Source organism: Vigna unguiculata, chromosome 7, assembly GCF_037176805.1.
Source record: "Vigna unguiculata cultivar grain cowpea cultivar isolate G323 ecotype 2 chromosome 7, ASM3717680v1, whole genome shotgun sequence".
Taxonomy (NCBI): Eukaryota; Viridiplantae; Streptophyta; class Magnoliopsida; order Fabales; family Fabaceae; genus Vigna; species Vigna unguiculata.
In genome coordinates, this window is record NC_140798.1 from 4,519,916 (window position 1) to 4,664,094 (window position 144,179).

General features: G+C 29.8%; 16 protein-coding genes and 1 pseudogene across 24 annotated transcripts; 12 read left to right on the forward strand and 5 right to left on the reverse strand.

The window, feature by feature from the left end:
- Positions 1–2,421: 2,421 nt before the first annotated feature.
- Positions 2,422–5,617, forward strand: LOC114190288 (uncharacterized). The gene is made up of 3 exons (XM_028079115.2): positions 2,422–2,966; positions 4,479–4,708; positions 5,147–5,617. The coding sequence occupies exons 1-3, from the start codon at positions 2,597–2,599 to the stop codon at positions 5,423–5,425; spliced, it is 879 nt and encodes a 292-aa protein (XP_027934916.1). The 5' UTR covers positions 2,422–2,596; the 3' UTR covers positions 5,426–5,617.
- A 5,081-nt stretch (positions 5,618–10,698) lies between these two features.
- Positions 10,699–13,257, forward strand: LOC114190336 (uncharacterized). The gene is made up of 3 exons (XM_028079178.2): positions 10,699–11,186; positions 11,695–11,924; positions 12,893–13,257. Exons 1-3 carry the CDS (start codon positions 10,847–10,849, stop codon positions 13,169–13,171), a joined length of 849 nt encoding a protein of 282 aa, XP_027934979.1. The 5' UTR covers positions 10,699–10,846; the 3' UTR covers positions 13,172–13,257.
- A 6,866-nt stretch (positions 13,258–20,123) lies between these two features.
- Positions 20,124–24,973, reverse strand: LOC114190066 (Ubiquitin-like superfamily protein). 2 transcript variants are annotated; one of them, XM_028078831.2, is made up of 6 exons: positions 24,824–24,973; positions 24,671–24,726; positions 23,232–23,417; positions 22,976–23,015; positions 20,581–20,687; positions 20,124–20,484 (listed from the first exon to the last, which is right to left on the reverse strand). In XM_028078831.2, the coding sequence occupies exons 2-5, from the start codon at positions 24,671–24,673 to the stop codon at positions 20,605–20,607; spliced, it is 312 nt and encodes a 103-aa protein (XP_027934632.1). In that variant the 5' UTR covers positions 24,674–24,726; positions 24,824–24,973; the 3' UTR covers positions 20,124–20,484; positions 20,581–20,604. The 2 variants fall into 2 exon arrangements, with proteins under 2 accessions (XP_027934632.1, XP_027934631.1); XM_028078830.2 differs by having other exon boundaries at positions 20,124–20,687.
- A 3,090-nt stretch (positions 24,974–28,063) lies between these two features.
- On the reverse strand, positions 28,064–30,783 carry LOC114190036 (protein trichome birefringence-like 36). Its single transcript, XM_028078786.2, has 5 exons — positions 30,307–30,783; positions 29,872–30,043; positions 29,618–29,799; positions 29,296–29,454; positions 28,064–28,655 (listed from the first exon to the last, which is right to left on the reverse strand). The coding sequence occupies exons 1-5, from the start codon at positions 30,633–30,635 to the stop codon at positions 28,355–28,357; spliced, it is 1,143 nt and encodes a 380-aa protein (XP_027934587.2). The 5' UTR covers positions 30,636–30,783; the 3' UTR covers positions 28,064–28,354.
- A 6,069-nt stretch (positions 30,784–36,852) lies between these two features.
- Positions 36,853–40,527, forward strand: LOC114190033 (pentatricopeptide repeat-containing protein At3g61360-like). Its single transcript, XM_028078783.2, has 2 exons — positions 36,853–36,984; positions 37,938–40,527. Exon 2 carries the CDS (start codon positions 37,953–37,955, stop codon positions 39,537–39,539), a length of 1,587 nt encoding a protein of 528 aa, XP_027934584.2. The 5' UTR covers positions 36,853–36,984; positions 37,938–37,952; the 3' UTR covers positions 39,540–40,527.
- On the forward strand, positions 36,853–45,290 carry URED (urease accessory protein D). 3 transcript variants are annotated; one of them, XM_085675880.1, is made up of 9 exons: positions 36,853–36,984; positions 41,903–42,065; positions 42,777–42,842; positions 42,942–43,016; positions 43,450–43,494; positions 43,832–44,065; positions 44,539–44,621; positions 44,705–44,876; positions 45,050–45,290. In XM_085675880.1, the coding sequence occupies exons 2-9, from the start codon at positions 41,940–41,942 to the stop codon at positions 45,173–45,175; spliced, it is 927 nt and encodes a 308-aa protein (XP_085532006.1). In that variant the 5' UTR covers positions 36,853–36,984; positions 41,903–41,939; the 3' UTR covers positions 45,176–45,290. The 3 variants fall into 3 exon arrangements, with proteins under 3 accessions (XP_085532006.1, XP_027934590.2, XP_027934588.2); XM_028078789.2 differs by lacking the exon at positions 36,853–36,984 and adding an exon at positions 41,602–41,740; XM_028078787.2 differs by lacking the exon at positions 36,853–36,984 and adding an exon at positions 41,645–41,801.
- Positions 45,291–48,627: 3,337 nt separating this feature from the next.
- On the reverse strand, positions 48,628–50,417 carry LOC146884546 (uncharacterized). The gene is made up of 3 exons (XM_085675367.1): positions 49,676–50,417; positions 49,408–49,539; positions 48,628–49,311 (listed from the first exon to the last, which is right to left on the reverse strand). The coding sequence occupies exons 2-3, from the start codon at positions 49,513–49,515 to the stop codon at positions 48,799–48,801; spliced, it is 621 nt and encodes a 206-aa protein (XP_085531493.1). The 5' UTR covers positions 49,516–49,539; positions 49,676–50,417; the 3' UTR covers positions 48,628–48,798.
- Positions 50,418–50,553: 136 nt separating this feature from the next.
- On the forward strand, positions 50,554–53,093 carry RHL2 (Spo11/DNA topoisomerase VI, subunit A protein). 2 transcript variants are annotated; one of them, XM_028078785.2, is made up of 3 exons: positions 50,554–51,142; positions 51,965–52,714; positions 52,903–53,093. In XM_028078785.2, the coding sequence occupies exons 1-2, from the start codon at positions 50,636–50,638 to the stop codon at positions 52,709–52,711; spliced, it is 1,254 nt and encodes a 417-aa protein (XP_027934586.2). In that variant the 5' UTR covers positions 50,554–50,635; the 3' UTR covers positions 52,712–52,714; positions 52,903–53,093. The 2 variants fall into 2 exon arrangements, with proteins under 2 accessions (XP_027934586.2, XP_027934585.2); XM_028078784.2 differs by having other exon boundaries at positions 51,965–53,093.
- A 1,622-nt stretch (positions 53,094–54,715) lies between these two features.
- Positions 54,716–56,357, forward strand: LOC146884547 (uncharacterized). The gene is made up of 2 exons (XM_085676190.1): positions 54,716–55,064; positions 56,096–56,357. Exons 1-2 carry the CDS (start codon positions 54,781–54,783, stop codon positions 56,355–56,357), a joined length of 546 nt encoding a protein of 181 aa, XP_085532316.1. The 5' UTR covers positions 54,716–54,780.
- On the reverse strand, positions 55,708–60,561 carry LOC114190038 (uncharacterized). Of its 2 annotated transcripts, XM_085676189.1 has the most exons (8): positions 60,020–60,561; positions 59,469–59,601; positions 58,955–59,196; positions 58,225–58,396; positions 57,789–57,882; positions 57,102–57,200; positions 56,188–56,975; positions 55,708–56,042 (listed from the first exon to the last, which is right to left on the reverse strand). In XM_085676189.1, exons 1-6 carry the CDS (start codon positions 60,133–60,135, stop codon positions 57,142–57,144), a joined length of 816 nt encoding a protein of 271 aa, XP_085532315.1. In that variant the 5' UTR covers positions 60,136–60,561; the 3' UTR covers positions 55,708–56,042; positions 56,188–56,975; positions 57,102–57,141. The 2 variants fall into 2 exon arrangements, with proteins under 2 accessions (XP_085532315.1, XP_027934591.2); XM_028078790.2 differs by lacking the exons at positions 55,708–56,042; positions 56,188–56,975; positions 57,102–57,200 and having other exon boundaries at positions 57,609–57,882; positions 60,020–60,559.
- A 14,963-nt stretch (positions 60,562–75,524) lies between these two features.
- LOC114190032 (amino acid transporter AVT1C-like) lies at positions 75,525–83,658 on the forward strand. 2 transcript variants are annotated; one of them, XM_028078782.2, is made up of 13 exons: positions 75,525–75,679; positions 76,176–76,373; positions 77,618–77,916; positions 79,241–79,455; positions 79,562–79,585; positions 80,059–80,239; positions 80,500–80,725; positions 81,429–81,564; positions 81,707–81,726; positions 82,495–82,640; positions 82,759–82,802; positions 82,890–82,952; positions 83,266–83,658. In XM_028078782.2, the coding sequence occupies exons 2-13, from the start codon at positions 76,201–76,203 to the stop codon at positions 83,362–83,364; spliced, it is 1,626 nt and encodes a 541-aa protein (XP_027934583.1). In that variant the 5' UTR covers positions 75,525–75,679; positions 76,176–76,200; the 3' UTR covers positions 83,365–83,658. The 2 variants fall into 2 exon arrangements, with proteins under 2 accessions (XP_027934583.1, XP_027934582.1); XM_028078781.2 differs by lacking the exon at positions 75,525–75,679 and adding an exon at positions 75,881–76,027.
- Positions 83,659–84,140: 482 nt separating this feature from the next.
- LOC114192714 (protein RADIALIS-like 3) lies at positions 84,141–85,115 on the reverse strand. The gene is made up of 2 exons (XM_028082506.2): positions 84,688–85,115; positions 84,141–84,423 (listed from the first exon to the last, which is right to left on the reverse strand). The coding sequence occupies exons 1-2, from the start codon at positions 84,942–84,944 to the stop codon at positions 84,399–84,401; spliced, it is 282 nt and encodes a 93-aa protein (XP_027938307.1). The 5' UTR covers positions 84,945–85,115; the 3' UTR covers positions 84,141–84,398.
- Positions 85,116–93,915: 8,800 nt separating this feature from the next.
- On the forward strand, positions 93,916–97,354 carry LOC114192618 (serine carboxypeptidase-like 45). The gene is made up of 10 exons (XM_028082397.2): positions 93,916–94,365; positions 94,499–94,600; positions 94,707–94,802; positions 94,964–95,056; positions 95,136–95,206; positions 95,305–95,595; positions 95,754–95,878; positions 96,531–96,623; positions 96,892–97,009; positions 97,103–97,354. Exons 1-10 carry the CDS (start codon positions 94,116–94,118, stop codon positions 97,259–97,261), a joined length of 1,398 nt encoding a protein of 465 aa, XP_027938198.2. The 5' UTR covers positions 93,916–94,115; the 3' UTR covers positions 97,262–97,354.
- Positions 97,355–104,704: 7,350 nt separating this feature from the next.
- On the forward strand, positions 104,705–113,591 carry LOC114190001 (cucumisin-like). Of its 2 annotated transcripts, XM_028078737.2 has the most exons (10): positions 104,705–104,829; positions 107,552–107,640; positions 108,368–108,462; positions 108,836–109,070; positions 110,622–111,147; positions 111,219–111,322; positions 111,733–111,954; positions 112,111–112,222; positions 112,294–112,507; positions 112,946–113,591. In XM_028078737.2, exons 1-10 carry the CDS (start codon positions 104,743–104,745, stop codon positions 113,500–113,502), a joined length of 2,241 nt encoding a protein of 746 aa, XP_027934538.2. In that variant the 5' UTR covers positions 104,705–104,742; the 3' UTR covers positions 113,503–113,591. The 2 variants fall into 2 exon arrangements, with proteins under 2 accessions (XP_027934538.2, XP_027934539.2); XM_028078738.2 differs by lacking the exon at positions 108,368–108,462.
- A 3,056-nt stretch (positions 113,592–116,647) lies between these two features.
- Positions 116,648–118,134, forward strand: PRPL11 (plastid ribosomal protein l11). Its single transcript, XM_028082197.2, has 4 exons — positions 116,648–116,942; positions 117,020–117,192; positions 117,290–117,353; positions 117,712–118,134. The coding sequence occupies exons 1-4, from the start codon at positions 116,738–116,740 to the stop codon at positions 117,918–117,920; spliced, it is 651 nt and encodes a 216-aa protein (XP_027937998.1). The 5' UTR covers positions 116,648–116,737; the 3' UTR covers positions 117,921–118,134.
- A 186-nt stretch (positions 118,135–118,320) lies between these two features.
- On the forward strand, positions 118,321–119,796 carry LOC114190195 (NAD(P)H dehydrogenase (quinone) FQR1-like; annotated as a pseudogene). Its single transcript, XR_014996556.1, has 4 exons — positions 118,321–118,891; positions 119,178–119,424; positions 119,552–119,702; positions 119,792–119,796. The product of XR_014996556.1 is annotated as an NAD(P)H dehydrogenase (quinone) FQR1-like (transcript).
- Positions 119,797–132,353: 12,557 nt separating this feature from the next.
- Positions 132,354–133,238, forward strand: LOC146884548 (mitogen-activated protein kinase kinase kinase 20-like). Its single transcript, XM_085675567.1, has one exon. It carries the CDS (start codon positions 132,354–132,356, stop codon positions 133,236–133,238), a length of 885 nt encoding a protein of 294 aa, XP_085531693.1.
- The last annotated feature ends 10,941 nt before the right edge of the window (positions 133,239–144,179 follow it).

The window sequence follows — 144,179 nt, forward strand, 5'->3', positions numbered from 1 at the left end:
GTTTTCTAGGTGCCGTTAGGCATTGTGTTACTGGAACGCATGGTACCTGGCATTGGATGTTGTTTGCTAGGCGATGACTCCCTAGAATTGGGCTGGCACCTAGCGCTGGCCTTGTGTCGCCCAACAGTGGCTAGTTCTTCCTTATTTTCATCCTTTTTAGCTTCTTCTTGCTACTTAAGATCACTCACTTGTCTGGGTTTTTGGAACAAAGCTTCCAATCTATAAATAGACACAAAAAAAATGAGGATTTGTGGTAAAATTAGATCAATGTAACCCAAAATATATTTATTTACAAAAGCAAGATAAAATTGGAGATTGAGAAGGTTAAAAGCTATGGAAGAGTTGATTTTGTTAAATAAAATAAGACTTAGACAATGGTAAAAATTAACATTATCAAACAACAAAACACTTTTAGCTCAACAAGATGCTCTACCTATAGTTAGAAACAACACAATGACGATCAGGATCTACCGTTAGGATCATTGATCAACATAGACTAATATAGAAGATGAAAATCCCACATGCAAGCAAAAAAGACCTCACATGCAAAAAGAAAGAAAAAAAAAGTCCAAGAAAATGACTTAAACTTAACTTATGCGAACGAAAAAATTAATTGGTCCAAATTGAAGAACTCGCCGTGAGAATCACTCCTATGATCTCATATCTTCAATCAGGCGAACAATGGAGGAGAACCCTTATAAAGAAGTTAGAGAATTAGAGAAAAATGATTTCGAGAAAGACAATATGTTTTAAAAATAAAGAAACTTGTTTATAATAGTTATATTTATACTAAAACTTTTTTATAATAGTTATATTTATACTAAAAATTTTTAATAATAAAAATAATTGAAATTTGTTTATAACAATTATATTTATAATAAAACTTTTTAATAGTAGAAAAAAATGAGTCTCACTATTTTAAAATCACTATCACTTTTAAAATATTATTTTCTAGTTTAAATATTTCAAAAATTATGTATCTTGATTGTAATATTTATATGTATCTTGGTTGTAATGGACTATACTAATATTGAAAGAATAAATTATTTTTTAATATAATTAATTATACAGTTAACGTTTTAATGTCTGTAGTTTTATTTAAATAAAAATAAGGAAAAGAATGTAACATTTTTTCATTTTAGCTCAAAATTCATTTCTATTTTAATTTTACACTTTTAGATTATAATTATTAGTTAAACTAAAAAAAGTGGTAGATCTTTAAATATTTTTCAACATTTAATTTAATTATTTTTTAATTTCATATACAAATTCATAAGATTTTTTTTACATAACATCAATTAAATCAGTGATCTAATCATAACTTTCTTTTCTATTTTTCAGTTTGTTAAATTAATCAACATTTGACGTTTTTATTATATCAAATCAGTCAAATAATTACTGATCATCGTCAATGTATTCGTATTTCTCTTAATTTAAACTACACATGATTTTGATAATTTTTTAAGGTTCAAAAACTACTTTATCCTTTTTTTTTTCATTAAATGGTCTTATTTTTCTTCGTCAATTTTATTCGATTTAGTTTTTCTTAGTAACAACGTTTAAATTGTCAATAACAAGTTATCAATACAAATCACATGTTGATTCATAATTTTTTTGTTTTTTTTTTATTTTTCTATTTGTTTATTTATAATGTTTTGTTTTTGGTTTTTTTAATTAAAAATAATTATCTTGTCTTGTAAGTAGTCATATAACAATAACATAGCAATACTGTTATACGTTATTGTTGTTATATATTATTTTTGTGTCGCATGTCAATATATTCATTTTAGAACAAAACTAACAAATATAATATTCAAATTGTAAATAAAATATTAATCCATGACACAGTAATAACCATGACACAAAATATTCTTACGTCAAATTTTAACTAGGAAAAATTTTCTAAAAACTTTAAAAAGAAATAAAAAAAAATCAGTCATTAACTATCTAAACATCTTTACCATAAAAAACTAAATTGTAAAACAATTAACAAAAATTAAAACTAAATTAAATTTTTTTTGAAACATATGTCTTATCAATCAAAATATTAATTCATAATCAATAATTATCCTTCTTTCACTTCTTATTTAATCTAAATAATACTTTTATAAACTTTTAAATATCTTAATTTATAATACTTTCTTTTATCATATCACATCAATAAATTATTTTTGTAATATTTCTAATCAAAATTTTCCATTTGTGGCTCTCTCAAGAACGCCCTATTTAATTTATATGTCCTTTTCAATATTTCTTTTCCCCTCCCAAAGCTAAAGAAAAGACATTCCTCTAACCTAAAGAAATACTTAATATATATGAGAAAAACTTGAAGAAAAAAAATGCAAAAAAATAAAATAAAAAATTGGAAGCATGTATAAGTCAAAAGAAGAAAACGAGATTTTCATAACATAGGGGATTTCTTAGTAAGAACGTGCCAGACCAAAGTCGTTTCAACAAACACTAATCAATGCACCTTCTCTATATCTTCTTCCTCTTTTAACTTAGGTTAATGCGTCTTCATGTTTGTTGCCACCAACCCAACTTCTTCACTCTTCATTTCCTCTTCTCTATAAAACCCCTTCTTCTCTAAATCTCAATGCTCAACAAACTCACTCTTCCAATGTCTCCCCAACTCTCCCTTGAACCCTGGACCACCCTTGCCGGAAAGGTCGTCATGGTCACCGGCGCTTCCTCCGGCATCGGCCGTGACTTCTGTCTCGACCTTGCCCGCGCCGGCTGCCGCGTCCTCTTGGCGGCTCGCCGTGTCGACCGCCTCCAGTCCCTCTGCGACGAAATCAACAGGATGCCGTCGCCGGCGGAGCTCGCAGAATGTGACCGGAGCCTCCGCGCCGTCGCCGTGGAACTTGACGTTGCCGCCGATGGCGCTGTCATCGATAGACAGGTGCAGAAGGCGTGGGACGCGTTCGGCCACCTCGATGCGCTGATCAACAACGCTGGTGTCAGAGGTAACTGATTTTCTGAATTAGTAGTATCAACTCAGAGCGAGATCAGAAAATCTTTAATATGATATCAGAATGAGTAAATACTAATGCAGGATTGGTTGAATAAAAATTCGAGAAATCAACGTCGTTGCTTTCGATTGATTGATTTATTTATTTATTTATTTGTGATTGTACTGATTTTCTGAATTTATATTTCAACTTGAACAGAGATAAACAAAATTACAGAAAATTTTATATATTAGAATGATATGCAACCAATGATAAAACTGCAGGACCAGTGGAATTGAAATTCGAGAAATCCACGTCGTTTTCAACCATTGATTACGACCTTTTTTGAGATTGTACTGATTATTAGACTTTTCCGAATGTTAACCATCTACTATGATTTTTGTGCAACCATTGATTACGACCTTTTTTGAGATTATACTGATTATTAGACTTTTCCGAATGTTAACCATCTACTATGATTTTTGTGGTTCTTAATCTGATAGAACTGCACAAGTAGTTTCTTAAGTGTTAAATATTTTATTAAAACGCAGAAACTAATTCGAAGGAGTTTAGATGTTTTGATGATTATTTATGTAATTTATTTATTGGAATTTCGTGACAGTGAAGAGACATGGTAAAAACATCGTTGAAGAGGATGGTAATAATATCGTTGAAGAGGAGTGTACCTTGAAGACCAGATAAAAATTAATAAAATGAATAATTTATAAAAAGAATATATATAAATCTATTGTCTTTTAAAGTTTTTGGTTAATTTTATATTTTGTAACCTAGTTTATGATTCATTTCTTTCATATATATTCTATGTTTATTGTATCTCTTGTAAAAAGCAAATATTTTAAGATTTTTTTTGTTGTTTGTTAATTATTTTCTGAATTTGTGATTTGCTGATATGACAATTGCATGTGTTAAGTTCAAAGGTGAGAGTTAAAAAATGGTGGATAAGTTGTAATTTAGTTTCGCTGAAAATAGTTGATAATTTGTTTTCGAATCTGATAAAGGAATAAAGTGTGTACGAAAGGGAAAATCAACAGTATATTGTTCTCGACACTTGAAATGTCCCCTGTTATAGGAGACATTGACAAGTGAAGATTTGGTTTCTGTCCACAGTGATTTGGAGAATTTGATGTCATTGTTGAATAATTGCATTCGATTTCTGAACCCAAAAAAAGCATGCTCTGATTTGTGGGGTGGATTTGATATGTGGTTTCAAAGGAATGTTTCTTTTACCCAAAAGGTTGGTATTTTTAATCACCGAGTTTAACCAAGGAGAAAAATTTGCGTGTTGTGTGCTCATAGATCTTTAACTATACGAAGTCATTATTTTAAAATTTAACCCAGTAAGAGGGTAATTGTTGAAAGAGCATGACCTTAATGGTTACTGAATACTTTTTTTCATTTTGAGAAGCAAGTGATTTGCACAATTGAGATGTGTCCTATCATACTTACTTTCTGGATTACTCACTGATTGTGGAAAGTTGTGGTGTTTCATTGTTCTTTGGCGTGAAGGAACTGTCAAGTCACCATTGGAATTGTCTGAAGAGGAATGGAACCAATCATTCAGAACCAACTTAACTGGGACGTGGCTGGTGTCAAAATCCGTATGTAAACGCATGCGTGACGCTCAGAGGAAAGGATCAATCATCAACATTGCTTCAATTGCTGGTTTCAATCGTGGTCAATTGCCTGGTGGAGCTGCTTATGCATCTTCTAAAGCAGGTGTCAATATGCTGACAAAGGTAAACCATAACTACTCTGCGTTTGATTTTTCTTGATTAAAGAAATCAACTAAAGCTAGTCAACCTTCTTTGAATTTCTCTCTTCCACATTGAATCTCTCTTCTTTTCCACATTGAATTTCTTTACACCTCACTTTGTAGTTATCGTTGATTTGTTGAATGGGAATATTCCATTTGAACACAAATTATGAAAAGCATTGTCCTTGACTTCTACTGTTCAGATATTTATTTAATTAAAACTCAGAATTACACATGTTTTAATTGCTCCATGTTGATTATGTTAAAATTTTAAAAGATAAATTGACATAAAATATTAGAAAACACTCTGCTTTCTTATCTTGTTTGTTAGTTTGCAAGCTCCTCTGCTGATATTTAGAAATTATATTTTTTTGGTGATATTGAGAATGATTAAAAGAGACAGTAAAATGTTGTTTGACAGGTGATGGCATTGGAATTGGGGACACACAAAATCAGAGTGAATTCCATATCACCTGGACTTTTCAGATCCGAAATCACTGAAAAGTTAATGGAGAAAGATTGGCTGAGTAAAGTGGCCATCAAAACGGTACCCTTGAGAAGTTATGGTACTTCTGATCCAGCATTAACATCCTTAGTTCGTTATTTAATTCACGATTCTTCTGAATACGTGTCTGGCAATAATTTTATAGTAGATGCTGGAGTCACCTTACCTGGCCTGCCTATTTTCTCTTCTCTATAAACCAACCATAATTTTTAGATTCATTTTAAGAACACTTTTACATTAGCTAAACGAAAATATTGCACTGTAGTCAATGCGTAATTTTGCACATGTATTACCCCAAATGTACGAGTTACTTCAATACTAATTTATAGGTAGTTGAGTTTGATAAATTTCAAACTTTCAATTGAATATTTATTAAATTTTCTGCTGTGTTAAGTCTTTCAAATTTTAAAATTGAATATTTCTTGTTAGATTTTTATGTTAATCATATGATGTGGTAGTTATGCTGTATTTTGTTATGATATTGTCATATAATATTTTATTACAAGATATAATGACAAAAATTTCTCAATGATTTGTTATACTTAATGAAAATTATTTTTAAAGAAAATTAATACTATAAAATATAAAATAAAAAAATATAATTTATGTAATATAAAAATATAAAAGTAGATAAAATTACGAAAATTATGAAATCATAGAATAAAAAATTATAAAATTATAAAGGAAATCATATAAAATTATAAAATTATAAAGGAAATCATATAAAATTATAAGATTATGATCATAAAATCATAAAATTATAAAATCATAAAATTATAAAATTACAAAATTATAAAATTACAAAATTATAAGTTTTTAAAATTATGAAATTGTAAGGTTATAAAATTCGAAATACATAAAAGTATAGTATTATGAAATTGTAAAGCAATACGATTTTATAATTATAAAATTGTAAATTTATAAAATTTTAAAATTATAAAGTTGCATGTGGTAGAAACTAAGAAAGATTAAGATAACCTTTACATCACTCAGTTACTCGTGACATCACTTAGTTACTTGTCACATCACCTAATTAAAAAATTTAACATAAGAAACTTAATTGAAAAGTTTAAAATTTGTGAAGACTCAATAAAACACAAAAATTTAATAAGAAATTAAGGGAGGTCGACTACGTAGTCTACTCTCGCCAGACGAATTATTATACATTTTGTCTAATGTTGGACTTGTTGGTCGAACACTCTAATCATTGAGAAATGCCCTCCAAGGGTAAATAATGAGTAAACTCATTGAGCGAGTATATTAGATGTCATATGAAATATGTGTTATGATACACAAATAATATTTGAATAACTATCATGTTTTGGAGCGATTAAAGTTTTAAATGAATGTAAACATGCTTTATGAGGAAAGAAATTGTTGTGATTGATATGTTGCATGTGGTGAAATGAGGAGGTAGTAATTTCTAAGGGGAGATGCTAGTATGTTTGCTTGATGTGTAGAGTGTATTGATGTCAGAGTTTGTAGTGAGACTATCTTGACTTTACTTACTAATTGGACTGGTATAAAGGAAGATACTTATGTTATGTTTACTTTAATAAATGTAATATTTGTGAGGACAAAAGAATGAGTGATGTAGGTGTTTGATTCAAGGAATTTTGTTAAGAAGGAAGAGAGAGTAATGCAGATATTTGGTTTAAGAGATTCAAGCTGATTTGGGATGATGTATTTGAGGAAGACCCAAAGATTTTTATCTCCTCATGAATGAAGAAATTAGAAAGAAAAAACAGGTCATTACATATACTTTTACATTTTTGTCCATGACTTTTATATAAATGTCTCATACTTTTATTTTAATTTGTCATATGCTCTTAAAAATAATTGTAATATAAATTATATTAATTATAAGAAAATTAACGATAATAACAATTATATTATTATTACTACTATAACAATATTTATAATAATAACACAAACTAAAAATAATAATATTAATACTATTAATTATTATTACTATAATTATAATAACAATTACATTTTATTTTATATTAATTTTAACCATAAGGGTTAAATTGTAATCTAATAACTTATTTATTAAAATATTTTTTATCCATTACATCCATGAAATAATTCACAAACTTTTAGAAACTTTATCCTTAAATCACTTCATTTTCATCTCTTCATTCCATGAAACAAACAACTCACTTTTCCCATTTCTATCCCCTCGATTTCTTCCACCTACTTTATCTCAAATCTATCTTTAGAAGCAAACACACTTTGGTATGCATAAGAGTGAGAGTTACAATAGGTCCTTATTAGTAGATTTGGTATCAAGGGTCAAATCTACATATGAATGATTTACCCTGTAATACTTCTTGGTATGAGATGTGGTCATGGGATCGAGAACCCTTCAAGAGGGAGGGTGAAGTGAGTATAACAGGTGCAAGGTGTCAGATTCTAATTAATACACTGAGAAAGTTGTGTTTGATGTATACTACCTAACCAAGTTTATGTATTGATACTTTTTATAATGTTGTATATAGGGATGCCAAATATATATGGGAGTATTGGTAGATAAAATCAGCTATGGATAATAAATGGATAATTTAATTCAAATTATATTTTATAGGTTTTTACAATTTCCTATAGATTTCATTTTAAAAATTTATATATCAATTTTTAAAAATATTTACGTGTATCTACGGATATCATGGATTTTTCCACCCACAAATACTTTTTAAACTAGTATACGACAAATAACAAAACAAATAATGAGTTGAATTTCTATTGCACTCTAGGTGATAGGTAAGTGTTGAGAATAATTCAAGTGTGAGTCAAAGTTTTGACATTGGGTAAGAAAGAGAAAATAAAACATAATATAAAATAAAAGACCTATAAACACCCCGTTTTAAAGTTTTAGATTAAAAGTAATCTCAAATACCTTATAAATGAAAAAATAATGATATATATATATATATATATATATATATATATATATATATATATATATATATATAATATACGGAAATGATATTTCAACTTTATTATTTAACCCATTTTTGGCACCACACGTGCTTTCATTTTAAAACAATTTTGATATTTTTTTTCAATTGTTAACACTATCCAATTTGGATTTGAAAACAAAAAAGGGCATAATTTCATTTGAACCCAAAAAATGAACAAACCTTGTTCTCCTCCATTGCGAAGCCCTAGCCCCAACTTTCTGATTTCTTTTCCCCTCACCATCATCTTCTACCTCCATACACACAGACGATGACGACAATGACTTCATCGCCCTTCGTAACAAACTAAATAGGCTCATTTCACCGAAGTGTTGTCATTTGTGCCATTATCGGAGTCCTTGTGGTCCTTTGCTTGAACTTTTGATGCCCTAGTTGTGGGTATTAGTTCATCTTTATGCATTTCAAATTTGTAGTTTAGTTTTATTTGTGTTATTCCCTCTCCATTTGACAACACATTTCATATTCTTTTGTTGTGCAAAAGGGCACGTGTTGGAGCCTTTGTTGATGATACGTTCATTTTGTATGAATGAAGCAAACCTTCCATTTATTTATTCTCCTTTCTTTGTTGTCTTTGGTTTTTCAACTATTGGACTAGAAGAATGACACAAAACTTGTCAAACATATTTGGTGACCCATGTGCAAATAAGTTGGGAGTTAGGAAGGACTTTTTATTCAAGTTTACTAGAACATGGAAAATTAAACTTTTATGTACACACGAAGTTACATGTATTTGTTATGGACCATATTAATCAGATTTAACTGGTTATCAACCCAAACTAATTAACTGACTTGAGTGGTCTTCCAAAAAATGACAGAAAACCTTTCAAACATATCTGGTGATCCATGTGCAAATAAGTAAGGAGCTAGGAAAGACTTGTTGTACAAGTCTACCAAAACTTAGAAAATTAAACTTTTATTTACACACGAAATGACATGTACTTGTTATGAATCATAGTAATCAGATTTAACTGGTTATCAATCCAAACTAATTAATTGAGTTGAGTGGTCTCCAAATGAAATGACACTAAAACTTGTCAAATATATTTGATGATCCATGTGCAAATAAGTGGAGAGCTAGAAATAACTTTTTTGTATAAGTCCCAAAACTTGAACAATTAAACTTTTATGTACACACGAAATTACATGTACTTGTTATGGACCATAGTTATTAAATTTGACTGGTTATCAACCTAAAGTAATTAACTGGCTTGACTCTTGACTGGTCTCCACACAAAATGGCACAAAACCTGTCAAAAGTGACACAAAAATAATTAACTAGGTTCATCTTTAGATATGTTTGACACAAAATAATTTTTTTTTGTGTCATTCTTCTACTCCAATCGTCGAAAAAACAAAGACAACATAAAAAAAGAGAATAATAAAATGGAAGGTTTGCTTTATTCATAAAAAACGAATATATCATCAGCAAAGGCTCCAATGAAAATAATGTATCATCAACAAAGACTCCAACAACGCCCTCTTCCGCACAATAAAAGAAATATGAAATGTATGCTAAAATGGGGAGGAAAGAACACAAACAAAACTAAACTACAAATTTAAAATGTATAAAGATGAACTAATACCCACGACTAGGGTATCACAAGTCCAAGTAGAGGACCACAATGACTTCGATAATAGCATCAATAACGAAACTTCGATAAAATGAGCCTATTTAGTTTGTTAGGAATAAATGGGGAAGTCGTTGCTACATGTACTGAGGTAGAAGATGATGGTGACGGGAAGAGAAATCATATAGTTGGAACTAGGGTTTTGCAAGGGAGGAGAAATAGATTTTTTTGCTTTTCGGGTTCAAATGAAATAATATTCGTTTTCCTTTTCAATTCTAAATTGGCCACATTTAACAATTGAAAAAAAAATCAAAATTATTTTAAAATAAAAGCACTTATGGTGTAAAAGATGGTCAAAATAATAAAGTCAAAATATCATTTTCGTAAAAAATAACCCATGAAGCACTGCGGGTAGGGATGGCAATGCGGGCCGGGCCGGCCCACATAAGGCCCGCACAACGCGGGCTAAAAACACTGGCCCACCCCGCATACTCCTTGGCCCGAGGGTCTGCGGGCCGATCCGCTTTTTTTTTTTAATTTTATGATAAAACTTTCAATGTTTAAAAATTGGAATACTTTAAGAAGTTCACAAAATTAAGTAAAGACTTTGGGGAATTAGATGATAAATTGATAATTCAACATTTTGATCATATTCATACTATGACATACACAATGTATTCTTTAAATTTTAGCACATTAAAAATTACAGAATATTTGTTTTCTCCAGTTATACAAAAATTTGAAACGTTAATACAAGAATACATCAAAAAAGTAATTAATATACACAAGTGCAATTTTTTTTTTAATTTTATGTGAGTTTATAGGCCAGCCCACGTGGACCTGCAGACTCACTACCCTAACCCGTCCCACGTTTTTTCTGCGGGCCTGCAGACCGGATCCATGGGCTGGCCAGGCCTAATTGCCATCCCTGGGTAACAAAAAGAAAAAACAAAAACTAAAAAAAAAAAAGGATGTCTAAAACTAGAAATTGAACCCGGTGTACACGATTGCTTCCCACGGTAGAGGATCTTGTTGTGATTCAAACACCAAATCGAAGGCATAAGTAAATGAATCTGATAGCAGCAGAACAAGTGCTGGAGCCATGGCACAAGCTAGAAGACAAAGTCGTTCTTGTCACCGGTGCTTCCTCCGGAATCGGACGAGACTTTTGCATTGACCTCGCTAAAGCTGGCTCCTACGTCGTCGCAGCAGCTCGCCGCCTCGATCGCCTCACTTCCCTCTGCCACGAAATCAACCGCCTCTGGCCCTCCCCCGCCGGAAACAGCCGCGCAGTGGCCGTGGAGCTCGATGTCGCCGCCGATGCCTCCACCATCGACAAGGCCGTGCAGAAAGCCTGGGACGCCTATGGCCGCATTGATTCTCTCATTAACAACGCTGGTGTCAGAGGTAATCCACTATGACATTTTCTATTATTATTGTTTGGCTTAAATTCAGTTTTGCTGACCTCATTATATATTATATTAGTTTTTAATTTTTTAAAAATAATATGTAATGTTCAAAATTTTTGTGTTAGTCTCCATTGTTATTTTTTTGGGTTATGACATTTGATCCTGTTTTGTTGATGATTAAACGTTATTAGTCTATTTTACAAAACTCTTCTTCATTCACAATTGTGATCATTGTCTAGAACTTGCTTAAAGGATTCAATTCCAGATTCACTCAGACCAGGGACCATAGTCATTTTTTTTTAATTTTAGACCCTGACTTCTTAGTCATCATATTAACTGTTAACACCAAAAATATTGAATATTATAGAGTGACTAAAGCTAAAAAAGAGAAGAAATTATTTGTTTATTTCTAACATTGAGGACATAACTGAAGTGTTTGAATACATTGGAACACTTGATTGCTTCCTAAAAGTTGTAGTGGCGTTTTTACTGTTTATTTTGTGTAGGAAGTGTTAAATCACCCTTGAAATTGTCTGAGGAGGAGTGGGATCAGGTGTTCAAGACTAACGTTACCGGGTGTTGGTTGGTGTCAAAATATGTATGCAAACGCATGTGTGATGCCCAGATGAAGGGATCAATTATTAATATTTCTTCAGTTGCTGGTTTAAATCGGGGGCAATTGCCTGGAGGTGTTGCCTATGCGTCTTCGAAGGCAGGAGTAAATATGCTGACCAAGGTAATAATATTATTTGAGATGTTTTTTTTTTCTTAAAATCTAACCATTTTTTTTAATTCTCTCTTGGTTTTTTTTCTTTTGATTTCGTAATAATTTTATGACCACTGCATTATAGCAAAGAGTAAATGAATCAAGATGATGAAACTTGTTTGATGTGTTGTGATCCACTTTCAGGTTCTTTTTCTGATGTAGGGATAATAGTTCTTGCTAGGAAAAATTAACACCAAACAAAGAAAAGAAATACTGAACATGTTTTTTTATTGCTAATAGAAAGATAAGAATCACCCAAGAAGCATACCCGAAGGAGCTTTTTCCTTATTGCACTGGAATTTGCCTAGCAAATCAAAAACTCAATCCTCTCCCCTTTACTTGTAAGAGGACTTATTTATGGGAATTACATTAAAGTAAATAACAGGACCAACTCACATTCCTATCCATCTAATAACTTGTTACAACTTTGACTCTTTCCTTTCCCTATGATAAACATGCCGACCCTTTTCTCTTATAGATCTTTGCCAGCACTCATTCCTAACATATACAATTACATAGTTTGATTTATCTGGGTTATATATAAATGAAAAATTGCCAATATTAGGATAAAAGGTGAAGTAGAAGTTAGTTTGGGTCTACAATTCGTTCTATCACAACAGTGAGCATATAAAGTAGTTATTTTAATCAGAATACTTTAATTAGATTGAATAAGAATAAGTGGAATGGGAATTCCATTTTAGTTAGAGAAAAGGCGGAAGAAAGAAGGAATAAGAAAGTAGACATTAGTGACTCATAACTAACTCTAGAGTATCTGTTCCTTATGGCATTGTGCTCTAAATTGCTATACTCGTATTCAACGAAGTATATATAGATGGAGCCATGCACAAATTGGAAGCTGGTCAAGATTTCACTACTTGTATCATATTGAATAAACATCATGCTGATATCACTATAACTTGGGTGATGGTATTTGACAGGTCCTGGCTATGGAATTGGGAGTGCACAAAATTAGAGTGAATTCAATATCCCCTGGAATTTTCAAATCTGAAATCACTGAGAATTTATTGCAAAAAAAGTGGCTGGAAGGTGTGGTCAGGAAAATAATGCCTTTGAGAAGGTTAGGTACTTCAGATCCAGCATTGACATCTCTAGCACGTTATCTTATTCATGATTCTTCAGAGTACGTCACAGGCAACAACTTTATTGTTGATTTTGGAGCCACCTTACCAGGTGTGCCAATTTATTCTTCTCTATAATTTATGTATACATTGTTCAGTACTCCAATTGGAACCATTCCATCATATCTTCAAATTAAATGATATAGAGTTCTGAAGTCCATGTATACGGAGAATTATGTACGATGGCTACCACCTTGATCTTACTTTGCCTATTTTCTTTTTCACTTTTTGGAATATTTAATCCAAAAATCCAGAAGGTACTAATTCTGGAATGGAATTTTACATTCCAGATTAGTCAATTAAGAAGATAAAAGAGGTACATAAAGACCATTGTAAGGTAAACGAAACAACGACCTATGTTCTGTTGTTCTTCTAAAAGTGATGGTTCCATTATGTTGTTCTTATACAAATAATCAAACAGTGACAAATGATCCATTAGGTTGCCTTTAACTTGTGAAATTCAAAGTTTCTCCACACCAGGATGATGTGGCAGTATAATTATGCAGATGTAGTTATTACAAATACTTTCTTATATCTAAACAGTTATTTAGTAGATAGAATCTCGATAGTAAGATGATGAAATTGAATTTTAATCGACCATAGTAGGTATTGGGACTTTTTATTTTATTGTTATGTTTATATAAATATTTGTTTATCTTCTGGAAAAAAGTTTTTGTTTTTCTTTAATGGTGAGACTGTATAGTGAAGAGTTTGATTTATTACACCGAAACTCCTTCTTTAAGAATTCTCTCAATATATTACATAGAATAATGAAGGAATGATAAAACAGAACAACATGCATGACAAAGATACAATTTAGTAGAAAATATTTATATTGGGGATTAACAAAAGCTCACTACCATTTTTAACAAATCTAAAGATATATTCATTAGATTTAAATTATGGTGAGTTCAGGTAAATAGTTTAATTAAATATTTATTTAATAATGTTTCGATTTCAAGTTTAATGTGGGATTATTGTGTGTAATGAAGTAAATGTTTCACTTTAGGGTAAAGGGGAGCAAGGATTTGTCTTTCGAATCTCATGTTCATTTTGACACACAATGTTAATTTTTTGATATGAAGTTTATTGAGATAATTAATTAGGGACAATCATTACACTTGAGATATTATCTGTTGGTTGGCAAAATTAACTAAACTGAACTAAATGGTCTAATAACTGTACTATAGTATACTAAAAATACTGAATTATTTATAATAAAGGTTGAATTGAACCATTTTATAGTTCAGTTTTAAAAAATTAAACCTTTAAAGTTGTAGTTCTGTTAACTGCTCGTTAACTTAAAACTACCTTGTTGATAACACATAGAAGCACATAGGCATGAAATAGTGACACATGCTCCACTCATTAAAACTTTAAACAAATTTGATCAAATCAACTTGGTTTAAACTTGGACGGATTCGATTGAGTCTGTCACAAGTAAAATTTGGCATGATTTAACAGAGTTGGTTCGACCAAAATTTGTCTGAATTTGACTTAATCAACCCTAGTCACATTCGTCCGAGTAGACGACGATCAAAATTTGGTCGGATTTGGTTGAGTCAATCCCAACCGAAATTTTGTTGAATTCGGCTAAGTCGTTCCTGATCGAAATTTGTCTGAGTCAGTCTCGACCGAAATTTGGTTGATTTTGAATGAGTCAACCCTAGTATAAATTCAGCCAAATTCAGCTGAGTAAGCCTTAGCCAAATTCGGCCGGTTCAACGATGACAGAAATTTGGTCGAGTCGGTCCTGACTCAGGTCAAAGGTCGGGATGGACCAAGTTCATTGTAGTATAGTTTGGTAGAACAAAATATAATTTAGTTCAATTTGTCTGAACTAATTTTCAGTTCAGTTTAGACAAACTACTCTTTGGTTTACTGTAGTTTCTAACAGTTAAGTGCAATTCATTTTGTCCACTTCAAAACTCAAAGTTACATCACAATTATGTCCTTAAAAAGTGTTTCATAGGATTAAAGGACAAATATATATGTAAATTACCATTAACCTTAATTCCTAATCAATGTGAGAGTGCGAGATATATCTAAAGTCCAAACTAACATAAGTTACTTCTTATTTTGATGTTTTTAGTGTGAAACTTAGTGTAGAAGCTACTACAAATAATTACTCATGACAAAATGAATTAACTTGCATTTCCACCTATATGTGAAAATGTGTGGGAAATTTTCGTTCTATACCCGTACTTTTCTTCCCTCACCCCATAATAATACTTATACACAAAATTAGTTTTTTAAAATCCTTATTATGAAAAGTGTTGTCCTGAAATGTATTACATAATTGACTAACTGCACACAAAATTAAAAAGAAGTGATAGATGATTCACTCATAATGCATGATCAACGCATTCAAAATTGTACATTATCTAATATGATCAAATGTTTTTTAGAATGATAATTATGGAAAATTGATGAAAGGTTTTATTGGGAATCCAATGGCCAATAAGGCATTTTAGAATGTACATTTCATAGTGACATTTTAGAAAAAAATATTGAGGATTATATTTTCACTATTGTGTTAAGTACTCGACAAATGTACCCAATCATACAAGTATTAAAATGAAAGTCTAAATATTATTTTTTCAAGAGATTTTCTTTTGTTTGGTTAATTGTGTTTATTTTTAAATTCAGACTATGAATATAAACATTAATGGATTTAAATTTAGCAATAGATGAAATGAAATTGCAAGTATAGAAAGATATTAAATTAAGTGATATAAAACAATAAGAGGAAGGTTCAATGGGTTGGATTTCATAACTACTCTCCATGCAATAATCTACATAATATATCTACACCTACTCAAACATTCACACCATAAGCACACAAGTCTTAATTCCATAGAGACAAGTTCTAAACCTTTATGTAAAAATATTAATCGCTTAGTTACTAATACAATATTTGCATTAAGAAAATGTGTTTAGAATGACCAAGAGATTAAAATCTATACCTAGAGCCAAACCTCTCTTGGTTGTTTTATCCATGTCTATGTTCCAAAATATTTTTCAATAATTAGATATCACAAAATAGCATAGATACTCAATCATACATATTAAGATTAAAGATAGAACACAAGAGTAATGAAAAATATTATATTGCATATGAAAAATCTACATGGAGTTAAGATACATCATGTCAAACTTCAATGAATAGTGTAATTATCTTTTCGTACACATTTGGGACTCAAAAATGGAACAAGGAAATGAATTGGATAAAGATGAATGAGGTCTTGAACATTGGATGCACCTCTGCCCTATTTCCTCGGTCTCTGGTTCGTTCCCACACCAAAAAAATCCTCCACTTCATACAACTCTCTACCAAAAAGCAGCTTCTCAGTAAGCGAGCATATCTTCTAGTTGAGTAGGAGGTCGCTTATGAGTCAAGGTCAACTACTTCCATTCGTTGAGCGAAAGATATACTCTTTTATATTAAAAAAATGACAATAAAAAATATGAAAAAGAAGAAAAAATTTGTAATATTGGTGGATGATTTGATTGATATAATAAATTTTAAAAAAATTATAAAATGATATATTTAATAAATTGATCAAGCTGATTGTTATTGTTATAAATTAATTTTAATTAAATATTAAATGATAAAGTTACTATTGTCAATATATTTTTTAATAGATGACACTTGGTGAATTTAAGTGGACTTAAGAATTCTTTAGTTTATAGATGTTATTGTTATAAATTAATTTTAATTAAATATTAAATGATAAAGTTATTATTGTCAATATATTTTTTAATGGATGACACTTGGTGAATTTAAGTGGACTTAAGGATTCTTTAGTTTATAGATGGAAACTAAAATATGATATCATTAATTATTAATTTATATATATATATATATATATATATATATAATATTTGCTTTCAATAAATAGATAAAGTTATACTTAGTATTTATAAGTTTAGAATTATTTATTTTTTATAATACGTTTCATTTCCCATGTTCATAATGGTATAATTTTTGTGGAAAGTTTCCCTTGACTCATGGATTTGGCTTACCTCTTCTACTTGCAGTTTTTTTTCTTTTCTTTTTAATAAATATTCATGTGATAACATAAATGTGTTTTGAAATATAATGTAATTAAGATGTCAAAATATTTAATCATTATTAATAATTTTAAAATATTAATATTATTGAATTTTTAATCAATCTTGATTGATATTATTTTCTTAATATTGCAAAACTTTTTTTAATTAACATTAATAATATTTTTGCTGAATTAATATTAATTAAAATTATTTTTAATTAATATCAATTATAATTATTTAGACTATCATTAATCAAAGTTATTCTTCCAATGTCTTGTTTTACTCTCAAAAATTCATCTTGTTTCATCGCTGCTCTTGTCATCGCTGCTCTTGCAATTTAATTTTTCACTGTAGATATGGATTTTCAATATTCCTTAGATTTCTGGCTTTTCTATTGTTTTTATGTTACGGATTTTCTATTGTTGCGTTGCACTCTTGACGCCGAATAAAAAAAAAATGAAAAAATACAAAAAATAATAATTTTGAAAAGCTTTTTTCAAAAAGTATTTTAAAAGTATTCAGAAAAATTCTTTTCGAAACACATTTTTGAAAGAATGTTGCAGAAAACTCATTTTAGAAGAAATTATGTGTTCTAAAAAGTTTGTTTCGTAAATTTCACCCTGAAAAGCTTACTGTGAAATGTATTTCATGCATGTTGAAACCTATTCCGTAAACATCGTTCGAGAAATTATATTTTTAAAATTTGACTCTAAAAATTGTTTCAGAAAGTTTGGAAAATCTTATATCTGAAAGTTTTCGAAACATGTCATCAAGAAGTCATGGAAAATGGTTTTTTGAAAGATAATAATATTTTAACTCAATTTTTTTTACTTACTACTTTAATTTCCTTTCAATTATTATATTATACTGTTAAAAAAATTAAAATAAATAATTAAAGGGTATTAAAATGATGAGATAAAAGTTAATAAAAAAGAATGGATCAAGATATCAGACGGAAAGGGAAATTTGAGGGGGTGTGCAAACAAATTGTGGGGACGTAGAAAGTAAAAGCCCATTGAGAATAGAACCTTTTTTAACTACTTTTAAAGGACTTAATGGAGAAATCGTTTTCGTATTCTATTTTATTTTTTCAGATATGTTTTAAAGGGACTCTGTGAGCATAAATGTTTAAATGAAAGAAATTTGAAAGCACACTTGTGAACTTATTCTATTTTATTACACAACCTTTATCTCTTTTCTTTAATGCACATGATTCCTCATTTAGTATTTAATGTCACTTCTAATAACTTTGAAGTTTTATATTCCTTCACCCACAGTTACTACCTTACCCGTATACTTTTTATAACCCTATAGCTTTGGTGCAGCAAAGAAGGTTATCTTAGTCTTTTTGCTGTAACACAAAGGTGCAAGTAGTAATCATGGAGTGTAACAAGCAAAAATCTAACTTTGATCTGGCAATTTATTCCTACAGCCCATCAAATTTCCATTTTATCCTTATAAAAATGACTTTTAAATTATGAATTCCAAAACAGACTTTTCGAAACAGGGGATTTTTGAAATAATATTTCCGAAACAGAATTTTCGAAACGAGATTTTTAGAATAAATTTGCTAAAACCCGTGAAATACATCTCGAAAACCTTTTCAAAACAAATTTCATAATACACTCTCCGGAATACATATTATACTTTTCGATATGAGTTTTGGAAAGAGCTTTATGGAACATATTAAATATTTTCCGAAAAAAACTTTTCATAATGGATTATTTTAGTATTTTCTCTCTTCTTCTTCAGTTGGGATCCGTTGGCCTTAGTGGTGGCGGTAATGGAAGTAGGAGTATGATGCAATGATGAAGGGTATTTAAGTATTTTCCTCATATTGATGGTGCAGGAAGAAATTGGTAGGGTGCAAAAAGCAATTTCCAAAATTGTATGGTCTATTGTTGGGAATGAATGTTTGCCATGTGCTTCTTGATTTCTTGCACTCCCTTGGTCACACCTCCTTATTCCTTGTGTGCTTGATAGACCCAAATACGATCTAAGTTAAGAATTACTATTAACACCTAAACTTAGAATGAGTGAAATACTAATCTAAAAATTACATCAAAGTAAGTTTTGTAATAAAGATCATTTTCATCCATGTACTCATCAATTATGGAGCTTTTCAAGAAAAAGTTCAGTGTTCAGGTCTGAGATTTAGAGGTTGCTGCAACAATAAACATCTTTAGGACCATCGTAATGGTATTTATCAAGCATTGATCATGATCAAGGCTTCAATATCACTTACAGGTTCTATTTCGAAGGGAGTTAGTTTATGATTTTATTACTTTAATTTCAGGAAGGCATCAAGAATTATGCAGATTAACTGAGGGTACCTCCATTGATAGGGGCCTTGAGGGCATTCTTCTAGTTGGCTTATTTCATGGACCAAGAGGTATGTTTATTATGGTTTCATGGCATATAATGGGTATTAAGAACTTAGGATTCAAAATTTCTAACTGCTATTTTTTACTATTGAACAAAGGTTGGATTAATCTTTGATTGGGAATGTGGTTTTATGCTAGTTCAGCAAGCTTTTACTGAGGTTGATATGTTAGAAATGGATCAACTATGAAATTTAAGATTTCACATTTTCACTAAAGGTAAGAGATGTGTAGAGAGTCTTGCTAATCAAGGTTTAATTTACAGGCAACCATTTTGTTGGTCAGATATTATGCCTAATTGAGTCAGAAATAGTTTTCTTTCCCTAACAAATTAGATGCTAAAATACCACCATAAAATTAAAACTCACGATGGAAGATACTATAAATATCTTGGTAATTTGTTAAACCACTAGAGTGTTTTTGACAGATCTACAATTGCCAGAAATTTTAAATGAAAATGTTCCATACAGTAATTAGCAAGGAGGTGTATTGTGAAACCAGTAAAAGTTTTTGGCAAGTTTGCAACAATGAATCAAAATTGTGTGCAGTGTTCAACATCTAAATTTAACTAAGTTATTTAACAATTGGCAGCATGAACTAATACATACAAAATATTATTTGCTTGAAGACTAAAATAGGTTATAAGTACAATAACTAAAATACAAAATTTTGACAAATATAAAAACTAAAAGTACCTGCCCACAATGGCCAATATTATGCAAATGATTCACGTCTTCTTTATGACCACGCTTAGATATGCCAGTCCTTCAGCATTACATTTACATTGGTATAAAGCCAATCTAAACTATAGCCCACAAATTTGATTCAAAAGATTCAGAAAGTGCCATACTCTCTTCAGGCAATGCATGATATAACAAGCACATAATTATTCCTACAATTGATCAATCGTTTGGGGAAATGTTTCCTGAGCCATTATGGATTTCATCATGCCAACTGATAAATTAATGAAACAGTACTATTAGCACATAACAGAAATTGCATTTAAAGTGTTACAAGGAATATTTATCAATTATTCCATGAGCAGGGTACCGGCAATGTGAGTTAGCCATGGCTTTACCAACTCGCACCATCTGCATCCCGAGCTTGGTAGAAATCGTTAGGCCGAACAATGTTGACCTCCTCAAACTCATTATCATCTGAAAAAGAACAGAAGGGTAACTCTTCATTATGTTGTTACTGAAAATTAAAGGTGTTCAAGGATTCTTTTACAGAAAATGTGGTCAAAGGTATATCTGCAACAACTAGATATGCTGGATAAGAGAATATAAGCTACATGTAAGTTAACACTCAATATGTGAATTAACACTTAGAGGAGACAACTTTAATTCCAGGAACAATCTAAGTCCAATCCATCATTTGACAACTGCAGCTCAGGTTAACTTTTGGATTGAAAATAATTTTGTTTTCCTTTGCCATATTGACCTCTTTGGTTTTCAAACCTCAGTAAAATCCAGTCAAAAAGCACATGATGCGTTTTAGAGAAATTTGAAACAAGATGTTTTGACCTTGACAGTAGAAGAAAAATCCAACTGAAACCCTTTTTCCGAGGTTATAAAGTGTTGTTAGCAGGTCCCTTTCAAGTTAAAGAAATAACGCGTGCAATTCCAAGCAGCCATAGCATGCTAATAACCTATAATAAGTGATTCTTTTTTCTGTTGGGAATAACAATACAGCAAAAAAACTGAGACTTCGGTTCCAACACTAAAATTGACAAGAACATATTGTGACTACCATTTTCAGAATGAGATCAACTATATAATAATGATGATGATAATAATAATAATAATGATGATGATGATATTAATAATAATAAATGTTAAGCAGAATAATGCATTTGAATAATATTCTATTTTGTAAAATAAAAGAAAATCCAAAAGGACTATCGTCAGACGCTTGTACAGTAGATAAAGGGAAGCCATTGCCAAACAAAAAGTCCCATTGAAGCCTAAAAGGGTAATGAACTTATGGGGCAACAATTCACAGTATAATGAACAAGCCTTTTCCTACATGAGGTGAGCTACATGCATTAAATGTGGTCACAAAGTTTTATGACAAATTACGTCCATGGAGAAACCATTGACCTCTGAATCCTTCTCAATGGTTTTTGCCTGTAAGTTTTTTGAGCCTCACTTTACCATTAGCAATAGGACTACAGGCTGCCTTCCCAACTTAGGCTTCTACTGGCCTTCTGTATACATGCCCAAACCACCTGAAGTGAGATCTCTATTTTTTCTTCAGCAGATGCTATCTCATCTTTCTTTTTACTGCATTCCTTTAAAATTCTACCTTGTTTACTATGTCCATTTATCCAACATAACATTCTCATCTATGCTACGTGAGTTTATTTTCTTAATAGCTTCTCGCGACTCAACACTAAGTTTCATGCAACACTTCAGCACCTCCTTCGTTTCATCAACCCCACTTTAATCCTAGTCACCGGTTATTTCAAAAGGTGTATATTAAACAGCATAGAAGGAGACATAATCAAGGGAATAAGTCATCCTATTTCTAAAATAACATTGTAAAAATTTCTCACCTTGGTGAGGATGGGAACAACATGTTTCAGAGCAAAAATTTCTCTTTAAGTTTTGGTGCCAGTTTAACATTTACACAGCTCCTGATTTCGTTTTTGTGTGATGGACCCAGGACGCTTAAACCATGTTGTGACCTATAAGGTATGATCTCTAATTTTCACCTTATGTTGGGATTGAGGCACCTCTCTCTTGCTAAGCTTGCATTTCGTATACTACATCTAAACTTTCCTTAAGAGCCATGTAATCTGCTTTGTAAGGTTGCCTCCACTTCTATTTGACTGTCACAATTCACAATACTAAATAAATTTATAATAGTGGGGTTGGCTTGGCTGTACAATAAAGATTTCAATTCACTCCTATTCTTGAATAACCGGAATATGAATATGGTCTACCTATACAGTAGAGGAGCCTTTTCTTATCAAACAAGAACTCACTGTGATTAGTTTCTCAAGATTCTATAAATGGAATAAACAAGTGTATTTTTCAAAAGAAAATTACCAAATGATTTAGATAAGTAAAGGAGCTAAGTCACTAATGTTACCAAAAGGAGTTTAAAGTGCCTTTGTGTACTCCTGAAATACATCTACAAATTCATTAAGGAATCCATGAATATTTAAGAATTGGTTCGAAAAATTTGAGGATCATTATTATTACAATTTTCTGGATTTCCAAAACTAAAGTTACGTCAATTCCCTGGAAAAATTATACCGTTCAAAGTTAACCAAACTAAAGTCAAGGATGACCTGAATAATATGTCTATGTCTATACCCAAATTCAAGGATCTTTCAGAGAACAACAAAGACAACAGTTAATAGGATACTTCACACAATAAGTGGAGGACGAAAGGAAACTGAATTGGTACCTAGAGAAAGAATAATAATATACATTACCTTTTCTCAAGGTCAGTGCTACAACGGCATCATTTTCTACCTGAAAAGTAAAAAAAAATAAAAATATAGGAAATTGTCAACGCCTATGAGATGCAGGTGAAAGCGGTACAAGGGGCAAACAGAAAATTTTGGCCAGCTACAGATTAAAAATTGACATGTTAAAATACCCAGGACTTAGATATAACCAAACATATATGCAAACATTAAAAAGAATATACAGAAAGTTTACACCATAGAAAATGTAATATTACATTACCTTTTGATCTGCCAAAGTCTTAGAGTCTTCTAATACTTCCCCTGTACCAGGTAGAATTAACCGTTGATTACTAGTTGGCTGATCAACAAGTTCTTGCAACTTCTGCTTTATGTCAATAATTTTATCAGATGCCTTGCACCGGATGAAGTAGGTTGTCTTACTACGTTTAACACGAATGTACATATCCTGTCAATAAACAAAAGTTCAGTATGATATATGTTAGGAATCCCTTTTGAACGACAACAAAACAGAACTAGAAATCCTAACACAATCTGCTGCAATAGCATAGTGACTGAAATACTTCTGTATCATTTCACACTTCATGAAAACTGTATAACATTAAGAAAGAGAGAAGCATTGAGCTGAAACCATGTTCCGAGACAGCACAGATTACGCTTTATTTATTTTAGGAAAGAGAAATCAATACAATAAATAGAGGACATTTGATACCCTCGAGTAACAAAGATATGATAGAGATAAATAAAAATGTTTCGAATAATACATATATAATCTAGATATTTTTTATTACAAAGGATCAGCTCCTTATCTCTATGATTACAACAAAAACAAAGGCACCAAGGTAAACAATAATTACCCCAAAAAGAGCACTCTCCTTTTCACACTGGCAATATCCGGTTACAAAGTTTAATTTTTCAAAAAGCTAATCCCACTTGCAACTGAGGAACTTTTTATAATGTCCTCACTCACTAACCAAGATAAGTAACTACCAAATCACATACTAAATAATTACAATTTAACCCTCTTTCTTTTCTTGTTGCTATAACAGACCTGGAGAGGTCTTCCCTTTTCCTATTTTCCCTATCGCCAAATCTCCATCTATGCTATGAGTAAGATTAGCATTTAACATTATAGCCTTGAAATCAGAGTATCTGTGTTCTATAACTGAATGATGCTAAAGCACACCAGTTGAGACCTCTAGAATTGACAATGAAATAGAAAGAAAACAGAAAGTAACCTATTCATTTCCAGATACAAACCAAAATGGCCATCATATAGCAAGAATCAGTCTCAGTAACTGTACAGTTTCAAAGGAAATAAAAATCAAACAAGCTATGAACATCTTCATGATCTCCAAAGTTCTAACATCATTGCTAGTATTTTGGCAAGGATCGTCTACACTAACAAACTCCTGGGACAAGAGAGGTAATTATAAAGACATGCATCTCCTATTTCCTTTCTCGTGAAAGCACAGCAAACACCATTGTTTTTTACCAATTCTTTTTTCCCTCTTATTATTTTTCACAACCTAAAAGCAATTAGGAAAGAACATTTGGTTCCAGGTCCCTCACTTAACTTTAAATGACTTCAAAACAAACACCCAAACCCAATTCTTAACTTCAATTTGAAACAAACCATAATTCATGGTTCAACACAGTAAATAAAGATTAGAAACTAAAGGGTACACAAAAGTGACTTACCATTGTATTACTTTCCAGGTGCTTCTTTCCGGTAACAAAATTGCAGTTTCCAAAAACTGGAGAAAAATTTTCAAAAAAGGAAAACAAAGGTTGCAAGTGAAGTAATGGATTTGAAGCAAGAAAAGTGGTGAAAGTTGGTGATGAGTAATTCACCTGCGAATCTGTGAAAATTGTCAGATTTCAGAGAGGTATTCTTGGTCGCACACAGAACGGTGATCGATTAGTTAGTTGTTCACGTGCCCCTGACCTTGACTCCACCTCTGCTATTCTTAAAGAAGATGATGGATTCAAAATCAATTTTTTCAATACAATCAAATTAATTGAGAACTGGATTTCGATAATAAAATATTAAATTCAGATATTTAGCTAAAATATAATTAATTATCAAATAATAAATTAATAAAAACAAAACAGTTGTTTGAAACAATGTGTTGTGAACATACGTGTGTTGTGTTGTTCTTTAATGTGTTTTATTTCATTTATTTTAATCTTATTTTTGTTAGAAATATGTATTTTTTAAATATGTATGATATTATATTAGTAAATGATAATATTATAATATTATTAAATTAATATATAAATTAAAATTATATTTATTAAAAATAAAGTAAAATATATAAGAACAGAAAGAATAATAATTGATAAATAAAGAATAAAAGAAGAAACAGAGATAATCGATTTTATAGTAAAATTAATGATCAATTTTTAAAAATTTAATAAATTATTATATATAGGATAAAATTGATATTTTGAAATATAGACACAAAAAGAAAATCTCTTTATATATTATTATAGATATTTTTTTCACAATTTAATCTTTATATTTTATAAAATATGTTTTTCAATTCATTTTCATCAACTATGTTAATTCCTTATTTATTTATTCATTTATTATAGTTTTATTTATTTTTTATAAAACTATCAATTTTTGTTAATTTATTTTTTTACAATTTTAATCCTCATTTTAATTATTTTTAGTTGTATCTCTTTTTATTCAAAACGTTCTACTACGTAAATTAAAGAAAAATTATTTAAGGGTATTATGTTATGTTTTTATTAGTTTTTTTACACTTTGTGAAATATCTCTGTACTTCTTTGGGAGATGATAATTTTACCTATAGAGATATAAATCTTCAATATATTTTCTACATTTTAATTAATTAAAATATGTATTAATTAGTGTTTAAACTATCATATCACTAGCATTTAATTAGTCAGACATATTAAGTGTAACAATTAATATGTTTCAAACCGAAAATCGATAAATTTATGAATAATTAAAAATTAAGAGATTAAAATTTTGTGAAACATAATTGGGACCAGAATTATGAATTTGATCAAACATAGGGAATAAAATTGCATAAAAAATTTAAAATATAACATTTCAATTTTTTATAAAATTATAAGAATCAACATTGCTTAAAAACTTGAAAGGTTAAAATTACAGATTTTACAAAAGTAAAGAACCAAAATTATAATGAAGTCTATTTTTCTCATTACATTTAAAAAAAAAATAAATACGACAAAATACGGAAAAAAGTTTATCTAAAACATTTAAATAGTGTTAACTTATTTTCAGAACAGAACATAGTATAAATCATGAAAATGTTTCATAAATAAGATTATGTGTTTTGTAAACGAACAGATTATATAAAATATATTTTTGTATAACAAATTATATAATATTTTGTTTCACCTCCGAGAAGAGAAGTCTCGATTAGATTATGAATTTGGATTATCTGTTGTATATTTTGTAAAATTTTTTTACTGTATTTTAAAATATTTTAAAAATATTTTAAAAATACACTGATTATCATTAATTTTGACGTTTTAAAATATATTAAAAAAATATTTAAAATACAAACATAATCTATTTTTAATACTTAAGTAAAGGAAAAAAAAAAATAATCTGAACTCTTATATTATAAACATATTCTCTTAAGTTACTCTTATACTTAACGCAATTATTCTTTAAACATATTTTGTTTTCAAAAAATGTTTTCATCTTTAGTTTATTAAGACGATTACTTAAAGCTTATCTCAAAATTAAGATTTGGAATAGAGTTTGTTTTACATAGATAACTTGAATGGTTTCTAAGCTTATTTCAGTTTGAGTAAAAAATTATTTGACTACTTAATAAGTACTCCAAACTATCAAAAAATTGTTTGAAGAGGAAACAAACATATAATTTAAAATAAAACACATTTAATTTAATGTATCTCTGCGTTCTAGTATAATCAAATGAATGAAGATAGTCTTCTGAATTTGAAACTTTCATTGGTCAAAAGAGGATTTGCAATGATTATGTCTTTCATGATTTACATAAATTAGAATGTAATAAAATTAACAAATAATTCATAATTGAATGGAATAACAATAAAAATAATAATAATATCGGTAAATTTTAAAATTTTCAATGATCTTTTATTCACTATCTCTATACAAATTGTAACAAATATAATTTCAAATTGCACAAAAGATCACAATACAAAAAAATCAAAATTATTCATCCTTATATTATTAGTTTTTTCTTCTCTCAAACCAATTAAAATCTAATATCACGTTGTCAATTAATTATTTTAGATTACTTATTTACAATTTCAATTTCTTATTTTTTTTCTTAATTTTTTCCTTCCCTCTTTTGAAATTAAAAACTAGAAAATCTCTCCCAAAATTTGATTCCTAATAGCCGAATTGCAATGAATTTTCTGATGTGAAGAATATTAGGAAAATAAAGATGCATTGGGTTCATTTGAAGGTTTTTTATATCGTGTATACATGGTGATTATACATTTTCAATCTACTTCTTTTATTGCTACGTTTTCCTATTATTTGAGGAAAAAAATTGAATATCTATTTAAAAACTAAAAATAATAAATATCATTTTGTTAAAAACAGAAAGAGGGCGAGTAGAAATTTTAAATCAAGACATTTATAATTTATAAATATCATCTAAAAATGTTATGAATGTCATTTAAGATAAGAAGATAAGTGAAACTAAATATAATGATCACAAGTGACCAAACACTTTTCAAGTTTTTGCTTTTTCTTATTTTACTGGTAAAAAAAAGCACTTCAAGATTTGGTTCAATCAAAAAAGTTTCTAAATAAATCACGAAATCAAAGGAGGAGATGGAGGGTGTTTTGCATATGTGCTTTTCTCTTTTTTGCATACTATGATGCTATGTTTCTGATATAATGCTTTTATCTAACACCATCATTTCAAATCTGTAACAAAGCTTCAATTCAATCACTCTTTCCCCTATTCAGTGGTTGCATTCATTTCACTATGCTCAAGTACTTTTGCGTGGTTATACGTCAAAGACGCAGAATTTGTTAGAATTGATTTTCTAACGTAGAATTAGTATTATATGTTTGATTTTCAAGATCAATTAAAGAGTAAAAAGTTAAATTGATGGAATGAAACCTGATTTGTGAAAATCATGGTAAAAAACGATTCAGAAACATTTAGGGTTTAGGATTTAAGGTTTAGCACCGGAACATAAATGATAGAAGATTTCCATCAAATGACACATGTTCATAGAAAGAACAGCAACAACCAACCATGTCCTTGCAAGAGTAACCATAACCATGAAAGACTCTGGATGATGTTAAGTAAATGGTGATCTATATCAGTTGTTGTACAGTGTCTGCATTTCCTAAAACACACTTCATTGCTGTAGTCAAAGCAATGCACTGAGCATCTCATTCCAGATATCAGGTACTCCAGGAAGACACCAATGGCTGCAATCAGAAGAAAGGCCTTTTCCTTGTTTCTGCCTCTCATCTTGTCCTATTACTCTCATATACACCGAAGGGTGTCCGTCTCTGCGCAGTTCTGTCATTGTTGTGATATCTTGCAGATACACCGGAAACCTCATTCTCTTCAGCACTTCTTGTAGCACCACCAGAGGTTCAGGAACATGTAGGTGGCTGAAAAATGGAAGAGGCTGCTTCTCATTGTGGCATTTCCAACCATTTTCTCTGCATATACAAAAAGATAAATGACTCAGTATATAAAGTAAATGCAAATGTCATCTTACAAGTCAGTTTTGTAATGTTGAGTTAGGCTTAAAATTCATTTCTTAACATAATATTAGAACCATACCATGAGTTAGAGCCTATCCTGATAAAGTTTGTTGTTTGTTGGACCTAATATTTCACCCACTATTGTACCACTATTAGACCACTTGTTTCAGTCTAGTCCTACGTTCGAGATGCATATGCATCAACATGTTGAAAGTTTCACACTCACTAGAGATAAGATCAATACACAGTATATAATATAAGTGGATGCAAATCTCACGTCACCTTACCTCAATACAGTTGTTGGACAGTTTACTTCATAAACAACACAATAGAAACTCATACTTCTAATTTGGGATTCAAGATAAAGACTTTGTATATCTTAGGCAAAGATAAAAGAAAACCATAGAACTTGTATGTCATAATTAATAAGGACATTTGTTGAAAAGCTCAAGACAAGGCCATAAGAAACTCACTATAGAGTCCAATAATTTCTTCGATTTGGCACTTAAGTCTCAAACCTTAGCATATGGTCAAAACACATTTTAGAAAAAAGAGAATAAAGGCCAAGTTTTATACAAACAGAAACATACAGTACCTGTTATGTCTAGATGACATGCTTCTAAAAATGACTTGTGTTCTCAGAGGATCTAGATTTTGATCCACCCATCTTGCCCATGTGCTGAGTCCTCTTTGATAAGCAACCATTGCACTCATGTTTCTTATGAGATTCTTTCCTTCCATGTAGTAATCCCATCTGGTATTATCATGATAGAACTTAATGACACATCTTAAGGACTTAGAGCACTAGTCATACATAAACTAATTTCAATTTTCTGTTCTTAATTTTCTTCAGTTACAGTGAAATTCAGCTTGATTTGAGGCAATGCAAAAATTTAGAGAATGAGAATCTTTCTTACGAGCTGGTTTGATCAGAATGAGTCCACCAATGGGCTGAGTCAAATACAAGAATATCAACTCCTCTCCAATACCTTGCATTTTCTTCAATCAAATCCAAATGTAAAATTCTCTTATTTTCTGAACCTTTCTTCAGTTCCACCAAAAGGGGTGCCCAGAAAAACTCAATTGAAGTCTCAAAATCCTTCAGGTGAAGACTACATGGTCAATAATTTTCACAAAAGCAAAAGAAAATATGTTCTGATAAATATCTCACCAGGGCATGGAAAGCCATTGCAGGGCCTTTATAAGTCACCCTTTTTCGACCAGTTGGAATAACTCCTTGCACTAAGCAAACTAGAGATTCCCACTGATTTCTCATCATTGAATCACCCACCAGCATTATTCTCTTTCTTCTCATTCTTCCAAGAAACCTTAGTGCATCAAATCTGCACCATGCCCTCAAGAAGTTAGATTTCGGATATATCTCTATGTTCATTAAACTAGCCTTAGTTTTTAATAGATAGAATCAAAAACCAAAATTTGAAGCCTTTTCATACCAATAACATCAACAAAAACCATTTATACGATTAAAAATCGAACTTTAAACCTAACTCGATTACACAAAACTGATTTGTAAAGTAAAATTTGCACCAACTTATATATTATTACATTGTTTATCTCTATTCAATGTGAGATTTTCAAAGTATACCTCGGTAAAGCACAACCAGTTGGCTTCCACTTCCACTTCTGATAATCAGAATCTGGCCTACCATTCTTTTGACAAGTAACTACAGAGCTTAGATATGGACAATTAGAGTCATAGAGAGGGTAAGAGTCATCATAAACCCATTTTCCAACTGAAAAGTCACACATCTTCTTAGAATCTATGTTGCTTTGGACCATCCTAACATCATCAGCTTGAACCAGAATGCCAGCTTCATCCTCCGGGTTCAGCAGGGACAATGTGCAGTGGAGGAAGCACAGAAAAGTGCTGCACAATAAGAAAGAGGAAAACAAGTGGATCTTTGGTGCTGCCATGGAAGAACAAAACTGTGAGAGAGCAATAAGGGTTTATGTAGATTGTAAGGAGCTAGTGTTTGGAGGTAAAGTGTTTGATCAAGGCATGACTTGCGGTGGTTTGAAGGTGTGGACCATAGAGAGGTGCATTATGCTATGCATTACTTCTAATTGGTACCTTCCAATGAAAATAATTAAGAAGAGAAAATGAATCTCTTTGAGACAAAATTTGTTTAAAGTTATAAGTTTTTTCTAGTATCATTTCCTTAAACTTTTAAGAAATTTTGTGTGCTTATACTTTAATAATTTATGTAGAAAGTTTATCTTCTTTTTTTTCTTTCACCTGTATTGCTATGGTCACTTTTTTTTCTTCTTTAATGAGTGAATTCATCTTTGGAATTGAATATGGTTTGGTTGAGACAGGTGGGCATGTGCATTTGTTATTGTTTGTTATTGGCAGTGTGACATTTAAGTGGTTTCTGTTCTTCTTTTCAACTTTACCTTTACTAGGAAACCAAAATAAATACACTCATTACTAACAGTTTTGTCTTGGGTTGATGAGTGAGGTTTTTTTTTTTTTTTTTCTGATTTTAAGATCATTTGAAGTTGAATAACTAAATAACAACATTTTGTTAAGGTGACAAGGGGAAGTGAGGGTTAAAAGATTAAAGAGATATAGTATTTTCTTTAACGTGTTATTTTGTTACTTTCTCGAACTTAAAAATTTAACTTCCTTTAGACTTAATCCATCAAGAACTAAACATGTCTTTAATTAAAGATTAAATATATGGTAATCCTTAATTTATAACATAATTTATTTATTTTTATTTTAATTTAATTGAATTGTGGTTCAACCGTAAGAATCTAGAAAATAGTAGTTTAGAATGGATAAATGTTTAAAATAATAGAAGTCAATTATTTTATTATTAAAATACCTAAATATAAATAGAAAATTTAAATTTCATTGCTTATAAACATTTTATTTCTCTAGAAATTGTTCCTTTCCTTCTCTTTGTCTTCTCTCTAAAATTGTGATCCCTGAGACGCGCTCTTAACTTCTGTCCAATCAATTTCTTCAACAGAGTAAGTTGATTTTCTATTCCTAACTCTTGTCTAATTGAATCCCTATGCATATGAAAATTCTTCTCTCACATGAGTCATCGAACTTGTTCTTATGATTCTCTATTAATCAGTGATTATGATCATGTCCCCTTATCATGTTATTATCGTTTTTAGATTGAATTGTGATCTCTGCTAAGTATAAAAAGGGATTGATACTTGAGTTTAGTCTTCTGTACTTTTCACATGTAAGAGAAGCTAGATTGTTTTCTAAGATTTGAAAATGTATTGCTTGTTTTGGTGTTAATTCCATTTAATTTCGCTGGATTGAATAGTGTATTGGCTTGAATTAAATGTTGGTTGGTGTTGTTTTGACTTTCTAGGTTTGCATGTTGTGAGCATACGAGAATTTGTTGTTTTCGCCTAAGCGAGAGAAGCTCTCACTTAAGCGAAAATATCAAAAGTTCATCTTTGCTATTTGTTAGAATTCTCGCTCAGATGAGGAATTTGTCGCTTGAGCAAGAGAACTTCTATCACTAGGCGAGTCTTTACGCACCAGGCGATTTAATTGATTTGTTTTCCTTTAGAGCTCTAGGGAGATAGTCGTTGGGCGATTGGTTTGGGATTGTCTTGGCGGCGGTTATCATGACGTACTAATAACCATTTAAATTCTCAATTAGAAAGGAATGAAGTATGTGGTGAGAGGAGCAGGAGGTCCTAGCCTAGATTTTTCCTTGACTAAAGGTGTTAACGGACTAACCTTGTATGTGATAGAGTTTCACTTTGAATTTGTCGCTCTACAAAGCATGAGATGTCACTACAAGCACAAAATTGTCTGGATCCAACTTCAATGCATGTATCTAGATTAGTTGAGTCGTAGTTTATATATATTTGTATGTGAATATCTGCTTGTTTTAGTTGATTTATGTCAATATTTTATGGATTGAGATAATTTCTTAAAACTTATTAGTTTACCCTTCTTTTGTCTTAGTTGTGTTTTGGTGTTTGTTTTCCTTTTGCAATAATCATCTGATTGGTGTGAACAATTGAGGATTCTGCAAATAGTTTTGTGCAAGGAAGAATAGGAGATGCCGTTGAGTAGTTGTGTATCAGGATAATGTTTAGTTTTGAGTTTTCTTTTGACAACTCTTAGTCAGTTTTTATATATAAAATTGTATTCTAGTTTATATATAACAGGGAATGAGTATAACATGGTGTTTATATGCTTAAGTTATTTGTTGTGAATATTCAAATATGCGGTATTTTTTGGGATATTATATCGACTATCTCACGAATTTAAACTTTTAATAATATAATAAAAATAATTAAATAAAAAAAACGTGATAAAGATCATAGATTTAATTCTATTAAAAATTTAGAAAAATAAAATTAATTTGATAAAGTTATACTATCATGAGATCAAGAATTACAAGGTTCTGGACATATCTTCGTGGAAAAGAAAAATATTTAGACTAAAATACTTCCTTAGTCTATGTTTTTGTTCAAAAATTTCAAATAGGTCCTAAGATTTTTTAGGCTCAATTAGGTCTATATTTTTTAAAATGTGTAATAATTAAGTCCATTCCGTTAGCATGGTGTTAACAGTGTTAAGGATGTGTCACGTGTTAGCTCCTCATTTTTTTGAATTTTTTATTTTTTTTTAAATTATTCATGTCACATGTCACGTTAATATTGTGTCACGTGTCAAGTCAGTAAAGTGACATGTGTCAAGTCATTGTTTGAATATCACTTTGGTCCATATATTTGTTATTTTGATTATATTTAAGTCCATTTTGTTTATTTTCAATTTCATTCTCTCCAGATTGAGACTAAATTTAACTTTTATATAAATTTTATAATGATATTTTTATTAAACATTTTAATAATATAAAGTTTATTTAAATTTATATTTTACATTAAACTTTACTTATACTTTGTGTTAAAAAAAATAAGGAATTGACACGTAACACATCCTTAAAATCGATAATACCATATTAATGAAATGAACCTAATTGTTATACATTTTAAAAAAATATGGAACTAATTGAGACTAAAAAAAATCTTAGGACCTATTTGAGATTTTTGAACAAAAACATGGACCAAGGAAGTATTTTAACCAAATATTTAATATCTACAACAAAGTACTAGCATAAACACAGATGCAATAACGCCTGTGTGTACGTATTTTTTGAATATGAATGTTATTATATTAGTAATTGATGATATTGTAATGTTATTAAGTTAATAAACAAACTAAAATTACATTTATAAAAAATAAAGTGAAATGCATAGAGAAAATATAAGAAAATAATTGTTAATGAATAAGAAAAAAAAAAAAGAAGAAGAGGATAAGTAAATAATTTTATAAAACTTGTAAAAGTGATTGTTAATTTTAAAACATTTAACAAATAATTACATTGTAAAGAGTAAAACTGGAATTATGAAAAGTGGACACAAAAGAGGAAATCATCTTCATATATAGTTATAGATAATTAACAGATATTAAACAAGTTTAATATCTTATTTATATAATAATAATCTATATAAAGGGGATTTCCTCTTTTGTGTCCACATTTCATAATTCCAACTTTACCCTTCTATATAAAGGGGATTTCCTCTTTTGTGTCCACATTTCATAATTTCAACTTTACCCTTTACAATTTAATTATTTATTAAATTTTTAAAAATTAACTGTTATTTTTACAAGTTTCTATATATAAAGGGGATTCCCTCTTTTGTGTCCACATTTCATAATTTCAACTTTACCCTTTACAATTTAATTATTTATTAAATTTTTAAAAATTAACTATTATTTTTACAAGTTTCTATAAAACTATTTACTTATATCTTTCTTATTTTTTCTCCTATTTTATATATAAAGGGGATTCCCTCTTTTGTGTCCACATTTCATAATTTCAACTTTACTCTTTACAATTTAATTATTTATTAAATTTTTAAAAATTAATTGTTATTTTTACAAGTTTCTATAAGGGGATTCCCTCTTTTGTGTCCACATTTCATAATTCCAACTTTACCCTTCTATATAAAGGGAATTCCCTCTTTTGTGTCCACATTTCATAATTTCAACTTTACCCTGTACAATTTAATTATTTAATAAATTTTTAAAAATTAACTGTTATTTTTACAAGTTTCTATATATAAAGGGGATTCCCTCTTTTGTGTCCACATTTCATAATTTCAACTTTACCCTTCTATATAAAGGAGATTCCCTCTTTTGTGTCCACATTTTATAATTCCAACTTTACCCTTTACAATTTAATTATTTATTAAATTTTTAAAAATTAACTGTTATTTTTACAAGTTTCTATAAAACTATTTACTTATATTTTTCTTATTTTTTCTCCTATTTTATATATAAAGGGGATTCCCTCTTTTGTGTCCACATCTCATAATTCCAACTTTATCCTTTACAATTTAATTATTTATTAAATTTTTAAAAATTAACTGTTATTTTTACAAGTTTCTATAAAACTATTTACTTATATATTTCTTATTTTTTATTTTTCTCATATTTTCTCCATACATTTTATTTTATTTTTATTTTATTTATTAACTTAATAACATTATAATATCATCAATTATTAATATAATTCAAAAAGATGCGTACACATGATAACGTTTGTGTTTACGCCAGTTTGGATAAATGACAATTCTCATAACATAACTATTCAATAACTATTCACGTAATTCTGAAAATGTTTAATGATTAGCAGTTTATTTCTTAAATTGATGTATTTTAATTAAATGTAAATAATATTTGTATTCAAGAACTACTCCATACAATTTTTAACAATTTAAAATTCTTTAAGCAGTTTTTATTCTTACTAATAGTTTAAGGGTGAAATTATGGGTTACTCCACCCTAAAATTTTCAAAATTGCGTGTCGAATATATACCTCCGCCTGCACTGCGACTCTGTTCCTCACTCCTTCAACCAAATCAAGTTTCAATCTCTAACCTTTCTTTCTTTTTCTTCATTACTTTGAACTTGATAAAATACAAATGTAAAGCACTTTTCTTATTGTTTCTCTGTTTTTAAAATCTCAATTCCATCATGTGAAGGAGAATATTAAATTCATTTTTTTTTTCAATTTGAATCCGGCCAAGGTACTGGCATCTGTTGAAGGTGATGCAGAACGATGGGAAATGATGAAGGCAGCGGAGAAGAGGAAATGGGTTCAGTGGTGGTTGAAAAAGTGGGAGGCAGATCATCGGCCACAACTTGTTTCTCAAGATATCCCCTCAAGTTCTTCATACCCTAAAAGGTTTTCTCTTTGATTTCACCAATCTTTGGTTCAAAAAAGGTTCATTTATATTCAAATATACTATAAACTGATATCTGATAATGTTGGGCTTGAATTTTGTATTAGCTTTTTTTAAAATTAATTTCAATTTTTGTTGGTTCATTATGGAAATATCTTTGACAGAATATGATGGTTGACTTCTTATTTATAGCTTTTTGATTCAAGGATGATATCCGATTATTATTTGTCAGTGTAAGTTTTTTTTTTTTTTTTTTTTTGCAGGAGCATTATAATTAGTCTCTTTTATATTGTTGTATAATTGAACATTGTTGAAATATTTTGTGTGCTAGTTACTTTATAAAATAAGTTTTGATTAGTTTGACATGGTAATACTTGTATACATCAATACTAAATCTAAATTAAATTCTTCTTACACTCTCAGTCATCTTTTGGATTAAGCTGCACATTTACATGTTTGTGTTATGAAACGATCTTTATGTTTTTATCAAATTTATATGGTTTATACCCTTTAAGTTTAAAAAACATTAATGTTTTGTAAGTTAAAAAATTAAATCTACATTCTTTTAAAATTTGGGAACTAAATTTAACATGAACTAAATTTAACATGTAAGTATAGAGAATTTGACCTCGTTTAATTGAAAGTTTGAAAGTGTAAACTAAAAAATTACGTTTTCCCCTTTAAAAATCTTAGCTTGGAATGCTAAATTTGTTTCTTTCACTGATTGCTTAGGTGGGTTCTTCCAAAACTGATGCTGTATGGGTTTATGCTCTCAATTATGGGGGAGGAATTGTATCTGTAAGTTTTGTATTTTTTTCATAACCCCCTTTCACTGTCTTGGTGTTTGCTTTTATTTGCATATGCTGATGGATTTGTGCTTACCTTGTGAGGTGTAGGGTGATCACATTTCATGCAAGTTTTGTGTGGGAGATTCTTGTACCATGGTGTTAACAACCCAAGGTTCCACCAAGGTTGACTAATTTATTGTTTTCTAAGCATAAGGAGTGGCAGAATCTCAAGCTTTCAGAGTATGATGGTTACCTTTTCATAATAGTAATGCTAAATGAAAATCAGAAATATAATCACGTTTTCTTTATTTAATAAGAATGGCTTTTCTCAGCCAAAGGGCTAGAACACAAACAAAACTTTTTATTTAGCCATAATTTGTCGCCCGTTCTGTTCAGTTAAGAGTTTCGTAATTTTTCTGTTTAAAGTTCTGCTATAAGATCACAGAGTACAGTAAATCTGAATGGAAAATTAATATATCAAGAAATCAGTTTTTCTCATTCCTTCTACCTCTTTTGTGTTTAATTCTGTTTTTAAACAATAGAGATAATGGCAGAACTTTTCCATGAACTAAATCAAAGTGGGAGCTTTTATTGCTTCATCATATTTAACTGAAATACTCCAAGTTATTCAAATATAGGATGGTGATTCAGTGAAACCTAATTGGAAAATGCAGAATTTAAAAATGCAATTTGAATTGTAACATTCTGTGTTGATAACCATCTTATTTCTACATTTAGCACTTTGTGACTCAACTGAATTGTAACATTTGAATTGTAACATTCTGTAGTAATGCAAGACCGTGAGATATTTATGATTACCTCTAATGTGACTCAACTTTTCCATCTTATTTCTACATTTAGCACTTTGTGTTACAATTATTATTGTAGGTGCTGTATCAAGCTGCTTTGGATCATACTCATCCCTCTATGAGATCATTGAGAAATTGTTTGGATAAAGTTTTGAACTATAAATCCTAAACAATGAGACATGTAACAACAAGGGTCTTGTGCACTTGTTATTATTCTCCATCCTTTTGTATTTCTCATCCCAAATGTTCAGTAATTTTTTCTTCAATACATGATTTCACATTTGTGTTGTGGTAATTGTGGATAATTATTCTGGTTTGTTTCCACATCCGAAAAGGTTCAAACCAATTGGTCAAAGACTGATTCAGACTATATTTTTTTCACAGACAGGTGTTAGTCGTATGGCTTCCAAGCTCTTCTTCTCCAGATTCAGTCGTCTACAGACTCATACGGCGTCGTTCTCAAAGCTCGACGATGACGTCGTCGCGGCACTTTGCAATTCCTTCAGAGCAAGACGCAACTGGGACTCCATAACTCACCAGTTCCGTTCTCTCGATTTAAACGACTCGTTGGTTCAACACCTCCTTATGCAATTCAATTCCCCCTCCGACGCAAAAGCCGCATTGGGCTTCTTCCACTGGGCCGCAACTCGGCCCAACTCCACCTTCCAGCCCACCACTCGCTCCTACGCCATCACCATCAACCTCTTGTTAAGAGCCAACTTACTCGTCCACGCGCGCGCTCTTCTTCGTTCTCTCACCAAAACAAACACTCACTCACATGCGGTTCCTGCACTCGTCGATTCTCTTCTTGACGTTCTCGTTTCAACCTCTCGCGACCTCGCTGTGAACCTTCTTATCCAAGCCTATGCAAAGGCCAGGCTAACGGACGTCGCCTTCCACGTTTGTCGCTACGTGGAGGAGCATGGAGTCTCCGTCACCGTCGTCAGTTTTAACGCCTTGCTTCACGCAGTGCAGAGATCTGAAAAATGTTTTCTCGTTTGGGAGGTTTACGAGTTCATGATTCGGAGAAGGATTTACCCTAATTTGACGAGTTTGCGAATCATGGTTGATGTGTTGTGCAAGGAAGGTGAATTGCAGAAGATTGTTGACACGCTGGATCGGATTATGCGGAGGAGTACTTTCCGTTCTCCTTCTATGATCGTGAATTGTAGTTTGATGTTGAGGATTTTGGAGAGGGGACGCGTGGCGGAATCGGAGAGTGATGTCGTGGTTTTGTTGAAGAGGATGTTGCAGAAGAATTTGCTTCACGAGAACATTGTGTGGTCTTTGGTTCTGCATGCGAAGGTTGCGTTTGGGGATTTGGATTCCGCATGGGGATTGTATGGGGAGATGGTGAGAAGAGGGTTTGAGCCTAACGCATTTGTTTACACGTCGTTTGTTGGAGCGTTTTGCAGAGATAGGAGAGTTGGGGAGGCTATTAGTTTGGTGCGTGAAATGGAGGGGAAGGAGCTAAGGCCATACGGTGAGACGTATGAGCATGTTGTTGCGGCGGATTCGGAGGAATGTGTGAGGGTTTTTGATGAGATGGTGAGGGTTGGGTTTGTGCCTGGTTGTGTGGTGTTTAATAAGGTGGTGGAGAGGCTATGTGAAAAGGGTGAAGTGGAGAAAGCGAATGGAATGTTAAGTGTGTTGATGGATAAAGGGTTTTCACCGGATGATGTTACTTATTCTCTTTTGATGCAGGGTTATACTAGAAAGGAGGAGGTTCAAGAGGTTTTGAAGTTGTATTATGAAATGGAGTACAAACGTGTGAATCCTGGGTTGTCAGTTTTCGTGACGGTTGTTCGGTGTTTGTGTCGGTGTGGAAAGGTTGAAGAGGCGGAGAGATATTTGAGGGTGATGAGAGAGCGGGTGGTGGCTCTGGATGCTTGTGTCTATGAGGAGTTGATTGATGGCTACATCAAGAAGGGGGATACTGCTAGGGCCCTTTACCTTCAGGAGGAATTGGCTTCTTTGGAGTTGTAAGTGACAATTTTGTTGTGCTAAAAAGAGGTGAAAAGACGGTAGTGATGGTTTTTTCGCAAAATGAAGATTCCTGCTGGCGGTGTGAAATGTCAATCTAGTGATATTAGTGCTGCTTCAAGGACAATGTGTGTTAGAAACCTGTTGCTAGATGTGGAATTGGCTAATGTGTATAATTTAGAAGTTGAACAGGTGCTTCTGTATGATTTTACTTATTTTGGGAAGGTTATGCACAAATTAGGGCCTTTGGACACGATGAGTATGTGTGGAAAGAAGCAATGCTTTTGGTGGAATGGGCTAATCTGTATAACTTTGATGTTAAACAACTGCTTTTGTATGATTTTACTTATTTTGGGAAGGTTATGTACAAATTAAGGTCTTTGGACCTGTTGAGTATGTGAGGGAAGAAGCAATGCTTTTGGACATCTATCTAGTTTTTGAACCAATGAGAGGGTAAGAGTCATCATAAACCCATTTTCCAACTGAAAAGTCACACATCTTCTTAGAATCTCTGTTGCTTTGGACCATCCTAACATCATCAGCTTGAACCAGAATGCCAGCCTCATCCTCCGGGTTCAGCAGGGACAATGTGCAGTGGACGAAGCACAGAAAAGTGCTGCACAATAACAAAGAGGAAAACAAGTGGATCTTTGGTGCTGCCATGGAAGAACAAAACTGTGAGAGAGCATAGAGTTAAAGTGTGAAGGGTTTATGTAGATTGTAAGGAGCTGGTGTTTGGAGGTAAAGTGTTTGATCAAGGCATGACTTGCGGTGGTTTGAAGGTGTGGACCATAGAGAGGTGCATTATGCATTACTTCTAATTGGTACCTTCCAATGAAAATAATTAAGAAGAAAAAAATGAGTCTCTTTGTGAGACAAAATTTGTTTAAAGTTATAAGTTTTTTCTAGTATCGTTACCTTGAACTTTTAAGAAATTTTGTATGCTTATACTTTAATAATTTATGTAGAAAGTTTATCTTCTTTTTTTTCTTTCACCTGTATTGCTATGGTCACTTTTTTTCTTCTTTAATGAGTGAATTCATCTTTGGAATTGAATATGGTTTGGTTGAGACAGGTGGGCATGTGCATTTGTTATTGTTTGTTATTGGCAGTGTGACATTTAAGTGCTTTCAGTTCTTCTTTTCAACTTTACCTTTACTAGGAAACCAAAATAAATACACTCATTACTAACAGTTTTGTCTTGGGTTGATGATGAGTGAGGTTTTTTTTTTTTTTTTTTTTTTTCTGATTCTAAGATCATGAAGTGATCACTTATTATCTTTGTTTGTTTTTTCCTCTGCATTTTAAGTTTTGTACCTTTTGTTGAATATGCAAATCTGTTTTGGTGTTTTATATGTCCCATGAAAACTTACTTATGCTTGATATGGAGAACCAAGATGGTTCTTGTGTATTGAAGTTGAATAAGTAAATAACAACATTTTTTTAAGGTGACCAGGGTAAGTGAGGGTTAAAAAAATTGAGAGATATAGTATTTTCTTTAACGTGTTATTTTGTTACTTTCTCGAACTTAAAAATTTAACTCCCTTTAGACTTAATCCATTAAGAACTAAACATGTCTTTAATTAAAGATTAAATATGTTTTAATCTTTAAATTATAACATAAAATAAAATTAGATTTCTTATTTATTCCAATTTTTAATTTAATCGAATTCTAAATTAAAAAATAAATAAATGTTGTCCGATTATCTCACGAATTTAAGCTTTTAATAACGTGACAAGATAATAAAATAATTTAACGATTAGATAGAAGAAAAGTTAAAAAAAAAAATTGTGAATTTAATCTTTATTAATAATTTAAAAGATTAATTCGATAGATTTAAAATAGAAGTTTTGGGGTAGTTAAACCCCACTAATTAACAAATATTAAACAAGTTTAATATTTAGACTAACTGTAAATGACAATTCTCATAACATCACTATTTAAGTAATTTTGAAAATGTTTAATGATTAACAGTTTAATTATTAAATTGATGTATTTTAATAAAATGTAAATAATATTGCAATATTTAAGAACTACTTAATACATTTTTTAACAATTTAAAATTATTTAGGCAGTTTTTATTCTTACTAATAGTTTAAGGGTGAAATCATGGGTTACTCCACCCTAAAAATTTCAAAATTGCGTGCGAATATATAACCTCCGCCTGCACTGCGACTCTGTTCCACTCCTTCAACCAAATCAAGTTTCAATCTCTAACTTTTCTTTCTTTTTCTTCGTAACCTTGAACTTGATAAAATACAAATGTAAAGCACGTCTCTTATTGTTTCTCTGTTTTTAAAATCTCAATTCAATCACGTGAAGGAGAATATTAAATACATTTTTTTTTTTTTCAATTTGAATCCAGCCAAGGTACTGGCATCTGTTGAAGGTGATGCAGAACGATGAGAAATGATGAAGGAAGCGGAGAAGGGGCAATGGGTTCAGTGGTGGTTGAAAAAGTGGGAGGCAGATCATCGGCCACAACTTGTTTCTCAAGATATCCCCTCAAATTCTTCATACCCAAAAAGGTTTTATCTTTGATTTCACCAATCTTTGGTTCAAAAAAGGTTCATTTATATTCAAATATACTATAAACTGTCATCTGATTATGTTGGGCTTGAATTTTATATTAGTTTTTTTTTAAAATTAATTTCAATTTTAGTTGGTTCATTATGGAAATATCTTTGACAGAATATGATGGTTGACTTCTTATTTATAGTTTTTTGATTCAAGGATGATATCCGATTATTATTTGTCTGTGTAAGTTTTTTTTTTTTTGCAGGAACATTATAATTAGTCTCTTTTATATTGTTGTATAATTGAACATTGTTGAAATATTTTTTTTTGGGCTAGTTACTTTATAAAATAAGTTTTGATTAGTTTGACATTGTAATACTTGTACACATCAATACTAAATCTAAATTAAATTCTTCTTACACTCTCAGTCATCTTTTAATTAAGCTGCAGAAATTTACATGTTTGTGTTATGAAACGATCTTTATGTTTTTATCAAGTTTATATGGTTTATACTCCTTAAGTTTAAAAAACATTAATGTTTTGTAAGTTAAAAAATTAAATCTACATTCTTTTAATGTTTGGGAACTAAATTTAACATGAAAGTATAGAGAATTTGACCTCGTTTAATTGAAAGTTTGAAAGTATAAACTAAAAAAATACGTTTTCCCCTTTAAAAATCTTAGCTTGGAATGCTAAATTTGTTTCTTTCACTGATTGCTTAGGTGGGTTCTTCCAAAACTGATGCTGTATGGGTTTATGCTCTCAATTATGGGGGAGGAATTGTATCTGTAAGTTTTGTATATTTTTCATAGCCCCCTTTCACTGTCTTGGTATTATGCTTTTATTTGCATATGCTGATGGATTTGTGCTTACCTTGTGAGGTGTAGGGTGATCACATTTCATGCAAGTTTTGTGTGGGAGATTCTTGTACCATGGTGTTGACAACCCAAGGTTCCACCAAGGTTGACTAATTTATTGTTTTCCCTTGTAGATTTTTTTTTTCATTATTTTCATCCCCCAAGTTTGGTTGTCCCTCTATTTGAGCTGACTTTTGGCCAGGGTGCTTACGTCCTATCATTGTTAAACTCTACAAAAGAGAGAAACATTGTGCTAAAACCGTGTGTTTCTGGGACAGCACGAGTCTTTGTTTATATTGAGAAAAAGGGATCACTACAATAAATAGTGCAGATTTGATATCCTCTAATACAAAGATATGGTATGGAAATTAATAAAAAATGTTCCTGATTATATAAGATTAGCTCTTTATTTCTATAATTATAACAATAATGATATATTATCTCTTAAATTTATGGCTTTTGTTAGAGTGAATTCCTGTCTTTTGACTTGGCTTATGTTTATATTATTGTTATTGATAATTTTGTTCTCCTTATTTAGGTCTACAAATCCGTGGGATCTAAGTGTTCTCAGCAAATATTAGAGGTAAAAGCAGAGTATTTTTTTTTTTTTTTTTGCTTTTTTGCCTTTAAGCTCATCATTATTGAGTTAGAGGAGTCATATTACATGATGAGGACAAATGATTAGGATTGGTTGTTTTTCGCTACACAATTCCTGATGTCAATTGCAAGATTTATGGCCATGACAAGAGTGTTATACTTGTAATAGGAGTCTAATAAATGGACATTTTTATGGCATAACACATTTACTTTTCAACAAAAATGCCTTGACGAACTTGAATTTTCATGGTTAAGATTTGACTATTGGTGAGTTTATTGGTTTCATGGGCCAACTGACAACTTTTGAATTCATTGTGTAGTAGGCTAGAGTTGGAAGCAATGCACTTTTAACCATCATTCCAGATCCAGTGACATGCTTTTCCACCGCAAGATACTATCAGAAACAAGTCTTCAATGTGTCTTCAGACTCAAATTTGGTCATGGTTGATTGGATTACAAGTGGGCGCCATGAAAGTGGCGAGAAATGGGATTTTGATCTATATAAAAGCACCAATAACATTTTCTTAGAAGATGGCCAACCATTATTTCTGGATACGGTAATTGTTTTAATGCTGTTCTTGTTATGCTTGTAATATATATAGTTTGTTAGACAATTAAATGCGTATACTATTAAAGAGGGTTGTGTTGTGTGGTTACATATAGATGAATTTGAAAATATCTGATGATAACTCAGTTGCAAAAGGGGTTTCTTTCCCTTGTTATAGTTATTACTTTCAAATAATAATTCGTTCTTGAACATTTTCTTCTGTATTTTCACCTTGAGGACAACCATTGACTACCTTAATAAGAAAAATGTTTTTACATGGAATGTTGTGTTCAAGTGACATTTGAGAAGTTAAAATCTGCCATGGCCTCACTACCAGTATTGGCTGTTCTAGATTTGTCCAAGCAGTTTATTGTAGAAATGGATTCAACCAGTGTTCTCTCAAAGTCTCACTCGAGGGTGGTATTTCTTGTGTAGAAATTTCTGTGAGTTTTCTGAAATGACAATGCTTCTTGTTACGAACAGACGTTATTAGAGAAAGAAAAAAATGGACTCATACAAGAGCACATGCACAATTACCAAGTAATTGCAATGATTTTACTCTTGGGGTGAGTGGTTTATTTTGTCTTACTTTTGGATTCATACTTACTGTATTATGAATTCATTATTCATGTACTATGTGATTTTTTAGGCCAAAAATGCAGTATATTCAGAATCTTGTGCAAGATAGCGTGAAAGAGATTATGTCTAAGCAATTACTGCATCCTTCTACATCTTTGAGTCACCATCACCAAAGAGAAAAAGCTGATCATTTCCTTACGAGACCAAGCTTCATAGCTTCCTGCAGTGCCTTTGGTCCTAAGGTTTGTTTAAATTATTTCAGATTCAACCAACACTGATTGTTTATCTAAAATTGTAAAATGTTAACTTTGTGATTCATCAAGCTGTAGGATTGGCTTCTCTTGTCTCAACATAGAGGAGTCAAGTTTGAAACACTTTTATTATTGGACAAATTTCATGAGTGATTTTTGTGCAGAAAACTGGTCTTGTTGTTCGAGTGGCTGCTGAGACAACTGAATCAGTCTATAAGTTTCTACGACTTCAGCTGGCTCCAATGGAGGCAATGATAGGTGTTCCACCATACAAGACAAGTGTTATATGAAACATTCATTTTAGTTTTAATTTCAGAGCTACATGTAATAATGGAGTTCAAACTGAGATTTTTTAGTCTTGTTCTCTGATCAGCATTAAAAATATATCATTTTAAAGTTTTAAAATCAGTGGTTATTATGGTATTTTGAAGACAAAGTGGAGGAAGAACACAGAATAAACCAGAATTTAAATTCTGAAAAATCATTTCAGAATCCAAATGAGTAATAATGAACTTATATAACATTCCTTTCATTCAAGAATCTGTATTTTCAGTTATCGATCTTTTATATCAGGATCAAACTTCTTTTACTCCCCGACGATATGGCATATTAATCATGTCATGAAAAAAAATCTAATCTAATAGCAATACAGTTTAATTTAAAGACTAAATCGCGATGTATCATCAAACAGTTGTTATTCAATGAACCAATCTTTTCTCAAGTAATTATAATTAAATTTTATAACATTTTTTTTATTTGTTATTTTGATTTTATTTCAATATTTGTTTTTTAGTTTTTAATTTCATTTTTCCCAAATTAAGACTAAATTTAACATCAAATTTAACTTTTATATAAATATCAGATTTTTATTATAAGTGATATTTTTATGATATATTTTTAACAATATTAAATTTATTTAAGTTTAAATTTTACATCAAACTCTATTTATTTATTTTAAAATTTTAAAATATTTAGTTTATAACTTGTTACAAAATTATTTTAAAATTTTATATTTAAATTTATAAAATTATTATTTTTAAACCAACTTTAACATTTTTATATAAATTATTTAAAACAATTTTGTAATAAGTTAAAATAAATATATTAAAAATTGTAAAACAAAATATAAATAAAGTTTAATGTAAAATATAAATTTAAATAAACTTAATATTGTTAAAATATTTAATAAAAATATCATTATAACATTTATATAAAAGTTAAATTTGATCTCAAATTGAAGATAATGAAATTGGAAATTTTTTTAAAAATTATGGACCAAAATGCAATCAAAATAACAAATATATGGACTAAATTGAGATTCAGAGAATGACTTGACACGTGTAACCATACTAACTTGATATGTGACACAATACTGACGTGATATGTTGCATAAATAATTTTTAAAAAAATAAAAGAAAATAAAAAATTCAAAAAAATGAGAAATTGATACGTGACATATTCTTAAGGAAAACGATTGTTTGACAAAGTAAATGTTACAAAGTTTTTGACAAACTGACGTGGCATATATTAAATGATTTTTTTGAGTTAAAAAATGGGAAACTGCACGTGTGAGAGAGAAATTGAAGAAAAGGGACGTGGTTCAAAAAATGGGATTGTCTCTCACAGAACTGCTCTCGCGCTGTAGTTCATTTTTGGCCCGCTCTTAAAGCTTTTCTTGTCCACGGTGAGAGAACCATTCTTCTGCAAATTTCCATTGATTAAACTTTCTGCTGCATTTACCCAAACCCATTATTGTTGCACATCGAATTCCACCTACAAGAAAGCAGTTCGTCCCGACGGTGGTAGACGAAAACACAGCGGAACGTTCCCGACGGTGGTTGACGGAAAGCATTGAAGTTGCAGGTTAAGATTTTCGATTATAAATCAATTTGGGGTTTAGGGTTTTGATTGGAAATCATGGCTTCTTGGAGTCGAATGTATTTTTAGGGTTTAGGGTTTTCATCGGAAATTGACGTGCTCCTTATGATATTTGTGACAACTTCGTGCCTTCAACTAAAACCTCCATTATATGAAGTACCTTCAACTGATCTTGGGCAAACATCAAATGCAACATCATCAAATGATGACAATTGATAACTTATGTTTGTTTTCATGTCTGAATATTTTGACGTAGTACCATGTTTGTTTAATGTATAAATGTTTAGGATTTCAACTTTTAATTAAGTGGCAAACACTAAGTACTTATATGGCAAAATCAGTTAGTCATATTGAACAACATGTTTTCATTATTTCAGTGCGTTATTGGGTATGCATGTTGTGGGCTGCAAATAAATCACTGGATTTTGTTTTGTCTTATGACGTTGTGGCATGCTCATAATGTTCAGAAATAAGTTCCTCAAAAAAATTGAAGGATGTTTGAATGCCTAACAATGAAAACAAGGATGCAAGTTTAAATGTCAATCACAGATTTCATATATGGCAAACGCGGTGAAATGTTTTGCACAACAAGTTTTGACGGACAGGTGGGAACTTCATTTGCATTTTCTTTTCACTAAACTTTTTTATTAAAAAATCAGTACAACTTTCTTGGTGTAGGAAAGATATGGGAAGCAGATAAATTTAAAAAATTATTTAGTTTCATAAAGGATGCAGGTTTAAATGGCAATTCGAAACTACTTGAATGACAAACGTTGTACAATGTTTTGCACAAAAGGTTCTCACGGACAGGTTGCAACTTCATTGGCATTTTCTTTTCACCAATCTTTATTATTAAAAAATCAGTAGAACTTATTTTGTGTAGGAAAGATATGGAAAGCACATAAATTTAAAAAATAATTTGGTTTGACTAAGGCTGCAACTTTAAATGGCAATGACTAACTACCTATATGGCGAACACTTTAAAGATTTTTGCACAACAAGTTTTGACGGACAGTTGACAACTTCATTTGCATTTTCTTTTCACTAAACTCTATTAATAAAAAATCAATAAAACTTTTTTGGTGTGACCTATATAAATGGAAAGCACATAAAGTTCCAAAATAATTTGGTTTCATAAAGTATGCAGCTTTAAATGGCAATCAGGAACTACTTAAATGCAAACGCCCTTAAATGTTTTGCACAACAGGTTTTTACCGACAGGTGAGAACTTTATTTGCATTTTCTTTTCACCAATCTATATTATTAAAAAATAATTACAACTAATTTTGTGTAAGCAAAATATGGGAAGCACATGAAGTTCAAAAATAATTTGGTTTAACTAAGGCTGCAACTTTAAATGGCAATGACTAACTACCTATATGGCGAACACTTTAAAGATTTTTGCACAAGTTTTCACGGACATGTGGCAACTTCATTTGCATTTTCTTTTCACTAAACTTTTTTATAAAAAAAATAGTACAACTTTTTTTTGTGTAACAAACATATGGGAAGCACATAAAGTTCAAAAATTATATTGCGAAGACTAAGGCTGCAACTTTAAATGGCAATGACAAAGTACTTAAATGGCAAACGCTGTAAAGGGTTTTGCACAAATTGTCCTCAGACAGGTGCCCATTTGAATTGGAACAAAATTTAACCAGGGATACATGCCTAACTTTCTTATCCAAATATTAGTGCATAATTTATGTGCCTGGGTATGTCCTTTACACATTTTGGAAAAAAAAAATTCAAATTTTAGTTGGAGATTACAGTGGTAGACATTGACAACTTAAATGGCAAATGCAGTTATTGTTTTTGGACCAATACAGATGTACATATTTGTGACACATCAAACCTGATAAATGACACTAATTTGGTCAACACAAAGTATCTATCTTATACATAGTAAGTACTTCAACATAATATTGTAGCAAAAGCTCTAACTGATGTCCCATAACAAGGTCTTGCAATGTCATAATAACATAAATACATCAACTATTTTCTCCACAAATTTGAAAAAAACAAGTACACACATCTATTTACGAAACTTTCGTCTCTGATATGTGGCAAATGGAGTTCGAATTCTTGCACTCTTCAAACATAATCGTGGTTGATGCTTCATTCGATCATACATATTGCTTTCTTCACATATTGTGTCTTCATTATCAAACTCTGTTGCTTTTTGAACTTCATCATCATGGTCCATATCTTTACCAAAAACGGAATAACTGTGTTGACCATTGCAACAACCGTTGACATCCGCAACACCATCGCCAATTATGTCATCAAAATACTCATGACTTTGATGGGAACGCCCTCCAGATCCCTCATTAAATTCACCTGTCCTATCAACAATATGCCTTTTCAATTCCTTCAATTGAGCTTCTAGTTCATCAATGAGTTGTTCTTGTTGATCTACCGCAAGTTCTAACCCATCGTTGTCTGTCACGTCTGCCTTCTCAGCAAAACCACGACCAAAGGCTTCAAAAGCTTCTCTAACAATTACATAACCAAACTCTTTTGGTGAGGCAACTACATCAAAAACAACCTGCATACATTTCCAAAATCAAGCCAAAAATCAGTGCATGTAATAAATAAACCATGTAATAATTACAAAAACAAAAATAACTTAATTGAAAATTACCAAATTCTTATTGAAACTTCGACTGATGACAAAATCGCCCACTTTCACATTCATCCAATGCAAAACACGTGGGAATTTGGTTGACAAACATCGACCCTTTTGGGACATAAGTTATCAGTTGAAGGCACGAAGCTGTCACAGATATCACAAGGAGCACGTCAATTTCCGATGAAAACCCTAAACCCCAAAAATACATTCGACTCCAAGAAGCCATGATTTCCAATCAAAACCCTAAACCCCAAATTGATTTATAATCGAAAATCCTAACCTGCATCTTCAATGCTTTCTGTCAACCACCGTCGGGAACGTTCCGCTGTGATTTCATCTACCACCATCGGGACGAACTGCTTTCTTGTAGGTGCAATTCGATGTGCAACGATAATGGGTTTGGGTAAATGCAGCGGAAAGTTTAATCAATGGAAATTTGCAGAAGAATGATTCTCTCACCGTGGACAAGAAAAGCTTTAAGAGCGCGCCAAAAATGAACTCCAGCACGAGAGCAGTTATGTGAGAGACAATCCCATTTTTTGAACCACGTCCCTTTTCTTCAATTTCTCTCTCACACGTGCAGTTTCCCATTTTTTAACTCAAAAAAATCATTTAATATATGCCACGTTAGTTTGTCAAAAACTTTGTAACATTTACTTTGTCAAACAATCGTTTTCCTATTCTTAACCCCGTTAAACCTAATTGTTACACACATTTTAAAAAATATGGAACTAATTGAAAGTAAAAAAAAAATCTTAGAGCAAGTATTTTAACCAAACTATTACTTCTCTGTTTTCATTTCCAATTTGTTCTAAATGAGAAAAATAGAAATAACATGCTTAAGCTCGTTGATGACAAAAACTAAAACAACATGAAGAACTCAAGCCCTAATTATAAAAATTCTCCCAATTTGAAAAATTAACGTTAATTAGTCATCTGATACAATATAACACACTCTAATACAACGTGACACAGAAAAAAAAAAACAAAACACAGAAAAAAATTCAATAAAACACGAATTATGAAGATGAGGACCGTTCACAACAAATACTATGAAAATAAACGAAAAAAATATTAAAGCCTTCTTCAAAAATTAAAATAAAATCAAAGAACAAAATCAAGAATTAAATCTTATTAATGAAACGGGTACTAAAGCAAGTAAAACACTGGTTCGGTCTTACCTCACTGCCATAGTCAAATCCAATTTTTCTTTTCGTTTCGTTTCATTTCCCGCGTGTCAATGGCAGACAACAAAAAGCGCCGGCGAAAGGATTCAACCGGTGACGAGCTCCCCTTCAAGAACAAGCTGAAACCCGACGCATCGATACTGGAAACCCTAAAAGACTTCTCCACCGCATCCTCTTCCTCCTCAGTCCCCCAAACCCTAACGCTCCAGGACCTGACCCTCCCGTTCCGGTGCCGTGAAGTGGCCGATCTGTCCCTCTCTTCGGTGCAGTCCAATATCGAGTCCCTCGTCCTGAGGATCGCGCACTCCATCATCTCCGGCCAGGGCTTCTCCTTCGATGTGCCGTCGCGCTCCGCCGCCAACCAGCACTACGTGGCGGAGCTGGACCGCATCGTGCTGAAGGAAAAGTCCTCCCAACGCCCCTTCGCCAACATCTCCACCGTGCGCAAGTCCGCCATCACCGCCCGCATCCTCCAACTCATCCACCAGCTCTGCCTCAAAGGCATCCATGTCACCAAGCGTGACCTCTTCTACACCGACGTCAAACTCTTCCAAGACCAGGTATCATCTATCTATTCATAGCATCCCACTTTTCCTCCAACCAATAAATAAAGGTTAATGGTTCCATTTTTGTTGTTCTGACTTTGAAAACCTTTACTTTTCATGTCTGCATTTACAGATTTGCATCATAAAACGGAAAAATTTAATGTGCAGAACTAATTTTTGCAGATGTGTAAACTTTTGTAGAAGAATTTCTGTAGTGTTAAATTCATGATTTGACTTCTAAATGTAGTGTTAAATTCATGTACTGACTTCTAATTGTAGTGTTAAATTCATGTATTGACTTCTAAAGCATGATATTCTAAATTCTGTATAAACTGATTTTAATTTATGAAGAATCTTAGGTTAGTTTACAATTTGCTTATGCTGTCAAGTCTAACAACTGACTGTGTTCTGTGTGGATCAACAGCTACTGGCCTGTTTCAATTTAACTGGTGGTATAAAATGTTGTTAGACACAAGTGTGTTAGACATTCAAAGAGAGAATTTTGCTGCATACAGTGGTCTCAATCATTTGTAGATTGCCATCCACGGGGGTCTATTATGCAGTGTCTACTAAAAGAATTTTTTTTAATAGTTGCTAAGTCTGTGTTTCCATGACTAGAATGCTAGTTAGAAAGATGGTAAAGTAATTGTACAGTAACAGAATTAGATTGTTAAACTATACAGGTATTTAGAAAATGTAGGGATGAAAAATGGAACCTTTTTAAAATCAGGGACAAAAAAAATATCATTAACTCACAAATAAATTATCATTTAGTAATTTTTCTCGTGATATTTTTTTTTTTAAAAAAAGCAATTCAACAAATTTTTTGTTAATCAGATCCAATCGGATGCTGTTCTGGATGATGTTTCATGCATGCTGGGATGCACTAGGTCCAGCCTCAATGTTGTTGCTGCAGAGAAAGGGGTGGTGGTTGGGAGGTTGATTTTCAGTGACAATGGGGACATGATTGATTGCACTAAAATGGGGATGGGAGGGAAGGCCATTCCACCAAATATTGACCGAGTTGGGGATATGCAGAGCGATGCTTTGTTCATTCTGTTGGTGGAGAAGGATGCTGCTTATATGAGGTTGGCTGAGGATAGATTCTACAACCGCTTTCCATGTATAATTGTGACTGCAAAGGGCCAGCCAGATGTTTCCACTAGGCTCTTCTTAAGGAAGATGAAGACGGAATTGAAGCTGCCAGTGCTGGCTCTGGTTGACAGTGATCCTTACGGACTGAAGATTTTGTCGGTTTATGGGTGTGGGTCAAAGAACATGTCCTATGACAGTGCCAACTTGACTACCCCTGATATCAAGTGGCTTGGGGTTAGGCCTAGTGATTTGGACAAGTACAAGATACCTGAGCAGTGTAGGTTGCCAATGACGGACCAGGATATCAAGACCGGGAAGGACTTGTTAGAGGAGGATTTTGTGAAGAAAAATCCAGGTTGGGTTGAGGAATTGACTTTGATGGTCAAAACTAAGCAGAAGGCTGAAATACAGGCTTTGAGTACCTTTGGTTTTCAATATCTTTCAGAAGTCTATTTGCCCTTGAAGTTACAGCAGAAGGACTGGCTGTGACCTGTGAGTAATGTAATATCAAAGAATTAGAATGATGCTTAGTCATGTTTTAGCATCTCCACCCAATTTATAGTGTAACATGATGAGTTCTGTAGTATCTTCATTGAAAAGATGTTTAAAAATTATGTTTTTTCAGACTGCTTTTATAATTTTGTCTTACTGTTTCTTCTTGTTCTTGCATCACTTATCAGGGTAAGACTCAACTACTCTTGAAATGCTCGTGTTTTGTTCGAGCTAGTTCCAAATTTGTACTGGATTGGCCTCGTGCAATTGTCTTCTACCAGTACAAGGTTGTTTGCTTATGAAATTGCGGCTGAACTTTTGAGTGATCTAATAGTATCTAAGAATTGACATGGTGGTTTTGCCACTACTTGTCTCAACAGCTTGGTATCATCTCTACCCAATCTACACTTGGAACATGGATGAGTTTTAAGTATCCTAAACTGTTCCAATGTTAAGTTTGTGGTATGTTTTTTCTGATTGTGTTTACAATTTTCTGTCTTGTTTTCTTGTTCACCTATGAGTAAATGTGGTACCGAGTTTATCGAATTATAAAATTTGAGTGCTTTAGAATTGCTTGACTTTCACTTGACTTTGTTCCTTATCCAGAACTGAATGGATTGTACATGGAAAGCAGTTGTAGAATCTATCATCAAAGGCATCATGTCATCGAGCTCACGAAAATAACCATTGCACAAAATGTTTGTAATTTTAAATAAATTGTTAAGAAATCATCTTCGACAATTCCATCTATAGGAAAAGAATCCAAATAGTATATAATTTTTCAAGTGAAACCATTTTTTAACACATTCTTACTGTTTTTACTCTTACAACCACGATCAACTTAAATGATTACTGTAACAAAATATTAAGTAATCCAATTTTATATTATTATATTAAATTAATAAAGGAAGTGTCATTTTTAAAACTGTCTTTTATTAATGATTTTAATATTTTTTTTCATTTTAATTATTGGTATAATAATTAATTTTCTAGTAATAAATTTCTTTTTATTGTTGCAAAAAAATACAAGAACCTCTAATTTATCTATATTTTTAGTAATAATAATATAGTAAAATGAATCAACGAGTAATGAATTAAATGAAGTTTTTATTTTTGATTTTGTTATGAGAACAAAATGAGATTTTGTAGGCATAATTTCTCATGAATTTTTGTCTCACATCATCACATGCAATGTGACAAGTCTGTGCGCGATTGTAAGAGTTTGTAGAATGTAGTGGTACAAAAACACTCTCTGTTTATTTCTTCGATATAAGGTATTATATAGCTAATACAAAAATGCGTGACAGAACTAAGCCTAAAGAATAGGAGTATCCCGTAGAGTAAGATTTATTAAACAGAAACAAAATAACCAAGAGAATAACAAATCTACTAAAAAACGGCTTCAATAATGCGTATTATTCTTGTGTTCGCATGCTTCACCAGATTTTCACATATATAAAACTAGCATGCAATGAAAGCTTTTGGGAATCAACATTCACGATTGAGGAGTGCAGAGAACAATACTTGTTTCCATTAATCAGAGAGAGAAAGCCACAAAAGATAGTGATCCATTGCAACAACATTGGAGAAGAAGATAAAAAGAAGAGCACGTCCAAAAGGTTTGGCTAGATGTTTCTGATTGATCTGAAAACTCTTTTGGGTGATTTGGTTCGCTATCTGTTTGTTTTTTTTCCCATTAACAAACAAAGTGCAGATAAGAATGCACGACAATGACACTGCTTCAGAAAACTAACCTAGCTAGCTTCACGTATATAAATTTACATATATGGGTGTGTCTGACTCGGATCCATGTCAATGTGATCACGTTTCTTCATAAGGAAAGTTATGAAATTTCTAACATTTGAGTTTTTGGTTTGCTGCGAAAACGAATCTGAAGCCTTAGAATATATCTGGTTAATACTGCATGTGCTATCTTCTGGGCGAGGTTTTGTTTGGATCTTTGTTTTTTTTGTGTTTTGTGATTCTGGGTAGTTGAGCTTTTCTGCTATAAATTGATTAATTTTGGTTGAGAAAATGACAGGAAGTGAAGTGAAGATTGAAGGGAGATGAAGAACTCTGGTTTGGAAAGTGGAATGTTCATTGACAGTGATGAAGATGTGGAGAATCATCAGCACAAAGATGATGATGAAGATGTTGAGAATGATCAGCACAAAGATGATGATGAAGACGTGGAGAATGATCAGCACAAAGATGATGGTGAAGATGTGGAGAATGATCAGCACAAAGATGAGAATGATGGAAACGATTCGGATTATTCGAATTATTCCAATGAAAACCATTCGAAGAGGAAACCCAGCAGCTACAGCATGGCATGGCCTCAAAGTTACAGGTCAGCTTCACCTCTGTGTGCATAGTGTGTTTCGATCTGTCATGAATGAGTGTGTTCTGGCTATTCATTTGACTTTTATTTGTTTTAATTTTTCATTTCTTAAAGTCGAAGGCTTTTCTTTCAAGGAAAATTGACTAATCATCGGTTGGAAAAAGAAGAAAAAGTAAGATGTTGGAATGGAAATTCAGAATGTGTATGCTTCCCACAGGTGTTTGTTAATCCTAGAGAGAGAAAAAGTGCTTATTAAAAAAGGGTGATGGTATTAGGTTAGTCTAAGAAAATGAAAAAAAGTGAGATAAGATAGAAGAAAAATAAAAATGGAAGAAAATGAGCGAGTAATACAGCAAATAGTAAAACTCCACTGTCATCCAATTAAACATCTTAAACATATTCACAACAGGTTTCTGATTATCAATTATAGTTTTTGACATTGATTATGTGTTTCACAAAATGTTTGTGGTGGTAATTGACTATATATCAGCCAAATTAATCTGATTTTGTGTGTAAAAGTTAATATTTGCGGAGAAATGAATGCTGTGTAGCCCTTTCTTTTTATCTTTTCCCACTAAAGCGTGTTTAAAAAACCAGAAAACACCTATTTCTGTTTTGGCCAATTGCTGATACGAAATATAATGGAAAGAAATTATGGGTGTAAGCAATATGAGACTCTCCATATATCATTATCCTTGTTGAATTTAGGAAAAAGTGCAAGCACACATAGCTTAGAGTTTGTCTTTTACAAACATGTCACATCATTTTTCTACCCTCAAATAATAACTTCTGTTACAAAAGCTCTTTTGGGGAACTAATGAAAGACACAACTTAAAACATTGTTTTTTAAGAAATCAGTTTTGTGTGGACCATTTTACTGTCTGAAGTAGTAAAAAGTGATGACAGAATCAAACTTTTTGTTCATCACCCTTGCTGGTTGAATATCTATTTCTTCATTCTCTCATTTTGGCATTTTGCTTGATGAATCTGAAATGCACCAAGTTGAAGTACTTATTTTGATGCAATTAATAATGTTTCAGGCAATCCATTGATCTATATGGTAGTTCACAGCTATCTAGAGAGTCTTCCATTAGGAGAGATCCTCCCAAGGTTTCTCATGAAGTTTACATACCTGGCCAATGCACTTTTCGACAAGCTGTGCTTAATGGTGGTAAGTATACTGATATCATGGCCCGCACAACGCCAAAGGATGTTCATTTCATGAGAAAGTTGCTGGAGAAACACCAGGCGAAGCAGCAGGCGGGAAAGGCTGGAGTGAGCGGCTCTGGGATGACCCATTGAGGCGGCGTACCGCGGAAGGCGTGTCGACCGGGGTTGCTGGCGAGGCGGCTGCTAATCCAGTCCAGGTTCTCAACATCCCTCCCACCACCACTACTGTATTCACTTCCGATCGTGAGGATGCCACTCGGAGGAAGAAAGGCAAATAGAGACATCGTGAGCCCTCCCCTTTTGCCCACTTTCCCAAACGAGGTCGCCGGGACCGCAGACGGTGTTTTTGGAACCGACCTCTGCATGGGCAATAATAATGCTTCACAAGGGGAAGTTGATACACATGCGGGATCTGCAGGCGGAGGAGCATGCCGAAGATCAAAGACTTTCTCCTTCTGCCGATCAAGAGAACATTGCTCGAGCTACCTCTGACCCTGATGATCCTTAGTTTTTTGTTTCGTCCTTCGTTTTGTTAGGAGTTAATAATGTTTTGCTTTTTTATGACATCATGGGTTAATCTCGTACGATCGGTATAGTTAGGCTTTTGTAATTGATTTTTGGGTGGAATTGAAGTGAATGCACACATTGTTTGAAAATATTGACAGCATTGACTCTTCTTCCTACTGTGAGGCTTCGTGATCCACGTATTCTCAGTACAAGCTTTATCCTATCTCTTTCTTTCCTTTTCTTCTGCAACAAAATATTATCTCAGTACATATATTATTGTACTTGAGTACTTAAACATTAATCAATCATTGAGAATGGTTTTGGTGGACTTATGATAGGAAATGCTTAAAAATGAAGATTTGGAAGCACCTGTTATAAGCTTTTTAAGATGTTATTGCAGCTTGTGGAGTTAATGCAACGGTTGTAGTGTGGTTGTATGCTTGATCTGGGTTTGCTTGGTAGACGAAGCTGCCATTGATCATATAGCCAAGGAACAACAACATTGAATCTTGCAACTTCTATAAAGAATTTCTTCAAATGAATGTTAAAAATATTTTTTATTTTTATCTTCGTATCTTATAATTTAATATTACCGTCAACAAAATGATATAACTATTACTTTCATCTTTTCGCTTCTAATTTGTCAGTGAACTCATGTTCTCAAATTTTCAACTCACGGTCAACTCATTCTTAGAGAGGAAAGAAAGAGTTCATCAGCAAGTTAAAAAATATTAGAAATGAAAGGAATGAACTGATGAGTTAGTTAGAAATGAAAAAATATATATATAATATGGTCAAGCCATCATTAAAATGATTTTTTTAATAAAAAATCAATTAAAAATATCCAAATTTACAAATACTTAAATTTACGTCATCTTTGTATGACCATTAGGCCATAAAATGCATAAGTCTTTTTAAAATAACAATATTTTCATCAACATGTACAAATCTTTTTACATGGATTTACATTAACATCTATCCTCTAAGCTTTCTGTAAAGTTGAAATAAGTTGTTCTATTCCTAGTTGAACAAAGTCTACAGTTGGAAGATGAAGACCTTGAGCATATTCATCTTCAGTAAAGTCTAATTTCTTCAGTGTTCTTTTGTAATTCGTAGCAGCTGATATTGGGTGAACTCTCGCAATTGAAACCTGTAAAAAAAAAAAAAAAAGAACTAAGTAAAAAGTAGATGCATGAATTCGTGATGGTTACAGAAATTTCAATACTAGTAAAATGTAAGAAAACAACAGATTTTAACAATATTAATGCAAAAGGAATGACCTGGTTTTGCAGAACTTTTTTTGAAAGTATTGAAAAGGGCGTTAGAATAAATTTGTTATTTGGTCAATATCCTTCAACACTCTCCTACCCTTCATCCCTTTAGCATCATATAGTTAAAATTTGGTATTCTTAAGTTTTTTGAGCAGTAAAGGTTCTTCATGGATTTCTAGTCATTATAGTCAAATTGTGTTTGAAGTTGCTAAGGAACTTACACAATGTCTATCCCCAAGTTCAAACATCCAAAATCTCCACTGTGTCATAACCTTCCCATTCACTTTAGCTGATATATTAGTCCAACTTGTGTGAGAAAACTCCACTTCATTCAACCCTTCAGTCAGTCCACTTCCTATAGCTTTAACATATGCTTCTTTTAGGCTCCAATACCTGCAAAGTAAATACACATTTGACTTTCAACAATGGCCTATCTTCAGTTCAAAAAACCATGTTACATTACAAAGAATGACTAGTTTGACAAATAAAAATACATTATCAGATCTGATACTACCACATTAATATATAAACGAAACAATTTCAGAGACCATATTATGCTCTGCGTTATACAGAAACACAATTTCTTTGCCAAATTGTGTTATACTGATAACAATAAATTGTACAGAAGCATAAAGTCACAGGTTAAAGTTGTTGGACATTTGGCATTGAATGTTAGCTGATGTCGTTTGTTAAGATGCTTTCACTTAAAGAGTGCAGTGACAGTCTTAAAAGTGTCCACCAAGCAATTTGTTATTCATATATTTGATGGTTTTGTCCTAAAAATGACATTTCAGTCAGAGAGGAAGGTGTTATGATAAACTTTTAAGTGATTTTTAACTCTTAGAAGTACCAAAACAATAATAAATCAAAATTACTAGAAATTATTCCAATTGAACTACTCCTAGACAGTTAACAAAAATGGACAGGTAAAGATAATATAACATATCATACCTGTAAAATTCAATTAATACATCATCATCAGAAGTGCCAGCCGAGACTATGTTATTCCATTCCAAACATGAAAAGTATGATGAGAAGAGTTGAATGAATCCTGTAATTGTTTCTCTCTGTGGAACATCATAGGAGACAATGTCTACCCCCACAAGACATACAGGTTCAGATGCTATGGCCACATAGTCACCATGATGTGATACATTGAAATTAAAATTTGGGAATCGAAGACCATCATAATCCTGAAAGGAAAGAAGATATAAATAAATAAATAAGCTACCACAATAATAAGATAACATGAATACATGATTTAGGAAACAACATTGAGTTTCTTATTCAACACACACATATACATAACAAACATTGGTTGCAACTAAACTACTCTATGCATAACATGATTCTACTATATTGCTATAACAAACCCTTAAAGTTATTTGTATCATGCATTTACTTTGGCTAGGTCCATAACATATCATCATTAGTCATCTTTGATTGTTCTAGGGAATGCTCATACCAAATAGGGTTTGCCTTCCAAAGTTCGTTTTATGACAATGTCAGGAAATGGGATTTGGAACACATCATGAACAAGAACGTACTGAAGCATGCGGCTGACAAGTGCACGTTTTCTGTCTTCCAATTTAACAAACCTACCAATACACAACAACTAGATCACTCAATGGATTCATCAAAACCCTTTTGTACAAGTTTCTGAACTTAAAAAGAAAAAAGGCTACCTAAAAAGTCAAAATCACTTGATTTCACCTCAAGTGGGTGCCAAAACTTCATCTTCGTATACAGAAAAAGGAAAAAAAAATCTTTTATTCAATTTGGGGGACCCTTGTGGATACACTTGAAAATAAGATTGAAAGGGAAACAAAGAAGGAAACACAAATTTTTAATTTTTCAATTTTCATCTCTAAATCCTAATTCTCAAACTTATTCTTTAGACTTAATCGCTCGAGCTGATACAAAAGCATTGTTCATATAACAAAAAGTGGTTATGAATTTGAAACAGAGGGGTGGAAATTAGAATGATTCAGACATAGATAAAGACAGAGAGAGAACCTGGTAACAGAGGAGTGTTCGTGGGACGGAAGTAGGGAGAGAGCGAAGGAGAAGTGAGAGGGGAGTGGATCCCACTCTGATAATTTCACCACCCATCTCCTCACGCCTTCCTCCATTCTTAACCAAACACCACTACATATTGGCCATTTCTGGTTGCACCTCCCTTTTTTCTTCCTGCACCCCCACAAAACCCTAAGGAAATTGCAACAGAGAAAGAGAGGGAGAGGGTGGTTACTAGGAATGAAAACCCCTTTCTCCAATTGGCCGTGTCCGGCGTCGGGGTGCAGCCTTAACGGAGGTGGTTAGGTCACGCTGGAAATGGGAACGATGATGAGGAGCTGCAGGCTTCGGTGGCCTCTCGCCGGAATCGAAGATGGTGGAGGCTTCGTCGGCGATGCTGAGGTCCAGAATCACCAAAATCATGTCCCGTTCCGGTTGAAATTTTTGTAATAAAAAGTGACAAAGGATAAAATAAGGAAGAATGGGGCGTGAAGAATGATGAAGTCAGGATCATGTACCGGATTCACTGTTCCGGAATATTTTTTCTAAGCATTCGGGAATAGACCTATCCGAAATATATTAAATAAAATTTAGGTTTAATACATATTAAATAATCTGGTCTTTCAGTATTTAAAGTTTTAATTTGATTATGATTTTTATAAAATTAATGTAATTTAATTTTTAAGTAAATTAATGATTTTTTATTAAAATTGATTATATAATATTCATCGTATCAATAAGTTATTCTTATTAATAATTTTACTTTTGATGAACAAATCTTTGATCATTTTAAAAATGTAACAAAAAAAAAACAAATTCCATTATTATTTAAAAAATGAGACCAGATTGAATTGAAACATGAAAAAACTAAAAAACTAATCTGATATTTTAAAAAAAAAAAAAACAAATACAAAAAGTACAATTAAACCGATCAACCTAAAATTTAAGAAGATTTCATATGACATATATAAATAAGGTAAAAAAATAACTATAATTTATTTTAGTGATATATTTCTTCAGGTTCCATATATTTCATAATATATAAAAGTATATTCAATTTATTATATGATGTGTTTCGGGCGTAGGAACCAAACACCTACTTCTAATACTCAAATTATCTTTGAGTCCTTTGTACGATGTCTTTCTTAGTAAGTTTATATAGTTCTTTCTCTTGTTTAGCGTCTTCTCTCCTCCCGTTTGGCTGGTCGGGCGATCGGGGTACCTGTCTAAAGGCTCCGATGGTTAAGTCAGTTTAAGACCGATCGGTAGGTAGCAGTAAATGCTATAATAAAATGCGAGTTGAAGGTCCTTACCAACATACCTTGGGCCTCTATTTATAGTTTTTGGTATGGGCCTGTGATTATGGTTTCTTAATCATGGCCCAATTGCATTTTAAACCTGATTACTGACTTGTATTTACTTTAATCAACCTTTTACCTGCTGATCCAGGTTTTGGTGTGGCCGCCCGACCGATGGGTCGTGCGTCCTGTCGGTTGTCTTCATAAATGAGGGTTCGCCTGACCGATGGGCGTTGGTCTGCCTGACCGATGGTCCGGCGGTAGGTCATACTGTACACAAGCCCCCAAGCCTTGAGCAATGTTAGAGACGAAGCGAAAAGGGTTTATCAAAAAGCCCGATCGGGACACTGTGAAATGATAGGATTCTTTGTTGATGACGATCAGCTTACGTGTTTGCCTCACTTTGGTTATTTATTTGTTAATCAGCTCAGGTTGGGATGTTCATTTTGACAGCACGTGTCACTTATACCCTATCGGGGTTCCGTTTGACCGCTTGGGCAGTGCTGTTCAAACGGGGCTTTCGAGAAAGCTCGCCCCTTGATCGAACAAGCTTGGTTCGGGTTCCGTAGGGATCCTCGGTCGGTCGGTCGTCATTGAAAAACTATTTTTAGCTAAGTTATTGTAAAGCCTTGTAGGGGCATTCGTTTTGACAGCGTGTGTCACTTATACCCTATCGGAGTTTTGTTGACCGCTTCGGTCGGTCGGCCGTCATTGAAAAGCTATTTTTCGCTCTAAGTTATTGTAAAGCCCTGTAGGGACGTTCGTTTTGACAGCGCGTGTTACTTATACCCTATCGGGGTTTCGTTCGACCGCTTCGATCGGTCGGCCGTCATTGAAAAGCTGTTTTTACCTAAGTTATTGTAAAGCCCTGTAGGGGCGTTTGTTTTGACAGCGCGTGTCACTTATACCCGATCGGGGTTTCGTTTCACCGCTTCAGTCAGTGCTGTTCGACGGGGCTTTCGAGGAAGCTCACCCTTTGATCGAACATGCTTAGTTCGGGTCCTGAGGGAGCCCCGGTCCGTCGGCCTTGTTAGGAATCCAAGTGTGAGTCTAAGTCCCACATTGACCAGAAATGAGAAAGTAGAGCACTATATAAGAATAAAGACCCATAAACCTATTGCCTTAAGGTTTTGGGTTGAGAGTTGTGTTAGAGTCTTATGTGGTTAGGCTTAGGTCTCATTGGTGTTTGTTATCTCCCTAGTGATACCCCCTCCTTATAAACCTAAGATGCCTATCGTGTAAGTGATGATCGAGACAAGAGAAACACCCTTTTTTTATTGATGCAAATCTTTATCGTTGCACCCTATTGGGGTTTCGTTTGACCGCTTAGGTCGGTGCTGTTCGAATGGGGCTTTCGAGGAAGCTCACCCTTTGATCGAACAGGCTTAGTTCGGGTCCCGTAGGGAGCCCCGGTCGGTCGGTCAGCCTCTCGTGTAAGTGATGATCGAGACAGGAGAAACACCCTTTTTTATTGATGCAAATCTTTACCGTTGACCCTATCGGGGTTTCGTTTGACCGCTTAGGTCGGTGCTGTTTGAACGGGGTTTTCGAGGAAGCTCACCCTTTGATCGAAAGAGCTTAGTTCGGGTCCCGTAGGGAACCCCGGTCGGTTGGTCGGCCATTCCTCTTTCGTTTGTGTTACTCGTCTGGTTTCTAGTGGTCACCATGAGGGTGTAAGGTTTATACATGACTACTCGACCCCACAGTGGGCACCAAAATGTTTCGGGTGTAGGGACCAAGCACCTACTCCCAACACTCAAATTACCCTCGAGTCCTTTGTCTGACGTCCTCCTTAGTGAGCTTATATAGTTCTTTCTTTTGCTTAGCGTCTTCTCTCCTCCCGTTCGGCTGGTCGGGCGATCGGGGTACCTATCTGAAAGGCTCTGATGCTTAAGTCAGTTTAAGACCGATCGGTAGGTAGCAGTAAATGTTGTAATAAAATGCGAGTTAAAGGTTCTTACCAACATACCTTAGGCCTCTATTTATAGTTTTTGGTATGAACCTGTGATTAGGGTTTCTTAATCATGGTCCAGTTGCGTTTTAAACCTGATTACTGACTTGTATTTACTTTAATCAACCTTTTACCTGCTGATCCAGGTTTTGGTGTGGTCGCCCGACCAATGGGTCGTGCATCCTGTCGGTTGTCTTCATTAATGAGGGTCCGCATGACCGATGGTCCGGCGGTAGGCCATACTATACATGATGGATTACAATATTTTAATAATATAATTAATTATGCTTATATATCAAACATTTTTTCCCTAAAACATAATTCTCCAATATAATTTTGATATATATATTTTGCCATACATAGATTCATACACAGTAAGGTAACTAGGTATACAAAATTCTATATTTTGAACTCTTATTTTATAAATAATTTTCCTACCATTCAAATTATTTCTATCCATTAGAGCTTCATAATAAGAATTAGGTCAAACATAAATATGTACAAAAATTACTATCACGATGGCACAAACTAATCCGAAGTTTTAGACTACAAGAGCAAGTATAATGGTTGAACTAGATCAAAGAAAACAAATCATGTCACCGATCTCAATTAATTTCAATCATACAATATAATTATCAAATGACATATCGATAAAACTATTATAATATAATATAAGAAAAAATACTAAAAAAATTATTTTATTATTTATTTATTTTTATTTATTGACAAATATTTTAAAAGTTAATTTTTTAATTATTTGACATTTTTAATTTCCCTTTTATTTATATTTATATGGGTATATGAAAATTATTTTAATTTTAATTTATATTTATTTTGTTGTAACATGTACACAAATTTATTTTATTTTACTTTGTTATCCATTTATTTTATTTTTAAACTAATTTGTTTATACTATATTTTTTATAATTTATAATTAATTGGTCATTTAATAAATTATTAAAAAGTAATTTATATTTAAATTATAATTTTTTTATACTATTCTTTTCATTTTTTTATTATTTACACTCATATAAAAATTGTCTCTCTAAAAAACTATTTTACTTTTTTATCCCTTTAATTTGTTTTTAATTTTATTTATCATGAAAATAGCAATATATTTCACCTCTAATATTTAATATGTTATAAATTATCATTTTAGTTCTTAAATAGAACTATTACTTTATCAAATTTAAAATTTTTATATCAATCTTCAAAATATCAATTATATATAAAGTTGAAATTATTTTGTTAATCAATTTAATCAACGATGTGCATTTCTAAAAATCTTGATAAAAATTTGTTGATTTTTAAAATAAATAAATAAATATTTTTTAATGTGTATCCTTAAACACAATTTAATCATTATTAGAAAAATATTAATATATTTTGAATATATTTATTATTAAAGAATAACTTATATTTAAAATATTAACTTTTTCGTTCTATACTATTTTTTTCATTTTTAATTTAATATTTTATAATTTCAAATTACTTGGTGATTTAAATTTTTTTTAATGATTAACTTATATTTAAAGTTTTAATTCTTTTTTTAACTTATAAATTTTAGATCAATATGTTTATACACTAATTAGATTAGTATAACAAAAAATATTAGACAAGTCTAGCAATATACATTAAACGAGTCTGTCCATATATGAATTAGATGAGTATAGAAAAAAATAACATTAGACGAGTCATTTCATTCATTGATTAAACAAATATATAAAAAATATACTAAACAAGTCCATCGATGCAATGATTAAACAAGTATAACAATATATACATTAAACGAGTTTGTCCATACAATTAATAGACAAGTATAACAAACAAGTAACATTAAATGAGACATTTCATACATTAACTACACGAATCTAGAAATACTCATTAGTGGAGTCTGTCCAAACACTTATTAGACGAGTCTATCAACAACATGCACAGATAAGATGTCCTTATCAATATTTATTAGACAAGTATATTTATACAAAAAATAGAAAAGTCTATTAATACAATATGATTATGAGTTTGTCCATTTACTAATTGGACAAGTCTTGTAATACACTTTAGACAAATTTAAAAAACATTAATCAAACAACTTTGTCCATATCCTAATTGAACGAGTTCAGAAAAAATCATTAGATGATTCATTTTATACGTTAATTAGATGAGTTGTCAATGAACTAATCAAATCCATCTAGTATTACACATTAGACAAACCATTCATATATTGATTGGTCGGGTCTAACAATACATATATTGATTCATCGATTAGGATGGATGTTTCAATATACATTAGATAAGTCTATTCATACACTAATTGTACGAGTTTAGCAATACAAAATATACGAGTTTATCCATGCAATAATTAGACAAGTATTTTCTGCATAAAACATAAAACAAGTCATTCAATGTATTAAAATATATTAATTAGAAGAGTCTAAGAATATGCATTAGGCTAGTCTTTCTATACACTAATTAGATGAGTCTTGCAATACACGTTAGATGAGTTTGTCCATACACTGATTAAATGAGTATAGCAATATAAATTACACGAGTCTTTTTATAAACATATTATACGAGTCTATTAATATACATTAGACAATTCTATTCATTCTCATATTAGACGTGTCTTGCAATACATATTAGATAATTTTATCCATACACATTAGATGAGTGTGTCCGTACATTGATTAAACGAGTCTAACATAATATACTAGACGAATATGTCCATGCATTGATTATACGAATTTGGTAATACACATTACACCAATATGTATATATTCTGATTTATATTTATAACAAATATACTTTACGTATTTTTGCATAATATATCCTTTGTATTTTTTATAGAGTTTACTCTAATTTTTTCACATGTTATATTTTTTTTATAATTTTATAAAGTCTACTCTTTATTTATTTATTTATATATATATATATATATATATATATATATATATATATATATATATATATATAATCAAGGCTCGGGTTTAAAATTAGCTTTGTTAATAAATATGAAGATAATCCCCTAAATAAAGGTAGGTGAAAAAGATTTCCTTTAGAAACATGTCTTCCATAATAACTTTCTCGTTAAATTATTGACATTTTCCTTTTTAATATAACAAAATTACAATATTGATATATTAACTTTAAGCATATTAGCTCTCTTTGAAAGCCATCCATCAGTATATAATTAACACGAATAAGTTTATTAAAAAATAATATTAATATACAATTAACTTTAGAAAAATCATTAACAATTTTAAAGTTGCCAAAAAAAAAAACAAAAGTTAAATAGCTTTCTTCAAAACAAAGGGTAAAAAAGGTTATCCAATGTTATTTGCATATTCAATTACTTCAGCAATTAATTATGCTCTAATGAAATTAAAGATTTTGAACTATAATTCTTTTGAGTTAAATATCTTTTTCCCAAACTATTATAAAATTACTGTATTTGGTCCTAAACTAAATTATAATATATTTAATATTTTGTTTTTGTAAAAAGTCAACGTAAAACATTATCATCAACAAATTACATGTGAATTGTTTCTCGCATAGTAATTACCAACTTTAAGATGTTTTACATTGATTTTGGTTTTTTTTAATAATAGTTTGGGGACTATTTATAACATATTTAACTCTTTATCATATTATATTTAAAACGAAATTCATTAATATATATTACACTGAAGCAATTATGTAATCATAAATATATATATATATATATATATATATATATATATATATATATATATATATTTATATATATTTATAGATAAGAGTTAAATACCAATTATTTTAAATATAGTTTTGTGTGATAACTTTTGAGTTAAAATTTTAAACAAATTTAGTCTCTATCTTTAAAAAAACGTAAATTTAGTTCTTTTAATTAAATTTTGTTAAATTTATTTGATGTTTCAAATACATTTTATTGTAATATTTGAATTGTTGACTTCGTTTGATACGTTTCCGCTTTGACAAAGTCACGCATTTATAAAATTAGAGACTAAATTGACCAAAATTTCAAAAAAAGACTAATTTCAAATTTTACTGACAATTAATAGATCAAAAATATATTTAACCCTAAAAATAAATAAATTAAATATGTAAATTAAATAACACAAGAAAGTAAAAGAAACACCATGGGTTTCAAATAATTATTAAATTAAATATTAAAAATAATAGGAAAAAGAAGCAAACAAAGAAATCGTTGAAATTGTTGTAATCATCATGTATACATGTGGAGATAAAGTAGGCTTAGTGATAAAGTTAGAAGGAAGATAATAAAGGTTATAGGTTTAACTCTCCCACACGACCAGTTTTAGGATAAAAAGTAAGTAAAACATTTCCTTTAGATCCCGAAAGAAAAGAAAGCCTCAAACAAATTTGTTTTTACTATTAATATTTATCTATTAAATTAATTATAAAATTATATTTATAAAACTATTAATTAGATTACAATTTAGTGTTTAGGTGAATAATAGATTAATTGGAGCATAATTGAAAGTTGGATTTGATGTAGAAAGATAATTCAAGCTTAGAAAAGGAAAAAAAAAAAACTTATTATCGAGTTGAGAAGAACAATAATTTTTTTTAATTATTGTTATTAATGATTAATCTTAAAAGAAATTCTACACGTTTGTAAAAAAAAGTTTAGAATTGAGAAGGAGTAAGAGGCCTGAGACTTCAAGATACTAAAAGTCTACCATCGAGATTGTTTTCTTGACAACTAGAACAATGTTTTATTGTTTTAGTTCATTTATTTTTTATAAAAATAAATAAGAAATTATTTAAAATTGATTACTACACTTCAAAGTAGATTTGAATCATTTGAAATATATGAAGATATTTTTTTTTTATTTTGAGTTAAAAAATTAAAGTCACTAGATTGTATGTTTTTTAAAAAAGGTATAATTATTGATTTGGTCCCCCAGTTTTTTTACTTTGTTCAATTTGGTTTCCCAATTTTTGAAATGTTCAATTTGGTACCAAATAAGAATACCAAATTGAACATTCCAAAAATTTGGAGACCAAATTGAACCTTCCAAAAATTTAGAGACCAAATTGAACATTCCAAAAATTTAGAGACCAAATTGAACAAACTCAAAAAATTGGGGGACCAAATCAATAATTATACCTTTAAAGAAAAATGTTTAAATTTTGAAAAATTTAAAACATGATAATTTGTTGGACATTAATGAATTTGACTTATTTTCATATTTAAATATCTTAAGGAAAATTATAAATTGGAGAAATGATAAACCAATTGACATTCTTAACTATATAAAAATAATATATTCTTTATTTAGATGCATATATAATTCGTAGGATAATGTTAATAATTTCAGTGTTAGTTAATTCAGTCAAAATGAATTTTTTTAAGTTAAAGACAATAAAAACTTATTTAAGACTAACAATATATCAAACAAGATTAAATGGATTAAACTTAATATCTTAAAAAAAGAGATATTAAATAAAATTAATTATGACAATTGAATAAATAATTTTACATAAAAAAAACTCAAAAAATAAATTTTAATAAAATGTATCATTTTTCCAATTTACTTTAAATCTTCTGACCTCTTGAGTCCTCCTGATAATAATTACAAAAAAACGTTTGGAGTTTAAAGTTTAGAAATTAAAATTTTGAAATTTCAACCTTTATTATAAAATACCGAGTATCAAACAATTATATTCCTTGAGTCATGTTACACTTTGTTTTGTCTCAGATGATAAGCATATACCTTCTATTTTGGTTGCACAGAAGAATTCCATCAAGAGTGAGCTTTCTGAGTTGAAGATCAAGAACCCTAACATGAGCCCATGGTAAATCATCATATTCCCTTTTTATAAATTCAGAAATTGCCTCCTCACTAGATCCACTCTCCTCATTCAACTCCTCTATTGCCCTTTTTATCATCTGCAACATCACAAAAAATAAAAAAATAAAAAATAAAATGAATTTTTATCTCTAAAATAACATTTTATTTTACACAATGACATCTGATAATGACATTGACACGTGGCATTGCAATGTCACATGACACTAACAATGTCACGTGTCAAAAACAGAGTCCTGAGACATGGCATTTTTATTATTTTTTTAAAAAAATTTAAAAAAATAAAAAAAATCACATACTGACACGTGATACATCGTTGACCGCGTTAGTCAACTCCGTCTGAAAGGAACCTCACTGAAACACTTTTTCAAAAATTGGGATGCAATTGATATTTTTTTTTGAAACGGATAACAAATTGACACACTTCTACTAAAGTGGGTACCATACAAATAATTAAATAATAAAAACAAAATTGAGCATACCACTGCATATGGAGGGTGATTAGGGGTATGAAAGGATTTGAAAACTTGTTGAATACGATCTTCAACAAACGAAGCATGGTGTGAGTTAATGGAGATTGAAGGATTTTGTGCACCAAGCCTACACAATACAGAGTTCTTCAACTTCTTTCTTACCAATTCTTCTTTCGATTTTTCTTCAGCCATCTTCGTTAATACTTGTGTTTCAACTTTACAACTTTTCTTATTTATAAGAAAGGTAAATTTCCAAACAAAATCATAGTATTTAATGTTGATAAAATCTTTTGTCCTTCATATCATTTATATTATCATACTATTTTTACGGTCAGATTGTGATATAAAATCTTAATTCCTATCATTATTATGATATTTCTACGATAACAAATTATAATATGAAATGTTAACTTATCTTTTTGTAGATCTTATTATATCATATTATTTTTAAGATTTTATGATATTTTTATTTTCGCATAAGGGTCTTATAAGACGATTTATTTAATAATGTTTTTGGTTGATGAATTTATCTGAGGGTTTAAGATAAAAAGATATCTTTTTTGTTTTTTATACAAAATCTTAAATTTTATTTTATATGATTACGTTCTTTAAAATGGATGAGAGAGATAGTAATTCAAAAACGTTTAAAATTTAATTAATTTAGTTAATAATATTAAAATTGTCAAATCAATTTAATATAATTTGTATTGTTATTTTAAAGATAGTTGAGGGAGATTTCGGTAACTAACCGTGTTCTCAAATCAAGAAAGAAAAATCTTACATAATTAAATTTTAATAGTTATCACTGTTTTGTTACCAAACGAACGTGTTATCAATTAAAGATATTTTAGACAGAAGAATAATTTGATATATGAGACAGTTACAAACGAATGACAGAAATAACTCTTTGAAAACAAACCTTCTAATAGAAATGAATGGATGTAATTAATGTTATCAATAAATATGTTTCTATTTTTTAGTCTATATTTTGTGTTTAATAATTAATATTTGCTTTAACAATTAATTAATGTTATTAATAGTATTTTCTTATGAGATTCCGAAAAACCGTTACAAAAGATTAATGTGTGAAACCGAAAACCCATATGCTTTCATTCTTTTCTTTTTATTGTTTGTATGTATATATTTATCTCTCTCTCAATGTATACATATATATATATATATATATATATATATATATATATATATATATATATATATATATATATATATTAATTCAAATTTATTTGGAATAATCTCTTATACTTTTCTAAAATCGTTGTGTATCACGTGAGACCCTAAAAATGGATTTTAAAGAGTAGTAGTAATTTTATATTGACATTCATCTATTTGATTATTAAGTACAACTTCTATCTATTTAATTATTAAGTACAACTTCTATGATTAGAGTGTAGAGATCTAGGGTAGTCGCTTTGGTCTTTTACCCTTTCTTTTTGTGTTTGTGATCTTCTCTTTGCATGTGATTATCAGTTGGTTGCATGTAGTGTTTTTATACTCTTCTTATATTTATGTTGATTAGTGATCATAAATGTATGATCTGATCAATTTTGTGTTGTTCTTGTGTATAAAAGAGTATCTTATGAGAATGATGGTCAATTTATGGTCCATGAGTTTTATAGAGAGTTAAGTTAATTATAGCTAATGAATGTTTAATTAGTTTTTATTCCTCATTGTGCATTTAGAACTGTGATTGTATAATCAATTGACATGTTTGATTTGTTCTTAACTAGTGAAATGATAAGTAGGATTTTGTATACATATCGTTATGTGTTGGTGTTTTATATGATAAGCATTGTTGAATGTAGAATTTGTTTTGGTATTTCTAATTTGATATTTGGTATGAAATGAGAATTGAAGTTGGGAATCTTATGATATTGGCTCAGATAAATGGTTGTAACATGTTTTAGAGCAATTGTGAGAAGTATGAAATTTATTTTGTCTTTGTGAGAACTATGAATTCAATAAATTTGAAACTCCTTAAGAACCTGAAAATTTTAAAGTATTATGAGGTTTGCTAATTAGGAATTAATTCAAAAAGTATCAAATTACTCAATCAAAGCTCAAAGAGAGAGTTTAGACATTTGATACACTGTCATGCATCAATGTCACGTTAGGCGACGCCAAAGTTAGAGAGATTAGTGACTTTGTGCCGTTGGACGCCTAGGGTCGTTGCATGCAAATGTGCTCTCATGAGGCGCACACTAGGCTGGCTGAGCATTGAAGTGTAGTGTTGGACGTCATCTAGTTGGCACTCGGCAAAAAAAAAGTAATCTTGAGAAATTTTTAAGGGTAATGTGATAGAGGACTATCCAATACAAAGGTGTAAGAATCTTCAGATGACATGAAGTTGAGAACAACTCCGCTTTAGGAAAAATAGTATGATAAAGGACTATCTCCTAAATATATACAAGAAGAACTTGAGGAATAACTTTTAGCATTAAAAAGACATGAGACATGAAGATTATACAATTAAAGAATAATTAGAATAATTTATATAATTAAATTTAATTATATAAATGATCTAGCTTATCCTTTTTATATTATTTTATCTTTTGATATTTTTGGTATCTTTGATATCTTTAATATCTTTGATATCTTTGATGCCTTTTGATATTTTGGATATTTTTTTTATATTTTTCCATTTTTATCTTTTATCTTTTATATTCTATCTTTTATCATTAAAGACCTATATCAATCATTAATAAAGTTATTTTATTAAAGAGAAAGGATTCTCTTGGTTATTGGCTTAGGCCTAAAGGTTCTTATCAAAGATTAGAATCTTTGTGGCGAATCTTCTTGGACTTATCAAAGACTGGGATCTTTGTGGCTCAATATTATTTGGTTCTTATGAAAGACATGGGTCTTTGTGGCGAACCTTCGTTATAGTTGTCAATCTTGATCGTGACGTCTTGACTTATCAATCATGGATTGGATTGTGGCGTCTAGACTTATCTATCTTTGATTAGATTCTTATCAAAGAGGAAACTCTTTATGGAGAATCTTTCTTTGCTTATCAATATGCTAGATTGTGGCGCATTCCATCTCTGTCTTATTCAGTGTTTTTTATAATTATAAACTAATAAACTTTGATTTATCTAGTCTAAATATTTTGTTATTTTACAGAAGAAATTCAAAGTCAGAAAAGATCAGCATCTTTCCTATAAAGATTGTATCATAATGTTTGTAACTATTTGTATGAATATGTATGAATTGTGTGGGAATGGTATGCTCATTTTCAAGGTGGATTTGACGTACAATTCTTTAGGGTATACATTGAAGTAAAGATTCAAAAATTGAGGTTATATCCTCATAGTCTACTAACCATTAAAACTCATGTAGAGAAGAATGGGGTAGATGGTGAAAGGAGCAGGAGGTCTTGGTCTAAGAACAATTTCAGAATTCTTATGATGAGGAGATGATTAACCTTGTGTGTGATAGGGAACTCATTGCCAGTGGCTCCACATAGTAATAGAGATCACCACAAGTGCATAATTTCCAACAAATCTGACGTCAATGCATGTTATCTGGATGATTGAGTCTAGATGAGTCTTTAATGTGTGATATATAAATTTGTATATGCTTGGAATATATTATGATATGTTATAACATAATTATTGATGTACGACGACTCTTTTGTAAATTAACTTACACAGATTTATTGGTTTTATTAGGTTTTTGTTTTTCTTCCTTTTGCAATGATCACTGTTTTTTATATGATATGTATAGTTTTGTGATAGTGTAGTAGCTCGTAATGTATATCTATAATTATATCTTTTGGGATAATTGTACTAATATACATATTAATATATTAAACTTGGTGAGCTATATGTCCTTATGAATATCAATTATAAAATTTGAAATATTTCCTTTTACCTTTTGAAATACTATTTTCAATCATAAAACTTGTGGAAAATTATACACAATATATTCCTATATCTTTCTATTACATATCTATTCTTGGATAGCTAAATATAGAAACTACCTATCTATTGCGGTTAATACTCAAAAATATTTGGATTGTTACAACAAGTGTATTGATTTTTAATAATAATAATAATAATAATAATAATAATAATAAATAAATAAATAGATACAAGACTCTCTGAGTATATTATTTAATATTAATATATCTTTATAAATTTTTAAGATAATATTTTTATTTGAATCTATCACTAGTGTAGAATTGCATTTTTACCTCGCCTTATAGGTCTCGGTTGGCAAGGAATCGAAGCCTATAATGACGCAGTGACAATTTTGCAATTACAGGCGTGGGAACCGATGCAGAATATGAAAAATACCTGCTGCCAAAAGGTCTTCCTGCACTAATATATTGACAATGTAGCATATTTATATTTGATTATTATAACAATTAATGAAATTTAATTCGTCAAATTTTGAAACAATATACCCATATAATTATGCCGACCAACCAAATATATTAATGAACAAAGGAATGAATGAATTATTTATTGTTTTAGTATAAAATTTGTACCAACATCAATACTCTGCCAGAAATTCCTTCCAATTCTTATACTAATTATTAGGTTTGTTGTGGTGGTCCACTTTTCCCGACACCTACACATGTTGGTCTAGGTAAATGTCACATGATCAATGCAACTAATTTATAACTAAAATTTATTAAAACTTATAAAATCAGAAAAATATTCTACTGTTATATTGAAGTTTCGCATAATTTGTATTTCTAATTTAGGAGTTAAATAAGACTCTATTAAAGATTTACTCAGAAAATAAATAAGATTGATATTTTGAGGATTGTATAAGAAATTTAAGGTAAATTTAAGTCTCGTATTGTCTTAAAATTATGAATGAAAGGTGAAATCAATTTTTTATATAAGATAGAGTTACATATCATTAATGTTATCTCTATGAATTCTTTTCAAAAATCTAACAAATAAATAATTACCGATCATATTTATTTATGATATATTTATACAAGTATTTCAAGATACTAAAGAAACTTTTAAAATGGTGTATAAAGTATTGATTATTTGTTTTGAGATAAAACCGATTAATTAGTTATTTTTTAAAACTAAAATTGTGACGTGTAGTCACTTAACCGTAAAATAAACTCAAAACATTTTGATTACTAATAGGACGAGAGTTTGTATTTTTCTTTGCTTATTATTCCCATTAACTTTTTTTCTAATGTTGGAATAACTCACTGCTAATTCTTAAAATAAAAACCATCTCAAATATATAATTAGATAAGAATTTCATCGAGTTCACGAAAATAACCATTGCACGAAATGTAAAAATCATAAATTGAAATTTTAAATAAGTTAAGAAATTACCTTCAACAATTCTCTATCTAGGAAATGAATCCAAATAGTATATAATTTCAAATGAAACCATATTGTTGTAAAAAAGTTTTGCAAAAGGCATTTATTTATCTATATTTTAATATGTTATATATGTTTTTCCTCTTCACTAAAATATTATAAAAAAAGTATGTTTCTTTTCTAAACTAAATTATAAAATATTTCATCTTTGATTTTATGAAAATAACATAAAAGATTCTTCACAATAAACTATATATTATATATGAAAATTATATTATAGATTATTCATCTAAAAAGCCATTACATATATGTCGAAGGAAATATTTTACATAAAATTCATAAATTACAGAGACTAAGCATAATTTTAGTTTAGAAAAAAAAAACTTATTTAAATCTTTTAATAATTTCATTATAAAAAGAATAAACGCCGATTAATTAATCAATCAATCGAAGTATTTATAATGATTTTGTTATTTGAGGTGAATTTTTGTCACATGCAATGGGACAAGTTTGTACACGTGCATGTCACATGCAAGACGCAAACACTATCCATAGCTATGGCCATGGAATAATGCGTATTATTCTTGTGTTCGCATGTTCCACCAGATTTTGACGTATAAAAAACTAACATACAATGCAAGTTTTTGCGAATCAACGTTCACATTGAAGAGTGCAGAGAACGAAATCTTCTGCATTAATCAGAGAGAGAAAGACACAGAAGGTAGTGATCCAATGCAACAACAACATTGGAGAAGAAGATAAAAAGAAGGACACGTTCAAAAGGTGTGGCTCCTTCTTTCTGATTGATCTGAAAACCCTTTTGCGTGATTTGGTCCGCTATGTGTTTGTTTTTATTCACATTAAACAAACAATGTGCAGATAAGAATGCACGATAATGACACTGCTTCACAAAACAAAACCTAGCTAGCTCATAATATATATGCATCTATATTTGTGTCTGACTCGGATCCATGTCACATGTGATCACGTTTCTTCATAAGGAAAGTTAAGAAATTTTAACATATAGGGTCCTACCCACGTTAACTTTCCATGTATATATGTTATTTTTGAGTTTTTGTTTTGGAACAATTGGGACAGACCCAGATTTCAAAAGCTGCGAGTTACGCTGAGGTAACGAATCAGAAGCCTGAGAATATATCTGGTTAATTCTGCATGTGCTATCTTCTGGGCGATGTTTTGTTTGTTTTGTGTTTTGTGATTCTGGGTCGATGAGTTTTTTTTGCTATAAATTGATTAATTTTGGTTGGAAAAATGACAGAAAGTGAAGTTAAGATTGAAGGGAGATGAAGAACTCTGGTTTGGATAGTGGAATGTTCATTGACAGTGATGAAGATGTGGAGAATGAACATCATAAGTATTTGAATGATGGAAACGAATCGGATTATTCGAATTATTCCATTGATAACCATTCAAGGAAACCAAGCAACTACAATATGGCATGGCCTCAAAGTTACAGGTCAGCTTCTCCTCCGTGTGCATTGTGTGTTTCAATCTGTCATGAATGAGTGCGTTTCTGGCTATTCATTTGACTTTTACTTTTTTTTATTATTCATTTCTTAAGGCGAAAATAAGGCTTTTCTTTCACGGAAAATTGACTAATCATCGGTTGGAAAAAGAAGAAAAAGAAGAATAGTAAAACTCCATTGTCATCCAAATAAACATATTCACAACAGGTTTTTGATAATCAATTATAGTTTTTTTGACATTGATTATGCGTTTCACAAAATGTTTGTGGTAATGGACTATATATATATATATATCAGCCAAATTAATCTATTTTTGTGTAAAAGAGAATATTTACAGAGAAATGAATGCTGTGTAACCCTTTTTTTAAAAAAAAATTTCGCCTAACATTTTCTCTTTACCAAGTGTTTTTAAAAAACTAGAAAACACTTATTCTTGTTTTGATTTTTGGTTGCCGATACGTAATATAATATTATAAAAGGGCAGAGATTGAAAAAAGTCGGTGTATGCTGTATGAGACTCTCCATATATCAATCCTCGTTGAATTTAGGAAAACGTGCAAACACACATACCTTAGAGTTTATGTCTTTTAGAAACATGCCGCATCATCTTTACGATATGCCATGTCAATTTATAATCCAGGTGGTGGAAAATTCATCTTACAGATTTATTTTATAGGACTCAGTTAGATTTAAAATTCACTCTTTAATATAATATTAGAGTCATGATTTAGAATATGTCTTATTAAAATTTGTTGTTTGTTTGGTTTATTATATCACTTATTATCGGATCACTCATTAATGTCTAGTCCTATATTTGAAATATATATGTCTCGACATAAAAGAAAAATGTGTTAGAAATTTCACGTCAAAGATAAAGCAAATTCAAAAGATATAAACAATTTCATGTATCTCACCTCATAAACTAATTTTAAAAAACAGAATTAAATTTAAAGTCCACTTTCTTGACACCCATAAATAATGAATTCGGTTACAAAAGCTCTCTTGGATACTAATGAAAGACACATCTTAAAACATTGTTCTGAACAAATGTGTTTGGAGCGGACCGTTTTACTTTCTGAAGTAGTAAAAAGTGATGACATAATCATACTTTTTGTCCATCACCCTTGCTGGTTGAATATCTGTTTCTTCATCCTCTCATTTTGGCATTTTGCTTGATGAATCTGAAATGCACCAAGTTGAAGTGCTTATTTTGATGCAAATAATAATGTTTCAGGCAATCCATTGATCTATATGGTAGTGTACCATCACCAAATATTGGATTTCTGGGGACCACATCCCTGTCAAGATTAGGAAGCTCTTTTCTTGTTTCATCTTTGACAAGGAGGCAAACTCTTGAAATAACGCAACCAGAGAAAAAACCACTCTTGCAACCCAAAGAAGAGGAGCAACTGCGACATTCCTTGCTTCCTCCACAGCTATCTAGAAAGTCTTCCATTAGGAAAGATGCTTCCAAGGTTTCTCATGAAGTTCACATACCTGGCCAATGCACTTTTGGACAAGCTGTGCTTAATGGTAACTATACTGATAACTGCTTCTTCAATGCAAAATATAAAATGAACACAAACGAAAGCAATTATAGTGAAGCTATATTAAGTGAAGAATGATAACATTATAGTGAAGAATGACAATAATATACTGAAAGCTTTCTATCTTCATTTCTATCTCATATAAAAGTTCATTTAAGTTCCATCATACAAACGCTTAGTAACCTTGAGAATCTGTTTGTTCTGTTTTAACTACACTTTTGTATATGTGAGTATATTATTAGTTAGTTTCATGATGTTGCATTTGTCTGAAACTAGATCTGAGAGACAAAAACTATAATGTACTACTTTGCATATTATGTTGTTATGAAAAATCAGAAACTGTGAAGAGTTGTAAAATCAGAAGAAAAAAACAGAGTTCCTTTTGTAAAGATGTACAATAGAAGAAGGGAGAAAAATAGCAAACTTCAATTTTCTGAGTGCAATTACAAAAAGTTTCTTCTAATTAATACACACAAGAGAGAAGTAAATCTGAACAAAATAAATACCACCACTCCTTTTCACCTAATCACTCACCATACAACCAACTTTTCCCACAAAAAAAGGTTTATCATTAAATTGAATTTAACAAGACACAGCAAACAGAAAATAAGATCTTAAAGTACATAAAAGTCTCAATTTCTGACATATATGTTTTCTAAGGTATTGTGGTCATTTATCTTCTATATAAGAACACGAGTTCTATTATAATCCTGTTACTGCAGGGAGGACACAAGTTCTATTATAAGGTTCTAATTTGGAGTGACAATTACAGTTTTGGCACAATTTTTTTGTTGTAAATAAATGTTCTCTAATTCCTCAATTGCACCTGCAAAAACATTGATATGGTGGCTACAATGATAGCTACAACTGTTATTTAAAATCATGAAATTGTTACTCAATTTGGCACTTAACTGTAAGAGGTTCTTGAAGTTTTTGAAAGTGCAATTCTCATAAAAGTTCAGAATATTGAACTGCGAAAAAAAATTCATCTCTCACCAGCAGGTTGTTTGTGAACTACAACCCTCCATGTGTTAAAAGTCAAAAAAGAAGAAGTATACAAGTAAAAGGTTCACAAAACTAAAACATCAAAAGAATTTTGAACAAAAAATCACTCGTTAATAATAACCCACCAACTCACTCTTCTACTCTCTTAGATGATCCAATATGTAACCGAACTTATACTCAATATAGCTTGTAGATGACAAATTGTTGAAGTAAAAGATTTGGCTTTTAAAATAGCTTTGTTAGAATGTGCACTCTTGAAAATAATTAGTCTCTGATTGTTGGTTTAATTGTTTTGGATTTTGCAGGCATAAATGCCCTTTGTGGAATAGGAATCCTTTCAACCCCATATGCTGTTAAAGAAGGTGGATGGGTTGGTCTTTCTATATTGTTACTGTATGCAATTTTTTCCTATTATACTGGTTTGCTTCTGCGTTACTGTTTAGATAGTTCACCTGGTCTTGAGACATACCCTGACATTGGCCAAGCAGCTTTTGGTACTACTGGACGTGTCATTATTTCTGTGAGTTTCAGTTCAATATTTTCTTCATCAATATTTAATTTCAAAGCATTAATTAGTCTCTAATCTCTTGCCACTGCTTTTACTCTATTTTTTTTTTTGTATGCAGTTAATATTGTACATGGAACTATATGTAAGTACTTCCTCCACTCTTTGCTGCTTTTGAAATCTCAGTTGTTATTAATGTCAAGAGAATATGGAATATACAAAAGCTAAAGAAAATCTTGTTTGGACAAATTCTCATTTTCATTTCTGAAAGAAATAGGTGTTTACATTTGGATCCTTTAAATGATTTAAAAGATGAATCATTATCACTTCTCTGTAGTTAGACAAACTTATCCTTCCTTATATATCCATCAGTAATTTTTCATCACCAAATGAATAACATGAACCTCACCAACTTGAATCACAAGTCCTAGACAAAATTCTCAAAATTGGAAAGACATTAATGATGCTTTCTCCTTTATATTTCCAAACAAAAGGGCAGCATTTTTTTACATGCAATTTAAAACTTTTGGTTTGATTTGATTTGATTTTTTTCCCTTCTCTAATTAAGATTTTGATGATGATAACTTAATCTATTACATATTTATTAATTTTATGCAGGCTTGTTGCATTGAGTACATAATTGTGGAGAGTGACAACTTATCGACATTATTTCCAAATGCACACATTACTTTGGGTGGAATTGAAGTGAATGCACACATATTGTTTGCAATATTGACAGCATTGGCTCTTCTTCCTACTGTTTGGCTTCGTGATCTACGTATTCTCAGTTACATCTCAGGTACAATCTTTATCCTATCTCTTTCTTTCCTTTTCTTCTACAAGAAAATGTTATCCACCAATTTTTAAACCAACAAAATTTCTTTCATAAACAATGTCAGCACACATATTCTAGTACTTAAGTAAACATTAATCAATCATTTTAAGTACTCTCATTGAAAATGGTTTTGGTGGACTTATGATTTAAACTGTCACATGACATGTTTAGAAAAGAAGATTTGGAAGCACCTGTTTAACCTTTCTAAGATGTTGTTATTGCAGCTTGTGGAGTTGTTGCAACATTTCTAGTGGTTGCATGCTTGATCTGGGTTTGCTTGGTAGACAAAGCTTCCATTGATCATAGCCAAGGAACAACAACATTGAATCTTACAACTTTTCCTGTTGCAATGGGTCTCTATGGTTACTGCTACGCAGGACATGCTGTGTTTCCAAATCTCTACACTGCCATGGCAAATCGGAATCAATTTCCTGGAGTGCTCTTAGTATGGTAAACAAATCAAAAACTTCCACAATTTTAGTTATTCACTATCTTAGCAAACTCGAAGCTAAAGTTGAAGGTGAAACTATGTTTAAACATTCTAATTCTGTGGACTATATGTTACTATGTTTTCATTTGCTTATTTGATATCCATTGAAGTAAGTTAGCACATCAGCAAACAAATCAGACTTTCATGCAAACAAGCTTAGTGCAAATTTGAATATGCATTTAAACAAATAACATCACGAAAGAAGAAGTAAATATGCAGAAGGTTAAATATACTGACTTGTGTTTCACTGATAAAAAGCATCTCAATTATATATACATACAAGTATATATAACCTTTCAAAGAGATAAATAAGAAGTAACACAAAAAGAAGTTACTAGAGACAAGAAAAACAATATAAGTTTTGATATTCAGATATATCATGAGAGTACAATAGCTTGAAGGAAAGCTTCTACTGAGTTTTATCTTTTGCCCATCACAAGTTACCATGTTTGCACCTAATGGTACATCCTCACCTAATGAATTAATTTATTATCAAACTTTTTTATCTGTTGAAAATTAATATTTACTGTAAAAAATTCTGAAGTTTCCAATCTTAAATTCTTCTTGAACTTCAACACAACCCCTCCTGCCACTGAAAAAAAAAATGTTCTGAAGAATTTATGTTTAAGTATTAATTCAGTGAGTAATTATTTTTCCATGCAGTTTTGCTATTTGTACAAGTCTGTATTGTGCAGTAGCTGTTGTTGGTTACTCAGCATTTGGAGAAGGAGTACACTCTCAGTTCACTCTTAACATGCCCCAACACTTAGTAGCTGCCAAGATAGCTGTGTGGACTACGGTATGCTCATTCTAGATTCTGACCTTCTTCCATGCTTATATATATATATATATATATATATATATATATATCACCATATTATTGATATTTTATCAGTCAGATAGAATTGCTAATCTTTGCATCATGCGATTTTATTTTGCAGGTGGTCAATCCATTTACCAAATATCCTTCATATGTGCTATATAAATAACTACATTTGTGCTTGCTTGCCAAAATAGTGTGCTTAGCAACTAATATAAGTTCTTAACACCAATTGAAATATAAGAGAAACAACAATGATAATTTGCGTCATAAATACAAATAGTTAGAAGAGCCAACAAACTTGTTTGATTGGCACTAGCTAAATCCTTTAATTTCACACCAGGTGAGAAAAAATGCTACAAGTATTAGAATGTTTTTCAATTTTCAGACGTTGATTTTCCAAAGAGTCATGAATATGATAAAATTCCTGTATGTTTTTGTATTTTTCCTTTTCATTTACAAATAATGGAGATGTTTGAATGAAACAAATCTGTGGCATTTTGTTGAGTGGCTGTATATGAATAGAATGATTAGAGCCATTGACTGAACCACAAAGTAATCACTTACATGTTTTAAAAAAGAAAGGAACATTAACTTGCTTCACCTTCAACCATTCATGAAATTTCAATACAATTTTAAGGAACATTTTTACCTAGATTGAGTTTGTTTTCTCTGTTATTGTAATGTTTCCACTCTAACAACCTATACTTTTATTCATGTAAATGGAACAAGCAACTCATATGGACATCCTATCCAAGAGTAGCACTTTATGTCTTGTTATTTCTCTTTCTTTCTCTTCATTGATTACCTTTTAATCTTGAAAAAGGAGTTTAGATAGAATCAATTTATTTCAATCTATGTACCTACATTGTGAAGATAAAGATAGATGTTTTTCTTAATTAGCACCACATATGCATTAAGTCTATCTCCAGTAGCAATGTGTATAGAGGAGTTGATACCACCAACCCATCCCCACTTCAACATATATTCCAAGGTCATTAGAACAGCTCTTGTACTTTCTACACTGGTTGTTGGTCTTTCAGTTCCCTTTTTTGGTAAGCTATTATTCTTCCTTATACTTTTGTTAAAATCTCGTGTACTATTAGCCAAATTATTTTACTATTGCCTGGTTCGATAATGTTTTACTATGAACTGCATATACTTTTCTCGCAGGTTTGGTAATGTCATTAACTGGATCTTTACTCACTATGTTTGTTGTAAGTGCCCTCAAATTCTTCTCTTTCCTTTCCAAGAGGTACTACTAGCCATAACATTCATTTTAATATGTTCGACCTTTTATGCAGTCATTGATTCTTCCTGCTGCTTGTTTTCTAAGCATAAGGGGTGGCAGAATCTCAAGCTTTCAGGTATGATGATTACCTCTTCATAATAGTAATGCTAAATGAAAATCAGAAATATAATCACGTTTTCGTTATTTAATGAGAATGGCTTTTCTCAGCCAAAGTGCTTGAACACAAACGAAACTTTTTATTTAGCCATAATTTCTCACCCGTTCTGTTCAGTTAAGAGTTTCGTAATTTTTCTATTTAAAGTTCTGCTATAAGATCACAGAGTACAGTAAATCTGAATGGAAAATTAATATATCAAGAAATCAGTTTGTGTTACAATTATTATTGATTACCTCTAATGTGACTCAACTTTTCCATCTTATTTCTACAGGCAGCACTTTGTGTTACAATTATTATTGTAGGTGCTGTATCAAGCTGTTTTGGATCATACTCATCCCTCTATGAGATCATTGAGAAATTGTTTGGATAAAGTTTTGAACTATAAATCCTAAACAATGAGACATCCTTTTTGTATTTCTCATCCCAACTGTTAAGTCATTTTTCTTCAGTACAAGATTTCACATTTGTGTTGTTGTAATTGTGGTTAATTATTCTGGTTTGTTTCCACATCCGAAAAGGAAATTTTTCTCATGTTGATATATGGGCATAGTTAATCATAGTGGAAGGTTCAAACCAATTGGTCAAATACTGGTTCAGACTGTAATTTTTTCACAGACAGGTGTTAATGTTATGAAATAAGTCTTCTCAGATAGTTTAGAATCAATCGTCGCATTTATGATATTGTTTACTTCAAAACTCTTCACGATTTTATCTTTAAAAAGAATTTTCAAGAATTTTAAACATCTAGTTCTAAATAATGTAGTACCTTTTGATTACTCAAAAAGAAAAAACAGGTAATGAAATTTGATAATCTACATATTAAGCTCTTAACTACCATTTTAGTTTAGATATTGAGTATGATATGATTTTTACTAGCTATAGCTATATGATTACCGCGATTCAATATAAAAGATGTTTTGCTCTAACAACAGTGTACCAAAACTCATTGACTATTTATACTCACGTACCAATAATTCGTGATATGGGGTTGGCCTGATCAATGAACATTGGTGGAGAATAACTGAACTCAAAGGAATCTTTATCAGAAGGTTAAGGGTGAGAAGAGTAAATTAATGCAACATTTTGATTATTTTCTGTGTTATTTGAGACTAGATAACAGACACGTTTTGTCTTTGACAAATGATAAGAACATTAAATTGAAACTTTATTATGGATGGGAACTACAACAGACTCATTTATTCTTCTAAACAGATTGAACTGAATGACAAGACAGTAACATGGAATCATGAAATGTGATTCTTATGAAATAACAGTAATACTACTCGGCATTGGTGCTACATATCAGTATGCATGCAACACCACTAGGTACTACAATAAGAATTCTAGAAAACTTGGTGGATGGTGAAAATCTCAAATTATTTGTTGTTGATTCCTATTGTCTGGTCACTGGAGCTCCATGTTTTTCAGCCTGCAAGTAACAGTTTCAAGAATTAACCACAAAAATAGAGTTCATAAGGCAAGTTAGAAAGGAAATATTTGCAGGGTTGATAGATATATGATTAACTATTGGTACAGTAACTTTTTATTGGGAGAACCATGAATATAGAGAAGAGCTTGGATTTAAAGAGAATCAAAGATTACACTTGTTTAAGTAGCTGCATGCTTCAGAGAATACAAATACATACTGTGAAGTTAAGTGCATATGCATAAATGATGTTGAAAAATGTTGTACCTTTTCCCCTCTTCATCAAACTCAGCAGTTTTCTTGTAGTTTGGGAATGGAACTTGACCTGATTCAATCTGAGAAATGTCTCTGAGGAGAAGCTCATAGTGCCTTTTCACTTCATCAGGAGTTTTCCCTCCAACAGCAAGGGCAACATTGTTCCATCGGTCAGGGGTGTCCTTGTCATAAACAGCTAGAGCCCTTTCAAAGGCCTTGTTGTCCTTAGCACTCCATGATCCTGTAGCTGAAATTGAGCTTGATGCCATTTCTGATAGTTATTTAAGGTAACTAGATATATTAGAGTATTCCTAAGGTTTCAAACTACTGGTATATGGCAGTGCTCAAGTTCAACACAGAGATGGAACTAGTTAAGAAAGGTTGAGAAACTCTACACTATAGTGTTAGGAAGAGTCTTGATGATATGTGTAGAAAGGAAGCACTATGCATGCTCCTTTTATAAGCAGAAATGGAGGGTGTGACACCATGCAAGGTGCAAGTTGTCTTCTCTTGCAAATTTCCCAAAAACAAAGCAGAATTTTAGTGATTTGTTTCATCAGGAACCACAGAATAGAGCAGGACCAAGAAGTTGAAGAGTAATGAGAGAATAAGTATCTTCAAAGGTTTAAACCATCTTTCTGAATTATGGTTGAGGACATTGCAGCTGCAGCTTTTGTGACATTATTTTATGTGTGCACCAAAGTAAACTATATGATAATTTTGCAATTACTCTATATGTATCACATGAGTATGTTACTATGATTATTCTCCTAACATGCCACATCACAACATTCATTCCACCATTGATACTTAAAAGTTGGAGAAGAATATTGGAATTAGAATTTTGTTTTTTCTTGGGATAAAAAATGGAATAGTATCGTTGAATAAATGAGCAAGAATATTATGTAGGACTTGGAAAAAACAATATAGGTTGTTACAATATAGATGAGCATTCTACTGAAATAAGTTTAACATTACTCAAACTAATATTGATTGGTGGAGGAATTGACATGATCAAACTCTATAGCATTAAATGATGAGTAAATGTAAATTTCACTTGTAATTGTATATGGGGCTTCTTCCTCCACCTCCAAGTTTTCTTATACACCTCCAAATTTTATTGTGATTCTAATTCTACCGAATTTATATTTTAAATTTTAAATTAATAATGTAACCAATAATTACTGCTTACCAACCTATTTACTGAAGTTGTACCTTTAAGTCATTTTCAAAATACTATCTACGATTAAGAAAACATCGGATTTCAAAATCCGATTCGAAAAATCACTGGATTTTGAAATTTGGCCTAGTAATCCAATAGATTTTGAAATTTGAAAACTAAATCTAATTTCGAAATCCGGTTTACAAAAGTATTAGATTTCGAAATCCGGTTTAGGAACTCACTGAATTTCAAAATCCAGTTAACTTTTCTTTTGAATTTCGAAATCTAGAGAAGTATTTTCAAATTCGTAATTCGATAATTAAGTCTACCGGATTTCAAAATTTGGTATATTTATAATTTTTTTTTTCAACTTTTTTAAATTAATTTATGATTTTGTTAGTCTTTAGTTAATTTTATTTATTTTGTGTGTTTTTTAATTTTTGCTTTTTTTAATTACTTTTTTTTTAATTTTCTTTAATTTATTGTCTTTAAATTTGTTCATTAATTTTTTTAATTAAAACTAATATATGTGGTTTTATTTAGTATTTTGATATAATTTAATATATTAGATATTTTAATTATTTTAAATTGTAATAATAAAATATAAACAAAATTTATTAAATATTTTAATTAGTTTATAATTTAAGTTTTAATATAATTTAAAATTTTAATACAATTTAATATATGTTAACGGGATTTCAAAATGTGGTTAAAATTTTTAGTAAAAATTTTGTTTTAAATTAAAATGAAAGAAAATATTTTAATCATTATTTTTTTTAAATATTAATTTTAATTAACATAAAAATTAAATTGAAATAATAAATACTCTAACTAGTTTAATTTAAAATTTTAATATAATTTAATATATGTTAATTGGATTTCAAAATCAGGTTAATTAAATTTTTGTTTTAAATTAAATTTAATAAATATTTTAATTAATGTATTTTTTAATTATTAATTTAAATTAACAAAAAAATAAATTTATTTGATTTAGTTCAATATTTATTTAATTAAAATTTATTAAATATTTAAAAAACAATGTCCATTACCATGTCAAAAACTCTTGGTCAAGGTGTAAAAGAAAAAAAACAAAACAAGGTAAAGTTGAAAAATAGAGTAATAAGGAAAGAACATGCACCTTATTTTTATCCAATAATAAGTGATATTGGAAAGCTAAAATCAATTAGGAATAAGACTAAATTTAAATATAGAAAGAGTTTTATAATCTCGAGATAGTAAAAAATTTAACAAAAATTTATTTCATTCCCTTTCCATGTGTCATTTGTACATAAAAATAATCCCATAGTAATTTGATGAACCTTGTTTCATATTAGTTATTTAATTAGATGATGTCTTTTATTTAACTTAATTTAATGATTTGGTCTAGTAGCTTTTTTACTATTAGGCAATTGAAAAATACTATTTAAAAATTTATCTAAAACTAATTAGAATCTATAGGTTTCAAGCAAAGGAAGAAAATTGAAACTACGTTTTTAAAAGAAATTTTTTTAAATTAGTTATTTTCTTTTAATTTTAAAAGACATTGATTTTTGTTATAATCCATTAAAAAAACATTTTAAATTGATTTTAATTGGAACCGACTCTTTAATATGTAATATCATTGAAGTGGTTAACAGTATCATTTATCAAGGAATTTATATGTGTTTAGTTAACATGTATTTTTACTAATCTGGATTAAAAATGTAAATACAAATTCATAAAAATTCCACAAATGGTGATAATTTTAAATTCAAAGCATTTCAAATCTTAAGAATTAAACTTATATTACTCAATTAGAGTAAAAGTTCACCGAGTTTAGATTTTATAAATTCAACTCAATGAAATAACTCAACATTCATACCATAATCTCACTACTTCTAATTTCTTGGGACAAGTTGTAAGTTCTAAACCATATTTGAAAAATGTTAATCTCTTAGTTATTTTCATTTAAGATTTATAGTGAAAATGTATTTATAACAATTAAGAGATAATAATTTAGTTGTTCAATTGTTAACTAAGTTTTAAAGTATTTTCTAACGTGTAGATACAGTTAAAAGCATATATAATCAATCATGCACATTAAGCACAAAGAAATAACACAAAAGTCATCATATAGATTTACATTTTAAAGACAAAACTACATCAATAAAAGATTCATTACATCCGACCATAATGAATGAGATAGTTAACTACTCTTAAATATGTAAAACACAAAAAATAACAAGAAAGAGTGGTGTGATTGAAGTATGAAGTAGTTATGGAGCTCTTCCTCAAGTCTTGGCTTTCTCTATCTTTGGTTCGATTTTTCTCTCCAAAACTCCTTTTTTTCATTCATAAATTGGCTTCTAAACAATTCACAATTATAGCTTATTGTTGGATGAGTCCAATATCTTCGTGGATGAAAATTTGCTTTTTGTTAGAGAACACTTTCTTTACTCATTAAGTTTAGAACTCACTATCCGAGCATGAAATTTTTCTCATTGGACCAAAATGTTCCTCTTATCTTCAATCTTCCACTCATTTACAAAAATTGATCAAAAATATAGTTACTTCTATCTTTGAAAGAAAATGTTTAAATTCTAAATCTTTTGATAAACATGAAAAATAAATTAATATCACGCTTATCAAAAGTCAGTTTAAAAGATATTCTCAAACCAACTTTCTAAACAATTGATTGAAATTATGTTTTTTTATTTTTCACAACTATACCTTTTGAATGTTTGTAAAACAATGTAAAATCCTATGAAAAAAAAAGGGTATATATAATCTATTAGTGAGGTTGCCCCCTATGATCAAGTAGCTGTGAGACCTAACTTTATTTTATTCTCATTCTTGCAGGATCTTCAATGGGTAGAAGCTGGACCAATTGAGAACCAAATGTGTCATTTATTACAACATGCAACAACAATATCTTCCTCATAACAACGTTTCTTAGGTGCAGATCTTGTACTTTGTCCTCCACAATCTCCAACATTCTCTAGATGCCCTCTTTTCTCCGTACAAAGATTCTTCTTATTTTCTTTTCATGCTACAATTCTCATTAGATTATGGAAAATGATAGGCACTTTAATATTAATTATCAATTTTCAATTTTGGGACCTTTTACCTAATCTTTCAATTGACTTTGCGTCAAGATCATAATAATACATAAACTTTAAATATAAATATATCTAGAAAGCATATATTTCTTTGCATAAATGGAAAAATGTGCAATCATTCGTGTGTAAAATTTTTGATATAAATGTAACACATAGAAAGGTATTATATTTGTGAGGTGAATATAAATGATACTAGGGCTATAGGTTACAACTTGATAATAGAGTGCCCCCAACCTATATATACTATTATTGTTTCTCTACCAATAATTGGAATTTACATTCACTTTATTCATCCATGAAATCTTCGTGATGCTCCAAGAATTGACATCATGTAGGTTGCTTTTCTTAAAACCAGAGAACATTTTTTACCCCAAATCTTTTACAAGTTCTATTCTTCAAACAACTATATGCTATGAGATACTCTATGTCAAGGAGTGAACTTTAAGCCTAACTCAATTTCTACAAAACTAACATGTAATTTCAATACATCCCATCACGCCGAGATATATACATATGGATGGTTCAATAGTGGATGGAACAATATATCCAACAAACAACAAATTGTCTTATATATTCTAATTTACTTTTATATCTAGTCAATGTGAAACTTAGGACCGTCTATATATATATATATATATATATATATATATATATATATATATATATTGTTTTTAACAACTTAAATTCAAAATGGTGATTCAACTAAAATGGTCACATTATTAGGTGATCTAAGCTTGATTTCTTATGAATGGTTTTTTAGGTTGTTATAACACTACAAGAAAACTCTTAACTAATAACCAATTTTAGTCACAAAAGATTATTAGTCACTATAGTGATCAATTTAGATATCAATTTACAAAATAAAAAATTATTGGTTACTAAAATAGTCATTATTATGAATAAAAAATTATAATTAGTTGTTAAATTGGTTACTAATTAATTAGATACTAATTTAAAAATTAATTCCTTTGATAACTAATGTTTAGTAACCAATTTATAAACTAATTTCTTTGGTAGTCAAAATCTGGTAGTTAAATTTTAGAGATCAATTATAATTTTTTATTCATAATTGTGACAATTTTGGTAACTAATAATTTTTTATTTTGTTTATTAATATTTAAATTATTCACTTGATTAATAATTTTTTGTGACTATAATTAGTTTTTAATAATATATTTTCTTATAGTATAACAAGTTCAAGTTGAGAAGATTTGAAAGGATTTTAGTTTTAGAAATTGTTAGGTTTGGTCCATGATAGGAGGCGCAATGTAGGGTAATGGGGTTGGGCATGATGATTGGTTGATAGTTACATGATTCAAGGAATCTTTGTGAGAAAATAAGAAGTGATGGTCGATTATTTGCCTCATCATCACCTATATAAGTAGACCAGAATCTTAATCTCTGTGAAAAGTAACATTTAGATTCCTCCACCATTGTCTTGCTGCAAGATTCTTTTCTCTGCTGTCCTTTATACCAATTCAGAAGTAATTGGATTCAAGTATATGCCAAATAAATTTATATTCATGCTAAGAGCTTACTCCAAGAATACTCAGAAATTGGATATGAATGTCATATCTAACTTTTCTTTTTTTAAAAAAATAGATGAGTTAAAAATTTCTCCCATAGACAAATTTATAATACACAAATAAATACAAATATTATTTTATATAAGTTTATAATATCATTTGTTATTCGATCATTCATAAATATTTAGTCTAAGTGTATATATTTTAACATTAAAAAAAGTATTTTGGAGATTTGAGATTAATCAAAGACAAAGAAAATTTTATCATATATAAATAAATACAAATTTTACCTCTATAAAATAGATTTCATGCAATATTTCTACCAACACAACTTTTCTATTTTTATATTCTGTAAAGTATTATTTAATAAATATGTGTTGAGCTAAGAATGCCAGTGTAAATATATTTGGGTTTGGAAATAAAGATGAGATACAAATTTTTATACTTTTTAATTTTATTGAGATAATATGTAAGTTTTTACTTCATTAAATCAAATCCATTGTGATTTAGCTTTTTTTTTATCTTTCTTAAATTTAAGAGTAATTATGTATTTACATTTTTTGTTTTAAAATTTAAAGGAATTATTGTCCAATTGAAAAGTTGGATTGTTGGATTGTTTGGTCTAAAGAATAAAATATATTGGGGACAGCAAGAACAAAGAAATCTTACAATTTGTGATCCTAGTTTTCACCACCACACAAAACTCATCTATATAAACAAAAAATAATAATCAAATCTAGAGTTACAATTGTTATAACTTTTTCATTTATATGTTTCGTATAAATATTATATCACTATTAATTATTTTATGAAAGGAAAAATTATAATATATCCTAATATCTATGATGCACCGATATTTCAACTTTGGTCACGTATCCGTGTCTGACACATATCGTATTCGATACTTTAGGATACTTTAACGATAATTATCAATAAAGTATATATTTATAAAGTCGTAGTACACTACAATAAAATTTTTGAATAGTAACCAATTTTAGTGACAAAAAATAATTAGTCACTGTATAGTGACAAATTTGATAACTAAAATACTTTCAAAAAATTATAATTGGTCTCTAAATTGATAATTAAAATAGTTTCAATTATAAATTGGTTTTTAAATTTTTCACTAACATTATCTACCAAATTTTGGCTACCATAATAATTGGTCTCTAATTAGAAAATTTTGATTCACACATTAACAATCATATATTTATTATATTTGTAAGAATTATTGTAAAACTTCCAATATTCATATATCATGTATCTATCACGTATGGTATCCTATTATTTTGAAAATAAAGGTATCGACGTATCAGATACATGTCGTATATGATACACATATCGTATTTGTGCATCATAGCCTAATATGCTTAAATTGTTGTAAGATATATTGAATAAAAAATATAAAAATCATTCCCTTAATTTAAATATATCTATTGTCAACATGTTACCAAATATTTTAGAAACTGTATATAAAAATAAATATTTAAATAATAAATGTAAATTTAAAAATGGGTAATTTAAATGAATTCATGCATATCACAGGTTTTGTAAAGACTTGTGAAATAAGTGTATAAATTTAATTTAAAAATGATAACAAAAGTTATTATGGTTAAACTCTAAGTATTTAATCATATATTTAAATTAAAGATAAGTGTGTTTAAGTTAAGAGGTGAGAATAGAACATTTTGGTTGGAATATATAAAACGCCATTGGGTTTTTATTGGGCTTTTTGTGGCCTTTTCTTCCTGCACCCTATATTTTTGAATATGGTCCTTTTACTCTTTGTTAATGTGATTTCCAGATTGTTATGGAAATATTTCAAAAAGAATTAGATGTAATTACATATTTTATTGAAAAGATTAAGTGAAATAAATAATAAGACAAAAATAATTAAGTCAGTGTATTAAGTAGGGTTAAGTATTTGGTCGAAGATTTATTTATATAACAAAGAGTAAGTTGAATTAAGTTTTAAGTATCTCATATATTTTATATTTTCAATTTAATTTCTATTTTGAATTTGTGTTCTATTGAATATTTAAAATCTTTTTATTTATCTTTTTTGTAAATATTTTACTGTTTGATTTTGTTGTTATGAAATAATATGACTATTTTTATCCTTTCATTTTTAATTTACTGGTGGAATTTCTTTCTTCAATTTCCTCAAATTCACAATATCAGTTTGATTTTTCTTTCTCTTTTTATAAGAATGAGTTGACGGATAAGTTGAAGGAGACTAGAGTAAAAAAAAAAAAAGAATTTAGTATTATTTTTTCCAGTGTCTTTAGAATACATTTTGATATTTTAAAATATATTAGAAATAGGAAGGAAGCCTAACGTAACAATCAAGTCATTGTACTGTCAATGAAATCAAATAACAAGATATTTAAATAAAAGTATAAAATGTTTTAAATATTTCAATAAAATAATTTTTTAATAAAAATTGTTCAAATTTATAAGATATTGAAAACGTGTTAAAAAATATAGAAATATCTAATATCATAATTTAGTCGGTATGCATAAATTAAAAGTAAAAGAGAAAGAATAGAAAAATCACATTATAAAATTAATATGACAGAAATTAATTTCAATTCATTACACTATTTTTACATGATTAAACTTTTTATTTCTATAATACATATATATAATATATAATTGTAATAGTTAAATATATACTTTTAAAATTTATTTAGAAAAATAAAATAACAATTATACTATTTTATAAAAAAAAATAAAAAACATACAGAAAAAGTCGGTAAGTATGCACGGTTAAACATACAAAAGTGTACCATAAAATAAAAACTACTTCACCCTTTATGGGATAAATGATAAGTCACAAACATAAATTAGTATTAATTTTTGGAAAATTATCTCTTAAAAAAAACTTTTGACAAATTTAACAAAGTTTCTAAGAATTAAAACAGATTAAATTTTTATTTTTTAATCAAAATAAAATAATAAAATAATGTTTTTTTTATCTGAATAGGAAACTTTGTTAAAAACTTTGATAACCTATAACTCTTAATTTTTTTTACACGAATAAATATAGACAAAAGTGGAAGACTTGAAGAAGAGGAAAGTGATTGCTTCATCACCAACCATTGTTGTCTTATTGCTATCATCTTTCTCTATCCATCTGCAATAATGCCCCGTGACTTAGTTGATTAGTCAGCTATGACACACTTTTCAAATTGCTGCAAGTGTGAACTCCAACCAAACAATCTCATGCTTTTTTTTTTTTGTTTTTTTTATCAATAAACATGATGCAGATGTTCATACTTTTTTAGTATTCAATTCTAAACACAACTCAAAAGTGAAAATACTAATCATGATCAGAACAAAGTAAGCATGACCAGATTTTCAGATATTTGTTATCCTTTAAAAACAATTATTTTAACCATCAATTTAACTTTGAATGAGCAAAATTGTACTAATAATGAAGCTCCAAGATTCAAGACATTGGGGTCACCACCAAAACTGGTTTCAGAGTCATGGACCCAACATGCACACTAACACATACCACAGTACTATAATAATCATTTTCACATAGACCCTTACTATATTCCTTACTCTGCCTTCAACCTTCAAAGAACATACACACACAAACACAGACACAAGCATCCTCAAACCAACAACACCTTCTCAGATCTTACTATGATGTCTCAGTCATTTGTTATGCTTGCAGCATCACTGTTATTTGTTATAGCACAAGGTGTTGTGGGAGTGAACTCAGGTTCACAAGCTGATAAGATAAGCACTTTGCCAGGGCAGCCACCAGTCAAATTCCAGCAATATGCAGGTTACATTACAGTGGATGAGAAGCAGAAGAGAGCTTTGTTTTACTACTTTGTTGAAGCAGAAGTGGAACCAGCTTCAAAGCCATTAGTTCTATGGTTAAATGGAGGTATTGGTATATGCTGTAGTGTAAATGACAAAATTTCTTTTTTTTTTTTGTTCTTGATTTTGGTTTTGGAATCTTAACCAAACCCTTTAGATTCAGTGGAAGAAGCAATTAAGATGCTTTTTGGGTTTTGAAGGGCCTGGTTGTTCTTCTGTTGGAGCTGGAGCTTTTGTTGAGCATGGCCCTTTCAAACCAAGTGAAAATGGACTTTTGAAAAATGAATTTAGCTGGAACAAAGGTAATCCAAAAAACTCGGCAAATCTTGTACTTTTTATTGGAATATGATAATGACCTTTTAGGTTTAATCAAGATTGTTTATTGATTTGAGTTTGTCCTTGTTGCAGAGGCAAATGTTCTGTACTTGGAATCACCAGCTGGTGTTGGTTTCTCCTACTCTGCTAACTATTCTTTCTATGACTATGTGAATGATGAAATGACAGGTTCTTCTTCTCTTCTTCCATTGCATTTTGTAAAAGTAGCATGTGAATAGTACTAAATGAGTCAAGGTTTAGCTGCTAACAAGTTTTGAACTGAATTGATGTGGAACAAACTATGATGTCACATTTCTCAGAATCTGATGTGTGGTTCTACTTCCTTACAGCAAGGGACAATCTTGTTTTCCTGCAGCGTTGGTTCACTAAGTTCCCAGAGTTCAAAAACAATGATTTCTTTATCACAGGAGAAAGCTATGCAGGTAGTAACATATGTCTGTGGTCAATGAATAATGTTTCATTTTGTGTTGTTTCTGTGAGATGATGCACACTAGTTTTCAGGTCACTATGCACCCCAACTTGCACAACTCATTGTTAAAACCAAAACCAAGTTCAATCTCAAGGGAATAGCAGTGAGTACACAGGAGATATTTTTAATGATTGATACATAAGAAGCAATTTTTTGTTAACTTGAACAGCACCACTTGTTTCTCATATTCTACACATGCAGATAGGGAATCCTCTTCTGGAATTTAACACGGATTTCAACTCTAGAGCTGAGTTTTTCTGGTCCCATGGCCTAATATCAGATTCAACTTACGAAATCTTCACCAAAGTATGCAACTATTCCCAAATTAGGAGACAACATCAAAGTGGGACACTTACCCCCATTTGTTCAGGGGTAAATAGGCTGGTGTCAACAGAAGTTAGTAGATACATTGATACATATGATGTTACACTTGATGTGTGTCTTTCATCAGTAGATCAACAGGCTTATGTGCTGAATCAAATGACTCAACTGGTACATGTTTCATCCATTTTGTGTCTATCTTAATTGGTTTTTCTTCAAGAACCTATTTGACAAGTTTTACTCGAGAGTTTAATTTTCTATACTTGTCCAAACATGTCATAATATGTTTTCCTGCTTATTTGTTTTGCATGCTTTGATCTCTTATGCAGCAAGAGGGAGCAAAGATAGATGTTTGTGTGGAAGATGAAACTACTGCTTATTTGAATAGGAAAGACGTGCAAGAAGCTCTTCACGCTAAGCTGGTAGGGATCAGTTCATGGTCAGTTTGCAGCGAGTAAGTTTTGTTGCCTAAAAGATGGCAAAACAATAAGTTACAACCTTTTAGTTTTAAGCTTAACTCAACTTTATAAAACCAGATAAGATTTATACCTACTTATATATTATAATTTGGTTATATCTATAGTTTGACGTGAAATCTCAAACACAGTCCAAAAGTCATTCATGGAGTGTTTGATTAGGATAGGATCATATATAACATATAGATTCTACTTTTAAAGAGAAAACTAGCAAAAGATTGAGAATGTTAGAAAGGATAGATGCCCAAGTAAAGGAGATATGACTACAACATTGCGTAAAAATGAGAAAGTTGAACATCTTATAGAAGAAAAGATCGATTAATCAATTATCTTAAGGATTTGGATCGGAATTAATGTTAATTTCTTATATAGGTTATTTCTTCTGTAAATCCTCCCTTGAAAAACCCATCACAATTTTCCCCTTTAATGTTTGATCTCAAGTTCCAAAGGTTAGAGAATTCTAGTTTCACTAAAAATAGTGTAATGAAAAAGAGAGGGACAAAACATAAGCTCTACCCTATTTCATCTAGCACCAAACTTTCAAGATCAGGGTGCTTGTTAATACAATACAAAAAATGTTCTCCTTTTCTGAGACTTTTGGATAGCTACTAATATTTTTTCCTGTCACAGTATTCTTAAATATGACATGCAGAATCTAGAGATTCCAACTATTTCTATTCTAGGTGCACTTGCTAAGTCTGGTATCAGGGTTCTGGTATACAGGTAAATGAGTTTTTGGTTTCTTTCTATTACTGAAATTTTAGTACATGTTTGGTTCAGTATTTGTATTTTCGAACTCACATTTCATATGTGAAGCATGTAAGTTATCAAAGTAACTTGAATTTGGTTGCAGATGATGAATATGTGTTTGAGTTAATCTAACATGAAATCAGATGTTCACTTTATTATGTCTATGCACCACATTCCTGTCACAGTTATTTATGCCAATATTCTTTTAAGTAAAGCAAAACAATTTCTTCTCTTACTGCAGTGGAGATCAAGATTCAGTGATCCCATTAATTGGTACAAGATCACTGGTAAATGGATTGGCCAAGAACTTTGGACTTAACACAACAGTGTCATACAGAACCTGGTTTGAGGGAAGACAGGTTAAGACTTTTAATGCATGAAGACCCTGAAAATTTTCACTGCATTTTAGTTCTGTGATTGAACTCAATCAAACCTTTTCTGATAATTTTCAGGTGGCTGGTTGGACACAAGTATATGGAGACATCTTATCATTTGCCACTGTAAGAGGAGCTGCTCATGAAGCTCCATTTTCCCAGCCAGAGAGATCACTGGTGCTACTCAAAGCATTTTTGGAAGGAAAACCACTTCCACAACCATTCTTTCAAATATGAATAACAGAGGTGTTCTTAGCTCAATAAGAAAAGTTTCCAAAACCCTCACATAAACTCATTATTCTCAATGGATCATCTTTCAATTGTTGTCAACATTCCTTCTATCTTTCTGCATAATTGTTTCCTTTTGGAGTGAATGTTGCATGGATTTCTCTCAACTAATTTCGTTCACGCCATTCCTCAAACAAGTGAAAGGCAGAAAACACATGCAACAAAACCAAGCCTAGTACAAAATAGAGTAATCAAATCAAGACTTTATCTATATACTTTTGTATAAGGATGTAAAAAAAATACGTACCTGCAAATATCCGCGGATAAAACTCGCAACAGGTAGGAAATAAATATTATAAATGGATACTCGCGTGGGTATTTTTTATACCTGCATGTTGACGGGGCAGGTACGGGTATCACAATATACCTACATGTGGATACTCGTACCTGCTATACTGTAATTTAAATTAAAAAAAATTAAAAAAACATAATTAAATTATTAACATGTTGATTTTGAATGAGTTATTTTTTTATCAATTAGTTTAAAAAAAATCATTTCTTTGTAAACTTTCATTCAACACTGTTTAAATGGGTTATTTGGATTTTGTTTGAAATGTATGAATATTATGTATTGTATTTTATTTAAATTTACGATTAAAATATATTGTTAAATATTTATTTTTATTTTTTTTTAAATATCCATAGATATATGTGGATATCCATGGATATTCAAAAATTATGTGAGTACCCACATAATAGATATCCGACAAACATAGATATAAGTACAAGACGAATATTTATCCAACGTGTAATATATGAGAAAACTACTACCCGTACCATTGAATTCGTGCTTGTGTCGACTTCTAAATATTGATAAAAACAAAATATACAAAATCAATTTTATCTAACTTTATACAAAATCATTCCTGGTTAGACAATTAAAAAATACAAAAATTTATAAAAGTGCGTCAAGAAATTATGAAAAATAAATTTCAGGCTGAAATTAAGGAGTTACATTAAGAAGTTGACCTTAATTGATTATGTAAGAAAGAAGGTGATGCGAGAAGTATGATCCCTATACCATTAGTCATGGTTTGTTTTGTTTTTTCTATGATTAAATTTTAATTTATCTAAAAACTTTATTTTCTTTACTTTAAATTTTTTTATTGTCTCATTCTTTTTAAGAATAATGCAAACAAAACATAATCACCATTAATTAATCGACAAAGTAAATGATATTCATATAGTGAAATTGATTTTAGTGTTTTCATATTTTCTTACGGTCAACTTTGAATTAGAAAAAAATTATACACATGCGTATAATAAAGTGAATTGTATAGGGAAGTGTGAGTTTATTTAACTTTATTGTTTCTTTCCAAGTCTCGGATTCAAACATTGTCTTAAATCCAATTTGTAGACAAAATAAATAAAATTCCTATCAATTCAAGGAAAATAAATGTAAGAGAAGAAAATTAAAATAAACTTGGTTCGGTAAACATCTTTCTAGATACGTGTCAAAATTAATGTCTAAAATATGTGATGCGTTAATTAGTTTAAAATATATCACAAAAATATTGAAAAAAAAAACTTTAAATTTATTTTTGTGTGATATAATCAACTTATAAATAAAGTAAAATTTGGACAGGCCTTATGATTTTGTTGAAAGGAAACCACTATCATGAAAGTAATAAGAATTAAAAAGAGGAAAGAACTCTTCTGATATATTATCATCATTGCACATAAATACATGAAAGTGCTAAAAGTCTTTCATGAAATAATAGTAGTTTCTCCTCTTAACAACTAAGTTAAAAGATAAATCTTTCACGTGCGTGAAGTTTTTCTCTAAAATAAGGAGATCATGTATTTATAGGAAAATTATATTTTGACAAAAAAAAATTAATAAATTTGACAGTTTTTATAATTAGAATTTAAATAGATTGTTTTTCTTTTTATTTTTTAACCAAACTAAAGTAATAAAGTAATACTATCATTTTTCATATTTATATTTACTCCGCACAGAATGAACCTTTAACTAAATCTTATAAAATTAATGTCAATATGATAAATTTTGAAAGACTTAGTGTATTTGAGAATTGATGTACTTGGTGCTAAACTCACGTGGAGTTTCTAATTAGCTTTAAGTCGATAATTGATGTTATGACCTTCAAACTCTACTTATATGATCATACCTATTAATTAGTTTTAGGATAATGTCATGTATCAGTGTCATCATCAAATGTGATTATCTTTATTTTAATATAATTTTCATATATGTTTTCTTGATTCAATTTAGTCTTCACTTTTGTGTCTTTGATTCAATTTTATTCCATTTATTTAATAATTGAAACATATTTTTTAATTCATTTTTTTAAGATTAAAAATAATTAAGTATAAATACTTTTTAAAAATTAAGAATTTATATTTATATTAAAATTTAGTGGTAAAAAAATGTTATACTAATAGAACAATGTCACCCAATTTTTTATTCAAAATAGAGCAATATTGCCTCTCTCTCTCTGATTCTAGACCAAATTTATTATTTGTATAAATATTATATTAATATTTGTTAAAAAAAACTTTTTAAAATATTACATTATTGTATATTATTAACTAATGTTTTTGTTAATTATTACTTTTTTTTCAAAATAGAATAATACTCTCTCTCTCCAATTTGAAACCAAATTTATTATTTGTATGAATTTAATATGAATATTTTTTATTAAAAATGAACTTTTAACATATTACGTTATTGTATGATATTAACTCATATTTTGTTAATTATTACTTTTTTTATAAAAAAAAAACAATATTGTCTTTCTCCAATTCGAGAACAAATTTATTATTTGTATGAATGTTATATTAATATTTTTTATTAAAAATGACTTTTTACATATTTCATATTATATATTATTAACCCATATTTTGTTAATCATTTCTTTAATCACTAAATTTTAATATAAATATCAATACTTAATTTTGTAAACAATATTTATACTTTAGTTTTAATCTTATAAAAAAATGGATTAAAAAATTTGGGACAAAATTGAATCAAAGACATAAAAGTGAGGACTAAATTGAATCAAGAAGACATATATGAGGACTAAATTGAGATCAAGACAATAAAATTTGACAATGATACTAACACGTGACACTATTCTGTCACGTGACACTAACATTGTCACGTGTCATACCAGGGACTTGACACTAGGGATGACAACGGGACGGGAAGGAGACGGGTTTCGCTATCCCATACCCACTGGCGAAACTAGGATGTGACAGGGGGAGTCACGGCTCCCCCATTTTTTTTTTTAATTTTTTTTATATATATTTATATATTTTTTAAAATTATATTATATATTATTTATATTAAAATTATATTATGGAAAATTATAATAAAAGATAAAATAAAAAATTTTAATAGAGACATTAATTTATAAAAGAGATTAGGGTTTTTTTCTTACTATAAGATCTTTCCATCATGTAAATTATCATGAAAGTCTGTGAAGAGAGATAAATACAAAGGTTGGGAAATAGAGGTTGGAAACACATAGATCGAGATTCATGTATACATTCTTGCATGATCTATCACAAATCAATGTTAGTATCTTATTATGATTTATGTATGTTAGTTTATGATTCTTTTTAGGATGTTTCTTCCAAATTAAGTTTATCCCAAATTAATATAACCCCTAATTATGATTTTAGGGATTCTTTTATGAAATTGGTATGAACCCTAATTATAATTTTTTCTAAATTATTATAATCCTTAATTATGAAATTTAGGGATTTTGTGTTTTTCGCTACCTATGGTATTTTTTTTTAAGTTTTGAATTTATACAGTATTGCTTATTTAATTAAAGTAGTATGAGTTTTGTTATGTTTTGCATTGTGATAATTGTGATTTGTGAATATAAATTTTATTTTTTCTAAATAGGTAAGGGGTGATAAATTTATATTAGAAAGATTATGATAAAAAGTAAAAAAATTGATTCCTTTTTTTCAAAGAGAAAGGTTTGTGATGAAGATAAAAAAGAAATGCATTTACGTTAACTAAGCTTGAGAAATTTAATAAGAACCAAGAATTTAAGACAATATAAAACAAATCTCTAAAGTTATCAAAGTTACATATAATGAATTTAACAATTCAATAGAACGTGATCCGGAAAAAACCACATCAAATTTGACAATACCACCAAATCAAATTGATGAGATATGAATGCCTTATCTAAAATGGTATTCATGAATTGGTATCATGATATAATAGCGAATGATAGTAATATTTTTTTGAATTCTACTATTTGTTATAAGAAGAGGAAATGAAGAGAAAAAAATGAATAGTTTTTCTTCTAAAAAAAATTATATATAACAAATCTAATTTGGCCCCCCTACAATTTTAGTCCAAGTTCCGCCACTGCCCATACCCATCTCCGTAAAAAAAATTCATCCCCATCCCCATACCCAAATTCAACGGGTATCAAACTTTTGTCTCATCATCATCCCCACCGGATAATAAGTATAATCTTGTACCCATACCCGTATCCGTTTTCTTATACTTCAATATTAATTTTAATTAATTTTTATAAAATAATAAAAAATTACGTAAAGGAAACACAATATTATGAAATATTCAATATTAGGAGGATGATTGTTTCTTTCATATCAAATACTTTGAAATAAATTATAATTGTTTACATTTTATATTAGAATACCAAATAAATTTTATGAGAACCAAAACATTTATTAAATTTACAAACATTAATGAAACCTAGTTGATAAAATTTAAAAATATTTTTAAAAAAATATAAAAGGAAAACAAATATTCAAATTAAAATGTATTTTAAATGTTTGTTTACTTGAATTTTTTAAATTCTAATAAATCTCTTTTTTATACACTAATAAAAGTTATAATACATCACTTGATCAAAATGATGCAAAGAATAAATAATAAACATAATAATAAAATATATGTTCGATGGTGATAAAAAATATTCATGACAATTACATTAAATTTTTATATTGTAGTAAATAAAAGTTATTTATACAATTATAGTACAAAAATAAATTACAATATAATTGATAATGAGTTAGAAAATAAAAAATAATTAGATAAAATATATCGAAATAATATTCTACATGATGAAAATAAACAACAAATAAAAATATAACAAAAATTAACAAATGAGTGTCTTAGAAACAATTTGAGAGACTATTGAAAGAAATCACACAATGAGAAACAAATGTATAATTAAGGGTATGATAAGATGAAAAATACCTTAGAGATCTAAGAACACTTTTCAAATATCAACATATCATATATATACTCAATGGTTGATAAATAACGAAAATTGTTTTAACGAAACAAAAGAGTTATTCAAATGAAACAAAAATGAATAATAATAAGTAAATAATTTTTTTTTCCAATATTTACTAGTAAATGAAAGGTTTATGCTATTAAACACTTAAATTGAGAGTATTCAACATTCTCATGTTAAAGAAAAATATATAATAAATATAAATATTAAAAAATAATATAAATATTCAAATGTGAGACATAAATTTTTTTTAATTGACATACATCCTTTTAACATAATTACATAAAGGTTATGATAAGATGAAAAGTATATTGGAGATACGAATGAATTTCATGACAAACCAAATAATTAGAAGAAATAAAAAATAGAAAGTATATATATATATATATATATATATATATATATATGGTTACTTAATTAATTATGATTATTTTAATAATTTAAATGGGGTGGGAGATGTTGCGGGGACGGGTATTGTGGCGGGGATATGTACATCCTCATACCCATCCCCATACCCAATTGAAAAAGTTGAGGATTTCTCATACTCATACCCATACCCAGTCTATTTCATTCATTCCCAGATTCTTTATAAAGAAAACAAGGTAACTAAGATTTTGAATCTTTTATTCAAAGTCTAACAATTGGCCTTATCATTATTCCAAGCAAATAATACATGTGAGTAGCACCTATTTCGTGCGAGTCTCAACTTGTTGGATCCTATTATGTAATTGCACCTCTATTAGATTAGCTATCATATTTTGCAAAGTTTCTTGGGACAATTCAGTTGTTGCTCGTCATGATCCTTCCTAAGCTTTGTATTGGGTCTTAGGCTTCCATCTTATCTTGGGTATGGGCTCTGTCGTAGTTAATTGCATTAGCCTAGTCAATGATATCATGACATTATACATGTTGGTATTTATAGTGTACATTGTGGTTGTATACTAAAATGTACACAAGGTTTACCATATGCATGCAAATCAGTGTGATGTGAACTCAATAGCATACCATTGAATGCAAGTTCATGTTATATGGACCAAACTTATTTTTTCTTATATGTCATCATGTAGTTCATTGTATGAATTGTTGAACTTGACATCATTTTAAATCAATTTAAAGAAGTTAACATTATAGGTAAAGTGATAATTAATGACAAATTAAATTACATATCTCAATATGACATCAATATATGTGCACCAATGAATAAAGCGAGGGATCTCACAAAATTGAGCAAATAGACTTGGTAGGTCTACAAAGCATGACCCATCATAGTTTAAGCATGTTGATTTCATTCATTCTATGCATAATAGTTCTTCTACATGGAAGTCAATCAAGGAGAGGGGAAAGACCAATGTCCCTATGCATAATAAACCAGTTTCTATGTTGAATTAGTTTGGTCCCAATTGTTACCCTTACATAGTTGTTGTCATTGATATGAAGACTAATGATTATTGTATATTGTTGCATAGTTGAGAATGGGTGAAAACTCATGCCGCTAGTGAGAATAGATTTATTTAAAGAAATTGGGCTATGACATGATGAATATGTTACAATGTGAAGTGGTTATAAATGGCTAGACCAGGCCATTACTTGTGGATGGGATGTCAACAATAAGAAATTTCAACATTATTAAGATATTTTCCACTATTACCTATTGATAGTTAACATACATATAAAAATCAATTAGAATAAACTCTAAAATTAGTGATAATCTTCATCGTTAATCTCATAATTTTAAATCAAATAAAAAATTATCTTAAGCTAAGATTTTCTTTTGCTCATAATCTTGTGATCCAAATGTCGTAAGATCAATGGAATATTGTAAGAAATAAAAACATCTCGATGAGTTGTTAGTTTTAAGACTAAGTCAACACCAATTTAATATATTTTCTAGAAATGGTCTTATTTAAATTGCTTAATCGTACAAATTCTTAGTTTATCAAATGCATACTTTCATCGGAAGTTTTAATAACAGTTTTGTTAGGTGTGTAAGCCCAAGTTGTAGAGAAAAATATCATTCCATTGGTTGTTGATTATTGGTGTGACTGAAGAATGCAAACAAAAATATAATTAAGTTATTGGATTTATTCTAAGTATTAACAACCAAGTTGTACCCTATAAACATGTATATATACTCTTAAGAAGAAGTTATTGGATATATAAATTTGCAGTGCAAAAAAGATGATATCTCTTCGCTTATGGAGTCTCCTTCTAATACTTAAGTGTTTTCTTCTTTTGGCTCAAACATATTCACAAGATGAACGAAAGGTAAATATTAACTTTCATAAGGTGAAGTTTCACTTTACAAATTATAACATATAGTTTCTTTTATCATCTTTCAAACAGCTTTAGGTAAAAAAAAAAATTAAAAATATTTTCTAAGAGAACATTTGAATCATACACTGATCTTGAAGAAATATGTATATTTGTTCATGCATCATCTTTTGAGAATAGTGATATTTTTTATTTTTATTTGACCTTTATAATATTTTGCCCAAAACTTTCTATCCCTTCGATCTGTCGGAATATCTAAAACAGAATGCTAATTGTTGTTCAAATTTTAACTTTTTATGGCGGTATAAGCAATTAGTTATGTTTTGGAAAAGCGGGAAAAATATTAATTATCTCGAAATTTCGAGTGTGTGTATAAAAATTTATATTATTAATCAGTATTTTTTTTATCAGAAAAAAATATTAATAACTATTAATAATCGGTATAAATAATATTACTGATAAAATATAACTTTTAAAATAATTATTAAGATATTGAAAAAAAATTATACATGTCAGAAATTAATACTAATATAAAACTCTTTATTTACACATTAATTTTGCTATAAATTTGAAGGACTAGAATGTTTATTTTTCAATAGTTACACCCACCTACCTAATAATTAGCGGAAATTTTGATTTATTAGGTTATATTAAGTCATCTCTATTATTATAGATCATATTATAATATTGTTTATATTAAGATAAGAAGTATTAAAACTTGATTTTATCTTTTATTCACTGAATAAATTATTACTTTTTAATGACACAATTATCTCTTTAAGATTATTAGAAGTATAGAAAAATTGTTTCATCTATCAATTATTACAAATAGGTTCCAAACCGATTTAAGGTAGATCTTAAAATGGATTTTAATTTGTGAGATAGATGGGTTCATGTTTGAATTAGATTAGGTTGAAAAAATTTAAGTTTTTTTATTTTAACATGAAGTGAGCTCGACTCATTTTTTATCATTTTTATAATTTTATAATTAAAATTATTTATTACTTCTAGTTCACAATTAGATCATTTTAAGTATTAGAATATTGTTTAATAATATTTGAATAATTTAGATCTTTAATTTATTTGTTTGTCAAATTTTATACGTTAATACTTTAATCTTTGACTACTATCTTTATCATGATATTTGAAGCACTAGGTAAACACTTTGGTTCTACTACTATAAAAAAATGAATTTAGTCAATCAATTTTTCTTGTACTACAGTAAATATATAAATATATAAAATAAATTGAAAAACAAAACATAAGTTAATCAACAAGTAACCCACCAACCCGTGGTGGGTCTAGCCGGGTTACAAAATTTTGTTAAAAAAAATGAGTCGGATTAAGCTGATCCTTTTTTAATTTAACCTATGGTAAGCCAACATATGTGAGCCAAGTTGCCTCACTTTAACATTTCTATTTTAAGGTGTTAGGAGTGTAATAATTATTTTTTAATCTAAAATTCCTCCATATTACTTTAAGAGGCCTAGGCCTTTAAGTTCTACTTAGTCCAAACCACAAATAAAACGTCTTATTTTATATACTTAATTGTGATCGAACAATATCTTATATAGTCATAAATCTTAGATAGGAAGATGAACATTTTATAAAGTTAAACACAATCTTCCAACCATGAACTAATTTCAATATAAAGGTTTATGAGTCTCCTTGAAGAACCAAATGTTTTCTAAGTACATAATATACAACCTTAGCTTATTTCAATATAAAAACTATATATTTCTCATACTACAAGATTTTATTTTATTAATGAAATTTTACCAATGAAAATAAAGTCGTTTGTAAATCCAAATTTACTAGTGAATTTTAGGATTTAAATTAATGATAGATATCTTTGCTAGTAATGTTATAGGGGCTAAATTCGTTGGTAAAATTTGTCGATAAATTATAATTTATATTATTGACGAATACTTTCGTGGGTAATGTATGCAACAATCAATCTTGTCAGTGATGTATCTAATAGTCAATTTCGTCAATAATGTATTCGATGGTCAATTTCGTCAATAATGTATCCGATGGTCAATTTCGTCAATAATTCTTATTGGTGACATATATTTCTATTTGTAAATTTGTTGATAAAATGAAGGATAAATTTCTTACAAAGTGATGAAATTTATTTGTATAGTAAGAGAAGAAGAGAAAGAAAATGAATAAGGAAATAATAAGAAAGCGAGGGAGGAGAGGAAAGAGACCAAACAATAAGAGGATGAAAAAGAAAGAGGAATAAGAAGAGAAAAAGAAGAGAAGAGGAGGAAGAAGAATAAAAAGAGGAAGAGAATAGGAGAAAAAAGAGAATAAAACATGAATTAAGACGCATCTTTTTCAACCACGTTCCACCTATTTTTTCCATTTATTTACAATACTTACCATGAAATAATATGATGAAAATGTTGAGGTCCGAAATTCAAAATTGAAATTTTTTATTTATCTGTTCTTAATCGTCATGTAAAAGAAATAGAAAGTGATTATTACCTTAAAGCTTTTTCAATATAAAAATGCATCTCCTTACATGCGAGAGACTTATATTAGAATAAATTTTTTAAAAATATATAATAAAATAAATCTTAAAAAAATAAATTAAAATATTAATAATAACTTTTATAATGAGAATACCTTATTACTATAATATATCGTTAATTTAACATGAAAACAAAATTTTAGATTCTAAATAATGGTTTTTGTTTATTTTGTTTGTAAGATCTACATTGTGTACATGGGTGATCTTCCCAAAGGCTTCGAATCCACGGAATCACTTCACATCACTATGCTTCGAAATATCACCGGCAGGTTATTAATTCAGTTTTCTTTTTAAGTTTCTTCTACTATTTTAACTCATTGTGATAGAATTTGGTTAAATTTATTATTTGATTTTGATTTTTTTTGTGTGAATAACTCATTGGAATTAAATATAAAATAAGATGTTGTTTAAAATACAAATTCATCTTTATTTTTTATTTTTATTCACATATTTTATAGATTTAGAATTTTTGTCCCATTAAATAAATATTATACTTGTATCTATGTTAATATCTGCTCTTTATTAATTTAAATATGAACTAAATAATTTTTTACAAAAAAACTACAACAAATATAAATTTAATATTATGAATGATTCCATGTAAAAAGATACATTTTTTTCAGTTTTTTTCCTTCATGCCAAATCATATTATCAAATAATAATTCTGTAAATATGATTGACATGTTAATTCAATAAAATTATTTGAATCAAGTCACAAAAATGTTATAATTAATGTTGTGATAACAAAATTTAAAATTATTGTAAGGAGACTAAGATTTTTCAAATAAAAAAAAACTAACTGATAAATTAAGTTTTTTTTAAATTTGAAATTAAAAGTTAACTAAATATTTCCATATGAAAAATTAAATAATATATAAAATTATATTAGAAAATATATATATATATATATATAATATAAATTATTTGATATTGAAGTTGGTATTTCCTAAAATACAATAAGAAATACATTTATCATTTGAAATGGCTTGCATGCAGCAAATTTACCCCAGATATTTTGCTACATAGCTACAAGAAGATTTTAAATGGTTTTGTTGCAAAGCTAACAGAAGAGGAAGCAGTGAAAATGGCAGGTATACATTAATTTACACTGCATGCATAATCACTATCTCATTCTCAAATTACCTTTTTATTATGGGTGTTGGAAAAAACATTATTTTGTTTCCGTTTATTTATTCTCTTTAATTAATTATTATAAGTGTATTTATTTTAATATTTTTTTAACAATAATATTTTAATAATTTTCTTTTACGATCTAAAACTTGAGGTAACAGTTTTCAAATAATTTTGAAATATAAAAAAATAAAAAAATAAAAAAAATGAAAAGTCACTTAAAAAAGTTACTTCAAATTATAACAGAAAGTTGTCAGTTTTTCAACAAAAAATTAATTAATAAAAAATTACTTTAAGTTAATCGATAAAAAATTATTTTTTAATTTTTTTTAGGATTGGACGGTGTGGTTTCTGTTTTCCCAAACAAAAGGAATGAACTGCAGACAACAAGATCTTGGGACTTCGTAGGTTTATCTGAGTGTGTGAAGAGAAGAAGCGCAGAGAGTGACATAATTGTTGGAGTAATAGATACTGGAATTTGGCCAGAATCCGACAGTTTTAACGATGAAGGATTTGGTCCTCCTCCACAAAAATGGAAGGGCTCTTGCAATAACTTTCCGTGCAACAAGTACATAACATCTTCTTTTGATAAATAGTGAAGGTGGATAATGATATTTTAACTCATTTTTTTAGCCACTTCTAATTTATCACTTCAATTATCATTAGATCATCGCATTACATCATTGAAAAAAATCAAAATAAATGATCTAATAATAATTGAAATAATAGACTAAAAGTGGATCAAAAAAGATGAATTAAAATATCATTATCCATAGTTAATATTTTCTTTTCTCCTTTTTAGTTCCTTTAATTGTTTTCATGGTGACATGGAGACTTTTCTTCCCTTTTAAGAACAACGTATATAAAAATAAAATGAATACAACTTTCTTTTTATGTTCTAATAATATTGTAATATACATCTTCAATGTTGACACATCTTATATCATTTGACTAAACAATAATATAGCATGTAACGTGAATGACAACATAGACACAAATATAGTGATTGTAATCTCATTTAATTGCCGCTAATCTCATATTACGAGAATATTTAACCAATTTATTGAATTCCTTTGTATTATTAATTTTAAAGTATAAATGACTTAACATTCATAATCAACCTTTCATCCATTACCAATGCAAAGTCTAAGCCCATTACACTTAGTTAAAACTGAATCATTTAATTCAAATCATTGAATTTGATGAAATAGTTACCCAAAACAAACATATAAACAAACTCAAAAGTTAATTTAGAGACACTTTCAAAGTATATTGACTTTGATAATGTATTTAAGTTTTACTTTACATAAAATAGATACATTTCATATTCATAATAAGCCAACTAACTAAATATACTTCAATGTACATACTCAACACATATGCAATCTTTTATAGGATAATACATACAAATCTTAAAATTAACAGTTTTTATTAACTTGAACAATTGTTTACATCATTTTACATCATTATTCCAATTCATCACATAAATAAAATCATAAATTTTGTAAATTTCATCATTTTGGTGATTGATAAAATAACTCTTAATTTTTGAAAATTAGTGATGTCTGTTTCTCATCAATCATTTCTTAACAAATGTACTGATACGTAATAGTATCAACAAAAATCATATCCACACAAATTTAGTAAATATATTGATAATTAATTAGTTATTATTTAAAAGAAATTATTTCATAAATTTATATTCCATAAATTCAACAACAATGAACAATGAATCAGAAATCATCAGAAATCATATATATATATATATATATATATATATATATATATATATATATATATATATATATATATATATATATATATATATATATATAACATGAAATATTGAGTTTACGAGTCTTCCGTATACATTATTCAATAACCTTTGTAAAGATTATAAAAGTAAAATAAGTTTTTTTTTTTTTCTATTTGGATAACTACCTCAACATTTGAATCTTTAAATTATTTATTTAAAACCTATGTTTATATGGAATAAAAAAGAAGTAATTTAATTTTGACATATCTAAAACAATTCTCATCACTTTTACACTAAAATCATCCCACAAATTACATAAGGCAAGACACTATTAGTAATTTAACATTTGACAACTTTTTGCAGCAAAATAATTGGAGCTAAATACTTTCGTACGAGCCATTCATACGGAGAAGAAGATGACTTCATATCTCCAAGGGATTCAAATGGACATGGCACTCACTGTGCATCCATTGTTGGCGGAAACCCAGTTGAGTTCGCAAGTTTCTTTGGGCTTGCGTCAGGAACAGCACGAGGAGGAGTTCCGTCAGCACGCATTGCCGTCTACAAACCTTGTTGGTCATCTGGTTACTGTGATGATGCAGACATTCTTCAAGCATTTGTTGAAGCCATTGAAGATGGTGTTGACATCATTTCCATTTCAATCGGACCTACCTACGTACAATACAACGACTATTTCAATGATATAAATGCCATTGGGGCTTTCCATGCTATGAAGAAAGGTATACTAACGTCCACTTCTGCTGGTAACAGCGGTCCAGAGTATTATACAATATCCAAAAATGCGCCATGGGCACTTTCTGTAGCAGCTACCACCATTGACAGAAGGATTCTTACCAGTGTTCGGTTGGGTGATGGCACAGTTTATCAGGTATTTCAGACTCTTTTTTTTTGTTTTCATGTTTTTTTTATTGCTTCAATTAAACTATTCTCAACATTTAGGGAGTTTCGGTTGATATATTTGATCCAAATTACGAGAGCTATCCATTGATTTATGCTGGAAATGCACCAAACATCGTTGGTGGATACAACAGTTCCATATCCCGGTACCAAAATCTAATCCTCATCTCTTATGATAAATTAGGGTTAAATATGATTTTTATTCTTTAAGTTTAAGTGAAAAATGAAATTACTTCATGTTTAAAATGTTTATCTAATTTAGATGTTTTAACTTTACTGTGCTAACATTACAATAGAGATGTATTAGATGGTTTAAATGACTCAATTGATATCATAATATATGTTTGAAATATCGTATAAACTTAATAAAATTTGTTTAAAATGACTAAATTCACTTATTTCTAAAATTAGGGAACTAAATTGAACAAAAAATTTTCAAAAATAAACTAATTTCAAATTTTACTTGAAGTCAAGAGATCAAAACATATTTAACCCTTTTACGATTAATTACATTTAGTGATTCCCAGTACTGTGTCCTAACATTATCACTACTTAGGTTATGCCAAGAAAATTCCTTAGACAAGAATTTGGTGAAAGGAAAAATTGTTTTGTGTGATGGTTTGCAAGAATCTTCATATGTGGGATTGGTTTCTGGAGCAGCTGGTATTTTATTTAGAAGTTTAGTGCCAAAAGATGTCGCTTTTACATATGGATGGTCAGTAGTTCACCTTCGCCACATAGATGGGGCTCGCATACATTCTTACATAAGTCGATCAAGGTATATTTAATTTTCTTCTTCTATATTTTCTCTTTACAGTTTTATGAATTTTGAAATGCCACTTCAAAAATTTCTGTTAAGTTTTCACAATAAAGATCATAAAAACCATTTTCTTAAGTGTATACAAATAACAAATTTATATTATCTTAACTGTAGTAATCCCACTGCTACCATATTTAAGAGTCATGAAGATGAAGACTCAGAAGCCCCTTACATAGCTCAATTCTCATCTAGAGGACCAAATGCCATAACTCCAAACATTCTTAAGGTAATATACATAACAATTTGTATTTTCAAAGATATAGTTTGCTTATTCTCACCATTTTCTTGATTTTGTAGCCTGATTTAGCTGCTCCAGGGGTTGACATTTTAGCTGCGTGGTCTCCAATTTCACCTGTTTTTAATGTCAGAGGAGATATTGGAGTTGCAGAGTATAGTATAATGTCTGGCACTTCAATGGCATGCCCTCATGCCACTGCTGCAGCAGCTTATATCAAATCATTTCATCCTAATTGGTCCCCTGCTTCAATCAAATCAGCACTAATGACCACTGGTAATCACTCTTCTCAAACCCTAAATCACATTATTCCATTCAAACTTTTACTAATTTAACCCTTCAGTTTTAAAAAAAACATTGATTTAATCCTTCGATAAATTTATTTTACGTTTCAAATACGTTTTTCAATTAACATTGAAACGAAAATGTGTTCAATGGTGTTAATAACTCAAAAATTATCATGAAACATGTTTGAAACACAAATAAACTCAACAAAAAATTTGATAAAATGACTAAATTTACGCATTTCTAAAATTAAGTGACCAAATTGTGTCAAAATTTAAAAAATAGACTAATTTCAACTTTTACTGATAAAATGACCAAGACATATTTAATCCTTATTTTTATTTAGTAATAAACAAAGAAAGTAAACATGTAATATTGTCTAAACAAATAGAGTTATGCAAAGTGTGTTGTTTTTCTCTCTCTTTGCAGCTACCCCAATGAGTCCATTACTAAATCCTGAAGCTGAATTTGCTTATGGTGCTGGCCAGATCAACCCTATGAAGGCACTGAATCCTGGGTTAGTTTATGATGCAAATGAAAGTGATTATGTTAACTTTCTATGCAGCCAAGGATATGATACTAAAAACTTGCAAACTATTACAAACGATGATAGTAGTTGTACACAACAACCTAATGATGGAATGGGTTTGGATCTTAATCTGCCATCTTTTGCTCTTTCCATGTACACTGCAATACCTTTTAGTAGCACTTTTCATAGAACCGTTACCAATGTCGGAGCAAACACATCAATATACAAAGCTAGGCTAAATGTACCTTCATCTTCGTTAAAGTTGAAAGTAGAGCCAGACGTTATGTCCTTCTCATATGTGGGTGAAAAGAAGTCCTTCACTCTTGTGATTGAAGGGACACTTGATGTGGAGACAGTTTCGTGTTCTTTGATTTGGGACGATGAAACTTTTCAAGTAAGGAGCCCTATTGTTGTTTTTCCTTTGTTTACTTCAAAAGAAGAATTTGAGGGAGAGTGAGAGAATAAATTTGAGTGGATTAGATGGTGAAATGTGAGTTATTTTTTTTAAAAGGATTAGAGGATGAAAGTGAGTATTTATAGGTAAAATTTGTGAAATTGTGTGAGTGATTTGAATGATGTGATAGATAAAAAATAAAATTTTAATATATCAAAATGAAAGAATACAATTTTTGTCTTAAAGTTAAAATTCATATATTTTAATTATTATTATTAATATAATAATAAATATATTATTATTTAATAATATTATTAATACTATTGTTACTTTTATATATATATATATATATATATATATATATATATGTGTGTGTATGCGGGCGCGTGCAGAGGTTAGAAGGGGCCTGGCCACGCCTCCCTCCCCCAAATTTTATTAATTTTTTTACATTATTTTATATTTAGTTTTTTTAATTATATAAATTTGTAATATTTTTTTAAAATTATATGTATTTTTTTAATTAAATAATATTATAATAAAATATAATTAAATATTTTTTATTTATTTTATGAAGTACAATAATAAATAATAAAACATAAAATCAAATATATAAAGAATCAAAATTATTAAGATCTTTTTTATTTTATCTCTTATTATTTTTTGAGTTTCTCATGTATTGTATTTTTTTCTCATACTTATTTATTTTCTTTTGTTACTAAAAAAAATTAGACAAAAACTCATCAATTATGTCCTAATTTTTTTCATATCTTCTCTTTCATTATTAAATAAATAAATAAGATAATTTTCTCTTATCTCACTTGATAATGAACTATTTGTTTAACATTTAGCATTATTTTTTATCTCATGATCTTTTTAATATCCATTTTTATTAATATAGAAGAGGAAACAATGTACTATGTGATTTTTCATAGTCGATTTTAAATTGTAACTTGATTATCATAGTTTTCTTAGTAATTATGTCTCTCAACTTTTGATTAATTTATGATAAATTATTTTTTAGTCTTAAATTTATTTTTTAAATAGGTATATTGATGAAAAACAAAAAGAATAAATTTTATTTTTTAAAATTGATAGAGAAAGTGTTGGTGAAGATGAAACATGATAATATGGTTGTTTATCGTATAACAATGAAATGAAAGCTTGTAAAGACTATTTGAATCAAATGCACGTTAATAAAATAGAATATGAATATTTTGTAGATAATATAGTTATTTACATCGAAAAAAGTTAACTGAAAAATTTAATTATGATTTAACTACCACGAGTTCAAAAATATGAAAAAACGATAAACATTCATTTAGATATGTATAATTTCCTTGATAGTTAAAAATATACTAAATTATGTATTTATTTTTATTAAATTAGTCACAATAATATTAAATATATATATATATATATGTATATATATATATATATATATATATATATATATATACACACATATGTATATATGTATATGTATATATACATATACATATATGTATATATGTATATATATGTACATATACATGTATATGTATATATATATATATACATATACATACATATATACATATGTGTATATATACATATACATGTATATATATATATATGTGTATATGTATGTATATATATATATATATATATATATATATATATGTACATATACATGTATATGTACATATATATATATATATATATATATGTATATATACATACATGTATATGTATATGTATATATACATATATACATGTATGTATATATACATATATATATATATATATATATGTATATATATATATATATGTATATATATATATATATGTATATATATATATATATATATATATATATATATATATATATATAACAAGAATACAATTCTTCAAGCTTGTTATGTTTTTCTTATGAATGATTTAGATAGAGAGTATGCATATAAGACTTGATCAACACGTGAAACATCAAATCTCAACATCTTCATTAATGTAAGCATGGTTTCTATATGTTTCAATGCAATGACTTCGTGTATCTTTATCAAATATTCAAACATCAAATCATCCAGGCTATTTGTGCCAATAGGAGGAAGAATGGTGTAAATACCTATTCATGTATTGCTTTTTTATTTGTATTGTTTGTAGTATTTGTATTATTTTATTTGAAGAACAAAAATACCCATAAGTATTATACAATTATGTTTAATATTTACCAATAAAAGTTAAAAAATAATTAAATAGTTAAGTAACTATATTTTAATGTTGCTAAAAATTAAAATATAATTAAACATCAAGAAGTTTAAATTAATGGGAAAACTAACAAAAAATAGTGTTAAACATTTAAAAAGTTAAAAAAAATAAAGTATCAATTAGAAACTTCATTGAGTTTCATTTTTTTACTTCTCGATAACTTCTTACAATATTTCTCTTATCTTAACAAAATCTTTTGTAATAAAGAAATAGACAATATTTCAATATTTGAAACTGCTAATTATAAATATATAAAGCTAACAATATGTCAAAGAGACATTTTTCTTTTTACTTTTTAGTAAAGACTTTTAGATTCTAAAATACTTATTTTGTATTAAAGATTTTGTTTAGAAATTTCATAGAATATTTTTATCTTTATAAAATTTGTTATATTTATTTATATTATTTTAATAATTAAGTTAATTATTTTAATTCTCAATATAAATATAAATCTATGCACATTAATTATTTTTTAACTGATATGGAACATCGGTTAACATTCTAAAAAAACTATTTATATAATAATTAAATTTTAAAAATAACTAGACAAAAAAAATGGTGCATATTTTCCTGACTGATATGGCAAATAAAGAATAATAACCTAAACAACAAAATATTGTTCTATAAATTAAGTGTGAAATGATCATAGAAAACTTTAACATAGAATTTTTAGTTTTTGTTTGGATTAAAGAATAAAAGTCAGAGAATGATGAAAGAAGAGAAAGAAGAGAAAGACGAGAATCGAAAAAAAGAGAAAAGAATAATGGTGATACGTAAAAATAGTAGTGTGTGGTAGGTATATAGTATGTGATTATTTTAACATGCAAGTAATTTATATTTTTTTTTATAATTTTAAAATGCGATGATAAAATAGAATTTAAAATATGTATTAAGATGGAAAATTCCATTATATATTGTTATAAATAGTTAATATTATATACTTGTATTTTACCTCAATAAAAGTAATCTTCTACTTCTACATAGATATATCTTCCTCAAGCCTTATCCATCAATTTGAGTTCAGTTTCTGCGGCGAGTGACGAACGCTTCTACAATGGCGACGCTCACGTTTTTCTCTTCCGCTAAAACCCTAACACTACCCTATCAACCCAAAACGGCAATCTCCAATTTGAGTTCCTCTTCTTCTTCATTTTTTTCCACTTCTGTTAAATTCTCCTTAACCTCTTCTGCTCCAATTCGAAGGCGCTTCAATGTCATTGCCATGGCTCCCCCTAAACCCGGTGGGAAGGCGAAGAAAGGTAAGCTTAATTTTTGTTTAACCTCTAGAATTTGGGATTTTATTTTCTTACTCTGTATTTTGTGTTGGGTGGTGCAGTGGTTGGAGTTATAAAGCTGGCTCTTGAAGCTGGGAAGGCTACACCCGCTCCTCCCGTTGGCCCTGCTCTTGGATCCAAGGGTGTCAATATTATGGCTTTCTGCAAGGATTACAACGCTAGAACCGCTGATAAACCCGGTTATGTCATTCCTGTGGAAATCACAGTCTACGACGTTAGTTCTTAGTTCTCAAGTTATTCTCATTTTCCCTGTACCCAATGTACCCAGTGTAACCAATGTCAATTTACTCGTTTTTTTTTTCACTCTGTAGGATAAAAGCTTTACTTTTATATTGAAGACCCCACCTGCTTCGGTTCTACTTCTTAAAGCCGCTGGTATGTTCACTACCACCCACTGCCTACAAACTGTTTGATATTATGTTGCCTCGGCTAGTATAATTCTTGTTAAAATAGTTGGTTGACTTAAATATCCATACGAATTATGAATCGAAATAGCATTCCAGCACAAAATTTGCTTTACTTGGGTGATTGAAATTCAGTTTTTGAGTGAATAGCCTCGTCTTGTTTTCCTCATAATAAATCTGAACAAACAAAATGCAAGAGATATGTTAGTGTTGCTGTTACTGATTTGATAGAGCATCAGACATTTCGTACTCTACTCAAAGCTTGTTGTGTTTTTCAATGAATGCAATGTTCAAAGTTCCGAACCGTCTAACTTGAAATTGCTATTTAGGGGTGGAAAAGGGTTCAAAAGACCCCAAGACGGAAAAGGTAGGAAAGGTCACAATTGATCAATTGCGTACAATTGCTGCTGAAAAGCTGCCAGACTTGAATTGCTCGACTATAGAATCAGCTATGAGAATTATAGCTGGCACTGCGGCAAATATGGGGATTGTGGTTGATCCTCCAGTTCTTGAACCGAAACAGAAGGAATTTGTGTAGTAAAGTTTCGGTTTGGCCAAGTGGTGAATCTTCAGAAATAGCAGTAGACTTTTCAACAGTCTATGTCTTACTTGTGAAGAATTTTCTCCTAAAAGTCAACTATGAATGTTTACCCCGTCATTTCTTTATGGTATTTGAATGAATCAATGTTTTTGTATTTATGTAGAATACCTCTCTAATATCTGATGCTATTTTTGCCATTTTTTCCTTAAAATTTTGGGAATTCTGTCGTTTCTGACCAGATCAGTATTGGAACGTGTTTCTTATTCTTTTTGCTGTTGAACTCGTGTGGAATCCAATGGAACCAAATTAAATTATAACGTAAATACCATAATCCTGAATTCAAAGCTGCTTGAGTGTGAGAACGAGTTAATAGTTTTTCAATTCTTACAATTGCAGCAAAGGAGGAAAAACTTTTGCTTAGATCTGTTTTCATTTCTTTATCCTGTTCTCCTATTTCAGTTTTGGAAGAAATACAGGCAGGATACTGGAAATGGATAGGGAATGTTTACATTCTTGAACTGTATATTCATTATAAATTGATTTAACATCTCTATTTTAATCATAACTTCAAAAACAAAGAAAACCAAAGGATACAGAATCTTGACTCTGAAATTTGGGGAGAAGAGGGATTTCACAGTGGCAATTGGCGAATTCAAGCCTCCATTATCCCAAATGAATAAGCTGTAAAGTGCAGTAGTATTTCATGAAAGAACAGGTAAAACCCTGCCCATTTTGACTATAGTAGAGTTTCTAAACTATATCAGTTTCTAATTATTTTTTATAATCAGTATCATAAGTCCAATAATAGTGTATCTATCCTGTTCCATTTATTTCCCTATCGCTAATCTGACTGGAATTTGCATTGCATGTTTAGTTATTATTCTACGTATGGTCATGTTGAGAAGCTAGCCTGGGAGATAGAAAAAGGTGCTGCTTCTGTGGAGGGAGTTGAAGCAAAACTGTGGCAGGTTTGTAGACCTTTTTCATTTTCATTCAAACAAAAAGTGCTCACTTATGCCACCGCTTTTTGCAGCTCATTCTGTCATTCTGTGGTGAAATGAAAGAAACTTTCAATTTGTTAGAATTCTAGACGTATGGAGGGAGGGGTTCACAACCTTTTTCAATCTTGAAAAGATTGAGGTCATGTCACAAGAGTGTTCAAATATTCACGGCAATACCTTTAAAATGATATGTCCGTGTAACACTCTTCACGTAATTAGAACAAATAAGGAATTTCCTTATCTAAACATACAGGTGCCTGAAACATTTCCTGAAGTGCTTCAGAAGTTGGGAGCACCTCCAAAGTGTGATGTCCCCACGAGCTTCCTGAGGCCGATGGCTTTTTGTTTGGTTTTCCTACAAGTTTTGGATCTATAGCAGCTCAATTTAAAGCCTTTTTTGATCCAACTGGAGGCCTATGGTGTTCATACTCACTATTTGGAAAGCCTGCAGATTTCTTCTATAGCACTGCTTTGCATGGAGGTGGTCAAGAAACTACCCCGTGAGTCGCTGAATTCTTCTTTGATTCCCTTGTTTCTGTTTCTATATGTCAGTGCTTGATATGAAAGTTTGATAGAAAACTTGGTGAGAGTTTTTTTTTTTTTTTTTTTTTTTAATTGTACAAACAGGTTGACATCTATTACTCAACTCGTTCACCATGGAATGATTTATGTGCCGTTGGATACACATTTGGTGCTGGCATATTTGAGTTGGAGAAGTTGAAAGGTGGGTCACCATATGGTTCAGGAACTTATGCTGGGGATGGCTCAAGGCAGCCTAGTGAGCCAAACATCTATTTTATGTTTAGTACCCATATTTCCATGTTTAATTGTTTGTGTTTTTTTTCCCTTCTTTATTGATTATTGCAGTTTGAATTTGAGCCGGAATATTTGGTAGCATATGGCGGGATCCAAAGTTAGTGGGAGGTATATTTTGTTAACCAATTCTACTTCGGTATGCACTTGAGAAGATGAAACCATTCCTGATAGCATATGGCGGGATCCAAAGTTAGTGGGAGGTATATTTTGTTGTTAATCTTATCCGTTATCCATGACTTAGGATTCTAACCGTAACATTAATTGCAAATGTTTCATCGCACAAGTTTTGATAATGATGTTTTTTTTTAAAACTTTTAATTCATCACTATCTTCTTCGCCAATAATTTTATGGCTTGGCTGCCAATGTCTTTATCATATCAAACCTGTGTAGCAATACATAGAACAAGTATTGATATTTTTATTTATAAGTCCTGGATATTAATTGAGTACTTGAACTTTTATAATGATTTCTGACTATGAAGGTTGTTCTCAAACCCAACTATACAGTTATATATTTTGTGTATTCTTGATATGATTTTAGTCGTCCTTCCGGTTTGTATCAATATTATAGTAAATTATACTTGTGATGTGAAGATACAGTCATGATCCATAAGTTGTGGATATTAATCGGGTACTTGAACTTTTAGTATGATTTCTTCTGACTATGAAGGCTGTTCTCAAACTCAACTATATAATTATTATATATTGTATATTCTTGATATGATTTTAATCCTCCTTCCAGTTTGTATTGATAGTTTAGTTAATTATTTTGTGATGATGCACATTTGAAATAGCAGTATCCATTATTTGATAACAGCAATTCTTTAGAGGAATAGTTTTTGTCTAATTTTACGGACATGTTTAAAAATTTAAAGATGTCAGGAAGTGTATTGTATAATTTTTTCTTCAAAATTTATATGATGGGGATCAAAATATTTTTTATTGTTTGAGTATTATTTTTTTTGGCTTAAATACCTTTTCCATCCTCATTTTTGTAGTGTTTGTTGCAGATGATTCTCATCTTTACCGAATGTTTAAAATGGTCATCATTTTCGCAATTCGTGTTTTATTTGGTCATCTTCTGTGACGTCGTTTAAATCAGTAATGGAACACGAATTGCGAAAATGAGGATCATTTTAAACATTCGGTGAAGATGAAGATCATTTTACATATTCTGTCAAAATGAGAACCATCACAACAAATACTATGAAAACGAAAAAGGTATTTAAACCAAAAAAGCTAACTTGATAAATGTAACAATAATGGAGTTACTATTTCCATATCAACCTGACAAAAATTATTAATCAAACTAAGAACAATATTTAATGTTCAATTTTTTATGTCAGAAATACTTAGAAATTTTTTATTAATAATAATTTATAAAAAATTGTTATTAATTTTTTTTAGAATATTTTTTATAAAAATAAAAAATAATTACAAATTTTATAATTTTATAAAAAATATTATTTACAGAGAAAATTATCTGTCAATTAAAATTTTTGTGAAAAAATAACAAGAAAAAATTTTTTCTTTGCAAAAATTTAAAACAAATTTGCAAACAAATATAATATATTAAAAATTTTAGTAATGATTAAATAGAGGCAAGAAAAACCTAAGATTTACCATAATCTAAAATTGTTTTACATATAAATTTACTAAATTCATAATATACTTAACTTTGCAATCCTTCAATTTAATTGCTATTTTTATTTTTGATTTTTGATTTTCATTTAAAATATTAAAATTGAAAAAAACTGTTGTATATATTGTGAGGCAAAAAATGTATTCTCGGAACAATTTTGTTATAATTTTTTTTTTTCTGAAATTTACAATCTAAATAGTAGCATCACTTTATATCTAATCAAGATCAATAGATGTCTCCTTATCTAATCACACCCAATTTGGATGATTATTGTAAAAAAAAAAAGACAAACAAGAAAACAGAAATACAAGAAAAAGGGTAAGTTAATGAAATTAAATTAACAAAAATAATCAAGTTATTATAACACAAGCAACATGTATACCAAACAATAGTAGATTTTCTAACTCAATTATCCATATACATGTAATGAAATCAGATTCATTGAAAACTTGCATTTGTGGCTCTATTGCTCTATCGAGCCATTACTAATGGGTTTCACCTTACCACACACAAGGTTAATCCATCTAAGGCCATCATTTGACCTTAAACTAAGACCTCTTGTTATTCTCATCACATGAACTATTATACTCTATGTGAGTCTGAATAATCATTAGAATGTCAAGATGTAACTTTACTTGAATCCATAAATCATTACATATACTATATTACTGATGAGTGCGTATTTTTGCCCTCATTTAATGTTTAATTCTGGGTATTTAATTGAATTTGTGTGCTTAAGGAGTGATTTAATTGACAATTCTGATAAATAGGCTGTTTAAGCTTGTGTGATAAAAATGTGTTAAAAAAGTGATTTTTAACTGCATAAATTATTTTTGGATAGTTTAACGTTTGTTGATGCAGTTAAAGTTAAGATTAAACTCATTCAAGGTGGGAAAATAAATTGATTGAAGTTAGAAACCACCTTTAAATAAGGCTAAAATTAGCAAGTTCCTGAAAAATCACTTTTGCACCCCTAGTTTTTACTTATACACTCCCTCCTTTCTAAATGGGTCTCACCAAAAACCTATTCTGCACTCCTTAATATGTCTATTTACACCCCCTCCTACATTTAAACCCAACTCACTTAGATCATGCCATGTGGCAATCCTCAACTCTTAAAATTGGCCAACCAGCACATGCCATGTGGGCTTAATCTCCACTAAAGAATCTGAGCCAATAACATGTTGCCACGTCATCATCTTCATTTCTACACAAAAACCCTAATCTTTCTCCTCAACCACCATCCTTCACAACCACCGGCAGCCGCCACCCTTCCACCGTCAACTCGCCGGAGTTCTCCGACCTTTACGTAACTATTTCCGCAACGCAAGTTCCTACAGCTTCCGTGAAGCCCGCAATGGCAGCACCACCTGCGACCACGATTCTGCAGCACCATTTCTCTCCACCGCGCCCCCATGGAACCTTCACCGTGACAGCGAGTCCACGCTATCTGCAAAAACCAGAACAACAACGTCTTCTCGCCGACGAAACGCATCCACGATCAACACCTTTGCGAATCTACGCCTCAGCGAACCAGTCATGGCCACCACGACGGAAACCTGCAACCAGAACCACCATGAGCTCGCGCCTGCAACAGCAGCGTCCCTGCGGATTTCGAGCCTCCATCTGCACCGAGTTCCGTCACCACCAGATCCGCGTGGAAGCATGGACCCAGAACCACCACCATGGAATCACCATCTTCATGGCAGCAACGCAGCACCATCGTTCTCCACCAGATTCCCGCACAACCGCGCCACCATCACAGATCTGCACCACGAACTGCAACGCACCATCTTCTTCCCGCGACCAGATCTTCACGGAGCAGCCTCTCCATCATCTTCAGCGCAGCAACAACGGAAAGCTTCATCCTTGACGGAAAACGCATCAGCAGCGTTCACGCACCTTCAAGCAGCCACACTGGAAACGAAATGGCAGCAGCCACCGTGAAACTACCATCTTCACGTTAGCAAGTATGCTGCAACAGCAAACCCTAAGTGAGGAGAGAGAATTGGCCTGATGTGAGAGAAGAAGGAGATGACATGTGTGAGCTTCTCAATGGACAAGCAAATGGTCAACGAGTCAAAGTGGTCAAAGCTGGTCAAATATTCAAATCTGATCAAAGTTGGTCAAATCTGGTCAAATAGTCAAAGACTGATCAAAGAAGAGGGGTTTAACTACAAATATTGATATTTTTGGATATCTCTGCAAAATTGGACTATTTAGAAAATTAATACAAATATTATTTGGTGATAATTTATCGGATATCTTTAAATAATTAATTTATTTAATTATATCATAAATTATTAACCAACTATATTTGTTAAATAGTCTATATCTCTCCAAATATCTTTGAATATTTATCTTTATCTTTATTTTAAAAGATATTTGAGAGGTTTTAACAACAGAAAAGCCCAGTCCAATTCCTATATAAAGAGACTAAGGGAGAAGCAGAAAACAAGCTCGGGACTTCGAAGTTTTGGAACCCAGGGGGGCCTAATTTCGTTTCCTTTCTCTCTCTCCATTCTTCTATTTTTATTTTGCATTCATGGAGTTCTAAACTTCTTGGGTTGATTCCATTGTAATTTCTTAATTGGATTCTAAGGTTAGATCAATTAATTTCTTTGTTCTTTTTATTATTGTTGAGGTTTTCATTCATCTATGTCTTTTATCTTTAAATCACGTAAGAAGTAATGATTTTAAATCTATATGCATGTTGGTCATATGAGTCCAAGGGTTTCAGGTGGGTTCCATGGGGGCGCGGTGGAGAGAAATGGTGTTGCAGAATCGTGGTCGCAGGTGGTGCTGCCATTGCGGGCTTCACGGAAGCTGTAGGAACTTGCGTTGCGGAAATAGTTACGTGAAGGTGGGAGAACTCCAGCGAGTTGACGGTGGAAGGGCGGCGGCTGCCGGTGGTTGTGAAGGATGGTGGTTGAGGAGAAAGATTAGGGTTTTTGTGTGGAAATGAAGATGATGACGTGGCAACATGTTATTGGCTCAGATTCTTTAGTGGAGATTAAGCCCATGTGGCATGTGCTGGTTGGCCAATTTTAGGAGTTGAGGATTGCCACATGGCATGATCTAAGTGAGTTGGGTTTAAATGTAGGAGGGGGTGTAAGTAGACATATTAGGGGGTGCAAAATAGGTTTTTGGTGAGACCCATTTAGAAAGGAGGGAGTGTATAAGTAAAAACTAGGGGTGCAAAAGTGATTTTTCAGGAACTTGCTAATTTTAGCCTTATTTAAAGGTGGTTTCTAACTTCAATCAATTTATTTTCCCACCTTGAATGAGCTTAATCTTAACTTCAGCTGCATCAACAAACATTAAAATATCCAAAAATAATTTATGTAGTTAAAAGTCACTTTTTAACACATTTTTATCACATAAGCTCAAACAACCTATTTATCATAATTGTCAATTAAATCACTCCTTAAGCACACAAATTCAATTAAATACCCAGAATTAAACATTAAATGAGGGCAAAAATACGCACTCATCATACCCACACACTTATCCTTTTGCACTCCTGGGCAAAATCAAGCAATTTCAAAACTTCTTCTGAGGTATTTTATTTCACATCAACACTGGATCAAAGGAATGAACCTTACTTGAGACAAATCAATATTCTAGAAATCAAGTTACCATGCATAAACAAACAGAAATATTCTATTTTTCATACATGAGTTAATCTTTTGAATTCACAAGACAATCAATTATGAAAGAAAGTACTCAAGTTAAATATGTATTTTCTTACCAAAATTCTCTCAAGTGTTTTGGCTTGTGTTTTCACTCAAAATACCCATGCAAGTAAACTTTCAGAAAATATGCAATCAAAAATCATGAGGACTTTTCACAGGTTATAACGGGGTCAAGACAAAGGTAGGAAAAATTTTAGGACTCTTGAGTTTTTTTGAAATAGTAATGTAGGAAGAATAATGGAGCATAATTTCAAAAATAACTCTTTTTCGTTTATTGCTTTGTTGCTCTTTTTCTTTTTTTTTTGTTTAGAAAGCAATTATTTCAACACTTTTTCATCAACAATTTTTCCTTTTGCCATTTTTATTAATTTGTGGGTGAGGTACTCACCCACACACTTTATTCCTCAGCCATTCCTGAACACAATCCATTAGCTCCTTCTTTCTTCCTAAGGTAGAATATGGTCTTTTTCTTTTCAAGGTTATACAATAGGCTTAAAACAAGAAAAAGAGGTTTACAGCTTAAAGGGGCTACCAATGGATTAATATCAAGGTGGCTTATTTGGCCAAGTAGCTAAAAACAAGAATTGCCTCAATCATATCAAATCATGCATATTCACCTAAGATGCAAAATAAAAGAGTCAAGCTAAACATTTGAGTATAAACAAATATGAGCAAGTCACTCAAGAATAAAAAAAGGAATGGCATATGGCAATTCATTCCTTACATTAAGGCTCAAGACTCACAAGGTCAAATTCTTTCACAAAAGATTTAATCAAAAAATTCTCAAATCAATTCAATTAGCAAATCATAGAAATAATCCACTTATATCAACATGACTTTTATTTTTCCAGAATTATGATCATCCCAATTATTGAATCAAATCCCAATATCCAATGTCAATATGTTTTATTGAAAGTAGGAAAATATTTTTGGTGGATTTCTTATGAGACATATTGTTTAAAAGTTTCACTTTGTAAAAAGTTAATACTTTCACAATTTTCTCAAAAAAAAATCAGATTTTTTTTAATGAAAACAAAAACCAAAATTGAAAAATAGAAAAAAAAAATTCTACCTACAGTTTGTTTCCTCCACACTTATTTCAAAAAAAAAATGTCCTTGATGGACTTATTTTGGGGAGGAAACGAAAAATCTTGTGACTATTGGCTCAATATGGCCATATGTCAAAATTTATTTTCTTTAATTTTATAAAGTACAAGTCAGCTTGTACAATTTTATTAAAGAAAACAAAAACACATATTTTTGAATTTTTTTTTAATATTTTTAAAATTAAAAATAGAAACAAAAAACAAACATATATGCAAATTAACTTTTCTATCAATAGTGATTTCAAAAAAATTTGAATCTAAGCTTTTTACCTGTTGTAGTAACCTTTCTTCTTTTTCTGCAGCCATGTCAACAAAGATAACCACTGAAAACTTATTTGCATCATTCACATCAACAAACTTGATGTGTGGAGTGTGTGGCTTCAATTCAACTTGAGCATCATCAAGTGTATTTGAATGGTTAAGCGGATCATCAGTAATCCTCATAATCTCATCTTCTGAGCAAAAATTTTCACCTAGTGTTGTTGACTCTACTGCTTCATCATTAACCAAGTCAGTTGCAATAGTAGATGCTTCAGCTGCATCTTTGAATATTGTAGGCTCTTCAACTGCACTTGGTTTCTCCATTGTATTGTTCTCACAACTTTGCTCTTGAAACTGATCATTTGTACTCATAACATCATCAACAAGTACAACTTTATATTCACATGGAGCATCGTCAACATATCCATTAGTAGATATGTTTGTGTGAGAATCTTTAATTTCTTTATCAACTTCAGCAACATCCTTAATATGTCCATCGGTAGACATATTACTATAACAATCATTATATCCATCAGTAGATATATCAATGTGATGTGATTCCGCTATTGGTTTTTCAGACTGATTCTGCAAGCTTTGTGTGGCGGCATTCATCATCTCTTTCTGATCTGTTTGATTCATCTTCATCATTTCAGTCATCATTTTCATCATATCTTCCAAAGTGACCTTTCTCACTGCATCATTCATTAACGAACTCAAATCTTCAGACATTTGTTTAGCTCTGATATTCAACTTCAGAAGCACATTTTTGATTTCATGACGAAGTGCATTAAAATCTGGATTTTCAGGAAATCTCTGATGGGGTTGAGGGGTGGTATTAACAGTTACAAGTAATTCTATGAAGTTGTTCTTACTTGCATCCCTCAACATATCAGACAATATTTGCTTATTTTCGTACCACTCTTGCTCAATATTTCTACATCGTTTATCAACTCGCAACCTTTCATCCATGGACTCTAATTTCTCTATAACTTCACCCATTAATATCATAACTTCCCTGTAAGATGGTCCATTGGTTGCTTCAACTTGTTGTGGTGGTACATATTGTTGTTGCTAACTATTTGGAACATATGGTTGCTGAGGTGGACACTCAGAATATGGTTGTTGCTCATATCCCAAAAAAGATGATATAGGATATAGATCATTAAATTGTCGTAAAGTTAACCCACTTATATCAGGTGCAGAAGTAGGTGTGACAATTTGTTGCTAAAAATCACGTGGTTGTTGTGGATAGCAATTGTAATCCATTTGAAACCTACAATGTTGATTACTTTCGTATGAAAAATTATTTTGCATTTTTGTAAGAGGTTTTCTGAAAAGAAATAAGTTGAAAACTTGTTGAATAGACTTCCAAGAAAGAGAGGTGCGTCTCAATGGACAACTTAAGTACCTTGTCTTTCCTTAGCCAAAGTTTTTCCCAACTAGTTTCACAAATTTTCCAACAAAATTCCTCAAACAAAATTTATGCTTAAAAAAATAACTAAATAAAATAAAATAAAATAACTAAAGAAAATAAAAAAAAATGTTAGAAAAAAAATTGAGAAAAGAAAATGTTAGTGATAAACAAAAAATAAAAATAAAAATAAAAATAAAAAATAAAATCAAAAGAATAAAAATAATAATAAGAACTAAAATGATAAACATTCTAACCGTGTTCTCCGGCAACGGCGCCAAATTTGATAACGCTGTCGTTGACGCGATCAAATTAATACTACTTATCTATAACAATTTCAGTATTGTTAAGAAAGTAGTCAACAAAATAGAAAGGGTAAAGTAACCCAAAGTTGTCTCCCAACGAACACGGAATTGATTTTTAACAAATTAGTTCTTATAAAACTATACAAGAGTTAGTCAAATAAAATTATAAAAATATGAGGGATAAAGATAAAAAGATAAAATAAGATATAAACAATAGTAAAGAAAATAGATTGATTCCATTGCTTTTTCAAAATAGATTCATCATCGGTTATCTAAAGATTATTGCTCAATTAATTATTGTTGTAGATTTACAAATTAATCAATGTAAAGTCTCAATTAATTTGTTGGCGTTCTCACTTTTAACCAAAGTACAGTCTCAATTAAAAGTGAGAACTTTTAGATTATCCACAGTAAATTCAACCAAAGTACAGTCTCAATCAAATTTTACTATGCCTAATCATGTCTATTCTTTTATCTTCTCACCAAATAAAAAGCTTAATTAATCAAAGTAAAGTCTCGATTAATTTTTGTTAGAGTAAATACCTTTAACCAAAGTAAAGTCTCAATTATTGGTAAAAACTCATTTAATCAAATGAAAGTTTCTAAATAAAATCAAAGTAAAGTCTCAATTAAATTTAAAAACCCTTGAACTCATATGACCAACATGCATATAGATTTAAAATCATTACTTTTTACGTGATTCAAAGATAAAAGACATAGATGAATTAAAACCTCAACAATAATAAAAAGAACAAAACAAAGAAATTAATTGATCTAACCTCAGAATCCAATTAAGAAATTACAATGGAATCAACCCAAAAAATTTAGCAATCCATGGAATACAAAAGAAGAATAGAGAGAAGAAAAGAGAGAGAAAGGAAACGAAATTAGACACCCCTAAGGGTTCCAAAACTCCGAAGTCCCGAACTTGTTTTTTTATGCTTCTCCCTTGGTCTCTTTATATAAAAATTGGACTACAGGATTGAAAATAGGTTATTTAGAAAATTAATACAAATATTATTTGGTGATAATTTATCAGATATCTTTAAATAATTAATTTATTTAATTATATCATAAATTATTAACCAACTATATTTGTCAAATAGTTTATATCTCTCCAAATATATTTGAATATTTATCTTTATCTTTATTTTAAAAGATATTTGAGAGGTTTTTGCAACAGAAAAGCCCAGTCCAATTCCTATATAAAGAGACCACAAATTCAATTAAATACCCAGAATTAAACATTAAATGAGGGCAAAAATACACACTCATCAATTACCATCAAAAGAATTTCATGAAATTCTCACATCTTTTACATGTTATCTTAAAATAATTTATATCTCACATAAATCACATTAAGTCGTGTCTTAAAATACCACATCATTCATGCATAACTTCAACGTCCAAAAGTTTCTCTATATTATCTAAATGAGAATGTTGGTCATTATTTTATTTAACTTGGCTAGAGGAATGGGGTAAAAGCAACTTGGCTTCTTAGCATTACTACAAACACGAAATCTTATCATCACAGACAACATAATGGTAGAAAAATTAAGGATGAAACAAACTAAATTAAGGATGAAACAAACTAAATTGCAGAATTCCTAAATGTTGATGACATTGAGCCATTAAAATGCAGCTAGAAATGGAATTGTCACAAACAACCAGCTAGCAATTAAAAAAAAATCATAGAAAATAAAGTTTCGAATTCACCCATCCAAAGAGAATCTTTTAAAAAAACATTTTAGAATATCTATAACAATATATAAAGGGGATTCCCCTTTTTGTGTCCACTTTTCAAAATACCAATTTTATCCTTTAAATATAACAAATATATAAAGGGGATTTCCCTTTTTGTGTCCATTTTTCAAAATACTAATTTTACCCTTTAAATATAACAATTTATTAAATTTTAAAAAATTGACCGTTACTTTTACAAACTTTTTATAAAATTTTTTATAAAATCAGATGTCTCTGCTTCTTCTCTTCTTCTTTATTTATCAATGGTTATTCTTTTATCTGTTCTGATATATTTCACTTTATTTTTAATAAATATAATTTTAATATATATTAACTTAATAACATTATAATATTATCACTACTAATATAATATTACGCATTTAGAAAAATACATACACACAGGCTAAGCCTGTGTTACGCTAGTATAAACAGAATATATTGTTGGAAAGGATAACTCAAAAGATATTTTAAAATTTGAAAATGCTTTTTAGAATATATATATATATATATATATATATATATATATATATATATATATTCTAAAATACAATTTATTTTAAATAAATTTTAAATTATATTATGCGAAGATATTTCTGGATATAATCTGAAATATTTTTGTTTAAAGTATTCTGAAATATATATTTTTAAATCTGATATCATTCAAACTATATTAAAAAAATGAAAGTACAATCGTCATTTTAAACTTTTTATTATATTTAGCGAAAACATAGTGTCAATAAAAAATGTATAATTAATTTTTAATTTAATTATTAAATGTAAAATTAGAAAAATAAAATATGTAAATAAAGAAATTAAAATAATTGTTAAAAATTCAAAAAAATAACGGTTAAAAACAAATTATATAAAAAATAATAATTTACAGTAAAACTAGAATAATAAAATACAGACAAAAAAAATATCTTTTCATATATTGTTATAAATTTTATAATGTACTTATCCTAACTAGATTGAATCTCAGTCATGAAATTTGTCGAAGAAAAATTAATTAAGTGTCAATTTATAATTAATATAAAATATTTATGAATCAATTTTATAATTTAAAATTTTAAGGATTTATACACTTTCGAAAAGTATTTTAAATTTAATTAAAGTCTTAGGTAAAATTTACTTTGATTTTGACCTTAATCCCATTTTATATGAACATTTTTAGTATTGGAACTTTTTTAATCCATTTATTAGTAAATCAATAAAAAAAACTACTAAATAAGTAAATCAATAAAAAATGTATTTATTTTAAGAAGTTAAGGAACATAAATCAAGTATCAAATTCACACTTGTAGGATTTTTTTTTAATTTATATAATGGATTAAATATTCAGATAATATTTTTCATGTTTATATAGATAAATCCTGAGTAAATTATAAACATATTAATGGTAAGGAGAAGAAAAATTATAAACATATATGAAATACTATAACAAAAGATATATATGAGATAAAAATATAATAAAGATAGATTAGATTCGTTTTATAATCAAAGCTGTAAACCAAAACTAATACAAAAAAGATAATAAAGATTTAATTAAAAAAGATATCAAATAAAGAAAGGAAAGATAATAAAAATTATCATAAAACTTGTAATCATTAAATCATCTATCCTGATATATTTTATTTAATAGGTGAAATCTTATTCTTTATCCTGGTAAAATTTAAAAAGTAAGATTTTTTTTTTCTTTTTTACATTTCAAGTACCGTATTATCAATAAATTTTAAATTTTAACTTTTTAGACTCCTGTTATAAAATAATTCTATTTTTTTTACCATAAGACCACTTCTTTTATTATTTTTCTTTTCACGCATACGTTTATATTGATTATTAGTTGGTTTGTAAGTAGTTTTCTATTAAATTTCTTTGAATCGTAATACTTTGGGTTATATTTAGTCCTTTTAAATCACACAGTAAATGATCATATTATATTTTTCATTCTTTAATGCGATTAAGCTATATTCCATATCTCCATTATTTTGGATATGATCATTAATGAATTTTGTTATTATATATATATATATATATATATATATATATATATATATATATATATCATCTTTATTCAAAATGATAATTTATATTTAAATTACCCTATTTATTAATATAGATGTTGAAAGTAAACAACATGCTTAATTTTCTAAATACTGCTTATTTCAATAATTAATTAAGTTACGACTAGATTAAATTTTAGTTTCCTAAATCATAAGATAAGAAATCCAATGATTAAGATATATTCATATGGTATAAATCATTCATGCAATTTTTTCTCAATTTTTCAACAACTCAATTAGTTAAAATCCTAATAAGATATGTATATTTTCAATATCTTTTCACATCAAGAATTATTCTTTCAAAAGATAACATCAAAATTACATTTGTGCTATATATATATATTGAAGGATTAATCGGATTTTGATACTTCTGCAGAAGAATTAGAATTCATGGGAGAGTGGAAGAGCTTAGGAGTTTTAGGAGAAGGTTCATATGCTATAGTGTATCTTGCTGTTGTGATTTCTCAGAAAAAACATACTTCGAATGTTGTAGCTGTGAAATCTTCAAAGCCTTGTTGCTATGTTTCACTCCAAAAAGAGCATAGGATATTGGAGTTATTCAAAGGTTGTGAAGAAATTCTTCAATGTTATTTCTATCAAGACACTATTGAGAATGGTTGTAGGACCTATAATCTCTTCATGGAGTATACTCCTTGTGGTACTCTTGATGATTTAATAAAGAAAGGGTCGCTGTCAGAGAAGGAAGTGATAATGTACACTCGGATGATTCTCAAGGGACTTCGTTCTATTCATAAAGAAGGAATTATTCACTGTGATCTCAAACCGGCCAACATTCTTCTCTTTCCTTCATCTGATGATAATGCAAAGTATCAACTAAAGATCGCTGATTTTGGATTGTCCAACACTATAGGAGATGCAAACGTTGGTCTAGGAGAGATCATGTTCAGAGGTACACCTATTTACATGTCACCAGAATCGATTATAGGTTTGATGGGAACAACCTTAGATATATGGTCTCTTGGATGCATTGTTATTGAGATGATGACTGGATTTCCGCCATGGACTAACATACAAAGCATTGAAGAGTTAAAGTGGAAGCTTGGAATCCTTGAAGAAGTACCAAAGATACCTGATGAACTTAACTGGGATTGCAAAAACTTTCTCAGTAAGTGCTTTGCAAAGGATCCTAGAGAGAGGTGGAGTGCTCCAATGCTTCTTGATCATCCTTTCATTCAAAAGGAATATCCAACCTCGTCTATGTTTAATCCCTCATCTTTTTTCTCATATGATATTGTTAGTTATGTGTCACATTAGGGATAGAATAATAACCATTGAATTGAGTATGTTTGATGATTGTGTTTATGTAGGTCATCTAGTGTAAAATGCTCCTAAAAGTGTCTTAAAAAAGTTGAGTTGTCATGTGTATCTAATGTAAACAAAATATTTTCTTTTTGTTCGGTGTGTCTTTCTATGTAAAAATTTCAGCAGAGTGCAGACTCTTACGTTGTACCATCTTTTATACAGACTCAATAAATCGTGTTTTATTATTGGTTGGTTTGTGTTGTTATTATAATTATAATGTTTGTACAATTCTGATCAAAATTTTTCAGCAACACGAGGGAACCAAGAAAATTTAATTTTAGAAAGGGATAAATTTATTTTATAAAATTTATAATTCAATTTTTGACACAACATCCAAAGAAAAAAACTTAAATGAAAAAACTTAAATGGGTTAAAGTTTTGGGCAAGTTAATGATTATATTTAAGACTATGAAATATGTGTTTATACGAATTTTTTTCATTCATTGAGTTAAGTGTAATCTTCTTTATAGTTATCTTGCATTTCACTTAACAATTATCTCGAATTGAACAAAATTGAGTGATCGAAGAAAATAATTTTAATTTTTTCAGTAATATTTGATGAATTAAGATTTTCGTATTAAACTAAAAGGAAAGGTAGATGAGAAAATTGTTGTGGCTTTTAGTTTTAAAAATTTTAAAAACTAAAATCAGCTTTTCTTTAATTTTAATATGTTACTGGGAAATGAAGGTTGACTCTATTTTTAAGTGATGTGTAATATACATATAAAAATAATTATAAAATATATTATGTGGAAAGAAAAAAAATTAAGAATTAATTATGTTTTTAAGTTCTTTATTCAATCTTTAATTTTCAACCATATTCATCAATTTAGAACACTAATTTGGAGGGGAATGGAGGGAAAACAATTATAAATAGATAATAAAGTAGGAACTGAGGAATTTGTTTGAGATATGAAGTCTTGAGAGTAAATTCATTTGTAGGAAATTCATTTTAACCTGAAAGCATTGGGACTTGGAGAATTCCAGTGCTACCACAAGGTGAAGAATCACTTCCAATGTTACATAACAATTAGACAACTAAAAATCTATGGCTTTGTGATGACAATGACAACATCTCAAATATCACAAAGTACAAAATATCTACAAACGAATTTTCCACTCTTTCTTGTTTCAAATTTGTTTATATTTAGTCCAATAGAAGATGATAAATGTCTTAGTTGTTGTTGTTAGAATTTTTTGTGAGAAATTAAGTGCAACCTTAACATATTTAGAGGCAACCTAGAGATACCAACAATATCAGATCCAGAACAAAGGTGTAGCATCAAATGAATATGGAAGACTAAACACTATATTACAGATATGTTAGAGTACGAAACTTGATTACAAACTCAAACTTTAGACTTGATGTAGCTTTGTAATCATTCTATATAAAAGTACTTTGATTATAAAACAGGAAATTAGCTGAATTTTGTTAAGTTTGATTATATGATTTTGCAATAGATAAATTCTTTTGCAATAAGGTAACACAACCAAAAAAAACTTTTTAATTTATATATATATATATATATATATATATATTATTTTTTCTGATAAAAAAACTAAAAGTTAAAAAAATGGAAATATATTATTTATCTTTTATTGATTTTCTAACATGTACTTCGGCCGAAACAAAAATGCTTAGTTTCTTAAGAATATCATCATTATAGAAAGATCATTCCAAAATTAATTATAAACTCCCTTCGACAATTTACTCTGAAAATAAGTTTCATTATACGAATTTTACAATAGTAAGAATTTGACAATAGTAAGGATGTTGGTGTTTGTGAGTAAGATTTAATTCATTTCAAAATGATATCTTCTGAAAAAAGATTAATTTTTTTTGTAACGATACAATGAAGTTTGAGTACCAAAGTATTTTGTCTTCACTTCATGTTTTTTGAGTGTTGCCCACTTGGCAGTGATTTTTAATTTTAATTTTTTTTTCACATTTCCACTTTGGATGCTTGAGTGCGAGAGGGAAAGGGAGGTTGTTGGAGTTACAGAAGTGAGAGAAACAAGGAAAGAGAGCGGAGTGGAAATAGTGAGAGAAGTGGAGAGTAGTTTGTGGTTTCTTCATCCTCAGGTTTGATTTTCCCCCTTTCCCCCAAGTTTTTTCTTTCTCCATCTCCGTAGTCTATTGTTCGTCACCCCTATAATTTTCTTCTTCCTCCATGGCCGTAATTTTCTTCTTCCGTCATTCTGCAAGTTTCTTGTTCGTCCATTTTGGAAGATATTTTCGGACTGGGTTCGTCATTTCCCTTTTGGTGGAGTAGAAAAAGTTTTGGGTGTACCCACTGCAACAAATATTTTGTATTCGTTGATGTTTGTGGAAATGAGGCATTTTTATTTCTGATTTTGGTTAATATATGATAAAGTATGGATTTTTTTTCAAACAGTGTTGTTCAAGACCGGATTGGTTAAGCGGGATTGGTGTTCTTCATTCTGTTGTGGTCTAAATTTGTGAAGAGGAACGAACCAAACATGTTAAATTCTCAAAATTTAAGTGCTACTACCTTTATGTGGGTGAGGTAAAATAATGTAATGCAGAAAAATACAGGTTCGCACTTACGATAACACAACTTTGCACTTAAACTGGAAGTTTATCATATCCAATAAATTATAAACAATCTCCAAAATTTATAAACATTATTTCTTATCAATTGGTGTGAGTTAACTTTATTAATGAAGTGTATAATTTAATCATGCCACCAAACAGAATACTTGTCATCCAAGCCAACAAGTGAAAACATTTTGTTCAAATCATATAACGTACGTTAGTAGAAGGGGACTCCTGGGCTGACACTTAAATTCTAGATCACTTGTCACACCACCACCTATTGAAATGGGTTCATGTTATACCAACCCACCCCATCCACGAACCAAACATGTTAAATTCTCAAAATTTAAGGACTACTACTTTTATGTGGGTGAGGGAAAACAATGTTTCGCAGAAAAGTACAGGTTCGCACTTACGATAATACAACTTTGCACTTAAACTGAAAGTTTTTCATATTCAATAAGTTTAGAACAATCTGTAAAATTTATAAACATTATTCCTTATCAATTTGTGTGAGTTAACTTTATTAATGAAGTTTATAATTTACTCACGCCATCAAATGGGATACTTATCATCTAAGCCAACAAGTGGAAACATTTTGTTCAAATCATATAACGTAGGTTAGTAGAAGGACACTCCTGGGTTGGCACTTAACTTCTCGATCACTTGTCACACCACCACCTATTGAAATGGGTTCATGTTATACCAACCCACCTTATCCACAAACCAAACATGTTAAATTCTCAAAACTTAAGGGCTACTGGGCTACTACTTTTATGTGGGTGAGGGAAAACAATGTAATGTGTAAGACTCGTGAAATTTAAATAATTAAATAATTAATTAATTAATAAATGCGGGTAGTGGGATCCTTTAAGACATTAATTATTGATCTATATGACGTGGAAAAGTACTAGGTCAAATGGTTGAGAGTACTTTGTTGTGTTATGAGGACTTGGGTTTGAGTCTTATTTATGTCAGTTGTATGTTATTTAATTTATTATTATTTTTAATAATAATATGCTTGATCATGTTGAGTCATAATATAATCATAGAATTATATTAAATATCACGAAACATGAATTTGTTGAATGGTTGTGCATTGAATTGACATGGTTATAGGTTTGAACCTTGGTAATTCTAAATTAAACTTCCTTTTTGCTAAAATTAGTTTTGGCATGAAGGTGAAAGGATGGAGAAAACCCTAGATGAATGAGCAGCCAAGGGAGGCTGGGAAAATAGTCCATAAGTGACTTTGAATGACAATTAAAATCAGTCTTAAAGTCATTTTTTCCCTTCATTATTGTTAATTAAGACACCATTAAAAGACAAATTGTGAGAGAATAGAGGGGTTTGGAGGCTGGATTTTTTAGAGCATTTTAAGGTGCACGAAATTAAGAAAAAATAATGATTAGTAAGTGAATTAGAGGAGCTAAATTGAGGTGGTGCTAAGGAGACCATTGCTGATCAAAGGGGGAGCTCTAGCATTTGCGTTTTAAGCAAGGAAACCAGGTTAGGGGAGCTGCAATTCCTTGTTTTAATGATATTATATGAAAATTGTGTTATATATTGATGCATGAAAGCTTTCTCCTGAATCAAATTCTTGTATTGTTTAATTTCTTGATGTTTGTAGTAGGTGATTTTAGAGAGTATGTGTGTGCTTGTGGTTTTCGTTGTATTTAGAGATGGCAAATAAACCCGTCCCCGTGGGTATTAACCAAACCCGTCCTCGTTTTGACGGGGAATCCCTGCATTGACTGTGTATGGGTATAGGTATGGGGAATCCCCGACTTTTTCAATTGGGTATGGGAATGGGTATGGGGATGTACATATTCCCTCCATAATACCCGTCCCCGTTTAAATTATTAAAATATTATCAATTAATTAAATAACCATATATATATATATATATAATTTTTTATTTCTCACTACAACAAAAAGTATTTTAGACAACACCACAAAACTATGGCCTAAATCGTAAAAATCGTGGGCTAAAGTTTAGACAACAGTTTCTTAGCCGTAGTCTAGGTGGCCGTTGCTGTAGGCATTAGGCCACGGTTTTCAGTACGACAACATTGTTAAAACCGTGGCTTAATATCCTTATAATAGACAACACCCTTATAAATATTGTCTTTGAGTTTAAGCCACATTTATTAGAATGTGTTTTTATAGAAAAGTTCAATGTGAAAAGAGTGTACCTCTTCAAATCACAATATTATACAATTAGACACCACAATAATCAATACCTGAAACAATATTCGTACACAAAATATTCATAATTGAATGCATATTAAATGTCATTCATACATATATTTCAATGTTAGAATGCAAACTATTAAAATAACTATCTTCAAGTCATTATTAAGCATGAACCTTTCAAAGTTTTAGCTAGAAAGCTAAAATATAATATGTCTAATGTTTCTTAACTACATAACAAAGATCATTATTCTATAAGATTGTCTTCATAATCTTCATAGCCTTCATTGTCTTCATGATCTTCATTGTCTTCTAGCTACAAACAACAACAAAATATATTATCACATTTTTCCAACATATTATACATTATAACAAGTTAATTAAGTCAAATTTAACATGTAAATGTGCATTGAATCACATGTTTTCAATCATTTCTAAGTTCCAACAAATGCATGTTCATGAGTGAAGTAGAGACCTAAAATGTAACATTATACTCATCATGATTCTTCTCTTACATAATGTATCATAGATGTTAAATAACAAACATGATTTGAGAGTTTATAGTATAGTATTAATATAATGTAACACCTAATAAGCTCAAAATACCAATATTTTAGTTGCTAAGAGTCTAAAGCATCAATAAGTAGTTATTGCAACATCCTAACCATATCCTATTTAGTATTAAACTTTTGGGTATTTTACATTGATATTAATGATGGAAGTACAATTAAAAACTTTCTTTACTTGCGGATCATGGGTTGATGCAGATGAATATGGCCCTGTTGCACTACTTTCTTTACCTAAAACGCGTGCCATCATATTATTTAAGTCCTCTTCATCTAAATCTGGATTTTGTTGCCTTACCACAAAATTTACAATTGCTCGTAGATCTTGTATTTCCTTTGCCATACCACTAATTGCGTTTGCATGTTCTTTCTTGATGGCAGCAATTTCTTCATTTTTCCTAAATTGTGATGGTGTCATAGTCTTTCCGTAACAACGTACCCTCCCAGGCTTTTCTTTTCCAAACAGTGATTTAAATGTTTGTTCTGCAGAATCACTTGAGTTTTGAATGGAACCTTGAAGCTTAATCTAATAAAACAAAAATAAAAAATCATTATGTAGATCTATACAATGAATAAAGGAGATTTATTTATATTGAGAAAAAGGAATCTATACAATGAATTGTAAACATACAATAGCATTATGTGTTTCTTCATCCAATTCTTTTCCTTTTCGGCCTTCTCGACGTTGACGAGTTGTAATAAACATTTCAGCTTGAGTAACTTTTTCTCCTACCTCTTTCTTGGTACGCTACAATAAGCAAAAGGTCAATTAGCATATTTTGCATTAAATATAAAACATACGATGACATAAGTAGATCTTCTAATTATTTGGTTTGTCATGAAACTCATTTGCATTTCAATTATATTTTTCATCTTATCATAACCTTTATGTAATTATGTTAAAAAGATGTATGTCAATTAAAAAAATTTATGTCTCACATTTGAATATTTCTATTATTTTTTAATATTTTTATTTATTGTATATTTTTCTTTCACATGAGAATGTTTAATACTCTCAATTTAAGTATTTAATAGCACACAGATATTTCGTTTACTACGTAATATAAAAAAAAATCATTTACTTATTATTCTTATTATTAGTTTTTGTTTCATTTGAAGAACTCTTTTGTTTCACTACAACAATTTTTGTTTTTTCTCAACCACTGAGTATATATGTTGATATTTGAAAAGTTTTCTTAAATCTCTAAGATATTTTTCAACTTATCATACTCTTAGTTATACATTTGTTTTCCTTTGTGCGATTTCTTTCAATAGTCTCTCAAATTGTTTGTAAACATTTGTTAATTTTTTAATATTTTTACTTCTTGTTTATTTTCATTATGTAGAATACTATTTCGATATATTTTATCTAATTATTTTTTATTTTCTAACTCATTATCAATCATACTATAATTTTTTTCACTATAATTGTATAAATAAATTTTATTTACTACAATATAAAAATTTAATGTAATTGTCATGAATATTTTTTTATCACCATCCAACATAATTGAAATTCCAAAGATACAAAATCTATGTTAAAATTTATTATTATGATTATTATTTGTTTTTTGTATCATTTTGATCAAGTAATGCATTATAACTTTTATTAGTGTATAAAAAAGAGATTCATTAGAATTTAAAAGATTGAAGTAAACAAACATTTAAAATATATTTTAATTTGAATATTTGTTTTGCTTTTATATTTTTTAAAAAATACTTTTAAATTTTATCAACTAGGTTTCATTAATGTTTGTAAATTTAATAAATGTGTTCGTTCTCATGAAATTTTATTTGGTATTATAATCTAAAATGTAAACAATTATAATTTATTTTAAACTTTTATTATGATTACTATTTGTTCTTTGTATCATTTTGATCAAATGATGTATTATAACTTTTATTAGTGTATAAAAAAGAGATTTATTAGAATTAAAAATATTGAAGTAAACAAATATTTAAAATATATTTTAATTTGTATATTTGTTTTTCTTTTATATGTTTTAAAAAATATTTTTAAATTTTATGAACTATGTTTCATTAATATTTGCAAATTTAATAATTGTTTTGGTTCTCATGAAATTTTATTTGGTATTATAATATAAAATATAAACAATTATAATTTATTTTAAAGTATTTGATATCGAAGAAATAACCATTCTACTAATATTGAATATTTGATAATATTATGTTTCCTTTATCATAATTTTTTTATTATTTTATAAAAAATAATTAAAATTAATATTGAAGTAGTAAGAAAATAGGTATGGGTATGGGTACGAGATTATACCCGTTACCCGGTGGGGATGAGGATGAGACAAAAGTTTAATACCCGTTGGGTTTAGGTATGGGGATGAGGATGAATTTTTTTTACGGGGATGAGTATGGGATAGCGAAACCCGTGCCCGCCCCGCCCCGTTGCCATCCCTAGTTGTATTGAGTTCTCTTTGTGACTCAATCATTGCTATGATTATCATGATTCTCCTTTTGACTTTTGTGACCCAATCATTGTTATGATTATCATGATTCTTCTTCTTGGCTTGACGAGATGTTTAGAATTTTTCTTCCAAATACAACACACATAATATTATTCTTATTATTAATTTTACTTTATTTTTACTATTATTTATTATTATTATTATTCTTATTATTCTTATTCTTATTATTTTATTCTACTATTATTATTATTTTATTATAATTATAATTATTTCTATTATTATTACTGTTATTTTTATTATTATTATTATTTTACTATTATTATTACAATTATTATCATTTTTATTTTTTTATTTTTTTATTATTTATTATTATTTATTATTATTATTATTATTTTTTATTTTGATTATTATTATTAATTTCATTTCATTTTATTTTATAATTATATTTATTAGTATTATTATTTTATTTTTATTATCATTGTTTTGTTTTATTGATGATTTTATTAAAATTATCATTGTTTTATTATTATTGATTTAATTTATCATTATTATTTTATTTTATTAGTATTACTGTTTTATTATTATTGTTTCATTTTATTTTATGATTTTTCATTTTAATTTTAAAATTTTGTTTTATTATTATTATTATTATTATTTTAGTTATTTATTTTACTATTATTTTATTATTATTATTATTATTATTATTATTATTATTGTTTTGTTTTATTGATGATTTTATTATCATTATTATTGTTTTATTATTATTTCTTTATGTTATCATTATTATTATTATTTATTATTATTATTATTATTATTTTATTTTATTAAAATTATTGTTTTATTATTATTTTTATTATTATTGTTTCATTTTATTTTATTATTATTTTCATTATTTTTATTTTTATTTTTAAAATTTCGTTTTATTACTATTATTAGTATTATAATAATAATAATAATTATTATTTATATTATTAGTATTATTATTATTTTGTTATTATTTTATTATTATTTTTACTATTATTATTTTTTATTTTTATTATTATTATTATGTTTATTTTATTTTATTTTATAACTATCTTTATCTTTATTATTATTATTATTTTATTTATTTTATTTACTATTATTTTATTATTATTTTTATTATTCTCAATGTTTTATTTTATTTATGATTTTATTATCTCTATTATTTATTATTATTGTCTTATTTTTATTTTTGTTATTTTATTATTTTATTATTATTGTTTTATCTTATTAGTATTATTGTTTTACTATTATTGTTTTATTTTATTTTATTATTATTATTTTTATTTGTATTATTTCGTTTTATTATTATTATTATTGTTATTATCATTATGGTTATTGTTTTTAATTTTTTTTATTACTATCATTATTATTGTTTTATTGCCCGTGCGATATTTTGGGGGCAATGGTTATGTATTCTTCTTGCTTTTGTATATTGTTTGGTTGTTCAGGATTGTGTTGAACTATGATCCAGTCATGTGATTATGACTGGATAAGCATATATCATGTTATGGATTGTATGTATAGTGTTTGGGGTTTTTTGGGACTTGCTTCAAAGTGCTAAAAACCAGTAGTAGTGACGGTACTGGTGTGGCGCCTAGCAGCGTGAGGTGTCTGCCAGGCGGTCTAGATCCAAGTTTTGCCTAGCGACGTGAGAGGTGTGCTAGGCGGTTTCGGGTGCAGAGTTGGACGCGAGGAGGATTCCTACACCGCTTTGGATGGACATCATGAGGTGATGCTTTGTTGGGGGCCCAGCTACGAGTGTAACTTGTATTGGGGTAACATGTGGCCACTCTAGGTTGTAGCCTGGTGGTTTAGGAAGTTCAGTGGAGTGTGCGAGATCGTGGCTCGTACGGCGAGGTTTCAGATGGTTGCCCTCTTCAGTGCATCTGATAGAGTTTTAGTAGGCTGGGAACAACTACAAACTTCTGTTCATTTTGGGAAACTCCACTTGGTGTTGCGATGTGAGGCCGTGGCAAATTAATTCCCGCGTGTGGACTATCAGGTGGTGGCCTGTAGTCGGAGGGGCGAGTAGACACTCATGCAGCAAAGATCAATCAGTGTCTCATCAAAGGGTGTAGAATCAAGATGCGTCCAAAAGAATGTTTGGAAGTGGAGGATTGAGGGTTTGGGGCTAACACGGGTTATGGCTATGAAATGCTTTAATTATGCCATCCTGTATTTGTCCTTTTTGTATTGAGTTCACCCTATTTGTGTGTGTATGGCGATGATCATGTAACTTGTTACATGGGAGCAGATGTTGATGCAGGTGAGCATGTGGATGCCTAGAGTCGGAGTGGGGGCCAGCTATGGGAGTTTTAATAATTTTCTTCATAGAAGCTTCATGGACTATTTTTTTGTAATGGTTTTATAAATAGTTTATAATTGTAATAATTGAATGTCATGAATTTTAGTTATAATTGGCGCGTTGAAATAATGTTTTAAATTTTCCCGCGTTTTGGGAAAAGAAGTTATCATAAATGCGATTTTATACTTATATCCCTATTTTAATTATTTAAATTAGTAATATTCGACTGAGATGTTACATAATGTAGAAAAGTTTAGTTTCGCACTTACAGTAACACGGCTTTGCACTTAAATTGGAAGTTTTTCATATTCCATAAATTTAAAAAATCTGCAAAATTTATCGTTAAAACTTCCTCTAACGTCACTTAATTAACAAAATTTATAAATTATTGATGTCACCAAGGGGTCTGTCTAGAAGGATACTTATAATCAAACTCAACCAGGGAAAATGTTTTGTTCAAATCATTTAGCGTAGGTTAGCAGACCACGGTGAGGGATAACAAAATTATGAAGAAAAATTCAGGTCCGCACTTATGAAACCCCTGCTTCGCACATAAGCTGGAAAATTTTAATAATCTAAATTAAATTTATGGGCATAATTTCAATAACTAAAGCAAAGTTTAGCATTTATTCGCTCCTAGGTTTTAGGGATGGCAACAGGGCGGGGACGGGTTTCGCTATCCCATACCCATGCCCGTAAAAAAATTCATCCCCATACCCAAACTCAACGAGTACTAAACTTTTATCCCATCCCCATCCCCACCGGGTAACGGGTATAATCTTGTACCCATACCCGTACCCGTTTTCCTAT

Coding starts and splice junctions, on each gene's coding strand:
- LOC114190288 (XM_028079115.2), top strand. CDS start 2,597: ATGCTCAACAAACTCACTCTTCCAATGTCTCCCCAACTCTCCCTTGAA. Junction 2,967..4,478: donor CAACAACGCTGGTGTCAGAG/GTAACTGATTTT, acceptor TTTGGCGTGAAG/GAACTGTCAAGTCACCATTG. Junction 4,709..5,146: donor GTGTCAATATGCTGACAAAG/GTAAACCATAAC, acceptor GTTGTTTGACAG/GTGATGGCATTGGAATTGGG.
- LOC114190336 (XM_028079178.2), top strand. CDS start 10,847: ATGAATCTGATAGCAGCAGAACAAGTGCTGGAGCCATGGCACAAGCTA. Junction 11,187..11,694: donor TAACAACGCTGGTGTCAGAG/GTAATCCACTAT, acceptor TATTTTGTGTAG/GAAGTGTTAAATCACCCTTG. Junction 11,925..12,892: donor GAGTAAATATGCTGACCAAG/GTAATAATATTA, acceptor GGTATTTGACAG/GTCCTGGCTATGGAATTGGG.
- LOC114190066 (XM_028078831.2), bottom strand. Junction 23,016..23,231: donor AGACTTTGGCAGATCAAAAG/GTAATGTAATAT, acceptor TTTACTTTTCAG/GTAGAAAATGATGCCGTTGT. Junction 20,688..22,975: donor AGCACTGACCTTGAGAAAAG/GTAATGTATATT, acceptor GTTCTTTTTCAG/ATGATAATGAGTTTGAGGAG.
- LOC114190036 (XM_028078786.2), bottom strand. CDS start 30,635: ATGGCAGCACCAAAGATCCACTTGTTTTCCTCTTTCTTATTGTGCAGC. Junction 30,044..30,306: donor ACTGGTTGTGCTTTACCGAG/GTATACTTTGAA, acceptor GGCATGGTGCAG/ATTTGATGCACTAAGGTTTC. Junction 28,656..29,295: donor ATGTCATCTAGACATAACAG/GTACTGTATGTT, acceptor TTGTATATGCAG/AGAAAATGGTTGGAAATGCC.
- LOC114190033 (XM_028078783.2), top strand. CDS start 37,953: ATGGCTTCCAAGCTCTTCTTCTCCAGATTCAGTCGTCTACAGACTCAT.
- URED (XM_085675880.1), top strand. CDS start 41,940: ATGAGAAATGATGAAGGAAGCGGAGAAGGGGCAATGGGTTCAGTGGTG. Junction 43,017..43,449: donor CAACCCAAGGTTCCACCAAG/GTTGACTAATTT, acceptor CTCCTTATTTAG/GTCTACAAATCCGTGGGATC. Junction 44,066..44,538: donor AACCATTATTTCTGGATACG/GTAATTGTTTTA, acceptor TGTTACGAACAG/ACGTTATTAGAGAAAGAAAA.
- LOC146884546 (XM_085675367.1), bottom strand. CDS start 49,515: ATGTCCCAAAAGGGTCGATGTTTGTCAACCAAATTCCCACGTGTTTTG. Junction 49,312..49,407: donor GAAGTTTCAATAAGAATTTG/GTAATTTTCAAT, acceptor AAATGTATGCAG/GTTGTTTTTGATGTAGTTGC.
- RHL2 (XM_028078784.2), top strand. CDS start 50,636: ATGGCAGACAACAAAAAGCGCCGGCGAAAGGATTCAACCGGTGACGAG. Junction 51,143..51,964: donor TCAAACTCTTCCAAGACCAG/GTATCATCTATC, acceptor TTTGTTAATCAG/ATCCAATCGGATGCTGTTCT.
- LOC146884547 (XM_085676190.1), top strand. CDS start 54,781: ATGAAGAACTCTGGTTTGGAAAGTGGAATGTTCATTGACAGTGATGAA. Junction 55,065..56,095: donor GCATGGCCTCAAAGTTACAG/GTCAGCTTCACC, acceptor ATAATGTTTCAG/GCAATCCATTGATCTATATG.
- LOC114190038 (XM_028078790.2), bottom strand. CDS start 60,135: ATGGAGGAAGGCGTGAGGAGATGGGTGGTGAAATTATCAGAGTGGGAT. Junction 59,602..60,019: donor GAACACTCCTCTGTTACCAG/GTTCTCTCTCTG, acceptor GTGTATTGGTAG/GTTTGTTAAATTGGAAGACA. Junction 58,397..58,954: donor GTATTAATTGAATTTTACAG/GTATGATATGTT, acceptor TTTACTTTGCAG/GTATTGGAGCCTAAAAGAAG.
- LOC114190032 (XM_028078782.2), top strand. CDS start 76,201: ATGAAGAACTCTGGTTTGGATAGTGGAATGTTCATTGACAGTGATGAA. Junction 76,374..77,617: donor GCATGGCCTCAAAGTTACAG/GTCAGCTTCTCC, acceptor ATAATGTTTCAG/GCAATCCATTGATCTATATG. Junction 81,565..81,706: donor AGATAGCTGTGTGGACTACG/GTATGCTCATTC, acceptor TTTATTTTGCAG/GTGGTCAATCCATTTACCAA.
- LOC114192714 (XM_028082506.2), bottom strand. CDS start 84,944: ATGGCATCAAGCTCAATTTCAGCTACAGGATCATGGAGTGCTAAGGAC. Junction 84,424..84,687: donor TTTGATGAAGAGGGGAAAAG/GTACAACATTTT, acceptor TGTTACTTGCAG/GCTGAAAAACATGGAGCTCC.
- LOC114192618 (XM_028082397.2), top strand. CDS start 94,116: ATGATGTCTCAGTCATTTGTTATGCTTGCAGCATCACTGTTATTTGTT. Junction 94,366..94,498: donor AGTTCTATGGTTAAATGGAG/GTATTGGTATAT, acceptor TGGGTTTTGAAG/GGCCTGGTTGTTCTTCTGTT. Junction 96,624..96,891: donor ATCAGGGTTCTGGTATACAG/GTAAATGAGTTT, acceptor CTCTTACTGCAG/TGGAGATCAAGATTCAGTGA.
- LOC114190001 (XM_028078737.2), top strand. CDS start 104,743: ATGATATCTCTTCGCTTATGGAGTCTCCTTCTAATACTTAAGTGTTTT. Junction 107,641..108,367: donor CTTCGAAATATCACCGGCAG/GTTATTAATTCA, acceptor GCTTGCATGCAG/CAAATTTACCCCAGATATTT. Junction 111,955..112,110: donor TCTTACATAAGTCGATCAAG/GTATATTTAATT, acceptor TCTTAACTGTAG/TAATCCCACTGCTACCATAT.
- PRPL11 (XM_028082197.2), top strand. CDS start 116,738: ATGGCGACGCTCACGTTTTTCTCTTCCGCTAAAACCCTAACACTACCC. Junction 117,193..117,289: donor TGGAAATCACAGTCTACGAC/GTTAGTTCTTAG, acceptor TTCACTCTGTAG/GATAAAAGCTTTACTTTTAT. Junction 117,354..117,711: donor TCTACTTCTTAAAGCCGCTG/GTATGTTCACTA, acceptor ATTGCTATTTAG/GGGTGGAAAAGGGTTCAAAA.
- LOC146884548 (XM_085675567.1), top strand. CDS start 132,354: ATGGGAGAGTGGAAGAGCTTAGGAGTTTTAGGAGAAGGTTCATATGCT.